Below are 144,179 nucleotides of genomic sequence, written 5' to 3'. Positions count from 1 at the left end.
AGGTAGAGCAGCCATAATGACCCCCAAAACCTTAGGAAAATTTTCAAGGAGATTACTGGACATCTTGTCTACAAATGGAAGACTCATTTATAATTCATATCAAGACATCGAACCTAACATTAGAGGACTGTTCCTTAATGGTATTGAGATACAGGCTGAAGTCAATTCACTGTCATCCATTTTAAGGGTTACTGAGCCTTTCTGAGGCACAATCTGAGTTTAATTCGGAGGTGATCACAGTTGTAATTTGTTGAAACTCAACATAAACAGATATAGATGTATTTGTTTGGAATGTGTATTTTCAAACACCATATGTGAATGGGTAACTTTTCCTTTTCTCAAGAGAATAATACTGCTCTCTCATTGCTTTTGGTTCTTCTCACTTGCTTCCCACCTTTTTATGTATATATGGGATTTTTTTAGAGCAGGCAGCAAATACCATACAAGAATCCCTTTTTGGACTCATTTTGATAAAGCACCTGGCTCCTCTGCCTAAAACAAAACAAAACTAGATACAGCGGACAAAACCACATGCCTGTGTCATCGCCAGATGGTCAACACTGAAATCAGATTGATTAAATTCTTTGCAGCCAAAGATGGAGACATTCTATACAGTCAGCAAAAACAACACCATGAGCTGACTGTGGCTCAGATCATGAAATCCTTATTGCCAAATTCAGACTTAAATTGAAGAAAGTAGGGAAAACCACTAGACCATTCAGGTATGACCTAATCAAATCTCTTACAAGTATACAGTGGAAGTGACAAATAGATTCAAGGTCTTAGATCTGATAGACAGAGTGCCTGAAGAACTATGGATGGAGGTTCGTGACATTGTACAGGAGGCAGTGATCAAGACCATCCCCAAGGGAAAAAAATGCAAAAAGGCAACATGGCTGTTTAAGAAGGCCTTACAAATAGCTGAGAAGAGAAGTGAAAGGCAAAGAAAAAAGGAAAGATATACCCATTTGAATGCAGAGTTCCAAAGAATAGCAAGGAAAGATAAGAAAGCCTTCCTCAGTGATCAATGCAAAGAAATAGAGGAAAACAATAGAATGGGAAAGACTAGAGATCTCTTCAAGAAAATCAGAGATACCAAGGGAACATTTCATGCAAAGATGGGCACAATAAAGAAGAGAAATGGTATGGACTTAACCATACCAGAAGCAGAAGATATTAAGAAGAGGTGGCAAGAATACAGAGAAAAACTGTACAAAAAAGATCTTAATGACCCAGATAATCACAATGGTGTGATCACTTACCTAGAGCCAGGCATCCTGGAATGTGAAGTCAAGTGGGCCTGAGGAAGCATCACTACGAACAAAGCTAGTGGAGGTGATGGAATTCCAGTTGAGCTCTTTCAAATCCTAAAAGATGATGCTATGAAAGTGCTGCACTCAATATGCCAGCAAATTTGGAAAACTCAGCAATGGCCACAGGACTGGAAATGGTCAGTTTTCATTCAAATTCCAAAGAAAGGCAATGCCAAAGAATGCTCAAACTACTGCACAACTGCACTCATCTCACACGCTAGCAAAGGAATGCTCAAAGTTCTTCAAGCTATGCTTCAACATTACATGAACTGTGACCTTCCATATGTTCAAGCTGGATTTAGAAAAGGTGGGAGAAGGAAATGGCAACCCACTCCAGTGTTCTTGCCTGGAGAATCCCAGGGACGGGGGAGCCTGGTGGGCTGCCATCTCTGGGGTTGCACAGAGTCGGACACGACTGAAGCAACTTAGCAGCAGCAGCAACAGCAGCAGAGAAACCAGAGGTCAAGCTGCTAACATCCGTCGGATCATTGAAAAAGCAAGAAAATTGCAGAAAAACATCTACTTCTGCTGTATTGATTATGCCAAAGCCTTTGGCTGTGTGGATCACAACAAACTGGGAAAATTCTTTGAGAAATGGAAATACCAGAGCACTTAACCTCCTCCAGAGGAAACTGTATGCAGGTCAAGAAACAACAATTAGAACTGGCCACAGAACAATAAACTGGTTTCAAATTGGGAAAGGAGTATGTCAAGGCTGTATATTGTCACCCTGCTTATATAACTTCTATGCAGAGTACATCATGCGAAATGCTGGGATGGATGAAGCACAAGCTGGAATCAAGATTGCCAGAAGAAATATAAATAACCTCAGATATGCAGATGACACCACCCTTATGGCAGAAAGTGAAGAGGAACCGAAGAGCCTCTTGATGAAAGTGAAAGAGGAGAGTGAAAACATTGGCTTAAAACTCAACATTCAAAAAACTAGGATCATGGTATCCAGTCCCATCACTTTATGGTAAATAGATGGGTAAACAAAGGAAACAGTGACAGAATTTATTTTCTTGGGCTCCAAAATCACTGTAGATGGTGACTGCAGCCATGAAGTTAAAAGATATATGCTCCTTGGAAGAAAAGTTATGACCAACCTAGGTAGCATATTAAAAAGCAGAGACATTTTGCCAGCAAAGGTCCATCTAGTCAAAGCTATGTTTTTTTCCAGTAGTCACGTATGAATGTGAGAGTTGGACTATAAAGAAAGCTAAGGACCGAAGAATTGATGCTTTCTTTTAAAATATAAATTTATTTATTTTAATTGGAGGCTAATTACTTTACAATATTGTATTGGTTTTGCCATACATCAACATGAATCCCCCATGGGTATAGAATTGATGCTTTTGAACTGTGGTGCTGGAGAAGACTCTCGAGAGTCCCTTGGACAGCAATGAGATCCAACTTGACCATCCTAAAGGAAATCAGTCCAGAATATTCACTGGAAGGACTGATGCTGAAGCTGAAACTCCAATACTTTGGCCACCTGATGCAAAGAACTGACTCACTGGAAAAGATCCTGATGCTGGGAAAGATTGAAGGCTGGAGGAGAAGGGGATGACAGAGGATGAGATGGTTGGATGGTATCACTGACTCGACAGACGTGAGTGTGAGCAAGCTCTAGGAGTTGGTGATGGACAGGAATCCTGGTGTGCTACAGTCCATGGGGTGGCAAAGAGTCAGATATAACTGAACAACTGAAATGAACTGAACTGAAGTGAACTGATACCTGTGTAAATAGATATAAAATGTGCTTTATAATACATGTGAAGATCCAATGGGCTCAAAGTCCACAATATTTCTTTATTACTCTGTCAACCCCTGATTCTTGAAAAGAAATATACACACATACACACATTAAAATAAAACATGAAAATAACCAAATAACACAAACTTTTCCAGTCATTAATATCCAATATCTCATAGTAATAATGGAGAAGGCAGTGGCAACCCACTCCAGTACTCTTGCCTGGAAAATTCCATGGATGGAGGAGCCTTGTAGGCTGTAGTCCATGGGGTTGTTAGGAGTTGGACATGGCTGAAGCAAGTTAGCAGCAGCAGCAGAAGCATAGTAATATAGTAATAAGAAGCATTTCTTCTCCTTTCCCTGTCCTATCACTCTTTACGTTTACAAATACTATATGTGAACATATACAAATACAGATGAAAATCTTATATGTATGCATGTTTATATTTATAAGACAAATTTATATACAATGAGACTAAAAATTTTATGTTATCAGTATACAAAATTATAAACATAAACCGCTTTCTATGGTTAAAGTTTGTGTATGCTTTAAATGAGAATCCATAAGATATATAAATATATACTGCTAATTCTAAAGGAGATCGGTCCTGGGTGTTCTTTGGAAAGAATGATGCTAAAGCTGAAACTCCGGTAGTTTGGCCACCTCATGCGAAGAGTTGACTCATTGGAAAAGGCTCTGATGCTGGGAGGGATTGGGGGCTGGAGGAGAAGGGGATGACAGAGGATGGCTGGATGGCATCACTGACTCGATGGATGTGAGTCTGAGTGAACTCTGGGAGTTGGTGATGGACAGGGAGGCCTGGCGTGCTGCAATTCATGGGGTCGCAAAGAGTCGGACATGACTGAGCGATTGAACTAACTAATATCTAGAAACAAATAGCTTTCAAGGATACCTAGGGCCAACTAACTTAAGCAAGGTAGGATTGTTCACTGTAACAGTTGCATTTATTTTCTATATAATTGACATTATGTATGAATAACTATCTCTGTGTGTTTATGTGTGTGTATCAATATTAAAAATATTTGTATTGAGCCTATAAATCTATGAGACAGACCATTGCAAGAGAATGATCAGAGAGAATCCACCAATCTTGCTCTCAAATAGATCAGATTCAGTGGAAGATAGGGTGATGGGAAAAGGTCAGACAGAGAAAAAAAATACAGTACCGGGTGATGTAATCCATAGAACTTGGGATAATAGAGCTCTCAGCACAATGAAAGGGCACATACCCAATCCTAGAGGGAGGAAAAATAGTCTCTTATAGTGTGTTATGGGGTTCCCAGGTGGCTCAGTGGTAAAGAATCCACCTCTAATGCAGAAGATGTGGGTTCTTTCCCTAGGTTTGGAAGATTCCCTGGAGAGGAAATGGCAACCCATTCCAGCATTCTTGCCTGGTGAATCACATGAACGAAGGAGCCTGGCAGGCTGCAGTCCATGGGTGGCAAAGAGTCAGACGTGTCTTAGTGACTGAGCTTGCACGCACATGTGACACTAAAGTTGAGTCTTGAAGAAATGTGTGGCTAATGTATCCATCCAATCCTGATGGGAAGGTTAGGTCTATTGAGGTCTATAAGTGAATACACACACACGCGCGCGCGCACACACACACACACACACACATGCAAGCACACACACACACAAACACACAAGAACTTCAGCTAGACAGAAAACTTTATCATTTAACCCATCCATTATGCTATCAGGCAGGGCAGCTAAGCGTGCGCTTGTGCAAATGGGCTTGGTAATATAAACAACTTAATTGAAATGGCTGGTCCCAAGAAACTCAGTGAGGAAGGAAGATGCTTCCTCGTGGAGTTCAAGATGGCATAAAATGTATCAATGTTAAATCCGTGACATATGGAACTCTGTTCCCCTTGGTTTACAGCTCTTTTAGGAGAGGCAATACCCATTTGCTTTTATCATTCCTCTGAAACTGCATTAGAGAAATTACAGGGTATTATCAAGATAAGAAAATAATTGCATTTTAATTTGACATGAGAGTGTCTTTAGAGAGTAAAGTGGAAATCGGATCAGGAGAGCAGGATGAGCACACACCTACCTGTGTCCCACACCAAATCAGGGGACAGCAAGGGTACTTCAGAAAAATTTAAATCTGTTAGAAAGCTGGACAGCAGAAAAGGAACACAGGAGTGCCATTCTGGGAAATTTCAAATATATAAAGCCTAATTTTTCAGGATGAAAGTGTGAAAGCGTTAGTCACTCAGTCATGTGACCCCATGGACTGTAGTTCGTCAGGCTCCTCTGTCCATGAGATTCTCCAGGCAAGAATACTACAGTGGGTTGCCATTCCCTTCCCTAGGGGATCTTCCCGGTCCAGGGATCTAAACCCAGGTCTCTAGTATTTCCAGCAGATTCTTTTATTGTCTGAGCTGCCAGGGAAGCTCTATCCTGATAATGAATTATATCTTTGAGTAAATGAAGTTTTAAAAGGTCTGAGCTGAAATGGTGTGCAGGAATGCTAAGCAAAGAAGCATGGTTGATGTCTGGGAATCTCCAAGTACAGAATTCGAAGGAACTCAAAGAAGGGAACCCAGGGGGCCTTAGGGGGCCTTCTGGGTGGTTTCTGCAGGGCAGCATTCGGAGAAAATGGACTTTTTGGACACTGCCAACATCTCATTTGTGTTCATCTGCAGGCTCCAGGAGCCAGTGTGCTTTGACTAATGCAGGGAGTGCTTGTTTTCTCATTAGATTAGCAGGGTAGTCCTATGGAGCCTCCTATACCCACCAACTCTCATACCACAGCTCAAATCACCGAGGACAAATCACTGTCATCAGATCGAACATCTTCAGAATGCATCAGGAATTCTAAGATGCAAATATGAGCAAACAGCTTGTAATTACCAAACTCAGAATGCCAACATGATGATAAGGGGGCATCTAAGAAAATAAAGGAACACCAAGAGAAAGCGTTGATAGAGTAAACAGAACAATTCAAAGTGAGCTTACTGCATATTCAAACAGACAGTTAAAGAATATTGCCTCTCCGAAAGAAGAAATTATAGGATCATATAATACAAAAATGGAACCATTGAAATAAAAAATTAGACAGATGGTTTAACAGGGAAAAAAAGCTGGAGAATGAAGTAATGATCTGGAAATCTGAGCCCAGTGATCAGCTCTAAATGAAGTATAAAAGAAACAAATAACTGAAAAATGCGACAAAAAATGTAGAAACATAGAAGGTACTTTCTAAAATTCCAACTCCTGTAAGTTTAAAAGAAAAGAACAGAAAAGTATAATGAAATACAGTTTTTTTATGGTTTAGAAGATCATGAGACAATCTTAAAAGTACCCGTGGAATAAGAAAAAGAAATGACCACTTTGAAATATTTGAGAAAGGATCAGAATGTGATGAGTCTCAAGAAAAACATATATTGTAATTTTCAAGTTTTGAGTACAAATTTGTTTGAAAGTAAAGTAAAATAATAATAATAAATATAAACTATGACAGAAGCATGAAGGCAATATTAAGATAATTTCACATATTCTACATCTAATAAGCCTTACTGTCTGGTCCACAAGTTTCTCTTTAAAATTATTTAATGTTTTCTTACAGCAAAAAAAAAATGGTTTTTAATTCAATGAATAATTTTTTTAAATGATGTAGTGTGCTTATTTTTTAAAAGACTAATATTCATAAATTAACAGAAATTACAAACTCAAAACTTTAACACTTATGATAAAAAATTATGTATTAACCCTAAACTACTACTCTTGCCTGGAAAATCCCATGGATGGAGGAGCCTGGTAGGCTGCAGTCCATGGGGTTGCTAAGAGTCGAAGAAGACTGAGCGACTTCACTTTCACTTTTCACTTTCATGCATTGGAGAAGGAAATGGCAACCCACTCCAGTGTTCTTGCCTGGAGAATCCCAGGGACGGGGGAGCCTGGTGGGCTGCTGTCTATGGGGTCGCACAGAGTTGGACATGACTGAAGTGACTTAGCAGCAGCAGCAGCAGCATGTGTGCTAAGTCGCTTCAGTCATGTCTGACTCTCTTACCCTATGGACTATAACCCTCCAGGATCCTCTGTCCAAAGATTCTCCATGCACGAGTACTGGAGTGGGTTGCCATGCCCTCCTCCAGGGGGATCTTCCCTACCCAGGGATCGAACCTGTGTCTCCTGCCGCTCCTGCATTGAAGGCAGAGTCTTTGCCACTTCGCCACTGGGTGGCTAAACTCTAAAGCCATACCCCAACTCTAAAGTATGGGAGTGGCCCAATATTCTTTCAAAATGCTTTGATTGATCCACCAACACAACTGTTAGAACATTGCCTTAAAGAGGGTAAGTCATATGTAAAATCAGATTCAATACATCCACTATTCTTTCTTATGCTGATATATTCTGCCACTCCATTTTAGGAGACATAAAAGGGTGGTCTTTCAGTTATTCAGAGAATAGTGTCTTGGAGGATGCGAGTGGGAATGAGTTTAAAATCCACCCTATTTTGATGGGAAGTTGATGATGCGCTTAATCCATGGGTTCCATGTTGTGAACTGAAAAGTGGATAACCAGCTGTTGAGCTAGTTTCAAACAGTTACAGAGTGTTTAACATACATTCCCCTGGAGGTTGATTTTCTTTGTCAGAAGCATAAAAAGTGGATAAGTTGAAAATCTGCTAATGTCTTTTTAATAAATGCCAGGAAGCAATACCATCTTTACTTTTTGGAGGTTAAATGTGCTTTTGATGGCATTTTATGGCGACTATGTATAAGGGACTAGAGTTTTTGGTAAACACAAGGCACGTTTTGTGAGCTTCCACAATCTGTGTCTTCTTAAAGGAATGAAATGCGTGCATTTTTCATTATGAGAGTGTCCAAGATCTTTGCTGTCTTACAGAGCTCATACTAATAGAATAAACCTCCTGAGCATGAACTGATATATTAACACATATAGACAACACTGTTGGGTTTAGTAAATGTGTTTTTAGGAAGAAAAATAGACTCTATATTTTACTTTTACTATAATCTGCATAAACACAGAATTGTCTATTCTTTAGTTCTTGCAAATAACCTCCAGGTTTTAGAATGCTATATCTTCAAACAATGAAGTCTAGATTCTAAATTATAATATGAAGACTCAATATTGTTAAGAAGTTAGTTATTCCCAATGTGATTTCTAGGTTCAATACAATTCCAACAAAAGTCTCAGCAAGTTATGATTTGAATATCAAGAAATTGATTATAAAGTTTACATATAAAGGCAAAAGACCCAAAATAGACAAAATATTACTAAGAGGAACAAAGTTGGAAGATTGACACCACTGACTTCAGTGTTTACTCAAAAGATATGGTCATGGAAGACAATGTGGCATTGGAAAAGAATAAACAAATTGATCTATGGAACAGAACAGAGTACCCAGAAATAGGCCACACAAATCTAGTCAATTGATTTACTTTGTTGAGTAAACTCAACAAAGGAGCAATGGCAATTCAATGAAGAAAGGATAGTCACTTCAACAAATAGTGCTGGAACAACTGGTCAACCATGTGCCAAAAAATGGGGGATAGGATCTAGACATAGAGTTTATATCCTTCACAAAAATTAACTCAAAATGGACCATATACCTAAATGTAAAATGTGAAATTATAAAGCTTATAAAACATAAGAGAAAACCTAGAAAATGGGTTTGATGATGACTTTTTAGATATGACACTAAATACATGACCTTTGAAAGAAATCACCGAAAAGCTAGACTTAATTTTAGAAACATCTCTGCTCTGCAAACACTGTTAAGAGAATGAAAAGACACATGGTCTAGGAGAAAATACTTGCAAAACACATATGTGATAAAGGACTTACACCCAAAATATACAAAGAACCCACCTTAATATATACTCAAATGAGTTGGAAACATGTTCACACAAAACCTTGCACATTAATATTTATAACAGCTTTATTCATAGTTGCTAAAGCTTGAAAGCAACCTAGATGCCCTAGGTAAGTAGATAAACAGAAGTATATCCAGATAATGGAGTACTATTAAGCAGTAAAAAGAGCTATCAAACCATGAAGAGACATGGAGGAGACTTGAGTGAATAAAGAAAGACTTGAGACTTTCTAAGTATAGAAGCCAGTCTGTAAAGGTTACCTATTGTATGATGAAAATAATTAATTTTATCTAGAAATAATTAGAATAACATCATTTTAAAATGGCAAACACTCCTCTCTTGTTAGCTATTCCATTGCTAAATGTTTTTTTTTTTTTAATGGGAATATAATTGCTTTACAATGTTGTATTAGTTTCTGCTGTACAGTAAAGTGAATAGGCTATCTGAATACATATATCTCCTCCCTCTTGAACCTTCCACCCCTCTAGGTCAGCACAGAGCACTGAGCTGAGCTCCCTGTGCTGTACAGCAGCTTCCCACTAGCTGTCTATTTTACACATGGTACTCTATATATGTCAGTGTTATTCCTTCAATTCATCTCATCCTCTCCTTCCCTGGCTAGGTCTACAAGTCCGTTCTCTATGTCTGTGTCTCTATTCCTTCCCTGCCAATAAGATCATCTGTACCAGTTTTGTGGAGTCCATATATATGCATTAATATACGATATTTTTTTTTTCTCCGACTGACTTACTTCACCCTGTGTGACAGACTCTGGGTTCATCCACATCTCTACAAATGATCAAATTTCAGTTCTCTCTATGGCTGAGTAATATTCTACTATATATACGTACCACAACTTTACCCATTCATCAGTCAATGGATATTTAGGTTGCTAAAAGTTGACATCGGTGAGTCTTGTATCATCATAGGCAATGGTGGTCCCTCATAGTTCACCCCCTTCACCTCTTTCCAGTTTTTTGACATTGATGACTCTGCCTATTTCTCAAAGATTTCCATTGTTCTAAAATCTAAAACATCACAATCTCTTTGTTCTCATTTTCTTTTTTTCACCCTTTGCCTGTCTTCTCCTAAAGATTACCCATCCTCCTTCTGACTCCTAAATATATATACACCATGTTCTTTTTAACTCTCCTTGAAAAGTTCAAAACAATGTATCTGCACTCATAAGTTTCTTCTTGTATGTCTTGAATTAGATCTACTGTATAATCATTGTGACCTCCAGAAAAACTGGAGTGAAGGGAGCCTCAATAAGTATTTGTTTTTTTTTAATAAATTAATTGATGTATAAAGCAATTCTGTACTACATAAGTAGAGAGAGAACTGAGTTTTAATAGTGCCGTTACAACACAGATTCCTGGTGCTCTTCAAGAATGGGTCAGTCTTCTCTCTGGCTCAGATGACTTAAGCATGCCAGAGGAACCTCTAGGGGAGCATGATATTGAATTCTTTACTGGCATTCAATATCATGTCCTTTAAACAAATAATCTAAGAGAAGGGCATTAATGGAGAAGGAAGCTGATAGATGCACACCCATCCATTTGATAATATGGGCAGCATCGTATCAGACCATTGAAGAAACTGTGCATGTTGAACGTATTGATACCATACCAGCTACCTGTATTCATGAAACTTAAAAGAACCAGTGCTGTGCAACTTGTGAAAGTGAGAGTGAAATTCGCTCAGTAGTGCCTGATTCTTTGCGACCCCATGGACTATACAGTCTCTAGAATTCTTCAGGCCAGAATACTGGAGTGGGTAGCCTTTCCCTTCTCCAGGAGATCTTCCCAACCCAGGGATCGAACCCAGATCTCCCGCATTGCAGGCAGATTCTTTCCCAGCTGAGCCACCAGGGAAGCATGCAACTTAGAGGTGTGTTTCATATATGGACATTGTTGAGGATTTTGCTCGTGATTGTGTGCAGGGACCAATGGAAGAAAGCTAACCTACAGTCTCAAAACAAGGAAAGAGCTGCTCTTTCCCAAAATAAGTAAGCTTAGATTCAAATGTGTGGGACTTTGAGCAACACATAAACTCTGACGTGGTCACTTATCTATCAACTGGGTCAGTCTTACTTTCTGTATTTTCCCCTTTATTTCAAACGTTTTCACTTCCTTCTGTTTTTCATTCTGCTCTAAGATCTGCATTTTTATAAGACAGTTTGAATTATTTTTCAACAAGTCAGGTTATGAATAAATGAATACAATAAAAATAGACAAGAAAATGAGACCAAACTTGAATGTATTATGTTGGAAAAATTCTACATCCCTAGGAACTTTTTAAAAGCACATTAAGATGGTTTACATTTATAGAACTGTGCATCCTCCTGGCATTTCTTTAAGGTACCAATAGCCAAGGGATGAATGCACCACTCAGCCCAAATTACCTACTTATCCTAAAATAAGTGGTGTTATTCCCTTTTTCACATGTATATTTCAAGCAATGAAATCCATGACTAACATCCTGAAAATAATTCATTTAAAATAGTTCAAAACTGACTTGGAAATATTTTTGAATGTATACTTCAAGGTCCACACTGCAGCTATTTTTCCTTTCAGAAAACAGCTTGTTGGATGTTCCCAGTGGCCAGAGCTTTGCATTTTGTGAATGTGCTTTTTCTCAGACACTCCAGCTGTGGTGCAAATTCCATGTTCTCTAGTGGTATCAACAGCGCCACTTGAACTTGGAAAATAGCTCATTAACAAAAGATATCTGGTGAAGAAATTTTAATTAATGCTTCGAGACTTGATGCAAATTTGCTGATGAATGGGAGGAAAAGTCCATCTTTAGAAGAGTGAGTTGATTTCTTAGTAGGATTGAGTGATTCCTCTCTGAAAAAGAACTTGCCATCACTTTCCTAGTGCTTAATAAGAAAAGTAGCTTCCACTTCATGAGACAACTTAAGTAACTGGAGAATCTATCTTAAGGAAGGTTGTCTATTTTAAAAAAGGGAAAGGACAGTTAATCTGCCCTCTTCTGAAGACAGGAAATTTTATAGGGGAAATTCTGTGACAGCAGGTCGGGACAGTCAGTCATAGCCATGATTTATCTCTTTTTAGTGGCAGAAGCTGTTGAAATCAAGATGATTATTTCCCATCTCAACTGAGTGTTCTCTGGGGGTCAGCACATTAACCCAAGATGTGCACTTATCATCTCATGTAATGATACAAAAGCCTTAAAAGTGAATTTGTATTATCTCATTTAATAATGAGATACCCTTGCCACTATCCTAAGAAATAGTTACAATGGTGTAATCACTCTCCTAGAACCAGACACCCTGGAATGCAAAGTCAAGTGGGCCTTAGGAAGCATCACTATGAACAAAGCTAGTGGAGGTGATGGAATTCCAACTGAGCTGTTTCAAATCCTAAAAGATGATGCTGTGAAAGTGCTGCACTCAATATGTCAGCAAATTTGGAAAACTCAGCAGTGGCCACAGGACTGGAAAAGGTAAGTTTTCATTCCAATCCCAAAGAAAAGCAATGCAAAACAATGTTAAAACTACCACACAATTGCACTCATCTCACATGCTAGCAAAGTAATGCTCAAAATTCTCCAAGCCAGGCTTCAACAGTACCTGAACTGAGAACCTCCACATGTTCAAGCTGGATCTAGAAAGGGCAGAGGAACTAGAGATCAAATTGCCAACATCTGCTGGATCATGGAAAATGCAAGAGAGCTCCAGAAAAACATCTACTTCTGCTTTGCTGACCATGCCTAAGCCTTTTAATGTGTGATTCACAACAAACTATGGAAATTTCTTCCAGAGATGGGAATACCAGACCACCTGACCTGCCTCCTGAGAAATCTGTATGCAGGTCAAGAAGCAACAGTTAGAACTGGACGTGGAACAAAAGACTGATTCCAAATCAGGAAAAGAGTTATGTCAAGGCTGTGTATTGTCACCCTGCTTATTTGACTTATAAGCAGATTACATTATGCAAAATGCCAGACTGGATGAAGCACAAGCTGGAATCAAGATTGCTGGGAGAAACATCAAGAACCTCAGATATGCAGATGACACCACACTTATAGCAGAAAGCAAAGAGGAACTAAAGAGCCTCTTGATGAAAGTGAAAGAGGAGAGTGAAAACTTGGCTTAAAACTCAACATTCAGAAAACTAAGATCATTGCATCCAGTCCCATCACTTCATGGCAAATAGATGGGGAAACAATGGAAACAGTGACAGACTTTGTTTTCTTGGGCTCCAAAATCACTGCAGATGGTGACTGCAGCCATGAAATTAAAAGATGTTTGCTCCTTGGAAGAAAAGTTATGACCAACCTAGACAGCATATTAAAAAGCAGAGACATTACTTTGATAACAAAGGTCCATCTAGTCAAAGCTATGGTTTTTCCAGTAGTTATGTATGGATGTGAGAGTTTGACTATAAAGAAAGCTGAGCACCAAAGAATTGATGCTTTTGAACTGTGGTATTGGAGGAGACTCTAGAAAGTCCCTTAGACTGCAAGGAGATCCAATCAGTCCATCCTAAAGGAAATCAGTCCTGAATATTCATTGGAAGGACTGATGATAAAGCTGAAACTCCAATACTTTGGCCATCTGATGCAAAGAATTGACTTATTTGAAAAGACCCTGACTGGGAAAGATGAAGGTGGGAGGAGAAAGGAATGACAGAGGATGAGATGGCTGGATGGCATCACTGACTCAATGGACATGAGTGTGAGTAAACTCCCGGAGCTGGTGATAGACAGGGATGCCATGGAGTGCTACAGTTCATGGGGTTGCAGATAGTTGGACATGACTGAGTGACTGAACTGAACTGATCCTAAGAAATAGATTTTTTTTTCAAAACAATTATTTTTTTTTAAATTTGAATACACCAGGTGTTAGCTGTAGTATGTGGGATCTAGTTCTCTGATCAGGATTCAAACTCAGGCCTCTTCCATTGGGATTGCAGAGATTTAGCCATTGGATCGCCAGGGAAGTCTCATCACTAGAGTTTTTATTCTCATCATTTGGGCCTTTTAGAAAGATCTCTCATTCTCCACTATTCTCTTTTTAGAGAATCTATTAAAATTGCATTTATTGATGGATAGCTTGCAGTTTTCCATTCCCCAATTCTCATGCTTCCCTTAGATATTTTGGGATTTTAACTTCATAAAGAACAATTAAAAGATACTTGTCACTTGGGAAAAAAGCTATGACAAACCCAGACAGCACGTTAAAAAGCAGAGACATTACTTTGCCAACAAAGGTCCATCTAGTCAAAGCTATGGTTTTTCCCCTAGTCATGTATGGATGTGACAGTTGGACCATAAAGAAGAAATGAATGCTGAAGAATTGATGCTTTTGAGCTGTGATGTTGAAGACTCTTGAGAGTCCCTTGGACTGCAAGGAGACCAAACCAGTGAATCCTAAAGGAAATCAATCCTGAATATTCATTAGAAGGTGAAACTCTGATAGTTCAGCCACCTGTAAGAAGAGCTTACGCATGGCCACATGTGAAGAGCTGACCCTGATCAGAAAAGACCCTGATGCTAGGAAAGCATCAGAAAAGACCCTGACGCTAGGAAAGATTGAAGGAAGGAGGGGAAGGGGACAACAGAGAACAAGATGGGTGGATGGGTCCACTGACTCAATGGACATGAGTTTGAGCAAGCTCCATGAGATTGTGAAAGACAGGGAAGCCTGGCGTGCTGCAGTCCATGGGGTCGCAAAGAGGCAGACACAGCTGAGCGACTGAGCAGCAAAAGAACAATGACCCTAGGAATTTACCATAATGCTCAGGATATAGTAGGTACTAAATGCATATTTGTTGAATGAATAAATTAATACATGCTGACTGGTGGCTCAGTCATTAAGGAATCTGCCTGCCAATGCCGGAGCCCCAGGAGACGTGGGTTCAATTCCTGGGTTCAGAAGATCCCTTGGAGAAGGAAATGGCAGCCCACTCCAGTATTCTTGCCTGTGAAATCCCATGGACAAAGGAACCTGGAAGGCTACAGATCATAGGGTCGCCAAGAGTCAGACACGGCTTAGCAACTAAGCCACAACCACCACCTCCAATACATAAGTGACCTCTGAGTGAAGTGAAGTGAAGTCTTGCAGTTGTGTCCGACTCTTTGCGACCCCATGGACTGTAGCCTACCAGGCTCCTCTGTCCATGGGATATTCCAGGCAATAGTACTGGAGTGGATTGCCATTTCCTTTTCCAGGGGATCTTCCGAAACCAGGGATTGAACCTGGGTCTCCCGCATTGTAGACAGATGCTTTACCATCTGAGCCACCAGGGAAGTCCTTTGAAGTTGACATAAATTGGCATTTTCTACTACAGTAATAATGACTATGACACATTTTTTGATTCCCTAAAAGTGGAAAGTAGGGATAAAACTACCAAAGTAAATACGGCATCACCAACTCAATGGACCTGAGTTTGAGCAAGCAGGGAGATGGTGAAGGAGAAGGAAGCCTGGCATGCTGCAGTCCATGGGGTGGCAAAGAGTCAGACGTTACTGAGCGATTGAACAACAACAACAAAATATGGAATTAGGAAGATGATTTCACCAAAAAGAGGGAGGCTGTTTATTTGGCGAACATATTGAATCACCTTTAATCTCTGGTCAGGTTGCAGCTTTAGACATAAGCTGTATTCCATGACCAGAGTTTCAAAGCTTACTCTCTTTGGAGATGTTGCTGTTGTTCAGCTGCCCAGTCATGTCTGACTCTTTGCAAGTCCATGGACTGCAGCATGCCAGGCCTCCCTGTTCCTCACCATCTCCCAGAATTTGCCCAAGTTCATGTTCATTGCATCAGTGATGCCATCCTGCCATCTCATCATGCTCTGACACACTCTTCTTCTGCCCTCAACCTTTCCCAGCATCAGAGATACCCACAAAGAAAAAACCCTGCAGATCAGTTATCTTACTTGAGTGTGACCCTTCAAATACTATGGCAGGTGCAGATCCACGGGTAGCCTTTTTGTTGCTCAGTCACTAAGTCATGTTCCACTCTCTTTGACCCCATGGACTGCAGCATGCCAGGCTTCCCTGTCCCTTACTATCTCCCAGAATTTGCTCAAAATCATGCCCATTGAGTCAGTGATACCATCCAACCACCTCATCCTCAGTCACCTCCTTCTCCTCCTGACTTCAACATTTCCAAGCATCTGGGTCTTTTCCAATGAGTCAGTTCTTTGCATCAGGTGGCCAAAGTATTGGAGTTTCAGCTTCAGCACCAGTCCTTCCAATGAATATTCAGGGTTGCTTTCCTTTAGAATTGCCTGGTTTTATCTCCTTGCTGTCCAAGGACCTCTCAAGAATCTTCTCCAGCACCACAGTTCGAAAGCATCAATTCTTTGGTGCTCAGCCTTCTTTATGGTCCAACTCTCATATCCATATATGACTCCTGGAAAAAACCATAGCTTTGACTATATGGACCATTCTCAGCAAAAGTCTCTTAGCTTTTTAATATGCTAAGTTCAGGTTAATGCAGGATAATGGCCCTATTTTAAAATTCATAACCTTAGTTACATCTGTAAGGATACCTTTGCAATGTAATATAATGAATTCACAGGTTCCAGGGACTAAGTTATGACAGTTGTGGAGTGCGGGTGGGGGTTGCTCTTCCAGCAATACTTGTGCACTTAGATCTATGTGGCTGGTTCTTCTTCTTCTCTTAAACTACACAACTTTTTTCCAAAATCATCAGACATGTGGAGCCTTTTCTCAGGCAAGTGTTTCTTTCATTCCCAGCAAATGCTTCTTGTATACAGAAAACACTTCACTCGTGTTTTTCTAAGTTTTTACTTTCTTAAGTTCAAAAAATGGATATGTTTGGTTAGGACTACATTTATCACTTCCTATAAACCACTATGGGCAACCACAATGGGTGGCTCAGTAGTAAAGAATCCTCCTGCCAATGCAGAAAACATAGGTTCAATCCCTGATCCAGGAAGATCCCCTGCAGAAAAAAAAATGGCAATCCACTCCAGTATTCATGCCTGGGAAATTCCATGGACAGAGCAATCTGGTGGGCTACAGTCCATGGGGTTGCAAAGAGTCAGAAACAATTTAGCAACTGAACAACAACAAATCAACTATACCATGCAGTGGTCTTCCTCTATGATTTTAATTAATATACTCTCTTTCAAAATTCCTTGGTTTCCTGGTAATTTATTTGCTTTAGAATATACATTATCTATTTGGAAAAAGCAAGAGAGTTCCAGAAGAACATCTATTTCTGCTTTAGTGACTATGCCAAAGCCTTTGACTGTGTGGATCACAATAAACTGTGGAAAATTCTGAAAGAGATGGGAATACCAGAACACCTGATCTGCCTCTTGAGAAATTTGTATGCAGATTAGGAAGCAACAGTTAGAACTGGACATGAACAACAGACTGGTTCCAAATAGGAAAAGGAGTTCATCAAGGCTGTATATTATCACCCTGTTTATTTAACTTATATGCAGAGTACATTATGAGAAACGCTGGACTGGAAGAAACACAAGCTGGAATCAATATTGCCAGGAGAAATATCAATAACCTCAGATATGCAGATGACACCACCCTTATGGCAGAAAGTGAAGAGGAACTAAAAAGCTTCTTGATGAAAGTGAAAGTGGAGAGTGAAAAAGTTGGCTTAAAGCTCAACATTCAGAAAACGAAGATCATGGCATCTGGTCCTACCACTTCATGGGAAATAGATGGGGAAACAGTGGAAACAGTGTCAGACTTTAATTTTCTGGGCTCCAAAATCACTACAGATGGTGACTGCAGCCATGAAATTAAAAGATGCTTACTCCTTGGAAGGCAAGTTATGACTAACCTAGATAGCATATTCAAAAGCAGAGACATTACTTTGCCAACAAAGGTTCGTCTAGTCAAGGCTATGGTTTTTCGTGTGGTCATGTATGGATGTGAGAGTTGGACTGTGAAGAAGGCTGAGCGCTGAAGAATTGATGTTTTTGAACTGTGGTGTTGGAGAAGACTCTTGAGAGTCCCTTGGACTGCAAGGAGATCCAGCCAGTCCATTCTGAAGGAGATCAGCCCTGGGATTTCTTTGGAAGGAATGATGCTAAAGCTGAAACTCCAGTACTTTGGCCACCTCATGCGAAGAGTTGACTCATTGGAAAAGACTCTGATGCTGGGAGGGATTGGGGGCAGGAGGAGAAGGGGATGACAGAGGATGAGATGGCTGGATGGCATCACTGACTCGATGGGCGTGAGTCTGAGTGAACTCCGGGAGTTGGTGATGGACAGGGAGGCCTGGCGTGCTGCGATTCATGGGGTTGCAAAGAGTCGGACATGACTGAGTGACTGATCTGATCTGATCTGATGAGATAAGTATCATTATTCTCAGCATGAGAAATTTAGCAGCTCAGGGAGGTTACATGACTTGCTAAGGTGAACAGCAAGTGAAAAGTGAATTGCAAATAAGAAGATACATCTGAGATTATGGCTTATTCCAAACGCTATCACTACATATTTTTCTTGCACATAGTATAAATCTGATCTTCCATTTCTCAATAAATAGTAATAACTTATTTACCTGAAGCAATGTGGCAATATTGAAAAATCAAAGAAGATATCATCAAATTTTTACTGAATGAATAAGACTCCGAAGCACAAATCAATGTCAATGATAATTTGTAACAATTTCTTTAAGGATTTAAAACTTTAGCTTTAAGATGGAGGAGAGAGTACATACATTCACCTCAAGTTCACAGCCAAATTCAAATGAAATCAAAGTTTGGAGTTTTCCAAAGGAATAAACCCACAATGGGAAAGGGAACGGAACTCAGGAATAGGTGAGAGAATTCAAGAAAATGCTGAACTAATGTCAAAGTAATGCAAGTATGAGAAAGCTGCAAAAGAAGCCTAACACATGTTCATCCTGGACCAAGAGAGTCTCTGGCTCCAGCAAGGGATGTCTGATGGAGGGTGGGAGTGAGAAATAGGCTTAGAAGATGATTTAATCAAAGTCAGTACATAGAACAATATACCTGTCCTCCTTTTGCACGGAGCATGGGCAGCATAGTTTTTACTTTCAAATGAAAATATATATATTAAAAAAAAAAAAGAAGTTCATCCTAAGTCCTCTTTGAGTCACACGAAAGCATCCTGGGTGCTTACTGGTAACCCTGTGTTTATCCCTTTAATTCAGCCAGACTCTTGGTCTTCCTTTTGCACTCCTATTGCTGAAATCTGACATAAACTCAGTTTCCAAAGGAGAAATGTGGATTGCAAATCTTTAAGCTTTGTATCACAAAGAAGAATGCAGAAGTGGGGGTTTGCAGCTGAGAAAAAAATAACAGCCAGCACTTTTCGATGGGGACGCATTGTTCCTTTTCCACTGTGGTGCAGAATGGGACTCTACTACAATTAATGAGAACACTCAGAACCATGCATGATTATCTAATAACTTCAGATACTGATTCTATCTGAAAATGCCCTGGCCCTTTTTCACCCAGGCGGACTCTCCTTTGTTCAGCCCCCGAAGTCCAGTATCACTGTGCTACTTTGGGTACAGTTTTTGTCTAGCCCTTGCACAACTTCAGGGCAATACTTTCTCCTTCCCCTACTTAAGATGCCTCATCAGAGCTCCCTGGTAGGGCCTGGGAGTGAACTTACTCCCAGCATACCACACAGCACACCCACACAGCACTTTGTTGGCCAGAGGGCATAAAAAGCTATATTTAACATTCTGAAAAGCTACATTGTTTAACAAGAAACAAACATCCGTCATTACTTTCAGACAGATCCATCATCACTCCATCAAAATGCTTTCTCTGCCTACTGCAAAGAAGGATCACCTCCGCGATTTTCTGAAAGGCAATACTTGCCTTTACAAAGAGCATCCCCTTTTAGAGGTTTTCTCTTTCCTTTCTACTCATATTCAAGGACTTCTAATTATAAAACTAGGAGACCAAGTTGAATAGAATAATGTAAGGAAGAGAAAATAAAAGAATACTGACAGATAATGAAAATTATTCATTTGTTAGAGGGGGTCATTGAACGCTTTCACTTCTATTGGCTACAAAACACCAAGGCCTTACTCTTTTCTCACAAGCCTATTGTGGACATTGGTTATTTCTTCTTGGAGCCCATCCATCATTCCAACTGGCATACAGCATGTATTATGGCCCATTCATTTCATTTGTAATATGTTTTCTTTTTAAAATTAGAAAATGGGCCAATAAAGCCATGGCAGAATGTTCTTCATATAGTACTGTCTTCTTAATTACATTAAGAAAATTTTTTCCAGCCACGTTAAAAAATGATTCAGTCAGCATCTTTTCCTTGGGAAACTTTTCCCCCCAGCATCACTTTTTAATTCAGTTTTGATCAAATACACACACACACACACACACACATAACGGGCTTCCCTGGTAGCTCAGCTGGTGAAGAATTCACCTGCAACACAGGAGACCTGGGTTGGATCTCTGGGCTAGGAAGATACCCTGGAGGAAGACATGGAAACCCACTCCAGTATTCTTGCCTGGAGCCTTCCATGGACAGAGGAGCCTGGAGGGCTACAGTCTATGTGGTCACAAAGAGTTGGACACAACTGAACAACTAAGCACAGCACAGCGTATATACACACACAAAAGGATTAATTCATACAGCATTCCTTGTAAGCCAAAATCATTCATTGTACTTACAGTGTTATCACTTATTAATAATTTTTAAAATAGTTATCTGTTTGTGGGCTTTACAATTGACTCTATTTGACAAACACTAAAAGAATCAGAGGGGCTTCGCTGGTGACTCAGTGGTAAAGGATCTGCCTGCCAATGCAGGGCACATGGATTTGGTCCCTGATCCAGGAAGATCCCACATGCCCTGGAGCAACTAAGCTGTGTACCACAACTGTTGAGCCTACAGCCTGGGAGCCACACCCACTGAGCCTGAGTGCCCCAGCTACTGACGCCCATGCGCTGCAGAGCCTGCGCTCCACGACAAGAGAAGCCACTTGCATTGAGAAGCCTGTGCAAGGCGACTAGAGAATAGTCCCTGCTTACACAACTAGAGAAACACCCACACAACAACAAAGACCCAACACAGCCCAAAATAAAAGCAAACAAGTAAATAAAATTATCAAAAAAGAATCGGAGAGTTTTTTAAAAGCTTGAGTTATTTAAGACCCCTCCAACCATCAATATTCTATTATTTTATTGTATGCAAAAATAATATAGTCCCTACAAATATGCAGAACTTGTCCAAATTCAGGTAACAGTAGTCCTGGATAAAACCTCCAGTTTCCGTAATTATAACCAATGTTCTTTACAAATATGCTACACTAAGTCATACATTTCTCGCAGGCTATCTGAGACTAGTGTATATTGCTCTAGGATAATGGTCCTTCACTCTCAATTTATCAACCTAATATATATTTGGCGATGCAGACAATATCTGAATACCTAAAGCAGTGTAAGGGATGAAAGAGAATGAATAATTGCAAGCCATGTATTTTGATATTCTGCTCTTGGCAGTTCAAACATCTTCTCAAACAGAATTTGGTTCAGCATTTGAAATATATCTCAGACCAAACTAGACTATGGTCACAAAATAATAAAAGAGGAAAGCAAATGTTTATTGAATGTCTTGAAGTTCTACCTGCTCTACATAGGCTATTATTCTTAATTCTTAAATAACATGATGAGCTAATCATCATTGTAGTATTTTGCTAAGAGGAAAACCAATGCTCAGATATGTTTCATGTCTAAGTGCACAGAGCTTATAGATAGGACCACTGAACAAGTGACCAAGATGACAAAAATACCATGTGTTATATTTTATCATACCCTTTCCCACTGACTTTAAAACATCCTAAGGCAAGTGTGGCAAAGCCAGGACAATGATCTGGACAATTTGAAACTTTGAATAACATGCCTTTGGGCACTGAGAGTTGAGTTGAAGGTTCTTCACAAGTGATTGGAAAACATCTCTGTACACCAGGTTGGTAATGCAATGTGTTAGCAGGAGCCATGAACTTCAAGACATATCATCTCTACTCCTTCTGTAGTTTATATTCCACAAATATTGATGGAGAACCTACCATTAGGTTAAGGGGCTTGGAATAGAAGAAGGAATAGCTCAAAAATTGTCCTCAACAAGGGATGTAGAAGTGGACCCAGTCTGTTCAAAAAACTTGTAGTAGGTCAGGATGTCATGAGGGTGATATACACACGGGATAAGAAAAGGCTCAGAAAATAACAGGGGGAACATATGAAAAATCATGCTAAAAAATTTAGACTTCAATTTTAGGAGTGAAGTCACAGAAAGATCATGTTCATCCCAATGAATGGGATAGCCTAGATGGAACTGTTTGGATGAAGAAAGTTATTACCGATAAATTTGCAAGATAAGTGTTGTGTCAGCAGCTTGAGTCAAGTGCTGTAGGGACAGAGTAGAAACACCTGGGGTTATTAGAGTAAACCTTGACAGAGATGTCAAAGAACCCAGAACATGAATAAAAAATGAAAGACATGGTGACATATACTCCAGGCAGAGGAAAAATCTAAGAATTGTGGAAGACTCCAAGAAAGCAGTTTAAATTTGTGATGGCAAGTTTTCATTAAGGAAAATGTGCCAACTTGGGTTCATCAGTGGATAAGAGCTGGAAAGTAGATTAGGAAGAGATCACCAAGAGCTTTATGCTTCCTTTTGATTGTGGTTTTCACCCCAGTTGGCAAAACTACACTGGGCACCCACATGAAAGAGGAGACTATGCTCAAAGTTCCTCATTGTTCTCTGAGATCAACTAAATAATACATAATCTTCTGTCTTTTTGAATTCCATAGAATACTTGACACAGTGGAACCCTAAATACCTCTGGTGACACATGAAACAAGTTTGGGATCTGTTCTCCTACAAGTTAATGACAACACATCCCTTTAAGGAAGATTAATAATGGTAATGAAAAATACTTTGCAACAGTCATAAAATTCAATAGAATCTAGGGACTCCATGTCAAGATAACTTTTCTTTAAATATTCTACTAGATGCATTTAAACAAATTTCTAACATGTGAAAAAGAATAGTAAGAAAGTCAGTTTAACTTGTTGATATAAATAATAGTTTTATTTGCCAAATTTTCTACTGTAAAACATACAATTTTGTACTTTCCAGGACTCAACACTGACATAATTACTTCTAATTTATTTTCTCCAGATACAAAAGGTGAACCTGTTGTTCCATCCTGGGACAAAACGGATACCTTTGAACACCACCATTGACTGCCTTGGACCTCTGCACTCTCACAGCAGGAAAGACACACATAGAGTCAAGTGGCTAACTGGAAACGAAAGAGCCCTCCACTCAAAGCCACATGTTTTCTTGAACCTTAAGCTCATGACATATATTCAACTAAGGAGATACAGGCATGATACCCTCCTGGGTAGAGGACACAATTCCAAAAATTGTTATAATTAGTTCACTTGCCAATGATTTGCCCTTTATAGGAGTAGCACAAGATAGTATGGAGTGAAATACCTTCATCTTTGATGTTTGCTTGAGTAAAGATTAAACACCTCAAACCACAAAATGAGTTTTGTAGCAGAATGCTTAATTGATATTTGGAGCTTTGGAATCTGGGAATGAATGATGTGGCTATGGAGAGGGAGTAAAGTAAACTTGGACAAGGACCCTTTTCCCAAATTAGCTGTAAGTTACCAAGATGCTTCCCCAGTGGCTCAGTGGTTAAGAATCCACTTGCAGTGCAGGAGACTTGCAGGGTACATGGGTTCAATCCCTGGGTTGGGAAGACTCCCTGGAGGAGGAGGGAATGGCAACCCATTCCAGTGTTCTTGGCTGGAGAATCCCATGGACCGAGGAGCCCGGTGGGCTGCAGTGCATGCAGTCAGACACCACGTAGCGACTAAGCAGGCACACACCACAGTGCCGTGTCGAAGATTGCAATTGCAAACAGCTTTCTGAATGGAGGAGCACTGGATTACCCATTTTTTAGGATGGCCTAGATAGCCTCACGCCTCACCTGCTTCATGGTGATGGAATCAGCACTGCTCTCAGGCCTCGCTGCCTGCCTTGGCCTATCCTTAGCCCAGTGTTAAGAATACTAAGCTCATCAGAAGCTATGAGTATTTGAAATCCTCACGTGGAGACTGACAATCCCTCCAACATGGGCATAGGAGGGACATTCATTCACTTTAAGCCTCTTTCCCTAGATAAGCTGTGTGATCCGCAGTCGGGTGCTGGCCAGATGCACCATCTGGGATGTGTCTCTTCTTGGTCTGTCCTCCCTTGGCTGTTTGGTGAGAATTCTTGCTCTTCAATGCATCTTATGCCCCCAGCCATAAATCTCCATGGCCATCTTCTGCACTAGAATATGGACTCCTTGAAGGCAGAGGCCATATCCTCTTCCTGTTTGTAATATCCATCACGACCTTTATCACATAATGAATGTTCACTGAATTTCACTGGATAGCTTAATGGAAACTATTTAGAAGTTTTCCCAATGACCTCAAGAGTATATGTTGGATAAGTATATTACCCCTCTTAGGAATAATAATACTAGCCTCAGGGCTCTAATCATTTTTAGGAACCCAACAGAGATCTTCCTAGTGATGAAGATAATTCATCTAATTTTTCTTAGGTACAATTTGCCTGGTGCTTTGGGGCTTTTTCAAATCATACTCTTTAAAAAATAATGTTGGCTATAAGCAATCTAGCTTTTGTGGGAGACTGGTCTTTGAGAATCCAGGTTTTCTTATTGATCTTAGTGGTTGGATGAATCCTCTACCATATTCAATTACCAAAAGCACTTGGAATAATATTCATACTTCTTCAAGGCTTGTTAGAGACATACCCAACAACCCAGGAAATCCTTTCTTTTTGGATTATCCTAAAATTATTACAGAAGAAAACAAAGGCAGAATTTGAACCCAGAATAAAATTTCATTTGAATTTTTTAACATGAAAAAATCAAAACAGAAAAGTAAAATTAAAAGCTACCCACGCAAAAGTACAAAAAGTAAGTGAAAGTAGTTACTAGGTGGTGACTCTCATTGGGAACTCAGGAATAGTGTCCATAACAAGACATTAAGCTGATATTTGAATGAAAGGAACAAGATGAATGTGTGGGAGGGTCAGAAGAAACAGTATTTACAGGTAGAGAAGCAGAGCGAGTTATCAAAGACTCTAATCTGGGAACCATCTTCATGAGTTTCCAGGGCAAAAAAGGCTCTTGTATCCAGAAGGTGCTGGCAGGGAGATCAGAGGAACAAGAGTCAGAGGAATAAGAAGAGTTGCAAGAGAGATGGGCCATTTTGCCATGAAATCAACTCACTTCAGATTCTGCAAACCTAGCTGTGCTCTGTTTCCCTTAGAGAGTATCTCATGTTCCTGAGTTATTAGTACCATAGTCTGTGAAACCTGAGTCCTGGAATTCAACCTCATCAGGCTGAAGTGTGACCATTACACATTGTGAGAAAAAGGACCGATTTGGGAACAACTAGAGTGCGGACTCAGCCTCGACAAGAGTAGAGAAAACTGAGCTCATCTTTCTCTAGAGAAGCCTACAGTAGCTTTTGAATTTCTTTTAAGACTTTTTTTTAATGTGGATCATTTTTCAAGTGTGCACTGAATTCCTTACAATATTGCTTCTGTTGTCTGTTTTGGTTTTTCAGCCAGCAGGCACGTGGGATCTTAGCTCGCTAACCATCCTGCAACCCCTGCACTGGAAGTTAAAAGTCTTAACCACTGGACCACCAGGGAAGTTCCAGTTCTTGGATGTCTGAGCCCAGAATTCACAATCAGTTGAAGTACAAATACAGGAGTCATCTGGAGAAGGTGATGCCTTGACAGTCAGAGCTGATCTGTGGGCCACCTGTCTGTCCCACCGATGCCGGCCTGACAGAGCATTGCCAGACGGCACAAGATGAGCTTTCTTTCTTGCAGATAGCACTTCACTGTTGGATGGAAATATATTTTACAAATATGATCCAAAGAGATCATCCCCATGAATTCTAAATTCAATCTAAAGAGTCTCTTAGGATAAACAAAGACCTCTCTGCTCCTTTTGACAAATCCAGAACCAGGAAAATTGAAAGCCTACCTACCCCCTTAGAAAATTAAATTTCGGTTTAATGTTCTCCTCGTGGCTGAAGTGGCTACTTAAGGAAAGATAATAACAGCATTAGGATGTTTAATTGCTGCTTAGCTTAATCAGGATCTCTCTGGCTCCTGCTGGAAAGGATGGGGGGAGGGGGAGGAGTGTTAAACTAGAAGCAGAATGAAATATCCTTATATCAACTCAAGAGAAAAACCTCACTTGTACATATGCAATACTTGCAGACTTGAGGAGGGGTGTTTATCAGCACCTGGGAGTCTCTTTGCTGTATGGACCACACACAGAGAGGACCGGATGGAGCTTCAAGGTGGAGTCAGGTAAGCGGCAGGGCCCATCAACATGGCGGAACCCAGCCCAAAGCTTGAAAGACCAAGCCCAAATCTATAAATCAATCCTACACTTAACTACCATATTTCTAAGCAGAAGTACAGTGCTTTCTTTAAGCTGGAAAACATCCCGGTGATACCTGTGGATGGCAGCTCTAGCATCTAGGCTAATCACAGCAGTCACACAAAGGTGGCCAGAATGAAGACTGTAGCCTGGATTCAGGAAGAATTCCCTCCCCTAAGCTTCTGTCATTGGCCAGTAAGGGCATTAGACCTGGGAACATTCAGAACCTTTTCCACTGCCAAAGCTAGGCTAGCTATCATCATCAGACACCATTCGACCCTGTGTTCTTTTTATTTTGGCTGTGCTGGGTCTCCGTTGCTGCATTCAGCCTTTCTCTAGTTGTGGCGAGTGGAGGCTACTCTTCCTTGTGGATTGTAGGCTTCTCGTTGTGGTGTATGGGCTTAGTTGCTCCTCAGCTGGTGCGATTTTCCCAAACCAGGGATCGAACCTGTGTCCCCCACATTGACAGGCAGATTCTTAACCACCGGGCCACCAGGGAAGTCCTCCACACTGGGTTCTTGCTCACCAATCAAATCTCCAGTGTCTAGAACAGCCCCTGACACATAAGCAGACACCTCATCATCAACATCCACCAACTCATTTCCCCTCAAGAATCTGTTACGTAGCACGGGGGAAAGGGCAGTGGTGCAGCCAGTAAAATTGGTTCTCTTCATCAGCTTGCTTGGTAGCCTAGAGAATCTCAAGCTTTGCATCTTTGTGGCCTATATTGAGGTAGACTCAGAGGATTATCTCTTGGGTTGGGAAGATCTCCTGGAGGAGGGCATGGCACCCCACACCAGTATTCTTGCCTGGAGAATCCCATAGACCAAGGAACCTGGTGGGCTACAGTCCATTGGGTCGCAAAGAGTCAGACACCACTGAGCAAATGACGCTTTTACTGGCAGTTTACTCTGCAATCTCGGACAGACACTGGTTGTGGGGGGACAGTTCCTGATCTGGGGTGAAGAACCTCTCCAGGGGAGTGAAAATGAACAAAGGAATGGATCTGATTCTGACGCAATTTAATCTGGATCTTAGAATGACTGCTACTATCTTTCATTCTGCTTTCTTTCATTCTCATAAGTGAAACTTTGGTTTTCCTTTTCTCTCCCAGGTAGAATTCTTATTCAGTTTTTAATTTCCAAAGCTGAGTATGGAAGCATTCTATAAACTTCTCCACTGTTCCAAGATCAATAAAAATAAACTCATTGAGTTATCTTTTTAAAATTGACCAAACACCCTTAATTCTCTGTTGTCAATGTGAAATGATCATTGAGCGTGTGTGATTCATTGTGAATATGTTGATAAATAGTATTAAACAAAAACTAATTGCTATCATATTCCCCAGAAATCACCATCCAAGACTATAAGAAGACATGTGAACATATATTTCTCACAGCATCATTAGCTATAAGGAGCACAATAAAACTAGGAGACAGGATGAGTTCAGCTGGGCCGATGCATGCTATGGAAAATTCTGCAGCCCTCAGAAATGATGAACAACAAGCATATAAAGCAACATGAATAGATTCTTAAAAAACCATAAGGTTATTTTAAAAAAAGAAAGCATAATCTATAGCATGATATTATTTATATTAAATTTTAGGCATAGATTTACAAATAACCCCATATATTTTTCGAAGGTATACACAAGGACAAATATCAGATATATTTTGTTATGTAACTGAGTGAAAAGGTGAAAAGACAAACAAGAATCATAGATGAAAGAGTGAAAATATTAAAATAAAATTAAATAAGTAAAACAGGGCTTGCCTGTCTTAGTGATAATGATGTTCCAGAGACAAAGGCTCATGAATAATTCAATTCTATGTACCTGAGATCCTAAAATATTAACATAAAACACAAGCAACATGAAAATTAAGTAAAAGTCAAGTGAAAGGGAAGTCAATTAAGCTCAGTATGCATCTTAGGACAAATACTTGATATGGGCTGGGAGTGTCATTTCCAATTAATTACCTATAATTTTTATGGGCATCACTGTGAGTTGACTATCCTTGCTTTCATACCCCACAATACAGTCTTTTCAGGAGATCCTGTCAGCTCTGCCTCCAGGATATTCTCAGAATCTGATCACTTGTCACCCTCTCCTCCCCTCCTCCCATCACTTGTCACTTGGTCTTTTGTTTATAATTGCTTCCACCCTTGCCCCCCTTGTGGTCTCTTCTCCACAAAATTGATAGAACAACCCGTGTCAGATCATGTCCTTCAACCCTCCGACCCCTCACTGCTCCCCCAGAGTTCAATCCCAACCCTTTGGCCTAGAGGGCCCTGCGTCGTCTTGCCCTGTGCTGGCTTTCTGACTTGGTCTTCTACCCAGCTGCCCCTGATTCACCATGCTCCATGCACACGACCTCTTGATCTCCCTGTAACACATAATGCCTGCCGTTGCCTTTGCACTTGCTGATTCCCCCGCCAGGACTCTCTTTCAGTAGTTGGCTGACACCCTTGCTTATTTGTGATCTCTTCCCAAATGCAACCTTATTGCAGGAGACTCTCTTGTCAACCCAGTTCAACAGCCCCGTTCCTCTTTCCTTTCTCTTCTCTTTTTTAGTTCATTTTAGTACTTGGTGGTACATGGCACATTATGTTTTTAACGTATTTCCCTTTTCGGAGCAGCAGGAGAGGTTACTGCTCTGTCTACAGAACCTAGAACAATGTTGGGTTCAAGTTTGTGCTGCACAACTATAGAAGTGAACCTTGATGAGAGTTTGACCTGAATACATTTCAATGGATAATAATTGGACAAGCTAAGAAAATGATAATAATAACACAACATTTTCTCGTATTTTGAAATTTAAGACACAACTTCATTTGATTAAAAAAAAATTATGCCTCCTTTTCTTATCTTTTCAGAAAAGCACATTGAGGCTAAGCAAACTTCAACTCCCTCCTTAGTGCCCATTGAGGAAAAGCCAAGTTCATTCCTGGGCTGAAGTTGGTAGGCTCTTGATCTTTTTTTTTTTAAAAATGTATTTATTTGTCTTTGCTGGGTCGCAGTTGAGGCACGTGGAATCTTTAGTTGCAGCATGCAGGATCTTTTAGCCACCACATGTGAACTCTTAGTTGTTGGCATGAGGGATCTAGTTCCCTGACTAGGGATCAAACTTGCATTGGGAGCACAGAGATCCATTGGATTACCAGGGAAGTCCCAGTAGGTTCTTGACTCATTTCACTGAATGGCTGTTCTCCAATGTATTTTCAAAGATTTCTCATCTCTCCCTGCAGTTCATTATTTAGTTCCAAATTAAGATTCTCTGAAAGGTTCATCTGTGGAAGTAGAAAATGTATGAAATCCTAGGCATGTGGTCTCACTCCTAACAATTCACTTAAATAGATATAACAGCCAGTAATTATTTACACGTTTTTGATTGTTTTCAATTTGACAGATTTTAAAAAGGGGGGAAAGGTTGACCAGAGGGGAAAACAGCGAGTGACATAGTCCAGCAGTATTTGAGTCAAACACCTGCCCATGAGTCATAAAATATACATCTTGCTCAAAAACTATACCCTGGTGCAGAGGATACAATCAGGTTGAGCAATGGGTATAAATCAAGACCTTTCTTCAGGAGCTGGTTCCATAGGGGAATTATCCCTTCATAAAACAGTGTTTTAGTAAACAAAGACATGGTGAAATAATGATGCCCCCTTACTCCATACAATACATTCATCTCAGATTTGTGCTGTAAGGAGCAAGGAATCCATTTATGGCAATATTTCATGGAGTTTATGCAGCAAAAAATAGATTGCATTGTTTCCCCTTTGGAATGTACAGACAATCAGGCTGGTGGGAAGAACATTTCGAAGTAACCTCTTAAATGGAAGCATTGCTACACTGTAGGTGCTAATTTTCTCTACCTTCTGTCAGAATGCCAGGTATGTAGTAATGAGGTTCCATGACATATTGCAAATACAGAATTTGAGCTACTTTTTCCTGCGGCTTTTAAGAAAGGTTTTAAGTGGTGGATAAAAGCATATACCTTCATAGTGAAAAGATATCTGACATCTTCCAAAAACAAAAACAGGACAGACATCCAGTTCTATTTTTTAAGTCTCCAAAAAGCTTTTTTCCCTTGTTAGTCATCTTGCTTAGCAATTTAGATCTATCACCGTATTAGGTAGTTACGAGATTGCATTTTACTTTCAGCTATGTGATGCCAGAGTATATATCTTTCAAAATCATATTCCCAGGCTCTTTAATTAGCCACTTTGTATTTCCACAGGCTTTAGGTGGGCACAGTAAATGATATTTTCAAACGAACATTAAGTTGGAAACAATCTGATGCGTGAGTAACATGACACTGCGGTTTCCAGTTGCACAGCCCTAAAACCTAAATTCTATGCCTGACCTTACTGTTATTTTCAGTCTTTCATAACCTGTCAATGTCTAGCCCACACAACATACCTGAACCAGAGTCCAGGAAAGAGTTACCCAGGATTCAGCTCTGACTCTAGACCCCAGAGAAGTGGGACTTTCCAAAATAGCTTTCCCACTCAAAGCTTGAATTTCTGCACCTGTTAGAGTATAGGACTTTCAGGAACCCTCCAACACTTTACCTTTGAATTGCTACAACTGGCCTTTGCTCAAAATGGTGTTTGGGGGGTTATTTTCATAAACTTTATACTAATTCTGCAACTTCAAGAGAAGCTATTACAATGAGAAGCCCATGCACCCATCTAGAGAAAGCCTAAATACAGCAACAAAGATCTACTGCAGTCAAATGTAGTAAATCAATAAGAAAGATGCTTTTAGTCTATTCCAAATGCCCTCAACTTGGAAGTCATTCCTTCTGATATTTATTAATCCTTTAGGCTTTATTCCCACCCCCAAAGTATAATATCTACTGCAACAGGAAAGAAGTTGCCTCAAATATCACCAGTCCTGCAACTAATTTCGTACACATTATACTTTCATATTTGCTTGTATTTTCTGTTTCTATACCGAAAAAAAAGTTTACACCAATTTCCTTTGCTATCAGAAATGGAGACAGGTGGGCGTTTTAGATACAGCTTAAATTTTGTTTATCTTCACTTGATGGAACTTTGCCTGTAATATCATTTCAAGGATATATTCCTTGTTCTTTCCACTAGGGTAAAAATGCATCTAAAATAAATGCTAAGTTCTTTGACTTTTCTAATATCTGTCTCCAATGAGTTGGGCATCAATTATTCTTATGAGCTTTTCAAATTGGACTGTTGGACAAGTTCAGCGAAGGAGAACTGAGTACTGCCAGCATTATGTTTAATGAGAATATATAGCTGCATACTTGAAACCTGTAACTGACTTTTTTTCTGGGAATTCTGAAAGGCTTGCCTCATCCAAAGCTCCTCCTTCTTGGGTAAGATATTCTGAGGCTCTATAAATCTCCATTCTCTAACAAGTAATTCTGTCAATAGAAATAATACATTGTTCGGGGAATAGACAGCCATGTTAATAGCAGGCAAACCCAAATGAGAGGTTTATATAAATTTGATGGTGGACCTAGAATACCACACAGGTTCAAACGCTGGAGCAACCACTTTCAGTCATGTGAGAGATGTGTAAGCAGAGGAAATATATCAAAAGAGAGTATATTTCCAACAATCAGTATGTTTCAAGCATCTATAATTTGCCAGATGTAATATTAGATACACAGCTAGAATGAAGATCTCTTCCTTTATGGAGGTTTTAGTAGAGTTTGTTGGTGTAGCTCAGTCATTCAGTCATGTTCAACTCTTTGTGATCCCATGGACTGCAGGATACCAGGCTTCCCTGTCCTTCACCATCTCCTGGAGATGGTATGGAGACAAATATAATTGAGCATGACAATCATTTATTGTTTAATGATATTAACTACTATTTATCAAACATCCATTATGTATAAGTCCCTGACTTGATATTTTGGACACAAAGACAATTAAGAAGCAATCCCTTGGATTTCCCTGGTGGTTCAGTGGTTAAGAATATGCCTGTCAATACAGGGGACATGGGTGTGATCCCTGGTCTGGGAAGATCCCATATGCCTCAGAGCAACTAAGCCTGCACACCGCAATTACTGAGCCATGCTCTAGAGCTCATGAACTGCAACATGAGAAGCTACTGCAATGAGAAGCCTGCTCACAGCAACCGGGAGTAGCCCCGGCTCGCTACAACTAGAGGAATGCACTTGTGGGCATCAACGAAGACCCAGCAGAGCCAAAAACAAATAAATAAAATTTAAAAAAACAAGCAATCCCTTTTGTCAAGGAAATAGCCATTTAATGGAAGAGACAGACACAAAAACTGGCAAAGACAATGGCCATCCAGACACCACTGCTCTCTAATATCTCCCATCTGCCCAGGACATGCTATACACTCTGCTCAGACGGTGTTACAGGACGACTGTCATCTGTCGTGTTAGTTTGTCTTCTTTCTACTGAAGATGAAGCTCATCAGATTCAAAGGCCAAGAAAGAAGACACCAGAATCTTCCAGTTTTCAGTCATTTTAATGGTGGCCTATCCTCACATCATATCAGTATCACGATTCTGTAATTCCCCAAAGAATCTCATCCAAAAAGTTGAGTTGAATAAGAACTCTTGAACCAATCTTTCTTCCTTATTCCTACTACTGCTCACCACAAAGAAGGCAATGTTTTTAAAATATAAATTTACTCACTGAGGCTAATGAGCTATCCTGATTTTGCAATATGTACTAACACAATGCCTTGATTCATTTTAACATAAAATTAAACCAAAATGTAGACATAAATAAAACCTTCTACATCTATTTTTAAAACTGTTTCATCCTTTCTAAACTTTTCTTTCTGAATAATTATTAACTGAGCTGCTTGCAGGTTTAAAACAAGATTTCGGTTCTAGTCCCAACTTTATTTTATGTTAAGATTTTATAGATTTGTAAATCAGGGGATCTCTCTATGAAATTATGAAGATAGCATTTGGGTCTCCTTCTACACTGATGCCTTGAACAACTTTTGAAAATGGATGTGAAGCCTCAAGTTTACATCAGCTTTGTAAGTTTTGTTCAAATAGAAGACTGTAAGTCTGTGTGACTGAAGGTGGTTAATTGAATACAACTTTCTTCAGATGTGCATTAACAATTGGTCCTGTCTTCAAAGCAAAACTGAACTGTGAATCAGCACAAAATCAGTCCTTAATATTTATTGGTTGAATCAATCAATCAAGTAACAACTTTTACCATGTCAGCCCACCATTACTCAGAAAATTGACACTGAGTGTCAAATTCAAATGCATTTTGTAAACATGCAAAAAATACTAACACAAACTTCATGGATTTTCTTGAGAGTAAAGATTTTGATCCAAATAAAGTTATGGAGTGTTCACTCACTGATCAATTGATGCTTTTTGATGATCCTCATGAAAGGACAAGAACATAGACTTTCACATACACTAAGAGTTGTGTACAAAACAGAGCAGAGCAGCATGATTTTAGTAGCTAAAACCAGCAAATACACACCAACAGTGTAATGGATTTTGAATTGAACTGATGAATCAGTGTTGATCTATGAACTAAATTGAGTTTTTCAGCCAAGGCTCAGTCTTATAATCAGTCTTATATCAGTCTTTTCTGCTCAGACTTATAATCAGGCCCCTCTTGGTGCCTTCTGATGGGCTAATGCTGAACATTAGTCAAGTATTAGTCAAGTCAATGCTGGCAGTAGTCAAGCAACCACAGGCACCTGCAGGTAGGTATTGAACCTTATTTTCTCAGCCCAAGATGCGGATAATGCAATAACATGTTCCCAAGGCCATAGAAGCTAATGAGTGCCCGATTCAGGATTTGACATGTGAATGGTCTGCCCACCCAAACCCTCTCTCAATTTTTTAAAGGATTATTAAACGTTTTAAAAAGCATGACATTCATAATGAAGGTACAAAAAATTAAATGTACAGCAGAATAGATTATCCACAATATGAAGGCCTCCTTGTAATCACAACCCAGGTCAAAAAAGAGAACATTGCCAACACTCTGGGAGATACCATCTACTCCTGCTCTCTCCAAAATCATTGCCCCTTCTTCTTCCCCAAAGTTATAGGTTACTTTGACTTCCAACATCATTATTTATTTATATGTGCCTATATAATTTGTATACACATGAATGTACTTGTTTGTGTCAGACTTATTTCACCTCTAATATTGCACGTGTGAAATTTATCCTTATTGTTACATGTATCTGTGGTCTATTCAGTTTCATTGTTGGATAATATTCTAATGCATAGATATACCACACTGATTTATCCACTACACTCAACATGTCAGCAAATCTGGAAGACCAAGCAGTGGCCACAGGATTGGAAAAGGCCCGTCTTTGTCCCAATTCCCAAGAAGGGTAGCAGTAAAGAATGTTCAAACCATTGAACAATTGTACTCATCTCCCATGCTAGTAAAGTCATGCTTAAAATCTTGCATGCTAGGCTTTGGCATTACACAAACCAAGAACTTCCAGATGTCCAAGCTGGGTTTAGAAAAGAAGAGGAACCAGAGATCAAATTGCCAACCTCTGATAGATCATAGAGAAATCAAGGGAATACCAGAAAAACATCTACCTCTTTTTCATCAACTACACTAAAGTCTTTGACTGTGTGGAAAGCAAACTGTGGAAAACTCTTAAAGATATGGGAATCCCAGACCATCTTACCTGTCTCCTCAGAAACCTGTAAACAGGTCAAGAAGCAACAGTTAGAACCCTGTATGACAAAATTGATTGGTTCAGGATTGAGAAAGGAGTAGGATAGGACTGTCTGCAGCCACCATATTTGTTTAATCTATATGCTGAGCACATCATGAGAAATGCCAGGCTGGATGAGTTACAAGCTGGAATTAAGATAGGTGGGAGAAACATCAACAACCTCAGATATGTGGATGATACCACTCTAATGGCAGAAAGTGAAGAGAAACCAAAGTACCTCTTGATAAGGGTGAAGGAGGAGAGTGAAAAGGCAGCATAAAATGAAATATTAAAAAACTAAGATCATGGCATCCAGCCCATAGTTGAGTTCAGTTCAGTCACTCAGTCGTGTCTGACTCTTTGTGACCCCATGAACTGCAGCACGCCAGGCCTCCCTGTCCATCACCAACTCCCGGAGTCCACTCAAACTCATGTGCATCGAGTCAGTGATGCCATCCAGCCATCTCATCCTCTGTCATCCCCTTCTCCTCCTGTCCCCAATCCCTCCCAGCATCAGAGTCTTTTCCAATGAGTCAACTCTTCACATGAGGTGGCCAAAGTACTGGAGGTTCAGCTTTAGCATCATTCCTTCCAAAGAACTCCCAGGACTGATCTTTAGAATGGACCAGTTGGATCTCCTTGCATTCCAAGGGACTCTCAAGAGTCTTCTCCAACACCACAGCTCAAAAGCATCAATTCTTCAGTGTTCAGCTTTCTTTACAGTCCAACTCTCACATCCATACATGACCACTGGAAAAACCATAGCCTTGACTAGATGAACCTTTGTTGGCAAAGTAATGTCTCTGCTTTTGAATATGCTATCTAGGTTGGTCATAACTTTCCTTCCAAGGGGTAAGTGTCTTTTAATTTCATGGCTGCAATCACCATCTACAGTGATTTTGGAGCCCCAAAAATAGAGTCTGACACTGTTTCCACTGTTTCCCTATCTATTTCCCATGAAGTGATGGGACCAGATGCCATGATCTTCGTTCTCTGAATGTTGAGCTTTAAGCCAACTTTTTCACTCTCCTCTTTCACTTTCATCAAGAGGCTTTTGAGTTCCTCTTCACTTTCTGCCACAAGGGTGGTGCCATCTGCATATCTGAGGTTATTGATATTTCTCCCAGCAATCTTGATTCCAGCTTGTGCTTCCTCCAGCCCAGCATTTCTCATGATGTGCTCTGCATATAAGTTAAATAAGCTGGTGACAATAGACAACCTTGATGTACTCCTTTTCCTATTTGGAACTAGTCTGTTGTTTCATGTCCAGTTCTAACTGTTGCTTCCTGATCTGCATACAGATTTCTCAAGAGGCAGATCAGGTGGTCTGGTATTCCCATCTCTTTCAGAATTTTCCACAGTTTATTGTGATCCACACAATCAAAGGCTTTGGCATAGTCAATAAAGCAGAAATAGATGCTTTTCTGGAACTCTCTTGCTTTTTCGATGATCCAGCAGATGTTGGCAATTTGATCTCTGGTTCCTCCACCTTTTCTAAAACCAGCTTGAACATCTGGAAGTTCACGGTTCACATATTGCTGAAGCCTGGCTTGGAGAATTTTGAGCATTACTTTACTAGCGTGTGAGATGAGTGCAATTGTGTGGTAGTTTGACCATCCTTTGGCATTGCCTTTAACTTCCAGCCCATAACTTCACGCCAAATAGAAGGGGAAAAGGTGGAAGTAGTGATTGATTTCTTCTTCTTGGGCTCTAAAACCACTGCAGATAGTCACTGCAGTCATGAAATCAGAGGACCATTACTTCTTTGTAGGAAAGCTATGACAAACCTAGACAACATGTTGAAAAGCAGAGACATTACTCTATCGACAAAGGTCCGTATAGTCAAGGTTATGGTCTTCTCAGTGGTCACGTACGGTTATGAGAGCTGAACGGTGAAAAAGGTGGAGTGCCGAAGAATTGATTCCTTCAAACTGCAGTGCTGGAGAAGGCTCCTGAGAGTTCCTTGGACAGCAAGATCAAACCAGTAAATGCTAAGGGAAATCAACCCTGAATACTGACTGGGAGGACTGATGCTGAAGCCGAAGCTCCAGTATTCTTGTCACCTGATTTGAACAGCTGACTCCTTGGAAAGAAGAGCCTGATGCTGGGACAGATTGAGGGCAGAAGGAGGAAAGGACATCAGAGGATGAGATGGTGGGGTGCCATCACTGACTCAATGTCAATGGACATGAACTTGGGCAAATTCTGGGAGATAGTGAAGGGCAGGGAAGCCTATCATGCTACAGTCCATGTGGTCACAAAGAATCGGACACAACTGGGTGACTGAACAACATTGATGCATATTTGCTAGTTTCCAGTCTTCAGCTACTAAAATCATGCTGCTCTGCTCAATTTTGCACATAACTCTTCATGCATATGAAAATCTATATTCTTGTCCTTTCATCACAATTGTTTACATTTCATGAGGATCATCAAAAAATATATAGTGGTGTAAATTGTCACCTTACCTCACCACACATACAGAAGCAGTGCAGTAGACATTCCTCATTTCTAGCTAGTCAGCAAAAACACAGAAAAAACTATCCAGGAAGACTTTTGATGTCTTTTAGATGTTTCTCCTTGCTCATGTTTTACTCCTGTCTAGAATTCTAAAAAAAAAAAAAAGTGTTTTGCATAAACTTATAGACTATTTAACTATAAATTATTATTGCTAAACAAGTCAAATTAAAAGGATTTGTATTCACTTTGACCCTGTTTCTGTTCAAATGTGTCACTGGGGTGGGTTACTTTGATGTAGACATAGAGAACCTGACAATTAAAGCTTGTTCCCCCATCAAGAAAATTACAAGTCTGAACTAAAAGTTCCTTACTACTACCTTATTATCAACAATTCTTGGGATCCAATCACTTAATATTCCTGTAAATAATAGTAATAACATGAGAAAACATTTTCACTTAAAAGGAAAACTCAGCTTTTATCCCTGAACTGCACTTAACACAAAATGACTCTACAGCCAACAGAGTGAATAACATGCTTCTGTTAAGAACTAATTGAGCAAACACCAGTGGATTGCACAAGATCAAATATTATTGATTCCTGCTTATTCACGTGGCAAAATCAATTTCTCCTGCCATATCTGGAAAAACAGGATGATATAATTGTTTCATCATTAAAGAGATACAATATAGAAATGATACTAGAAAGAACAACTCTGCTCTGGGCTTACATGGATTCTGGGTCAGCAAATAATTCATGTGCAGCTCAGCTCCTGAGGTGAAGTCAGCCTACAATGATGTCTAATGAGGCAAAGCAATTCCTAAGTTTAAAATTTCCCCAACAGGAGTTCCCCAAATAGTGTTTTATAATATACTGTAAGAAAAAAAATTCAAGGATAAAGAAATTGGTGAAATTGTCTGCACAGATTCCCCTTGCAATTCTTTAGCAAAATAAATAGTATGGTGGTGGTTGGTGGGGTGGGCTCTCTGGTGGTCCAGAGACTAGGACTCCATGCTCCCCAGGCAGGGGGCCTGGGTTTGCTCCCTGGTCAGGGAACTCGATCCTGCATGCTGCAAATAAGACTGGGAACAGCCATAAATAAATAAATGCATGTTTAAAAATAAGTAAATAGGGGAAATCCTGAAGTAAAGATGCCAGGATCACATCTGTGTTTGGCTAATCCATGAAGACACTGATTTGTGCCAGGTTCTAGTAGTTATAATGGGATAGCTATATAAAATGATAATATTCTCCGGTTCTTTCATTCCACTCTTGCCTAACTCAAGGAAACAAAGAAAAAAAGAAAGTGAAGTCACTCAGTCATGTCCAACTCTTTGTGAGCCCATGGACTGTTATAGCCTATCAGGCTCCTCTGTCCATGGGATTTTCCAGGCAAGAGTAGTGGAGTGGGTTGCCATTTCCTTCTCCAGGGGAATCTTCCCCACCCGGGGATCGAACTGACTTAAGATTTTCTATTCTATGGTTCCAGTTCTTGAAGTTCTAAGGGTCAGTATCATCTTAATCTGTCCTGGGCCAGCCTGGAAGGGAAATTAATAAAGGCTCATTGGGAGGATATGGCTTCCCTAGTGGCACAGACTGTAAAGAATCTGCCTGCAATGCAGGAGACTCAGGTTTGAGCCCTGGGTTGGGAAGATCCCCTGGAGAAGGGAATGGCAACCCACTCCAGTATTCTTGCCTGGGAAATCCCATGGACAGAGGAGCCTGGTGGGCTACAGCTCATGGGTCACAGAGAGTCAAATATGACTGAGTGACTAACACTTTCACTTTTCACTTTGATTGGGAGGATAGAGGATGGACAAAATTCCTAACAATATGGAGCAGCCTAACCTCACAGGGAGGGAGGCGCTGGTGAATGCTATGTTAAGGACCGTTGACAATAATAAGGCAGAATACAGAAAGCAGATATTGTTGCAGCCTACCCATAGGAGCAGCAATACTGAGGGAAAATAAAGTCGAGCTCTTGACAGAGGAGTGGTAAGCCAAAGAGCATAGTGGACCATGACAAGCGAAAGTCACAAGACCTCCAGAAACTTCGTTAGGCCACAAGAGTGTGTGGGGTTCTGGTAAAATCAGCTAGAACAGGGATGACACTTTAACTGAAATTAGGGGACTTTCCTATGGCCTAATGGCTACGACTCCTTGCTCCCAGTGCAGGGGGCCCAGGTTCAATCCTTGGTCAGGGAACTAGAACCCACATGTTGCAACCAAATATTTCATATGCTGCAAGACTGAAGATTCTGCGTGATGCAACTAACACCCAGCACAGCCAAATAAATCAGTATTTTAAAAACTAACTGAAATTAGGTTTCCTGCCAGTTATAGCAGGTAAGATCTAAGCTGGGTTTAATCTGATCTGAGGTGAACAGGAAGCAAAGCACACGTGGTATCAGTGACCTTGCCCATAATATGTCTCAGGCACTTCTCCCCCTTGGTAGATTTTCCTTGTATTTGCCACACTTCCTTTATTGTTTTATTGTATGTTTCTCCTCATTCCGAGGCTCCTCTCATTCTTTTTCGTTGATGGCATAGATGTTTGTTACAAGCATTTGGTTATGCATGCGTCTTTGAAAAATATACAGGGTTGTTTTGAATATGTGTGTGTGTCTTAATTTCACGTATATGTTATTGCCCTATAGATCTTTTTTATTCATAACCTTTTGAAAACTCAAAATTATGCTTTTAAAACCTCATTATTACTATGGCTGCTGCTGCTGCTAAGTCGCTTCAGTCGTGTCCGACCCTGTGCGACCCCACAGACGGCAGCCCACCAGGCTCCCCGTCCCTGGGATTCTTCAGGCAAGAACACTGTAGTGGGTTGCCATTTACTTCTCCAATGCATGCATGCATGCTAAGTCGCTTCAGTCATGTCCGACTCTGTGCGATCCCATGGACAGCAGCCCACCAGGCTCCTCTGTCCACAGGGTTCTCTAGGCAAGAATACTGGAGTGTGTTGCGATATCCTTCTCCACTTACTACGGCATGTTCCTGTAATTTGTTTTTAACAGTTGCAGAGTATTTCATAAAAGTATCTACCTTATTTCGCATGTCCATTATCCTCAGCAGTCTTTGGTCTTCCCAGGTGGCTCAGATGGCAAAGAATCTGCATGCAGTGCAGGAGATCCAGGTTCAATCCCTGGGTGGGGAAGATCCCCTGGAGAAAGAAATGGCAACCCACTCCAGTATTCTTGCCTGGAGAATCCTATGGACAGAGGAGCCTGGTGGGCTACAGTCCATGGGGTCGCAGAGTCAGACATGACTGAGCAACTCACACACACACACATACACACACACACACACACACACACACACAGGCAGTCTTCAACTCCCCCACTATCACAAATAACATAGTGAAGAAAACCCTTAAACATGTCCTCAAAAGGGCACATCTTTGCTCTTGTTTGGTGTGGATTTCAGATATTAGTAAATATGAGAACTTCGAGTTACTAAGTGCTCACAGTGTCACTAAGGGACTATGAAGAGAAATCTATTAAAAGTTTCTATTTCCCACCACACTATCAATATTTGTGTTAACTGATGTTTTATTATTTGTCAATCGGATATAATCCGCCTATAATGCAGGAGACTCCAGTTTGATTCCTGGGCAGGGAAGATCCGCTGGAGAAGGGATAGGCTACCCACTCCTGTATTCTTGGCCTTCCTTTGCAGCTCAGCTGGTAAAGAATGAGCCTGCAATGTGGGAGTCCTGGGTTTGATCCCTGGGTTGGGATGATCCCCTGGAGAAGGAAAAGGCTACCCACTTCAGTATTCTGGCCTGGAGAATTTCATGGGCTGTATCGTCCATGGGCTTGCAAAGAGTTGGACATAACTGAGTGCATTTCATTTCACTTCACTTCAATCTGATGTATCTTTTATTGCTCAGCTATTGTTTCTCTGATTAACAGTGTGAGAGAGTATGTCTTTATAAGTGTTCTTGCCATTCAGATTTTCACCCATCTAAACTGTCTCATATCATTTTGCATGTAGGATAAGTTGCAGGGTAAGTGCTATAAGGATACGGACATGAGAGTGTTTCAGTTTTCACGATGATTTTCAATATTTCTTTGAATAATCTGGTTTCTGTACATTTTTGTGTTTTATTTAAAAACTCATGTTTCATTCCAGGGTCCTAAACATATTCCTTAACATTTTTATTCTATAAGCTTTGTAGTTTTAGTTCCCTATTTATGTTGTATGAGGTAGGAATGAAATTATATTTTTCTTAACATGTTGTTGTTCAGTCACTAAGTTGTGTCTGAGTTTTGTGACCCCATGGACTGCAGTATGCCAGATTGCCCTGTCCTTCACTATTTCCCAGAGTTTGCTCAAAATCATGTCCATTGAATCGGTGACGTTATCTAACCATCTCATCCTCTGTCACCTCCTTTTCCTTTTGCCTTCAATCTTTCCCAGCATCAGGGTCTTTTCCAGTGAGTTGGCTCTTTGCGTCAGGTGGCCAAAGTACTGGAGCTTCAGCTTTAGCATCAATCCTTGCAATCAATATTCAGGATTGATTTCCTTTAGGATTGACTGATTTGATCTCCTTGCTGTCCAAGGGACTCTCAAGAGTCTTCTCCAGCACCACAGTTTGAAAGCATCACTTCTTTGGTGCCCAGCCTTCTTTATGGTCCAACTCCAGTCTTGTACATGACTAGTGGAAAAACCACAGCTCTGACTATACAGACCTTTGTTGGCAAAGTGATATCTCTGCTTTTTAACACACTGTCTGGGTTTGTCATAGCTTTCTTCCAAGGAGCAAGGGTCTTTTAATATCACGGCTACAGTCCACTGTCCACAGTGATTTTGGAGACCAAGAAAATAAAATCGTAACACAGTGCCTCTATTTTCCTATTACCATCCATTTAAATATCTTATTTATTCATTTGTTTACTTGACTTCACTCACTTACTTGTCTGTATTGCCAACTTTATCGTGTATCATATTGCCATATGCACTGTTGAGGAGTTCTCTGCCACACTGGTATGTGGAATTCTGGTTGCCTCAGCTAGCTAGTTCTGGTGCTGGTTGCCGTTTCTTTGCGCTGAGAGAGTTAGCAATGACTCCTCTAGGGAAATGTCATGGGGATAGTTATGGGAAGCACTCACGTAAAATTAGAAACCCTCCTCTGCCACCCTGATTCTCAATGGAGGTGCCCTTTCCCTTCTGAGAAGCAATCTCCTACAAACTTGAACTCCAAACCTTCTGCTGCCCCAGGGTTTATTCATAACTTCCATGTGGGTATTGCCATTCAAATGTTGAGTTCAGTCAAGGGCATGGACAACTACTTTGCAAACCTTCAAAAAGAGGAAAGCTTTTTGTACTTTGTACTTTGCATATGCTCTTTGTACTTCATGAAATGTTTCACTAAAAATTTATGCTCTATAAAGGTTTATTGATTGGCTGACTCTGACTTTTCTCACTGGTCATAATCCACTAAATTTCTATCAAAACATTTTTATTTACATAAAAAATAGTTAGATGATCTATGTCTCTTATGAAAATCATGGAAATTATACCAGAAGCACAGGGGTCTAGGAAGAATTCAGTGAGACAACAAGTAAAACATATGGTTCTAACTGCAGATATACAGTAAGAGGGGCTTCCCAGATGATGCCAGCAGTAAAGAACCTGCCTACCCATGCAGGAGAGGTAAGAGACACGGGTTCAATCCCTGGGTCTGGAAGATCCTCTGGAGGAGGGCATGGGAACCTACTCCAGTATTTTTGCCTGGAGAATCCCATGGACAGAAGAGCCTGGTGGGTTACAGTCCATAGGGTCACAAAGAGTCAGACACGACAGAAGCAACCTAGAATGCATGCACACATACAGTAGGAGGTCAAAGCAGCTATCAGGCAATCTGCATCTATAACCCTCTCAGCACTGCATATGCCATCAGAAACAGTAGGGTGTCTAATAAACATTTACTGAAAACAGTTTTCCCTTGAGTGTTTATGTCAAGCCTATCCTTTATAGAAGATCAAATAAACCAAGTATCTTCCTAACATCGTACGTCAATTTTTCATCTCTTTGCCTGCACCACCAACCCAAATAAAGAAACTCTGTCTTTTGATTAACATTCCCACTCTATCCCTTTCTTACTAAAAAAGAAAACATTATTCCTTTAATCTGACAAATGAAACATACTGACAAGTCAGCTCTTGCATTTCTTCAGACAGCCTAGCTATTAGCCGTAAACTTCATCAGATGACACTTCATCAAACTGGATCTTTAATGTAAGTTATATCATGTTTTTCTTATATTAAAGGCATTTTTTCCTATTTCCAGGGCCACTCCAGACAAAACTCCGTGCTAGTTTCTGCTAAGATACTGGATATTTCACATAAGTTGCCTCAGTCAAAGAAGACATTTGATGGAATAAAGACACTCAGGGTAGAATAAGACAAACAGAATTCTAGGTGTCCATTTATAGGCAATGGATAAAGTATAAATGGTAAACTGATGTGGAAGTGGTTTTACTCTTGTGGAGAGAACCATACTGTATATTGAATGAAAATAGTTGGTTTCAATCAAAGTATTGAGAGTCATTCCATTTTTCATTTTGCATCTTACTCAACTCAGGTTGATAAACAAGATAGGGGACAGGTTTGATCCCAGGTCTTGGGAGATCCCACACGCTGTGGGGCAACTCAGTCTGTGTCTGCATGCCCTAGAGCCCATGCTGTTCTGCAACAAGAGAAGCCACTGAAATGAGAAGACCGAGCTCCACAACCAGAGAAAGCTTGTGTGTGAAAACAAAGACCCAGTGCAGACAAAATAAGTAATTAATTAACTTTAAAAAGAATATCATAGACTGGGTGGCTTAAACAACAAATATATATTTCTACAGTTCTATAAGTTGCTAAATCCATGATCAGGGTGCCAGCAGAGTGAAGTTCTGGTGAGAACTCTCTTCCTGGTTCCCTCACATGGCTGAGTGAACACAAATCCTTTCATTCCCTTATAAGGGCACCGATCCAATCATGGGGGCTCCACCCCAATGACCTCATCCAAACCTAAATTCCAACCTTCAAATACCATTACATTAGGGAGTGAGGCTTTAAAATATGATTTCCTGTAGACACAAACATTCAGTCCAGTATCATGGCATGAGTACCTAATTGTGAAAGGATTTAGTTGTACCATAGTACCATAACAGACCTGATATTTGAACTGGGTGGAAGTGGTTTTAATAATCTTTTTTTTATCTTTTAATCTATATTTCACATTTTCTAAAGGGTTCCCAACCAGTCCATTCTGAAGGAGATCAGCCCTGGGATTTCTTTGGAAGGGATGATGGTAAAGCTGAAACTCCAGTACTTTGGCCACCTCATGCGAAGAGTTGACTCATTGGAAAAGACTCTGATGCTGGGAGGGATTGGGGGCAGGAGGAGAAGGGGACGACAGAGGATGAGATGGCTGGATGGCATCACTGACTCGATGGATGTGAGTCTGGGTGAACTCTGGGAGTTGGTGATGGACAGGGAGGCCTGGTGTGCTGCGATTCATGGGGTTGCAAAGAGTTGGACACAACTGAGCGACTGAACTGAACTGAACTGAAAGGGTTCCCATGTATAACACTACATTAGCACAACAAGCATCCCCAAACTCAGTGACTTAAAATAATAATTATATATTACTGATGTTCAAAAATCCATAGGTCACCTGGGCAGTTCTGGATCTAGGCAGGATGGACTAACCTTGACTGGACTCTAGCTGTCTGCTGTCAGCTGGCAGGCTTTTTACAGCTGCCTGGTCTCAGATAACTTTACACATGTGTGTGATATTTGAATGGGCACCAGATATATCTGGCCAAACATACCTCTCGTCATCCAACAGGCTAGCTCAAGCTTGTTCCCATGGCAGTGGGGAGAGTTTTGAGAGCTAGTGAGACCTAGTGTAAAAACATACAAACTTACTCCTTCTGTTTGTCAAAGCAAATCACAACTAGCCTGGATTTAAGAAGCAGAGAAATCGATTTCACCTCTTTACGAGAGAAGTCAGCACATTTCAAAGGATCATAGAAACACGGAGGTCTATAATGGTGGCCATTTTTGCAAACAACCTGCCACATTTCCCACATAATACAAACTGATAATTATAAAAATAGCATTGCAATACTTTGGTGGCCCAAAAATATTGGGTTGGAAAAAAAGTTTGAGTTTCTATTACAGAAAAACCCAAACAAAATTTTTGGCCAACCCAATGTTTATTAATGATGTGTTGATGAGTGAGGACCATTGATACTATACTTCTTTTGTCAGGAAATCCATTCTACTCTCATATAAAGCAAATCTTTATGCATTTGGGGCAATATTTGTGTGTTTCACATGCAAGTAGAAATGGCATCATATTAATTTTTCTAAACTCAAATCACTTTTCCATTTTTATTCCATCTTGTCTACTACCATCATTATCACCAACTAAGATAGCTAAAGGCTCACAAGCCTGGACTCACTCATTCTCTCGTTTGCTCTACCATTCCATTACTAGTCAATCACATAGATTCTACTTTTGCAATGACTCCATTACCTCTACTCTCATATTACTCTCCATTTTTGAAATTTAATTTTATTTTTAACTGGGGGATGATTACTTTATAATATTGTGATGTTTACTGCCATACATCAACATGAAATCAGCCACAGGTACACATCCCACCTCCCTCCCCATCCCATCTCCCTATTTTGTCAAAAGAGGACTGGCTTTGGGTGCTCTGTGTCATACAGCAAATTTCCACTGGCTATCTGTTTTACATATGGTAATGTATATGTTTAAATACTACTCTTACCCCAATGTTCATTACTCCCCACTGACACCACTTTGGCAGAAACCCACATCACCTCTTCTCTTGAGCTACTGAAAGGACCTCTTGACTTGACTCTCCAGATCTGGTATAGTCCATTCTAATTCACCACATTCTCCTCCTATCTGATTTCCCAGGGAACAGTTCTGACCATGGAAAATTTTAATGGCTCTCTTGACACTACTACTTAGTAGTTTAAATTCCTTAAACTACCATTCCTTTAAAGCCATTTTGGGAAGGTGAGAATATCATATAAATTACATTCATCTCAGTTATCTCCTGCAATTATTTCTCTGCAGTTTAAACCAGGCAGCCCCGCATGAGTGTCACTACTGAGATAATGTGTCATCAGTATCTGACAAATAAAGAATTATTTAAAAATATTAACCTATTTCCATAAAGCCCTCTGATGGCTTTCAAATACTCAGGGTAACTCTGAACTATGTGGCTTGGTCTAATGTGGCTGACTTCACTTCCTACCATCTCCAACTCCTTTCTCTCAGACACACTCTCCCTCCTGAGCCCTGAACACATGCATCTGAGTCTTGGTCCTTTTTTTCCCCTTGCTGGAACTATCTTCACTTAGCTCTTCTCCACCAGACTTTTTAGAAAATTATTTATTTATTAGGCTGCACCAGGTCTTAGCTGCTTCACACAAGATCTTCACTGCAGCATGAAGGATCTAGTTCCCTGCCCGGAGATCGAACCTGGGGCCCCCTGCACTGGGAGTGCAGAGTCTTAGCCACTGGACCACCAGGGAAGTCCCTTCACTAGAGTTCTTCTTCTCACCATTTAGACATTATATAAAGAGCTCTCATTCTCCACTATTCTCTTTTTAGAGAATCTATTACCATTGTATTTATTTGAGGAATTACTTGCAGTTTTACATTCCCCAATTCTCATGCTTCTCTTAGACATTTCGGAATTTTAACTTCATTAAGAAAAATAACCCCAGGAATTTACCAAAATGCTCAGCACATAGTAGGTACTAAATACATATTTGTTGGATTAATAAATTAATATATAAGTGGAATCCTGTGGTTCAGTCAGTAAGGAATCTGCTGCCACAGCAGGAGCTGCAGGAGACATGGGTTCAATTCTTGGGCCAGGAAGATCCTTTGGAGAAGGAAATAACAACCCACTCCAGTATTCCTGCCTGGGAAATCACATGGACAGAGAAGCCTGGCAGGCTACAGACCATAGAGTTGCAAGAGTCGGATACAACTTAGCAGCTAAATCACCACTGCATTGCAGGCAGACACTTTACCATCTGAGCCACCAGGGAAGCTCAAATCACCACCACCAAGACATAAGTGGCCTCTGAAATTTATATAAATTCCCATTTTATACTACAGTAATAATAACTATGATGCATTTTTGATTGCCTAAATGTTGAAAGTAGGGAGAAAACCACCAACTTAAATATGGAATTGGGAAGATGATTTCACCAACTAGAGGGAGACTCTTTATTTTGAGGAGATATTGAACCACCTGAACTCTGTTCAGGTCACAGCTTTTGACATAAGCTGTATTCCATAACCAGAACTTCAAAGACTACTCTCTTCAGACATAACCACCAAGAAAAATTTCTCCAGATCAGTTCTCTTACTAGTGTGGGACCCTTAGCACACTATGGCAGGTGAGAGATCCCAAGGGCAGCCCTTTTTGTTGTTCAGTTGCTAAGTTGTGCCCAACTCTTTGCGAACCCATGGGCTGCAACACATCAGGCTTTCCTGTCCTTCACTGTCTCCCGGAGTTTACTCGAACTCATGTCCACTGACATGAGTTGGTGTCATGACATTTGTGGTGCTATCCAACTTCTCATCCTGTGTTGCCCACTTCTCCTCCTGTCTTCAATCTTTCCCAGCATCAAGGTCTTTTCCAATGAGTCAGTTCTTTGCATTAGGTAGTCAAAGTATTGGAACTTCAGCCTTAGCATCCGTCCTTCCAATGAATATTCAGGGTTGATTTCCTTTAGGATTGACTGGCTTGATCTTGTGGTCCAAGGCACTCTCCAGAGTCTTCTTCAGCTCCACAGTTCAAAAGCCTCAATTCTTCGGCACTCAACCTATTTTATGGTCCAACTCTCACATCCATACATGACTACTGGAAAAACCATAGCTTTGGCTATACATACTTTGGTCAGCAAAGTGACGTCTCTGCTTTTTAATACTCTGTCTAGGCTGGTTAGAGCTTTTCTTCCAAGGGGCAAGCATCTTTTAATATTATGGCTGCAGTCACTGTCCACAGTGATTTCGGAGCCCAAGAAAATCATGAAACTCAAGTCATTCTGTAAGAATGGACTATTCTCTCTAGCTATACAGTAGAGTTGTGCAGAAATGAACTTACATGGCTTGCAGACTCAGTCATAGTAATTAATGTTCACATCACACATATGACCACATATGCACATTCTTACTCACATGCCTTTATATTTTGTCCATCCTGAGATCGAACAACTGGAGGCACAAAAGTAAAGCATGGTTTCACCTGCGATCACACAGTTAAGCACATTCCTTTGCTAGGGGCTGCCATAACAAAATGCCACAGGCTGAGGCTTAAGCCACAAACATTTACTTCTCATAATTCTACTGCCTCAAGTCACCCAGGCATCAGGTTTAGTTTCTTCTGATGTCTCTCCCCTTGCCTTCCTGTGTCTTGGCACGGTCTTCCTCTGCTTACAAGGACATCACATTAAGAACTTGGATTAAGATCCATAGTAATCACCTCATTTTAATACAGTTTCCTCTTTAAAGGGCCTGTCTTCAAATGCAGTCACATTCTGAGGTCCCAGGGGTTGAGGCTTCAACACGTGAGTTTTGCAGGGTGCCCAGTTCATATTAATAAGAGTAGAGAAAGCAGTAGCTTCCTCATCCAAGTGTGGAGAAGAGTATGTGTGGTGTTGTTTCCATTCCTTACTTGCTGGCATCCTGTCTTCACACTGCCCCAGAAAGCTGATCAAACAGAGGAACCTCCATGAATTTCAAAAGGGTCTCCACATTAGAAGATCACTGTAGAAAGTGAGGAAGACAGGGATGGGCTGAATTTACGGAGGACTTCCAACAGGAGCTCCATCATCCCCATAGCTGAACTTCTTTTGAGCCATTTGCTCAACAACCCTTATTAAAAAAATCCCGCCTTCGTTGGCTGAAACATCCCCAGTCAGCGTGAGGTAGGGTCATTATTCACCAGCCATGCTTCAGAGCTTTATTTGTGAGGCACTCCTGTGAGATTTTAATAAGGACCTTGAAGAGATGCTGCTTGTAATGGGCCAGTAGAAAACTCTGGTTCAAAATCCAGAGATACCCGGGGGACTTGGGCTCTTTGCACCCCAAAGGTGGCGAAAGCTTTGACAGGCCCTCAGACACTCTGTTTGCTGGTGATGAGCCCGCCTCTGGAAGCATAGCCCATCAGAGGAGCAGGCAGATTTCCTGCAGTTTCAAACAGGCTTTCCCCTCCTGGCATCACCACCAAGACGGCATGTCATAAGCGTCAGCAAAGATGTTGGTACTCCGCCAGGAAAAGCAGAAGATAGTTTGTATTAAAACCTATTATCGTCACTGTGGCTCACAGGCTGCTGCACAATGCCCACGGAAAGGTCAGGTATACTTTGTCAGAAGAAAGTGTTTTCTAAATAAGTATTCTCTCCATTAAAAATCATTCTAAAAACCAGGAAAATTAAATAGGCTTTGTTAAGTGAAAACGTGAAATGTTATTAAGACTAAGACGATATTAGAGCAGGCACTTTTACCTTTAGCCTTGCCCTGAAATAAATTAATGTGCCAAGTGAGCCATGGAAACAAGGAGCTTTGGAAAATTCACTTTTTTGAAAAACTCCAGATTAATCAAGAGAATTTCAGAACAATGCTCCTCTAACAAATGAGATGGGATTTGTTGTTGATGTTATTATTGTTTTATTTCCATTCCACCATGGGCTGATATTTTAGTAAAATGTTATATAAATGAATTATTTAAAAAAATAAAATAAAAAGCAAAGCTCAAATATGCAAACCCTATTTAGTTATAGTACTAGATTAAACAGATATTAAATTATTTTGCCAACCAAAATTTCCAGCTCTTCACTCTCAATCTCTGTATCTATCTCTTTGTGTACAGGTGACAAATAATACACATGGTTGGAAAAATATGATGGTTATGATTTAAGAATAGATGACCTCAGTCCAATCAGCTGAATATCATTGTTTCAAGGAAACATAGTTTGAGGACCACTATTAAAGTACAACACTAAATGTATCATGCATACATAAACAATTCCAAGAATAATTCCCCTTAAAATACTCTTAGTTTTATAATGGTCTTTTGTATTGTATTGTTTTATGGCTTTGTTTTTAGTTGTTTCTGCTTTCATTGCAAACACATTTAAGATACCATTTCTATTTTATTTTAAAATTTTAGTGATTTCACTGATTTCATTTGCTTTTAAAAAACAAACAAAAAACTCTTCAATCTGAATTCAGACACCTAACAGGTTTTCATGTGTTGTGGTTTTTAAAGGCAAGAGTTGGCCTGCAAATTTATTTAGATTTGTGTGTGCTAAGTTGCTTCAGTCATGTCTGACTCTTTGTGACCCGATAGACCACAGCCTGCCAGGCTCCTCTGTCCATGGAATTCTCCAGGGAAGAATACTGGAGTGGGTTGCCATTTCTCCTCCAGGGCATATTCCTGATCCAGGGATCAAACCCATATCTCCTGCATCTCCTGCATTGGCAGGTAGATTCTTTACCACTAGTTCCACTTGATTATGTGAGAGAAAATGAGTGATTTTATCTTACCTTCATAAACTAGTATGAAAGAATAAGTTAATAGAAGCCTGGCTGGATGGATGCTGTGTCTAGACCTTCTAACTCCTCTGTGAATCAGAAACTGCTTCTTCAAATTTAGACCTTAGCATGACTGAGAATTCTCTACAGACAGTCTAGTTCTGACCTTAAATTCTGACTCATACTTGAATTTGGGAAGTGAGTTAGGGCTATCCACAACCCACACCCATCACAACAGTACAATACCCATTGCCCACAGATGCTCTGAAATGTGGCTATTTTTTGACATACCTAATAAAAAATGTACTGTGCGAAAGCCTCACCGTTTTGAATTCTGCAAAGTGCAAGGAACAGTTTCCATATGCTAGCTGGAACTGGAATAGATGAGGATATGCGGTCCATTTACTGTGAATGTTTATCCGCAAGGAATAGATGTAGCATCACATTTCCAGGATAAAGAGACTACATGAAGGTTACACAATGACAAAGAGTGTGGATTGCATTGCTGAGTGAATCATTCAAGTCCCTCTGATCACATGAAACCCTGTGCACACACACCAGCACATGAGTCCTGAAAAGCCACTGTAAAGTGGAAGATGCAAAGCCAGATGAATGGCCTGAGTCCAGGGGAAGGTGGTTTACTTTCTGGCTCCTGTTCCAATGACAGGATAGAGCTCTCTGCCCAGATCAGTGCTTGGAAACTGATGGAGATGAGTTGCAACCGCTCCAGGGCTTCAGATCATCTTTCTGTGTTTAGTTCTCTTCATTCCACCCGCCTTGAGCGGGGCTTTGTCTCACGGGGCTGTGGTTTAGGTTTGAGCTCTGTCTTTGTGTTTGCTGCTCTGCTAAAAGGAAAGTCAGAATGGAAAATTGTGAACAATTGTGTCTGGCAGGAATCTAGAAAGGGCGTGTGATCTGTTTTCTGTTTTTGTTTTGTAAGATGGCAGCCAAAGGCCCCTCCATGCAGACAAAAGGTCTTCCTCTTGCTCTCTGGGCTTCCTTTACAGGGCTTTCTGGGCCAGGATGAATGTCTCTAGGTGGTGTGCAAGTGGGGCAAGGGCAATGGAGGCCAGGAATACAGGACAAACATAACTTACGGTCCTATCTCTTTGGAGCACCAGGGTAAGGAAATCTAAATGTTATTTCATGGTAAAATAAATACAGATACATCAAGAAGTAGAATGCAAATTGCACATACCATAAGATAAACACAGTAGGATTAAAACTTCAAGCTTCTTTCATAAGCTACTTATGTTTCTACTTTTCCCCTAGAACTCTCAGGATGTGTCTTCATTTTTGCTCTGCAGACAGGGGTATGTGCTGGAAGATCTGAACATTTCTGCCCCAGAAAGGTTCACTTCAGCCCTGGAGAGACGACTGAGGCTATGGCTCAGACAGTACAGAATCTGCCTGACAATGCAGGAGACGTGCACTGGATCCCTGGGTCAGGAAGATCCCCTGGAGAAGGGAATGGCTATCTACTCCAGTATTCTTGCCTAGAGAATTCCATGGACAGAGGAGCCTGGTGGGCTACAGTCCATGGGGTTGCAAAGAGTCAGACATGACTGACCAACCAACACTTTGACTTTTCACACACATTAAAGGCATCAGTTCAGTTCAGTTGCTCAGTCATGTCCGACTCTTTGTGACCCCATGAACTGCAGCACGCCAGGCCTCCCTGTCCATCACCAACTCCCAGAGTTCACTCAGACTCATGTTCATTGAGTCGGTGATGCCATCCAGCCATCTCATCCTCTGTCATCCCCTTCTCCTCCTGCCCCCAGTCCCTCCCAGCATCAGGGTCTTTTCCAATGAGTCCATACTTTGCATGAGGTGGCCAAAGTACTGCAGTTTCAGCTTTAGCATCATTCCTTCCAAAGAAACCCCAGGACTGATCTCCTTCAGAATGGACTGGTTGGATCTCCTTGCAGTCCAAGGGACTCACAAGAGTCTTCTCCAACACCACAGTTCAAAAGCATCAATTCTTCAGTGCTCAGCTTTCTTCACAGTCCAACTCTCGCATCCACACATGACCACTGGAAAAACCATAGCCTTGACTAGACGGACCTTTGTTGGCAAAGTAATGTCTCTGCTTTTGAATATGCTGTCTAGGTTGGTCATAACTTTCCTTCCAAGGAGTAAGTGTCTTTTAATTTCATGGCTGCAGTCACCATCTGCAGTGATTTTGGAGCCCAGAAAAATAAAGTCTGACACTGTTTCCACTGTTTCCCCATCTATTTCCCATGAAGTGATGGGACCAGATGCCATGATCTTCGTTTTCTGAACGTTTAACTTCAAGCCAACTTTTTCACTCTCCTCTTTCACCTTCATCAAGAGGCTTTTTAGTTCCTCTTCACTTTCTGCCGTAAAGGTGGTGTCATCTGCAGAGGCATGGTCCTCTGCAAATGAGAGTTTGTAACTTTAATTCCTGAAGCAGTTTTATTTTGAACTTGGTGCATACCTGGCCTTCCTGTCCCAAGATTCCAATCCCATCGTACATTGTACCAATAAGATCCTGGCCCTCATCTCTCTAGTTCATCTACTTCATGCCTTAGTGATTTCTCTCCAGGCTTTTTTTCATATCCAGTGCCTTAATCTGCTTGGTTTGCTATAACAAAACACCACAGGCTGGGTGGTAACAACAGAAATGTATTTTTCACAATTATGGAGGCTGGAAAGTCCAAGATCAAGCGGCTGGCTGATACAGCTCTTGGAGGAAGTTCTCATCTTGCAAGAAGGCTTGAAGATGGTCACCATCTTGCTGTGTCCTCACATGGTGGAGGAGAAGTAGGGGAGAGGGAAAGGGGAGAGAGAGCTCTTTCTATTTTCACAAGGCCACAATCCTAGAGGGTTAAGGCTCCAGCTTATGACCTCATTGAACCTTAAATACTTCCTAAAGACCTGACTGCCAAATTTAGTCACATTGGTGGTTAGAGCTTCAACAGATGAATTATATGGGGACACAGGTCAGTCCACAGCACATCCAGAAAAGTGCACCTAAGACTCGTACTCATATCGAACCATCAGGACTAAAAACAGGGAGCTTTCCATGGAGGGGCTGAGAGGTAGTCCTCTTGGATGTAAAGTACACAGGGAAGACCCCCCCCCCCCAAACACATGGTCCTGAGGATGCAGCAGAGGCCGTGGTGGGGAACCCTTACTCGTGTCCCCCGGAGCAAGGAACCTTAGAAGGAGCTCAGACATGGCAACGTCAGATGATGCTGTGGACAAGAATGAGGAGGTCTAAGGCCAGAGCAAGTCAGCCTTCAGCAGCAATTGGATACTGATCTCACAAACCTCTGCCCACTATGGAAGGATTATCAAGATATATTAAGTGAAAGGGCCTTCCCTGGTGGCTCAGATGGTAAAGAATCTACCTGAAATGCAGGCGAACCGGGTTTGATCCCTGAGTCAGGAAGATGCCTTGGAGAAGGGAATGGCTACCCATTTCAGGATTCTTGCCCGGAGAATTCCATGGACAGAGGAACCTGGCAGGCTACACAGTCCATGGGGTTGCAAAGAGTCGGACATGACAGTGACTAATACACACACACACATTAAGTGAAAAGATAAAGTGACAAACAGTTCATAGCATATGATCTCTCTTATGTAAATAGCATGTGATAAATATACTCACACTAACTAACGTATATATCCACATGTGTGATGGAAAAATAAGACACAGAGGTAGAAAAAACTTCTAGTAGGATACACCAGAACCTGTTGATCATGATTAAATTAGGGTGAAAGAATGATTGTTACAAAGACCAAGGTGTTTATTTTCCATTCCATACACTTGTGTTCTGTTTAACTGGTTTTAGCATGCTGTTGTTTGGTTACTAAGTCTTGTCTGACTCTTTTGCAACCCCATGGACTCTAGCCCACCAGGCTCCTCCATCCATGGGATTTTCCAGGCAAGAACACTGCAGTGGGTTGCCATTCCCTTCTCCAGAGGATCCTCCTGACCCAGGGATCAAACCTGCATCCCCTGCATTGAAGGTGGATTATTTACCACTGAGCCATCTTAGCATGTATGTGTACTTTAAAAGAATTTTTAATGTTGAATAAGTATGCAATCTCTTGGTAATAGATTTAGAGACTTTTAAAATTTTACACCACAATAAAATTGTGTAGTATCAAAAATAAAAACTGAAAGAAGTTGAAAGCCCTTAAAAATATTATGTAACATTGATGGTTCACTTGGGGAAATCCCCAAGGACATGACAGAACCATCTAAGAAATGCTGACCCTCCACCCTACAAGTCCCCAACCCGCTGCCCACACTCCCCATGCCATGAAGCCACCTGCGTGAAACAGCACCAGTGACAGAGGATCTAGAATGAACCCCAGGGCTTGAGTTCTGCTTCTGCCACTTACAACAATATAAATATACACATTTTAAACCATGGGACATTAATTTTCTCATTTGTAAAAGAGATATGATATCTGCCTGACAAAGCTCTGTGAATGTAAATGATGAGATATATGTGAAAACATTTTTCAAGCCATAAAACAAACCATAAATATTCTTTAAAGTGAGTGAGGCTGCATTGGAACAAGGACTTTACAATACTTTAGTAATCGGATTTATCTTTTTGGTAGTACTTGAGATGGCCCTTCATATTCAGATTTTCTCTTGTATACATGACAGTTTTAGGTCATCATTTGAAAAGACTGCAGAGAAGAAACAAAGAATCCAAGGAAGGAAGGGTGAGAGGAAGCAGGGAGGGAGGAAAAGAAGGAAGGCAGGGATACTGACATTCTTTCCAAAGATGATATGCTTTTGTTCTGGGCAAAAAAGAAAAATAACTGGCCTAGTTTAGTACCCTTTTATCAAATATTAATACAAGAAACATTGGCAGATTATTTAATGGTGTCTAACATGTACATCCAATACAATTTTTTTTTTTTCAAAGAACGGGTGTAATCAACTTCAGATGATAACAATTTGACTAGCAAGAACTCTTTGTGCATGACTTGAATTTTCCCACGCTTCCTTGAATTATATAAGAGAAGATTCAGGACTGAAGTCAACAGAAGTGAACTGGGCCCATGGCTGAGTGGACTCTCTTATTTTAGCTGCTCCAAATGGGGCCAGGAGACTGGGAGAAAATTGACTGTAAGTTCTGATACCTCTGAATAGGATGGACAATTAGCCATCTAAGCAGTTAGAAAAGTAGTTCATGATAAACACAATACAATCTGCCAAAAAAAGAAATCCTTTCTTCCTCCTCAACAGAGACAAAGAGAAACAGAATGACAAAGTTATTAAAAGATTTTTCTTTTTCTCCATTACAAAAAGAAAATTGCTTTAAATATATACTACTCTGTCAGATCTTCTCTTTCCTATCTCTTTCTAACTTCAAACAGAAATATTCTGCTCATTGAGGATAGTATATTTCATGTTCCCATTTTTTTTCTTAGTTCTTTAGTAAATTAAAAATGACAAAAAAAAAAAAAAAGAAAATAACAAGGAAAAGTGTTCAAGCTATCTTCCCTTTCTGGATGCTTGGGGCTGGTGCACTGGGACAACCCAGAGGGATGGTATGGGGAGGGAGGAGGGAGGAGGGTTCAGGATGGGGAACACATGTATACCTGTGGTGGATTCATTTCAATATTTGACAAAACCAATACAATTTTGTAAAGTTTAAAAATAAAATTTAAAAAATTTTCATGAAACATTTCAAATATTAAAGTATGAAAAAATAATAACACAGACACCCCCATATTCAACATAGGGTAACATTTTACTTGATTTCCTTTTCATTATGTTTTTAAGAAAAAAGTTGTAGATTCTTTACCAACTGAGCTATGAGGGAAGCCCAGATATAAGCTACTGTATATAAAATAGATAAACAACAAGGTCCTACTGTTAGGCATGGACAACTACGTTCAATATCCTGTAATAAAAACATAATGCAAGAGAATATGAAAATTATATACATATATGAATCACTTTGCTATGTACCAGAAATACAACATTGTAAATCAACTATACTTCAGTAAAAAATAATATTTTATTTTATTTTTTTATGTATTTATTTTTTTTACTATTGTTAATACAGCTTTGTTTGAAATTCTTAAACTTGCCGCAAGGGGATATTTTGACAAAGCAGAGTTTCTGATTTTCTTTATCCTCTTAATTTTTCAGTTTCCTATTTTATTATTTTGTGTCTTTGTCTGTATCATCCTTCCATCTACTTTGTCTGGCTTTAGTCTATTATTCACTTTCAAATTTGTTGATTAGTAACTTGGCTTATTAATTTATTACCTTTCAAATTCTTCCCTAGTATGTGCATGCATTTAGGGTTCAGTTCAGTTCAATCCAGTCGCTCAGTCGTGTCCGACTCTTTGCGACCCCATGAATTGCAGCACCCCAGGCCTCCCTGTCCATCACCAACTCCCGGAGTTCACTCAGACTCACGTCCATCGAGTCAGTGATGCCATCCAGCCATCTCATCCTCTGTCGTCCCCTTCTCCTCCTGCCCCCGATCCCTCCCAGCATCAGAGTCTTTTCCAATGAGTCAACCCTTTGCATGAGGTGGCCAAAGTACTGGAGTTTCAGCTTTAGCATCATTCCTTCCAAAGAAATCCCAGGGCTGATCTCCTTCAGAATGGACTGGTTGGATCTCCCTACAGTCCAAGGGACTCTCAGGAGTCTTCTCCAACACCACAGTGCAAAAGCATCGATTCTTCGGCACTCAGCCTTCTTCACAGTCCAACTCTCACATCCATAACATGACCACAGGAAAAACCATAGCCTTGACTAGACGGACCTTTGTTGGCAAAGTAATGTCTCTGCTTTTGAATATGCTATCTAGGTTGGTCATAACTTTTCTTCCAAGGAGTAAGCGTCTTTCAAATTTCATGGCTGCAGTCACCATCTGCAGTGATTTTGGAGCCCCCAAAAATAGTTTGACACTGTTTCCACTGTTTCCCCATCTATTCCCCATGAAGTGATGGGACCAGATGCCATGATCTTCGTTTTCTGTTTTCTGAATATAATCATTAGTACAGAGCTTAAGGAAAAACATATCCTCAAGCAAGATGTTTTGTTTTGTTGTGTAATCATTAGCTCTGGACTTAAAGAAAGTTAGTCTTAATGGTTGTTGTCATAACAACTCAGAGTTTAAGAAAAAATGCCTTATGTGACTAAGACAAAGCAATGTAGCAAAAAAAAATACTTTTGTCCCTTTCTCCTTCTTGAGGGCCCTAGACTCTTTATCAACCTACATAAGAATTAACTCTCTCAGTACCATATTCTTGGAGGGACTGTATGGATCAGTGCCATCTTCAAGAACTGGAAGATGCTGGAGTGTTGAGTTATAGTACATCCTCATTAATTCACCCATTTGAACTGTGCAGAAAACATGGATCTTGGCCAAGCTGTGCTAAAAACTGATCTCTACGACTTGGAATTTGTGTGACTCTGGGTGGTTTACATAATCTTTGAGGACTTTATTTTCTTTATCTACTAAATAAACCTAGATATGCCATATCACATGGTTATTATAAAAATTGAATGAAGTGTTACTCTATAGAGTTATTCAATGAATGTTAATCAACTTTGCCTTTGAACATGCTTTGAATATGGTTGTTGAGGCATTTAGTATTTTAGTTTTCTTTCCCCTCTAATGTTCTTTATTTTCTTAAATTCATTTATTCATCAAACATTTCTAACATATATCAAGCACCATGAAAAGCATTCAGAAAACAATAATGAACAAGCCACCCTTAGTATTTACAATTTTGTAGTGTGCAATTCAGAGAAGGCAATGGCACCCCACTCCAGTACTCTTGCCTGGAAAATCCCATGGATGGAGGGCCCTGGTGGGCTACAGTCCATGGGGTCGCTAAGAGTTGGACACAACTAAGCGACTTCACTTTCACTTTTCACTTTCATGCATTGGAGAAGGAAATGGCAACCCACTCCAGTGTTCCTGCCTGGAGAATCCCAGGGACGGGGGAGCCTGATGGGCTGCTGTCTATGGGGTAACACAGAGTTGGACACGACCGAAGCAACTTAGCAGCAGCAGCAGTGTGCAATTAGCTAAGACAGTGGCCACAGAAAATATAATAAAAGTGCTATGAATATTAGAGGAGCTTCAGAATGATTCGGGAGCTTATAAATGGGTACCTATATGCAGATGACACCACCCTTATGGCAGAAAGTGAAGAGGAACTAAAAAGCCTCTTGATGAAGGTGAAAGTGGAGAGTGAAAAAGTTGGCTTAAAGCTGAACATTCAGAAAATGAAGATCATGGCATCCGGTCCCATTACTTCATGGGAAATAGATGGGGAAACAGTGGAAACAGTGTCAGACTTTATCTTTTTGGGCTCCAAAATCACTACAGATGGTGACTGCAGCCATGAAATTAAAAGACACTTACTCCTTGGAAGGAAAGTTATGACCAACCTAGACAGCATATTCAAAAGCAGAGACATTACTTTGCCAACAAAGGTCCGTCTAGTCAAAGCTTTGGTTTTTCCTGTAGTCGTGTATGGATTGTGAGAGTTGGAACATAAAGAAAGCTGAGTGCTGAAGAACTGATGCTTTTGAACTGTGGTGCTGGAGAAGACTCTTGAGAGTCCCTTGGACTGCAAGGAGATCCAACCAGTCTATTCTGAAGGAGATCAGCCCTGGGATTTCTTTGGAAGGAATGATGCTAAAGCTGAAACTCCAGTACTTTGGCCACGTCATGCAAAGAGTTGACTCATTGAAAAAGACTCTGATTATGGGAGGGATTGGGGGCAGGAGGAGAAGGGGATGACAGAGGATGAGATGGCTGGATGGCATCACTGACTCGATGGACGTGACTCTCAGTGAACTCTGGGAGTTGGTCATGGACAGGGAGGCCTGGTGTGCTGTGATTCATGGGGTCGCAAAGAGTTGGACACAACTGAGCAACTGAACTGAACTGAACTGAACATGTTGGCTTTAAGACCCAACTCCCCTCCTCAGTAGCTGCGTGGGTAGAGAGGACTGGCTTAACTACTCTGTATCTTTATTGTGGCCTCATTATAATCAAAACAGTGATAGACTCCCAATGTACCTCACAGGATTAACTGAGTTATCATTGTTCAAGTGCTTGGAGCAACCCCTGCCACACAGTAAGTGCTTAGTAAATGTTAGACGGATTACTAGTTCATTTTTAAAAGAAGTGCTTCTCCTTTTACACAGAGCTAACTTCTTGTGTGTTCAGATCAGCTTTAGCTATGTCATCAGGGAGATCACAGGAGGGAATGTTGAAATGTACACAGAATATGGCAACAACTGTATACAAGATGCTATATATATTATATACACATATATACACACATACAGATTGGGATGGGACTGGAATAAATATATATAATTTCTGTTATGATGTTAGATTTTTTAAGTAAGCATCTTTCTTCCTTTATACTGATGTGTTTTTTTTATTTTAGGGTTTATTAAAAAAATAAATATGCCATTATTTCTTGCTAAGATCTTATATTCTCCTACTATCTGACAGTAAAAGTGTTCTATGATGAGAAATATCAAGCATGAATCTAGATTTTATTGGGCCTCAAATTTATACATTTCAACATACACACACATTTTAACTATGAAATGAGTTGCAAGCCCTATGCAAGTGAGAGGCCCTGCCGCTTAAGCTTCATCAGCATCTCCTTTAATATGCCTCACAATCCTAAAATGAGGATGTTATTATCGCCCACATACTGATGAAAAACACAGAGTAACTTGCTAAATGTTGAGCTGTACAAACAATGAGTGTCCTGGCTCTGAGATGAGCATTCTTTGCCTCCACAGTCCAGCTTCCTTTATTCTTACAGGCCGACAGGAAACGGGGGTCCCAAAGAGGACTTCCTTTGTTCAGTTGCCCCTTTTTCAACATCACGGGTTTTTTTTTTTTTTTTCCAGTTTTTAAGGTTCTGCCACTGCTATGAGAGGTCATGGAGGGCAGCCTGCCATTCTCACTGGGTCCTGAATCACTGGGAACCATGTTGAGTGTTGAAATATACAACTGCAGTGAGGGGTGATGATTGCTGAGCAAACATGTGATCCTTAAAGTCATAATGGGAGGGAATTCCCTACTGGTCCAGTGGTTAAGAGCCCACTTACCAATGTAAGGGACACAGGTTCAATCCCTGGTCAGAGAACTAAGATCCCAAATACTAGGGGGGAACTAAGCCCACGTGCCACAAATAGAGAGAGTCCTGTGCACTGCAGCAAAGACTCAGGGCAGACAAAAGGGAAAAAACTCATGATGAGAGGTGCTCTCAGAGCTCCTGGATCTCCCTCTGTCTCATCGGCCCACTCATGTGGGAAAGAACAACCAGGAGTTCTTAGAATACAGTCTTAGAAGTATGTGTTGGGCATGTTAATACACACTAACACATGTTAACACTTTCTGTCAAAACAGGGAAGATGCCTGCTGTAGGATAGGAAATAAGGATCAGTGACATTTAGATACCTGAGTAGCAGTGGTGATAACATGCTGGGGAGGCTGGAGGTAAGAGAATATTATCAAGAGTTCAGAGTTGCAAAGGAACAAGAACAGGATCTCTAGTGAATGGAAGCCAAGAAGGGAATCACAATAACACAGCCATTGTTTTGGAAGAAGAAGTCATTCATTCCTTAAGGAACTATAAAAGTACCGTTGGGATATTCTTACTGGGGCTCTATGGCTGAGTACATCCAAAGGATGGATACACTAGGTTAATCTGGGAAACGGACAGACCCCCTGCTTCTTCCAACCCACTGTGTGCCTGCCATGGACTCATTGGTAACCCATGACATCATGGGAAATACATGGTTCAACAGAGCACGACTAATTCTCAAGCTGCCAATTATCTGATAGGAGAAATCTGAAAGAGCAGAATGGCTGATTTCAGAGAACATTTTGTTCCAGAACCCCAAAGCCATTAATGATTTGCCCTGCTTTTTGCTGTTCCTTTATGTAAATGTAAATCCCTTAAGAGAAGAAGAATGTCTATTCCTTAATGTGTACCTAAATATAATTTTATGGAAGTAGGTCTTATGGGATTCAGAGCAATTCAAATACTCTCTAATTCACTCACTGGCTTTGGGCTATAAGGTACTTAACTTCTCTGTTCGTTTGTTTTCTCACCTATAAATTTAAACCAAAGGTGGGAGGTTTAAGGAGGTGTCCCATACAATAAGCCACATGTACCACTTGCTGCACAGAAAGATAAAGCTCTTCCTCCCATCCCACCTTCCATTTCCTTTAAGTTTCTCAAAACGTCCTCATCATAAAGACCAGAATAAAGGTCCTTGTAGCCTCTTGTTTATACATTTCTGATTAAAGAAAAATGCTCCAAAAACTGAAATGCCTCATGAATGCCATGGTGCCTCATCAGAGAATGTAGTGGCTGCATTTGAGCCAACAGATAGTTACTGGGCATCTTCTCTGGGTCAGCTGGTACACTAGAGACTACGAAGATGAATGCAGCCATGAAAAATAGAATATCTGTTTTAAAAAATTCACAGTCAATAAAGGAAAAGGAAGCCACATATTATAAATGAAAAAAGGACCAAAAAGAAGGACAGGCTGAAGGAGCAAAGCCAAATAAGCCATGCTGAGCCATACTGAAGCCTGAGGTAAAATGAAAAATCAGTAATACAGAACCTGCTTGATGTAAAGCTTTGATTTTTTAAAAAATCATTGACTTTTTGCATTGATTTTACTTTTTAAAATATTGTTTTAAAATAGTATTTATCTTGACTGTTGAGTTTCTTCCCCCTTAGGTTTTATACATCTGACCTAGAGTGTTATGGACAGAATTGTGTCTGTTCAAAATTTACCTGTTCAAGTTTTAACCCCCAATGTGACAGTATTTGGAGAGAGGGCTCTTAAGGAGGTAATTAAAGTTAAATGAGGTCAAAAGGTGGGGCTCTAAATCAACAGAATTAGTGTCCTTATAAGAAGAGGATGAGACACCAAGAAAATGTAATGTTGCTGTAAGGAGGGACCATGTATAAGCCAAGGAAAATGGCCTCAGGAGAAACCAGCTCATCTGAAACCTTAATCTTGGATTTGTAGCTTCCAGAACTTTGATAAATAGGTTTCTGTTCTTTAAGCATTTCAGTCAGTGGGTATTTTATTATGAAAACCCTAGCACACTAATACAGAGGGTAAGGAGAGATGTTGTGAATGAAGTCATTTGAGTAGTCTTAAAGGATTGAAAGAGTCTGGCTAGTCAGCAAATAAAGATAATTCTGAGAATTTTAAGCATGGAATAGAATTGGGGAAGAGATCTTTGAGGCAGAGGTAATGTCTTTGATGGAAACTTTGTATGTCAGATTTATCAGTATATGGAGTCAGGCAGACACCAGAGCTGAATTGACCTTTGACAGAAACTTACCCTAATGCCTATGTTTGTAAGTCTTGTGAGCTAAGAAATCTTTATATTTTTAAGTTGTTCCAAAAAAATAAAAAGTAGAATATTTCTTGAATGTGTGAAAGTTACATGAAATTCAAATTTCTGAATCCAAAAATGAAATTTTACTGGAACATAGTCCTGCTCATTCATTCAAGTATTGTCTATGACTGCTTTTATGCTATAATAGAGTTGAATGTTTGTGAAAGAGACCATATGGCCCACATGCCTAAAATATCTGCTGTCCGACCTTTTACAGAAAAAGAGTATCATCACCTGAACTAGATCTCTTCCTTTCAGCACCCACCCCTACCATAAATGCATATTTATTTTTAAAAAAGAGAGAGAGAATGATACTGGGAGAGAGACAGAGCATGAAGGAAGGGAGGAAGAAGAAGAGAATAAGAAAATATGGCATATATAGATACACACACACACACATATGCATACAACAGAATATTACTCAGTCATGTAAAAGAATGGAACAATGCCATCTGTGCCAATGTGGATGGACCTTGAGATGATCATACTAAGAGAAGTATGTCAGAAAGAAAGAGAATTACTATTGATCACACATAGGTGGAATCTAAAAAATGATATGAAAGAACTTATTGACAAAACAGAAGCATACTCACAGACATAGAAAACAAACTTACGGTTACCAAAGGGCAAAGGGAGTAGGGGAGGGATAAACTAAGAGTTTAGGGTTAGCAGATACAAATTAAGCTGCTAAGTCACTTCAGTCGTGTCCAACTCTGTGCGACCCCATAGACGGCAGCCCACCAGGCTCCCCCGTCCCTAGATCCTCCAGGCAAGAACACTGTAGTGGGTTGCCATTTCCTTCTCCAGTGCATGAAAGTGAAAAGTGAAAGTGAAGTCGCTCAGTCGTGTCCAACTCCTAGCGACCCCATGGGCTGCAGCCTACTAGGCTCCTCTGTCCACGGGATTTTCCAGGCAAGAGTACTGGAGTGGGGTGCCATTGCCTTCTCCAAGATACAAATTACTGTGTTAGCAGATACAAATTACTGTATATAAAAGAGATAAACAACAAGGTCCTGCTGTATAACATAGGAAACTATATTCCATATCCTGTAATAAACCATAATGGAAAAGAATATGAAAAACTACATACATAATTGAATCACTTTGCTGTATAGCAAAACCTAACACAACACTGTAAATCAATTATACTTCCATAATTTTTTAAAAGATGCATATCTCTTTAAATTTCCCCAACACCCCATAAGTATAAGGACCCCACCCCACAGTGTGTGCTCAGTCATGTCTGACTTTTTGCGACCCTATTGTTGCAACCCTATAGACTGTAGCTCTCTAGGCTCCTCTGTCCATGGGATTTCCCAGGCAAGAATACTATAGTGGGTTGCCATTTCCTTCTCCAGGGGATCTTCCTGACCCAGGGACTAAACCCATGTCTCCTGCGTCTCCTGCATTGGCACCAAGCCACCTGAGAAGACCAAGTATAATGGCAAGAGCCCTTAATTTAGCAATGACAAACGGGAGTCTGGAGCCAGGCTGTTCTGAGAGCTTGTCATATTATAGCCCCGACAGCACTGCTGTATAGGCTGCTCTGATCAGCCACCAACTCTGCTACAGTTCTTTCCTAAATCAAATGGGAGACACATGCTCACTTTGTTACAATGCAGATCTCATTATACCAGAGCACACTTAGTAAACTGTCTTGGACAAAATGCCTCCTTTGCCTGCTGTAAGGGAGGATTTGGCATACCCATGTTCATTAAATCTCCATGTCCCAGTTGACACTCCACAGCTGAAATCACCCATAAACAAATTTATAGGAGAATCATTAAGAGTGAATGAGTTCTCACTTTGTAGGGATCTTTTAGAGAAATGAAAGCACAGCGAGGTCCAAATTTGGAGTAATGACAAACCTTGTATCTAAGTAGATCCATTTTTCCAAGAGAATAAGCATGATGCACATCGATGAGGTGGTTCTCTTAGAGCATTCTTTGCATAAATCATAGTCCCCCCCATCGGGTAGTGAAAGCATTACTTTGTAGACCATTGAGGCAATTGCTTTTCTCCACATCCCCACACTGGATCCATCAAGGTGGCTTCTGCTTAGCTTTGACTGCTGCCAACTTAACCACCCCAGCCTTTGTCAGCTTTATTTCCGTGGAGCACACCAGCATATGCATTTTCTGACATGTGATCTTAAAAGAATCACTAGTATCTCTAAGAAAAAGGTAAAGTTTGGAAAGACTAAGGGCAATAGAATCAGAAAAACCTGCATGTAACCCTATTTGGCCATTTATTAGCCTTGAAGTTTCCAGCAAGTTACCTAATATTTCTGGGACTGCTTTCTCATAAATAAAATAAGGTTGAAAATCACAGCCTCTTCATTTTGCTGTAAGGATTCAATGAAATAATGTAAGTAATTCTCTTAGTTCATGCCATGCACACCACTGGCATGCCCATGTTAGTTTTCTTTGACACTGTTTTGGAAATTCTAGGCATCAAAATAAAAATTGATGTCCCCTGGATCTGACTGTATATTCTAGAAATATAGCACAAACTCTATGTAGAAAAGATCCTTCTGTACCCAGCAATTTAAACATTTTTAACATAATGAAAAGAAAACGCATGATATAATTCAAATTACTTTAGCCACATGTACAGATATTATTATGTTAAAAAGGAGAAGAAAAGAAATGTAGAATGTTTACAATGTATTGGTTTGGGCTCAATGCTCTGAATGATAATGTTTTTTAAGGTTCTTTTTTGGGGGGCAAGTTTAAAGAAGAGAATGCAGTGTTGAGATAACTAGTACATTCCCTCAATTTTCAGAAGCTGTGAGCCCCTCTAAAGAGAAAGAGAAATATATATATATTTCTCTTTTATATATAAATAAATATATTTTATTTATATATATATAAATATATATATTTCTTTTTTTTAATCTGTGGATGGGGAAATTAAACAACACCATGTGGTCTGAAGAGTCTGCCATTGGGGGAGAAGCTGGTTTGGGATTTGTTTTCTAGCAGCCCACTGCAAACCTCTCTAGTTCATTTCTCCATGATACCAGGGAGATTTCCATATTCACATTCTCTTCCTACAGCCTATTCAATTTTTCTCATGCAGGATTTATAGGAGAGTGGAAAAGCAGGACTAGTCTTAGCATGTACACACACTTTCCCATACACAAGACTGAACCAGGAGACCATCAGAGACCATATCCCTTTACAGCAGGAAGGAATGAAATAGCATCAAATTCAGCACTAGATCCTCTGAAGCAAGCCCATTCCCTTTCCCAAGGCCAATTCACATGGGTATAAAAGTCCTAGATTTGGCCCACAATTTTAGGCAATGTTAATCCATAACTTGCCTGCAAGGCCCATGAATCTTAGAGGGAAGAATTTCTTCCATGGATAGGAAGGAATGGGAGGAGACAACAATGGGAGGAGAAAAAAATTTTTTTTTGATCCACAGACTTCTCAAAATCTTTTATCAAGAACAAACATTTGTTGGAAAATGTACTGTATTCTTAGCAACTATTTTTGCTTGGTTAATGTTTTCAGATAACCATGAAGGTAAGTAATTTGCTTCCAAGTAAAATCCATCATTTCCTCATACAATGCATTGGTTAGCGTATCCAGGGTTTGTGCTATCTTCTTGGTATGCTGCATTTATTTTAGCTGAAAGATATTTCAAACATAAACTCTAGGTCAATCATTGCTTCTGCTGCAAAGATTAAAAAAAGAAAAGTTCTGTAGCAAGGACATGATATAATAATCCATGCATAGGATAAATCAATATACTCATTTTAGTAGATACACGAAGGTAATTGTTACAAGTTGCTGTTGTTCAGTTGCTAATTCATGCCCAGGTCTTTGGGACCCCATGGACTGCAGCATAACAGTACATTTGTCTTAAATAAATTTTTGGAATTTCAAAAACAAGATAAATTTTAAATATTAAATATAATTTTTCTGATATGAAGTGTTCTGAGGGTATTGAAATTTCATGGTTATGAAGCAATATGGAAAACAGTATGAAAAAGGAATGAGCCAATTGTATGTACAGGATGATTACTGATAAAATGAGACATGTGATAATGAAGGAAGATTGGAAAAAACTTTTATGTGTTATGGAATACATAACAGGGAACTATTTTTGTATTCTTACCTATCTACCAATTTTCCTGTGACATGATTTTGCCTCTTATAAAATGAAAGAAAGATGTTTTAAAACTAACCAGGTTGAGCAGGGACACTAAATTTTTATCTAGTCATTAAGTCAAACAACAGCTACTAACCAGTTACTCTGTCCCAAATCCTAGAGAAGTACATTTAAATGCTTCAAGTCTTTAGCATGTGCTCAGTAACTCAGTTGTATCCGACTATCTGTGTGACCCTTTGGACTGTTGCCACCCAAGATCCTCTGTCTATGGGATTTTTCAGGCAATAATATTGGCTACGGCTAAGTCACTTCAGTCGTGTCCGACTTTGTGCGACCCCATAGACAGCAGCCCAGCAGGCTCCCCCATCCCTGGGATTCTCCAGGCAAGAACACTGGAGTGGATTGCCATTTCCTTCTCCAATGCATAAAAGTGAAAAGTGAAAGTGAAGTCGTGTCCAACTCTTAGCAACCCCATGGATTGCAGCCTACCAGGCTCTTCTGCCCATGGGATTTTCCAGGCAAGAGTACTGGAGTGGGGTGCCATTGGAGTGGGGTGCCATTGGAGTGGGGTGCCATTTCCTCCTCCAGGGATCTTTCTGACCCAGCGAATGAACTCACTGTCTCCCGTGTCTCCTGCAGTGCAGGTGGATTCTGTACCACTGAGCAATCGGGTAAGCCCTTGACTCCTTCGTTTTCAGAAAACTCTTTGGAGAAGAAAAGGTTATCTCTCGTTTGTAGATGAGAAAACCTAGACTCTGAGTAAATCACAAACCCAGTAAGAGACAGAATTGGCAAGGATACACGCTCCTTTTTAATCTATCATATTTTTCAGGTTTTTGAAACCTAGTGCTATATTACTTTGCAATTAAGACCAATGGGTTGGACTCTCCTTGTGGTCCAATAGTTAGGAATATACCTGCCAATGCAAGGGACATGGGTTTGATCCCTGCTCTGGGATGATTTCATATGCTGCAGAGCAACTAAGCCCTCAATAAAACCTAGAGTTCATGCTGTGCAACAAGAGAAACCACTGCAATGAGAAGTCCTCATACCACAACTGGAGACTAGCCCCCTGCTTGCCACAAGTAGAGAAAGTTCACATGCTGTGATAAAGACCTAATGCTGCCAAATAAATAAATAATTATTCAGTGTGACTCTATTACCTATAGAGCAACACTGGCCAGTGGAAGAAGGTGTTGAGGGTGGTAGAGGGCAGTGGTGGGGACACTAAATACCTTATCCTAATTTGTTTCCTCTAATATCATTCACTAATACCAGATTTCCTCTAATATCAGTCCCTTGGACTGCAAGGAGATCAAACCAGTCAATCCTAAAAGGAAATCAGTCCTGAGTATTCATTGGAAAGACTGATGCTGAAGCTGAAGCTCCAATACTCCGATCACCTGATGTGAGAAGTGACTCATTGGAAAAGATCCTGATGCTGGGAAAGATTGAAGACAGGAGGAGAAAAGGATGACAGAGGATGAGATGGTTGGATGGCATCACCGAAGCGATGGACAGGAGTTTGAGCAAGCGCCGGGAGTTGGTGATGGACAGGGAAGTCTGGTGTGCTGCAGTCCATGGGGTCACAAAGAGTCGGACACGACTGAGCGACTGAACTGAATATCATTCACTAACTCAAGATACATTAACACCTGATAGCAAAACTGTAACAGAGAAGAACAAATCTGACTTTGTACTGGACCTTGTCTGCTAGCTCTAACCCTTGTGCTCTATTGCCATGCCGGCTGTGTACCTCTGCAAAAGAACCTTGCCTGTAGCCTGAAATATGCATGGTGGCACACTTTCAAGGCTCTGCCCTACAGGCTTGACCTTTAAGGGTAAAACACTGCCATTCATAGAGAGATAAAAAGCCGCAGACCAGAAAATGACAATTGTCTTATCAATAGGAACATGGTGACCACACCTACATGGACAGCTGCAAGAACAAAGAATTCCAGCACCCAGAAGTTTGCAACAAGCAGCAACTCCCTCCTCCCCTTTTAGGATAAAAGAAGCCTGAATTCCGACAGAGGTAAGATGATTCTTTGGGACACAAGTCCATCATCTGGGTCTCGGAGCTTTCTGAACAAGGCAGCAATTCTTTGCCCCAACATCTCCTTTCTTGATTTATGGACCTGTCGTGCTGAGGAGCAGTACAAGCTTGAACTTGGTAACAAACCACAATTTTAAAAGATCATGCAAAATTTGACATTATAGTAGGAATGTAGTTCTTGTCTCAGTGGAATCTTTTTGTATGTTTTTCCCTTCTGTTTCCTGAGATGGAAAGAAGGAGAACAGTAAAGAAACTCAATGGATTGAGCTCTGTGTGTGTGTGTGTGTACCAGAAAGGTTAGGAGTTTCGATATTTAATAGATTTGTGGAGTGACAAAATAGTGTGATAATCATTTGCTAACTTTTGAAGAGGAATTTTTTAAAGTCCTTTTCAAAGAAAGGTCTGCATAATACTATGACCACATTTATATAATGCAATATACAATGTGTAACTTTATTCATAAATCAACATATTTACAGCATAATTGTGAGAAAGGGGCATACCCAGATGGCATTCTAATCATTTGATAACTTTTGAAGAGGAGCTTTTTTAAAGTCCTTTTTAAAGAAAGGTCTGCACAATACTATGACTATAACCACATTTATATAATGCAATATAAAATGTGTAACTTTATTCATAAATCAACACATTTACAGCTTAATTGTGAGGAAGGAGCATACCCAGATGGCAATCTGACTCACTTATTTAAAGGCCAAAACGTATTTGTAATGGACAGTGACCATAGAGTATGTAACCTCTAAAGGGGGAAAAACAGCAAAATTTAAAAATCGTCATCATTCATCTTATCCTTTATTTGTCCCTGTGCTTTTCATTTTTTTGCTACTGGTATTTTCCACAGCAGAGTATTTAGAGACCAGGATTTGGAGAATTTAAAAGGCTTTGTGCAAAATGAAGCAGGCACCATCCTGTGTCTATCTTTCATACTGTACTCTTTGTGGGGCTAAAAAATATGGAGAAAGCTTAAAATAGCTGACATTCAACAGTGATGATACCTAAACCTAACCTGTGCTTCCCTAGGGAGGAAAAAAGGGGGGAAAAGGCACAGGAACAAAAGCATCAGCGAGTATTTTACCATAGGATAGCTATTTAATTGAAAACTATAGCCTATTTTTGTGACTCCCGTGGATAACTGACATACAAACTTGTCTAGCCTCATTCTTCTCTCATAATAGTGACCTGCTGAAGCATCACTGTCTGGCTAGAACATATGTACCCACCACTTGCATTTATATTTGAGAAATTATTTATTTCTCACTACAGTTTCCCCATTTAAATAAATTGCACATGTGACTTGTGCTTCCTTATTGTTCTATACTTCACTCTGGAGGTCATAACTCTTCATCCTCGAGCACCCATTGGCAAAGCTCTCTGTCTCACCTTGTTGAATTCTCCATATGTCATCAGCATGAATCAGTTTACTATTGACTTGGGGGTGGTTCTGGTTGCAAGATATTAATGTCTGCTCCCCCTCCTGGCCCCTCAGTTTCTTTGCAGCTGCAATGTTGGGCTGTATGCATTATGTGGGCCAAAAGCATCTCCAGGAATTGGCATCGTGGGTGGAAACACAAAGAGGCCAAAGCCAGGAGAGCTTTACCTCAGAATCTAAAGGCTTTTCAAACAGCTTCTGTCTTCTAAATTCAGGTTTTTTCCATGACTTTATTCAGAGCATTTTCAGGACTGATGTGAAACCAGATACAGTCAATAGAATCTGAGATTATTTCTAGACTGCTTTGCCCACAGACAAGATAATGTGATTTGAACTTGCTTTCCCACAAAATTATTAATGACACACTCTATATATGTAGGTAAACTGTGTGTAGGGGGTCCTATAAGTCTGAGTCTATGTTCTTTTTCAACACTTAGTTCAGAGCCTTGGGGAGCTATAGTACCAGTCAGTCACTGAGAGAATAAATCACTCAAAAGTCATTTCTACCTACCTTAAATGGTTGTTTCTAGATCTTGTTTGTTTGTCTGTTTAAATAAGGCTCTTCACCATTTGACCTGATGGCATGGAGGGTGCTCAGTCCATCTCCATTTATACTTGTGGTCCAACTAAGCACAGCCCAAAGATATCCTCCTTTAACGTGTCCAAGAAGGCACGTTCTGCCAAACGAACGAACACAAACATAGTATATTTGGCAGAGATGTTGATGCTATATATCTTTCTCTTGGAGATTAACAGGAACATTATCATATTTAAAATGTGTACATACATGTGCATATACATACTCAGTTTTTATATAACATCTATGAACAAAAAAGATCTTCATAACCTGGATAATCATGATGGTGTGATCACTCACCTAGAGCCAGACATCCTGGAATGTGAAGTCAAGTGGGCCTTAGGAAGCATCACTACAAACAAAGCTAGTGGAGGTGATGGAATTCCAGTTGAGCTATTTCAAATCCTGAAAGATGATGCTGTGAAATTGCTGCACTCAATATGCCATCAAATTTGGAAAACTCAGCAGTGGCCACAGGACTGGAAAAGGTCAGTTTTCATTCCAATCCCAAAGAAAGGCAATGCCAAAGAATACTCAAACTACCACACAATTGCACTCATCTCACACGTTAGTAAAGTAATGCTCAAAATTCTCCAAGCCAGGCTTCAGCAATACATGAACTGTGAAATTCCAGATGTTCAAGCTGGTTTTAGAAAAGGCAGAGGAACCAGAGATCAAATTGCCAACATCTGCTGGATCATTGAAAAAGCAAGAGAGTTCCAGAAAAACATCTATTTCTGCTTTATTGACTATGCCAAAGCCTTTGACTGTGTGCATCACAATAAACTGTGGAAAATTCTGAAAGAGATGGGAATACTAGACCACCTGATTTGCCTCTTGAGAAACCTATATGCAGGTCAGGAAGCAACAATTAGAACTGGACATGGAACAACAGACTGGTTCCAAACAGGAAAAGGAGTACATCAAGGCTGTGTATTGTCACCCTGCTAATTTAACTTATAGGCAGAGTACATCATGAGAAATGCTGGGCAGGAGGAAGCACAAGCTGGAATCAAGATTGCCGGGAGAAATATCAATAACCTCAGATATGCAGATGACACCACCCTTATGGCAGAAAGTGAAGAGGAACTAAAAAGCCTCTTGATGAAAGTGAAAGAGGAGAGTGAAAAAGTTGGCTTAAAGCTCAACATTCAGAAAACGAAGATCATGGCATCTGGTCCCATCAGTTCATAGCAAATAGATGGGGAAACAGTGGCTGACTTTATTTTTCTGGGCTCCAAAATCCCTGCAGATGGTGATTACAGCCATGAAATTAAAAGATGCTTACTCCTTGGAAGCAAAGTTGTGACCAAACTAGACAGCATATTAAAAAGCAGAGACATTACTTTGCCAACAAAGGTCCATCTAGTCAAGGCTATGGTTTTTCAGTGGTCATGTATGGATGTGAGAGTTGGACTGTGAAGAAAGCTGAATGCCGAAAAATTGATGCTTTTGAACTGTGTCATTGGAGAAGATTCTTTAGAGTCCCTTGGACTGCAAGGAGATCCAACAAATCCATCCTAAAGGAGATCAGACCTGGGTGTTCATTGGAAGGAATGATGCTAAAGCTGAAACTCCAGTACTTTGGCCACCTCATGCGAAGAGTTGACTCATTGGAAAAGACCTTGATGCTGGGAGGGATTTGGGGCAGGATGAGAAGGGGACGACAGAGGATGAGATGGCTGGATTGCATCACCGACTTGATAGACATGAGTTTGAGTAAACTCCAGGAGTTGGTGATGGACAGGGAGGCCTGGCGTGCTGCGATTCATGGGGTGGCAAAGAGTCGGACACAACTAAGTAACTGAACTGGTAATACTCCATAGCTGCTGCTTCTGCTGCTAAGTCGCTTCAGTCATGTCCGACTCTGTGTGACCCCACGGACTGTAGCCCACCAGGCTCCTCTGTCCACAGGATTCTCCAGGCAAGAATACTGGAGTGGGTTGCCATTTCCTTCTCCAATATACCCCAGAGAACTAGTATTTAATTAAGCCCCTATTTCTTACCACCATATATCATTTAAGGGCCAAAATCAAAGCCCTTTTCTTTGCTCTGAGAGTCGTCAAACCACAGTGACAATTAGGGATCTCCAGGGGTTTATTGCTCATTCATTTTTGTATCACCATACAGTGCTCAGCACACAGTTTTACTTAAGAGTCAGTGATCTCTTAGTATTTAATGATTACGTGGATAAATGCATTCGACACTGACTGGAGCTTAGAAATGCACATTTTATGTGAGAGAAATGCCTTTAGTTACTAGACTCATCAAACTGGACTTCTGTATGTATTAAAAAAAAAACAATGGCACAGGGTAAAAAACAGTTCGATAGCATGCCGTCATGCCATAGAACATGCCATTATTCAAATAATCTACCATCTCCTTTGTTCATAAGCCACACTAAAGTCTAAACTATATTTCCGAGAGTTTGTGCATCTGCTCCTAAATCCTTGTGCCCTAGTTGAGTACTTGGATCTGTCTTATTTTTAGCACTGCAGAGTCATAAAACCTCCCAGTGGAAAGGAACACTTTACAGTCAAGACAGACCAATGGCTTCATTTTCTAGATGAGGTAACAGAGTCTCAGATGGTTCACAGGATCTGCCCAAGGTCACATGGGAGAAATTTTCAAAGAGGTTCTTTGTACTTTTCCCTGTGTATCCAACAGTCTCTGGCACATTTAATAAGAAATATGACACATTAATTAATTATATTCATAATATAATCTTACAAGCTACTTTTATATAGACAAACCTTGGAAGTCTGTTACCTTAAGACTTAATAGAAAGGAAAAATTTCCTCACTAATTAATTATGCTACTGTGTAACTTACTAAGAAATGATACACAGCAGGTCTAGTCTGCAAAAGAAAATCAGATAAAGTGATGATTGTGTGTCTATGAGAGCTTGTGAGATTAAAGGCGAAAGTGACCCAGAGTTTGTAACAAGAATGTTCTGTTCTACGCGACCACACTTCATCAGAAAGTTCCACTATACTTGCTTAAAAAGGGCACATCTGATACTCAAAGTTTGAATTGAAAGAATTAGAAAATGTGAAGATGAGAAAGTAGTTTCAATATTAGTATTGGATGGAGTAAATGTTGAATAAATTTATTATGTGAAACAAGACTAGTTAAAAAGATCAACTACATGGTGATTATATAGCAGCTTGAAAACAATTTATAAGAAAATAATGAAAAATGTGAGAAATGGAAAATCATAGTAATTATTATACTTGTAACATAAATCTCAATCTTTAAAAAATTTAAAAATGAAGTAAATATACAGTTTTTAAAATTAAGGTGAGCAAGAGTAACCATTCAATGGTTAAACAGACTTTTTACATGCAGAGTTAAAAAATTATTTTGTAATTTCCCTAGAACATGGACATAAACCAATGGTATAAGGGACCACTGGAACAGCTCAAAATATTCCAAGAACTAGAAATGTGAAAGCCATGTTCTCTGTAACAAAGCAATAAGACTAGGAATGATTAGTAAAATTTTAACCAAAAAGTTACAGGGAAAAAAGGGAGACACTTTGAAGACTTTTAATTTTATTCTCGGCATGTGAGTTAAAAGGATTCACATATTTACAAAGCCAAAACAGTTGAAAATAAGCTGTTGTCAGAAATGTGTACAAGAAAAGGAAAAATTTGAGAGCTGAATTTAAAGTGAGGCTATAGACTCGATACTGCAGAAAACTGCATTACTGGGACAAAAGACAAACAGGACAGAATTCTAGAATTTGATGGAGAAAGCTAAAGAATACAAATTAGAGAAGAGATAAGAGTTATGGAGGACAGATGATACATCCAAATGATCCCATCCAGGTAGGTCAAATTCCTTAGCATCCATTTCCAATCAAAACTCTTTGGTAATGAGAGTAGAGTTCTCCTTACAAAAATGAAGAATAGTTTACTGAAATTGACATCCAGTTCAAGTTAAAGGGCAGCATGCTAAAAGTATTGGGCTTCCCTGGTGGCTTGGACAGTAAAGAATCTGCCTGCAATGCAGAGGACCCAGACTCGATCCCTGGGTCAGGAAGATCCCCTGGAGAAGGGAATGGAAACCCACTCCAGTATTCTTAACCTGGAGAATCCCTTGGACAGAGGAGCCTGGAGGGCTGCAGTCCATGGGGTCACAAACAGTAACACAGGAATAATAGTGAAATGTTTGACTACAAAGGTATATTTAGGAATATTCAAGATGTTTGGAGAATTAAGGAGAAAGTCAATATATATTTTAAAATATCATACTAATTTTATGCACAAGAATATTTTCTGTGTCTTTCAATTCCTATAGATTCACGAGCTAGAGACTGAATATGTGAGACCAAATTGTCTCCAGCTCGGTCACGCCTAGGCTCCAGTTTGTGTAGAGGTCACTGAGCGACTTCACTTTCACTTGAATGCATTGGAGAAGGAAATGGCAACCCACTCCAGTGTTCTTGCCTGGAGAATCCCAGGGACGGGGGAGCCTGATGGGCGGCCGTCTATGGGGTGGCACAGAGTCAGACACGACTGAAGCGACTTAGCAGCAGCAAGATCACAGGGAGGAGCTTGATGAGCTTAAATTCCTTTCTAGCTGTCACTGTCAATAAGTCTGAGACAATTGCTATAGACGTCAATATCTACCTGAGATTAAACACTGACTGTGACCACGCCATTTCCTGTTTTACTCTAATAATCATGTTTACTGAAAGTTTATTATGTGCCAGACATCATTCTCATAATTTAATTCTCACAACAATACTTTGAATTGAGTATTAGGGATATCTCATTTTTTTTTTTTTTTAGATAAGGAAAATGAGGCTCAAGGAGTTAAGTAATTGGCAGAGGTCACACAGCCAGAAGGTGTCGGAGATGTCCCTCTAACTGCCCTGAGCCACTGGACCACACTGCTGCCCATGGTGGTGTTTCTTAGGATGATTTTGCCTCTCAATGTCACCATGCTCCCTACTAGCTCCTTTTGCATGAAACCTTGTGTCCCTGTCATCCTGGTTTTCTGGCATTTTCTTCTAGAAGGACTTAAGATTGTGGATCTCAGAGCTACACCTGCTTGAGTAGATGGGCCAGACACGTGACCCATTCCCAGTTACCGCTTTACAACTTGGCCGTCTCTCAAAGGGGCTGGTGTTTTGCTCAGGAAATGGAAAAAAAAAAAAAAGAACTCAGCATTTCCAAAATTGTATTCTGTGAAACATCAAGTAATATGAACTTTAAATTGACATTTTATGGAAATAACAGAGCTCCATGCTCGGTAAAATACATATAAAAATATGGATTATATAATATTTAACCAATTTACTTTATTTTTTAATATTTATTAAATTATTTGGCTGAGTCTTAGTTGTGGCGTGAGGGATCTTTTGTTGAGGTGCAAGGATTCCCTAGTTGTAGTGCAAGGGCTCAGTAGTTGCGGCATGTGGGCTCAGTTGCTCTGCGGCATTGTGGGATGTTAGTTCCCTGACCAGGGATTGAACCCATGTCCCTTGCACTGCAAGGCAGATTCTCAACAATTGGACCACCAGGGAAGTCTATAACCAATTTCTATAATAAGACATTTTTCAAAACATTTACCACGCTCATGTATGTGTGCATGTATGCTAAGATGCTTCAGTTGTGCCCGACTCTTTGTGACTCTATGGACTGTAGCCCACCAGGCTCCTCTGTCCTTGGGGATTCTCCAGGCAAGATTACTAGAATGGGTTGCTGTTTCTCCTTCAGGGTATCTTCCTGACAAAGGGATTGAATCCATATCTCTAAAGTCTCCTATATTGGCTGGTGGGTTCTTTACGGCTAGTGCCACGTAGAAACCCAATGCTAATGAATACCACACTGGATTTCTTAGGTGCTTTATGCAATATAAACTTTATTTTACTCAGGAAATTTTTGGGAAGTTCTACATTATCCAATTATTTGTTTATTCAAACAATCATGTCATCGGAAACTTCATGATCATGGATAACTATGCTTAAATGGGAAGCTTGGATGCTGGGCATAATATTACAGAAATAAATTGTTAGAGATATGAAATACCTCTTCTGATTCAGTTGTATCATATATAAACAGCTAATCTCCATCTTTATTTTTTAGAAGGAAGGAGAAGTTGTTTAGCGCCCCTGAGTCCAGTCCTAAATACATGTTTCATCCTTTCTGACATAAACTATTTATAACAAATGAACTCCAGCTTGCATGCAGTATAAGCTCCATCACAGTTAAATCCCTGAGGCATTAGGTGGGCCTGACTCAGGTGTGCGAGTCAGCTTCTTAATTCCATTTCAAAATGTGCCTTCTTGTCAGAGCGAGAAAGCAGCCTCTGCTTATATGGAATTAAGGTTAGGGTCCTTCCATTTATGCTGGATTGAAGTGTTTCTTTCTTCTTCTGAGTGTAGAGCTATTTCCCATCACAGCGGATGTCCAGTACCACAGGACGCATCATTCTTGGTTCATCAGCAATCCTGACTAATCCTTGACTAATCCTGATGATCAAACTTCTGAGAGCAGTCTGCAATAGGTAACATCATCACTGACCGATCACAATGTAAAGTGGGAAAACAAGGAACCAGGAAAGACTTCAAGACATAAAGTAGTTATTTTATATATATATATATATATGTATGTATGTATACATAATATGGGTTTCCCAGGTGGTGCAGTAGTAAAGAATCTGCCTGCCAATGGAGGAGGTGCAAGAGACACAGTTTTGATCCCTGGGTCAGAAAGATCCCCTGGAGTAAAAAACAGCAACCTGCTCCAGTATTCTTGCCTGGAAAATTCCATAGACAGAGGAGCCTGGTGGGCTACAGCCCATGGGGTCTCAGAGTCAGACACAACTGAGCAACTGAGCAAAATATTTATGTAGACCCTGATGCTGGGAAAGATTGAGGACAGGAGGGGAAGGGGGCAAAAGAGGATCAGATGGGTGGATGGCATCATCAACTCAATGGAGTTGAGTTTGAGCAAACTCAGGGAGAGAGTAAAGGACAGGAAAGCCTGTTGTGCTACAGTCCATGGGCTTGCAAACAGTTGGACATGATTGAGCAAATGAACGACAACAATGTACATATATAAACATATATATATATATATATTAAATGAAACATTGAAACTTTTGGATGCAATCTAATATATTTCATTCTTAAGTTCTAGAGTTAGAGCCATAGATAATTAAATTAGTTTTGTTTTTTTTTTCCCTTTCTGCCCCTTTTCCCCTCTTGGACACACTTTTTTAAAATTTATTTCTTTAATTGAAGGATAATTGCTTTACAGAATTTTGTTGTTTTCTGTCAAACCTCAACATCAATCAGCCATAAGTTCAGTTCAGTTCAGTCGCTCAGTCATGTCCGACTCTTTGCAACCCCATGAATCGCAGCACACCAGGCCTCCCCGTCTATCACCAACTCCTGGAGTTCACTCAACCTCATGTCCATCGAGTCGGTGATGCCATCCAGCCATCTCATCCTCTGTCGTCCCCTTCTCCTCCTGCCCCCAATCCCTCCCAGCATCAGAGTCTTTTCCAATGAGTCAACTCTTCGCATGAGGTGGCCAAAGGACTGGAGTTTCAGCTTTAGCATCATTCCTTCCAAAGAAATCCCAGGACTGATCTCCTTTAGGATGGATTGGTTGGATCTCCTTGCAGTCCAAGGGACTCTCAGGAGTCTTCTCCAACACCACAGTTCAAAAGCATCAATTCTTCGGCATTCAGCTTTTTTTCACAGTCCAACTCTCACATTCATACATGACCACTGGAAAAACCATAGCCTTGACTAGACGGACCTTTGTTGGCAAAGTAATGTCTCTGCTTTTAAATATGCTATCTAGGTTGGTCATAACTTTCCTTCCAAAGAGTAAGCATCTTTTAATTTCATGGCTGCAATCACCATCTGCAGTGATTTTTGGAGCCCAAAAAAATTAAGTCTGACACTGTTTCCACTGTTTCCCCAACTATTTGCCAAGAAGTGATGGGACCAGATGCCATGATCTTCATTTTCTGAATGTTGAGCTTTAAGCCAACTTTTTCACTTTCCTCTTTCACTTTCCTCAAGAGGCTTTTTAGTTCCTCTTCACTTTCTGCCATAAGGGTGGTGTCATCTGCATATCTGAGGTTATTGATATTTCTCCTGGCAATCTTGATTTCAGCTTGTGCTTCTTCAATCAATCATAGGCATACATATATCCCCTCCCTTTTGAACTTCCCTCCCATCTCCCTCCCCATCCCACCCCTCTAGGTTGATACAGAGCCCGTGTTTGAGTTTCCTGAGCCATACAGCAAATTCCCATCGGCTTTCTATTTTACATATGGTAATGTAAGTTTCCATGTTACTCTTTCCATGCATTTCACCCTCTCCTCCCCACTCCCCATGTCCACAAGTCTATTCTCTATGTCTGTTTCTCCATTGCTGCCCTGTAAATTCTTCAGTACCTTTTTTCTAGATTCTGTATATATGCGTTAGAATACGATATTTATCTTTTTCTTTCTGACTTACTTCACTCTGTATAATAGGTTCTAGGTTCATCCACCTATTAGAACTGACTTAACAGTGTTACTTTTTATGGCTGAGTAATATTCCATTGGAAGGACTGCATTGAAGCTGAAGCTCCAATACTTTGGTCACCTGATGCAAAAAGCTGACTCATTTGAAAAGACCCTGATGCTGGGAAGGATTGAAGGCAGGAGGAGAAGAGGACGACAGAGGCTGAGATGGTTGGATGGCATCACTGACTCGATGGACATGAAGTTGAGTGAACTCTGGGAGTTGGTGATGGACAGGGAGGCCTGGTGTGCAGCAGTTCATGGGGTCACAAAGAGTTGGACACGACTGAGGGACTGAACTGAACTGAACTGAAAATTCCACTGTGTATATGTACCACAATTTTCTTTATCCAACAGATGTCTGTTGATGGACATCTAGGTTGCTTCCATGTTCCAGCTATTGTAAATAGTGTTGCAATGAACAATGGGAAACATATGTCTTTTTCCATTTTTATTTCCTCAGGGTATATGCCTAGGAGTGGGATTGCTGGGTCACATGGTGGTTTTATTCCTAGTTTTTTAAGGCATCTCCATACTGTCTTCCATAGCAGCTGTATCAATTTACATTCCCACCAACAGTGCAAGAGCATTACCTTTTCTCCACACTCTCTCCAGCATTTATTGTTTGTACACTTTTTTAAATGGTCATTCTGACCAGTGTGAGGTGACGTCTCATTGTGATTTGATTTGCATTTTTCTAATAATGAGTGATGTTGAGCATTTTTTCATGTGTTTGTTAGCCACCTGTCTTCTTTGGAGAAATGTCTGTTTAGGTCTTTTCCCCACTTTTTGATTGGGTTGTTTCTTTTTCTGTCATTGAGCTGCATGAGCTGCATGTATATTTTGGAAATTAATCCTCTGTCAGTTGTTTCATTTGCTATTATTTTCTCCCATTCTGAGGGTTGTATTTTCACCTTGCTTATAGTTCCCTTTGCTGTGCAAAAGCATTTATGTTTAATCAGGTCCCACTTGTTTACTTTTGTTCTTATTTCCATTACTCTAGGAGGTGGTCATAGATGATCTTGCTTTGATTTATGTCATCAAGTGTTCTGCCTATGTTTTCCACTAAGAGTTTATAGTTTCTGGTCTTACATTTAGGTCTTTGATCCATTTTGAGTTTATCTTTGTGTATGGTGTTAGGAAGTGTTCTAATTTCATTATTTTACAAGGAGCTGTCCAGTTTTCCCAGCACCATTTACTGAAGAGGCTGTCTTTGCCCCATTGTATATTTTTGCCTCCTTTGTCAAATAGAAGGTACCCATAGGTGCATGGGTTTATTCCTGGGCTTTCTATCTTGTTCCATTGGTATATGTTTCTGTTTTTGTGCCAGTACCATTCTTGTCTTAATGACTGTAGCTTTGTAGTATAAACTGAAGTCAGAAAGGTTGATTCCCCCCAACTCCATTCTCTTTCTCAAGACTGCTTTGGCTATACAGGGTCTTTTGTGTTTCCATATGAATTGTGAAAGTTTTTGTTCTAGTTCTGTGGGAAAATGTCATTGGTAATTTGATAGGGATAGCATCAAATCTGTAGATTGCATTTGGTAGTATAGTCATTTTCATAATATTGATTCTTCCTACCTGGAACATGGAATATCTCTCTACCTGTTTATGTCAGCTTTGAATTATCATTCAGTTCAGTTTATTTGCTCAGTCATGTCTAACTCTTTGTGACCCAGAGGACTGCAGCATGCCAGGCCTTCCTATCCATTACCAACTCCCGGAGTTTACTCAAACTCATATCCATTGAGTTGGTGATGCCATCCAACTATCTCATCCTCTGTCCTCCCCTTCTCCTCCCACCTTCAATCTTTCCCAGCATCAGGGTCTTTTCAAATGAGTCAGTTCTTCATATCAGGTGGCCAAAGTATTGGAATTTCAGCTTCAGCATCAGTCCTTCCAATGAATATTCAGGACTGATTTCCTTTAGAATAGACTGGTTGGATCTCCTTGCTGTCCAAAGGACTCCGAAGAGGCTTCTCTAACACCACAGTTCAAAAGCATCAGTGCTTCAGTGCTCAGCTTTCTTTATAGTCCAACTCTCACATATATATGTGACTACTGGAGAAACCATAGCTTTGACTAAAAGGAACTTTGTTGGCAAAGTAATGTCTCTTCTTTTTAATATGCTGTCTAGGTTTGTCATAACTTTTCTTCCAAGGAGTAAGCATCTTTAAATTTCATGAATACAGTCCCCATCTACAGTAACTTTGGAGCCCCCCAAAATAAAGTCTCTCACTGTTTCCACTGTTTCCCCATCTATTTTGCCATGAAGTGATGGGACCAGATGCCATGATCTTAGTTTTTTGAATGTTGAGTTTTAAGCCAACATTTTCATTCTCCTCTTTCACTTTCATCAAGAGGCTCTTTAGTTCTTCTTTGATTTCTGCCATAAGTGTGGTGTCATCTGCATATCTGAGATTCCTGATATTTCTCCTGGCAATCTTGATTCCAGCTTGTGCTTCATTAGTCCAACATTTCTCATGATGTATTCTGCATATAAATTAAATAAGCAGGGTGACAATAGACAGTCTTGACATACCCTTTCATGATTTGGAACCAGTCTGTTGTTCCATGTCCAGTTATGTTGCTTCTTGACCTGCATACAGATATCTCAGGAAGCAGGTCAGGTGATCTGGTATACCCATCACTTTAAGAGTTTTCCACATTTGCTGTGATCCACACAGTCAAAGACTTTGGCATAGTCAATAAAACAGAAGTAGATGTTTTCTGGAACTGTCATGCTTTTTCGAATATCCAATGGATGTTGGCAATTTGATCTCTGGTTCCTCTGCCTATTCTAAATCCAGCTTGACCATCTGAAAGTTAACGGTTCACATTCTGTTGAAGCCCGGCTTGGAGAATTTTGAGCATCACTTTATTAGCATGTGAGATGAGTGCAATTGGGCGGTAGTTTGAGCATTCTTTGGCATTTCCTTTCTTTGGGATTGGAATAAAAACTGACCTTTTCCAGTCCTGGGGCCACTGCTGTGTTCTCCAAATTTGCTGGCATATTGAGTGCAGCCTTTTCACAGCATCATCTTTGAGGATTTGAAATAGCTCAACTGGAACTCCATCACCTCCACAAGCTTTGTTCGTAGTGATGCTTTCTAAGGCCCACTTGATTTGGCATACCAGGATGTCTGTCTCTAGGTGACTGATCACACCATTGTCGTTATGTGGGTCATGAAGATCTTCTTTGTATAGTTCTTCTGTGTATTCTTGCCACCTCTTCTTAATATCTTCTGCTTCTGTTAGATCCATACCATTTCTGTCCTTTATTGTGCCCACCTTTGCATGAAATGTTCCCCTGGTACCTCTAATTTTCTTGAAGAGATCCCTGGTCTTTCCCATTCTATTGTTTTCCTCTATTTTTTTTTTTTTTTTTTTTTTTTTTGCATTGATCACTGAGATAGGCTTTCTTATCTCTCCTTGCTATTCTTTGGAACTCTGCCTTCAAATGGATATATCTTTCCTTTTCTCCTTTGCCTTTCACTTCTCTTTTCACAGATATTTGTAAGGCCTCCTCAGATAACCATTTTGCCTTTTCACATTTCTTTTTTTGGGGGATGGTCTTGATCACTGCCTCCTGTACAATGTCATGAACCTCTGTCCATAGTTCATCAGCACTCTGTCTATCAGATCTAATCCCTTAAATCTATTTTTCACTTCCACTGTATAATCCTAGAGATTTGATATAGATCATACCAGAATAGTCTAGGGGTTTTCCCTACTTTGTTCAATTTAAATTTGAATTTGACAATAAGGAGTTCATCATCTGAGCCACAGTCATCTCCCAGTCTTGTTTTTGCTGACTATATAGAGATTCTCCATTTTTGGCTGCAATGAATATAATCAATCTGATTTCGGTATTGACCATCTGGTGATGTCCATGTGTAGAGTCTTCTTTTGTGTTGTTGGAAGAGGGTGTTTGCTATGACCAATGCATTCTCTTTGCAGAACTCTATTAGCCTTTGCCCTGCTTCATTCTGTACTCCAAGGCCAAATTTGCCTGTTACTCCAGGTATTTCTTGACTTCCTACTTTTGCATTCCAGTCCCCTATAATGAAAAGGACATCTTTTTTGGGTGTTAGTTCTAGAAGGTCTTGTAGGTCTTCATAAAACTGTTCAACTTCAGCTTCTTCAGCATTACTGGTTGGGACATGGACTTGGATTACCGTGATATAGAATGGTTTGCCTTGGAAACGAATAGAGATCATTCTCATTTTTGAGATTGCATCCAAGTACTGCATTTCAGACTTTTTTTTGACTATGATTTCTACTCCATTTCTTCTAAGGGATTCTTGCTGACAGTAGTAAATATAATGGTCATCTGAGTTAAATTCACCTATTCCAGTACATTTTAGTTCACTGATTCCTAAAATGTTCACTCTTACCACCTCCTGTTTGACCACTTCCAATTTAGCTTGATTCATGGACCTAACATTCCAGGTTCCTATGCAATATTGCTCTTTACAGCATCAGATTTTACTTCCATCACCAGTCACATCCACAACTGGGTGTTGTTTTTGCTTTGGCTCTGTCCCCATTTTTTCTGGAGTTATTCTTCCACTGATCTCCAGTAGCATATTGGACACCTACTGCCCTGGGGAGTTCATCTTTTAGTGTCCTATCTTTTTGCCATTTCATACTGTTCATGGGGTTCTCAAGGCAAGAATACTGAAGTGGATTGCCATTCCCTTCTCAGTGGACCATGTTGTGTCAGATCTCTCCACCACGACCTGTCTGTCTTGGGTGGCCCGCTGTGGTCCATGTGATCAGATTGGTTAGCTTTCTGTGATTGTGGTTTTCATTCATTGTGGTCTGCCCTCTGATGGAGGATAAGAGGCTTATAGAAACTTCCTGATGGGAGAGACTGACTGAGGGGGGAAACTGGGTCTTGTTCTGATGGGTGGGGCCATGCTCAGTTCAGTTCAGTTCAGTCACTCAGTCGTGTCCAGCTCTTTGTGACCCCATGAACTGCAGCACACCAGGCCTCCCTGTCCATCACCAACTCCCGGAGTCCACCCAAACCAATGCCCATTGAGTCGGTGATGCCTTCCAACCATCTCATCCTCTGCCTTCCCCTTCTCCTCCTGACCTCAGTCTTTCCCAGCATCAGGGTCTTTTCAAATGAGTCAGCTCTTCACATCAGGTGGCCAAAGTATTGGACCTTCAGCTTTAGCTTCAGAATCAGTCCTTCCAGTAAGTATTCAGGACTGATTTTCCTTTAGGATTGACTGGTTGGATTTCCTTGCATTCCAAGGGACTCTCAAGAGTCTTCTCCAACACCACAGTTTAAAAGCATCAATTCTTTGGTGCTCAGCTTTCTTTATAGTCCAACTCTCACATCCATACATGACCACTGGAAAATCATAGCCTTGACTAGACGGACCTTTGTTGGCAAAGTAATGTCTCTGCTTTTTAATATGCTGTCTAGGTTGGTCATAACTTTCCTTCCAAGGAATAAGCATCTCTTAATTTCATGGCTGCAATCACCATCTGCAGGGATTTCGGAGACCAGAAAAATAAAGTCAGCCATTGTTTCCACTGTTTCCCCATCTATTTGCCATGAAGTGATGAGACCGGATGCCATGATCTTAGTATTCTGAATGTTGAGCTTTAAGCCAAATTTCTCACTCTTCTCTTTCACTTTCATCAAGAGGCTCTTTAGTTCTTCTTCACTTTCTGGAATAAGGGTGGTGTCATCTGCATACCTGAGGTTATTGATATTTCTCCTGGCAGTCTTGATTGTAGCTTGTGCTTCATCCAGCCCAGCGTTTCTCATGATGTACTCTGCATATAAGCTAAATAAGCAGGGTGACAATAGGCAGCCTTGACATACTCCTTTTCCTATTTGGAACCAGTCTGTTGTTCCATGTCCAGTTCTAACTGTTTCTTCTTGACCTGCATACAGATTTCTCAGGAGGCAGGTCAGGTGGTCTGGTATTTCCATCTCTTTCAGAATTTTCACAGTTTATTGTGATCCACACAGTCAAAGGCTTTGGCATAGTCAGTAAAGCAAAAATAGATGTTTTTCTGGAACTCTCTTGCTTTTTCCACTGATGATCCAGCAGATGTTGGCAAATCGATCTCTGGTTCCTATGCCTTTTCTAAAGCCAGCTTGAACATCTGGAAGTTCACGGTTCACGTATTGCTGAAGCCTGGCTTGGAGAATTTTAAGCATTACTTTAGGCTGTTCCAGCAACGCTCCACCCACGTTAGCTGTTGGTAAAGCTGGAAGGCATCCTTGGAGGTCCTCTCAATCAGGCTCCCCATTTTACTGCTGAGGAAACTGCAGAACTGACTCAAAACCTTTGTTATTTCAAGTACTCAAAACTGACTGTTGCTATTATTTTTGTGAGATTAGAGAGCCTGATTGTCTAAATTTTTTTCTAAACCTTTGGCTTTTCATGAAAATCTTAGTCCCTACAATAGTGAGCTTTTAATATTTGTCAGTTTGAAATTTCTTTCATTAGTGTCTTATAACTTTCTGTGTACAGTTCTTTTGTCTCCTTAGGTAAGAGTATTCCTAGATATTTAATTCTTTTTGTTGCAATGGTGAATGGGATTGATTCCTTAATTTCTCTTTCTGATTTTTCATTGTTAGTATATAGAAATGCAAGTGATTTCTCTGTCTTTATTTTGTATCCTGCAACTTGGCTAAATTCACTGATTAGCTCTAGTAATTTTCTGATACTATCTTTAGGGTTTTCTATGTACAGTATATCATCTGCAAACAGTGAGAGCTTTACTTCTTTTCTGATCTGGATTGCTTTTATTTCTTTTTCTTCTCTGATTGCTGTAGCTAGGACTTCCAGAACTATGCTGAATAATAGGGGGGAAGGTGGGCACCCTTGTCTTGTTTCTGATGTTAGGGGGAATGCTTTCAGTTTTTCACTATTGAGAATAATGTTTGCTGTAGGCTTATCATATATGGTGTTTACTATGTTGAGGTAGGTTCCTTCTATGCCCATTTTTTGAAGAGTTTTAATCATAAATGTGTGCTGAATTTTGTCAAAGGCTTTTTCTGCATCTATTGAGATTATCATATGGTTTTTATCTTTCAACTTTTTAATATGATGTATCACATTGATTGATTTGCACATACTGAAAAATCCTTGCATCCCTGGAGTAAACCCAACTTGTGTTGCTGAATTCTGTTTGCTAAAATTTTGTTGAGGAATTTTGCATCTATGTTCAACTGTGATATTGACCTGTAGTTTTCTTTTTTGTGTGTTGTCCTTGGTTTTGGTATCAAGGTGATGGTGACCTCACAGTATGAGTTTGGAAGTGTTTCTTCCTATGCAATTTTTTGAAAGAGTTTTAGAAGGATAGGCATTAGTTCTTCTTTAAATGTTTGATAGAATTCTCCTGTGAAGCCATCTGGTTCTGGCCTTTTGTTTTTTTGGGAGATTTTTGATCACAATGTCAATTTCAGTGCTTGTAATTGGGTTATTAATAATTTCTATTTCTTCCTGGTTCACTCTTGGAAAATTGAACTTTTCTAAGAATCTGTCCATTTCTTCAGGTTATCCATTTTATTGCCATATAGTTGTTCATAATAGGCTCTTATAATCCTCTGTATTTCTGCATTGTCTGTTGTAACCTCTCCTTTTTCATTTCTAATTTTGTTGATTTGGTTCTTCCCTTTTTCTTGATGAGTCTGGCCAAAGGTTTGTCAATTTTGCTTATCTTCTCAAAGAACCAGCTTTTAGTTTTATTAATCTTTACTATTGTTTCTTTCATTTCTTTTTCATTTTATTTCTCCTCGAATGTTTATGATTTCTTTCCTTTTACTAATTTTGGGGGTTTTTTGTTCTTCTTTTTCCAATTCTTTTAGGTGTAAAGTTAGGTTGTCTCTTCAAAGTTTTTCTTGTTTCTTGAGGTAGGATCGTATTGCTATAAACTTCCCTCTTAAAACTGCTGTTGCTGCATCCCATAGATTTTGAGTTGTCCTGTTTTCATTGCCATTTGTTTCTAAAAATTTTTTGATTTCCCTTTTGATTTCTTCTGTAACCTGTTGGTCATTTAGAAGCATATTGTTTAATCTCCATGTGTTTGTGTTTGTTACAGTTTTTTTCTTGTAATTAATACCTAGTCTCATAGCGTTGTGGTCAGAAAAGATGCTTGATACTATTTCAATTTTCTTAAATTTCCTGAGGTTTGATCTGTGACCCAAAATGTATCTATCCTGGAGAATCTTCCATGTGCACTTGAGAAGAAAGTGTATTCTTCTGCATTTGGATGGAATGTCCTGAAGATATCAATGAGATCCATTTCATCTAATAAGACTTGTATTTCCTTATTCATTTTCTGTTTTGAAGATCTATCCATTGGCATGAGTGGGTTGTTAAAGTCTCCTACTATTATTATGTTACTATCAATTTCTCCTTTTATGTCTGTTAGTGTTTGTCTTATGTATTGAGATGCTCCTATGTTGGGTGCATAGATATTTACAATTGTTATGTCTTCCTCTTGGATTGATCTCTTGATGATTATGTAGTGTCCTTCAGTAATTGTGTTTTTTGTCTCTGTATGTTTATTCTTTAATTCTTCCAGGTCTTTGTTAATTGAGTCTTCCATTTTCTCCATTTTGTTTTCAAGGTTTTTGATCATCTTTACTATCATTATTCTGAATTCTTTTTCAGGTGATTTGCCTATTTCTTCTTCATTTATTTGGCCTTCTGTGTTTCTGATTTGTTCCTTCATTTGCATAGTACTTCTCTGCCTTTTCATTATATGTATGTTTTTAACTTATTTTGTTTGAGGTCTCCTTTTCTGAGGCTTTAAGGTTGAATTATTTCTTCCTTTTGGTTTCTGCCCTCCTAAGATTGGTCCAGTGGTTTGTGTAAGGTTCATATAGGGTGAGATATGTGCTGAACTTTTTGTTTGTTTGTTTTTCCTCTAATGGGCAAGGCTGAGTCGGGAGGTAATCCTGTCTGCTGATGATCCTGATTGCTGACGGTTTGTATTTTTGTTTTGTTTATTGTTTAGATGAGGCTTCCTGCACAGGGTGCTACTGGTGGTTGGGTGATGCCGGGTCTTGTATTCAAGTGGTTTCCTTAGTGTGAGTTTTCACTATTTGATACTCCCTAGGGTTAGTTCTCTGATAGTCTAGGGTCTTGGAGTCAGTGCTCCCACTCCAAAGGCTCAGGGCTTGATCTCTCTATCTTTTCTGCCCCCTGTGTGGCCTCAATAACTTGATGGTTTCCAGCTTCCCCAAGATTTCCCTTGATTGAGTGCCTTTTCAGCATATCATGACCCAGACACGCACAGAGGTATCTGCTGAGTTTGGGCCAGGTTGCCATGCTCAGGCTCACCCGGCCTCTTTATAGTCATGAGCTGCAATGCTGACTCTAGCTCGCTGCTGCCTTTACTGTACTTGAGGATGCAACCACATCTCCCCTCTTGAATACTCTCCCATTCCTTGCTTCACTATAGGAATTCCTTTTCAATGAGTAGCATAAAATACAAGAACATATCTAAATCACAGATTACATACAGATGACTGGGTGAAAAATGAAAAGACCAGGAGGACCAATGAGTTTTCACTTTTTGGTATTTCAGCAAACTCTAGGATAGTTTCCCACCATTTTATAATGTACATAACTTTATGCTTTATATCCCCTCAAGAGTATCATTTATTTGGGGCTCCTTATCTATGCTCCCTCTATCTGTCTCAGTAGTTTTGAGTCTTTTGTCTCCTGCTCTCCTCTGGTGACTCCCAGAATATCACACTAAACTGGTTTCCTTGCTGACTCCTTACTTAACTGGGTTCCAAACACTGTGATGCTTTGGCAATGGGTCCTGTATGTTCTGCTCTGCTGTGTTAGATTGCAAAAGTGGCATTGATTCTCAGTAGATCCTATCATCAAGAGCTGGAATATATTGGGTTTCAAGGCCAGGGCTCAAAAGGCATTGTGTATTTCAATTCTCTTATTTGAGATCCCTGCACCATTGCCAAATGAACAAACCCAGGGTGGCCTGGAGGGTGAGAAGGATGGAGCAGAGATGAGCCACCAGTCCTGAACTGATCTAGCAGCTGTCTGTGGAAGCATGGGTGACACCCGGCTGAGATTGGATGAGCCTGACTCAGATAAGAACATCTTAGCTGATCCTGGCAAAAACCACTAGCTCCTGAATTGTGAGTTCAATAACTGTTAGCTGTTTTAGCTGACTTGGGGTGACTCAGTAAACAGCAATAGCTAACACATATAGATTTAGTTCCCTCTACTATCACCTGTCACATTGGGCTTCCCTGGTAGCTTACTGGGTAAAGAATTCACCTGCAATGCAGTAGACACAAGAGACGTGCATTCGATCCCTGGTTTGGAAGATCCCCTGGAGGAGATCATGGTGACCCACGCCAGTATTCTTTCCCAGAGAACCCCATGGGCAGAGGTCCCTGGCAGGCCCACGGGGTTGCATAGAGTCTGACATGACTGGGAAACTGAGTACATGTGCATCATCTGTCACAGGCTGCTATTATTTTTTGTTTGTTTGTGGTTTACTTATGATTTGGTTGTTTCCCTGCAAATGGAGGACGGTTACCTGATTTGCCTTGTTTTCTGAAGCATCTGAAACACTTACTGACTCAACTGGCACATGCATGGGGCTCAGTGAATGGCTGGTGAATAAATGAACATAAGACTGGATGAGTAAATATTAATATATAGATGTTCCAAAAGCACCTAGTTAAAAATGAATATTTCTACCAGTTACAGTAGGGATAACTTTTAAGCTCTCTAGAATTCCTCAGTAACTTTTATGCATATTGTTAAAGTATATTTCCTATTTTTGTTTTCAATTATTTTTCCATCATTGCTACTTACTTTACCTATTCTTCCATGTTGCTAACATTCTTAAATGATAGATATTTATCATATTTAAATATCTTTGATAAAGTCTTCTTCACTTAAAAGAAATTCAGTCACAATGATGTATCCACTTTTAAATGTTTCTTTTAATTGCTTTATTCCATTAAAAATACAATATAGTAAGTCCCCTACATACGAACTGTGAAGTTTTGAATTTTCAAAGGTGTGAATATGTGTTCCATTAATGTCAGACATGAATGAAGTTGCAGCTTGCCCTCCATCTCCTATTGCTGATGATTCTTCAGCTACCATCTCCCACCTCCTCTCCTTCCTCCAATCAGTAAATCTTCTTGCCTGTTCACTTCATGCCAACCCCAGTATACTAACTATTGTACTGTACTTTCTGAGGTAATGTACTGTACTATAACATTTAACATGGTTTACTTTATTATTTTTTTAGGTATAATTTGTGTGAAAGTTATTACAAACCTATTACAGTACAGAACTACACAGTATAGTTTGTTATGTTAGTTAGGTACCTAGGCTTACTTTGTTGGACTTATGAACAAATTGGGCTTAGGAATGTGCTCTTAGAATGGAACTCATTCATATGTAGGAGACTTACTGTAATCATAAGATGGTATTAAGACATGAATAAAAATAAAAATCTCAACTAACTATTCTCATTTAGAGAAAATATATTCAACACCAATATCTGAATGGCCTCTGAGCCTTATAAGTTGCTAGAGTTGGTCTGTAATTGGTTCTGACCTTCCTGGTGGCCTTACACACCCCTTTCTTCCTATAAAGAAGGTGAACTAGGGGAGATATTCCCATGGTGACAAAATCCCTGCAAGCTTAGTCCCACATTTCATGTATCTCATGCCCACAATTTGAGAGAGAAGTGATGCCATCTTGCCTATCACCTGGCAGTAAATTCGCTTCCCACTCCTATGTGACAGGTGGCTCCCAAACAGGTAGGCTGGTGGAGCCGGGCTTCCTTTCGTGCTGTCAAGGAGCAGCGGCCTCCTGCTGGTTGATGGCCACAGCCTCCCCATCATATTGAGAGTCCCTCCTACTTTTAATCCCCCTAGCCACAGATCTTTCAGGGATTTGCGCCTGTTGTGAGTGAGGCTGTTGCAGTTGGTCTGTTCATCCCAGGGAAATGGAGCTCCATCTGTGTAAGGCATCTGCCTGCATTCTGCCATCTGACTAGCCTTAGACCAAATGCCCAGACTTCCCTTAGGGAAAGCAGAAAAGAAGCCCACAGCTCATCTCAGTCTTCAATGGCACCTGAGTCTACATTTGTCTTTCAATTCAGTGCTTCTGAAACTTCAATGTGCCTACAAATAACATAAGATTCTTGTTAAAATGCAGATTCTAATCCATAAATTCAGAGGCTGGCCTGAGATCCTTCATTTGAAATAAGCTTCTGGGTGATGCTGATGCTGCTGGTCTAAGGATAAGGGTCCTTTTGAGCAGCAAGGCTTTAATCAGCACATTAGGTTAGCTTGTCTCCTATCTCTGGGCTCCCATGACACCTGAACTGAAATTTCATCAGAGTGATTGGTAGTGTTTTCCTGGAATTCCAACTAGCTATACACCTATCACTTGAAACTGGGCTAACTCATTGCCCTAAGCATCAGTACCTCAAGTACTAAAAAAATATAAACTAGGCTAAACTGATGAAGAGGAACAGAAACAAAATGCAACATACTGTACTTAAAAACTAGCAAATAGACTGATCAACACATAATGACTATCATTAAAAATCCTACAAATTACAAGGGCTGGAAAAGATGTAGAGAAAAGAGAACTCTTCCTACCCTATTGGTGGGAATATAAGTTGATGCAGCCATTATGGAAAATGGTATGAAAGTTCTTCAGAAAATTAAAAATACAGTTACTATTACAAGCCAGCAATCCCACTTTTGGGCATATATCCAGGCAAAACTCTAATTCAAAAAGATACGTGCACCCTTATGTTCATAGCAGCACTATTCACAATAGCCAAGACATGGAATACTACTCCTCAGTCATTGAAAAAACAATGAAATGATGCCATTTGCAGCAAAAGAGATGATCATAGTAAGTGAAGTAATTCAGAAAGATAAAGACAAATATTAATACCATATGATATCACTGTATGTGGAATCTAATACATGACACAAATGAACCTATCTGTGAAACAGAAACAGAATCACAGACATAAGAGACTGGTGCTTGCCAAGGGGGAGAGGGTTGAGGGAGAGATGGAGTGGGAGGTTGGAGTTAGTAGATGGAAACTATTATATACATAATGGATAAACAACAAGGTCTTACCGTATAGTGTAGAGAACAATGTTCAGTATCCTGTGATAAACCTGTAATGGAAAAGAATATTTAAAAAGAATTCATATGTATAACTGAATCACTTTGCTGCACAGAAAAAAATTGACACATTACAAATAAACCATACATCAATTAAAAAAAATAGACTGGCTAACAGATCAACCCTTATCTCTTTTATTTTATTACTGATTTAGTATTTTGTGCTTGTCAGAGCTTCCAGTAAGGGAATTAGGTGTAAGAGAGAGAATTAATTCCATTACATCCAATTCATTTCAACTTAAAAACCAATTATTTAACTAGGAGCATTGGAGATACCAAGAAAAACAGGCACAACCTATTTCAAGAGCTTTACAACATCACTAGGTGAACAGTACAGTGCATAAGTGCTATGGGCACTATGGGAAAGAACTCCAGGCTCTTGCTACTCCAGACGTAGCTCCTGTACCAGCAGTACCAATATCACTGGGGAACTTGTAAGGAGCAGCAATTCTTGGACCCCACCCCAGAACTACACAATCACAGTCTGACGGTAGGCCAGGAATCTGTTTTAACGAGTCATCTAGGTAACTGTGATGTACAGTAAAGTTTGAGGATCACTGGGATAAAATATGCTAATATTATTTATAATCAAGGAAATGTAAGTCAGAGTTTTAATCATACACAGAACTTCATCTTTTGTAACGTGTTGTTGCTGTTCAGTTGCTCAGTCATATCTGACCCTTTGTAACCCCATGGGCTGCAGCCCACCAGGTTTCCCTGTCCTTCACCATCTCCCAAAGCTTGCTCAAACTCATCTCCATTGAGTGGGTGATGCCCTCCAACCATCTTGTCCTCTGCCATCCGCTTCTCCTCCAGCCTTCAATCTTTCACAGCATCAGGGTCTTTTCTAATGAGTCAGTGCTTCACATCAGATGGCCAAAGTATTGGAACTTCTGCTTCAGCTCATTTATTATTTTTATTTTAAATTGAATTATAGTTGATTTACAATGTTGCCTTATTTTAGGTGTATAGCACTGTGATTCAATTTCATATATATATATATAATTTATATGTAACATACATATATATATACACACATAAATATATGTGTATATATATTACATATATATGTATATATTCTTTTTCAGACTCATTTCCCTTATAGGTTATTACAAGATATTGAATATAGTTCCCTGTGCTATACACTAGGTCCTTATTGTTTATCTATTTTATGTATACCAGTATATATCTGTTAATGTCAAAGTCCTGATTTATCCCTCCTCCTGTTACTGAGTCCAAGCTCCCTCTGCTTACTGCACGAGAGGCCAGTGAAACTGAGAGATGAAGTGTTGAGGCCAGGAGTATGACTTTATTTGGAAAGCCAGTCGACAGAGAAGATGGAAGACTAATGTCTCAAAGTAACCATCTTGTCCAGGTCTGGATGCCAGGTTCTTTTATAGAGTCAGAGAGAGAAACAGTGAAGAACTAAAGTCAAAAGGCAGATAGAGAGGAAGAGGGAGTGAGGAAGTAAAGTAAAAAGGGTCTTGAATCTTGCAAAATATCTCCTCCGGAAAGGTCAACCTTTGGAAGGGGTGTGTTAATCTCTTCTTTTTGTTGTAACTATTCATAGGTGAGCAGGGTCAGATTACCTCTCTATGAGCTGAACAAAGGCTCTTTAGTTTACAGTTAGGCAGAGGGGCAGGATCCACTGAGGCAGGTTATTATGTATGACTTCAATAACAATCGTATATTGAATATTATATTTTCTCACCCTGCTTATTTAATTGTATGTTGTCACCCTGCTTATTTAACTTATATGCAGAGTACATTCATGTGAAATGCTGGGCTGGAGGAAGCACAGCTGGAGTCAAGACTGCCAGGAGAAATATCAATAACCTCAAATATGCAGATAACATCACCGTTATAGCAGAAAGTGAAGAAGAACTAAAAAGCCTCTTGATGAAAATGAAAGAGGAGAGTGAAAAAGTTGGCTTAAAACTCAACATGCAAAAAACTAAGATCATGGCATCCAGTACCATCACTTCATGGCAAATAGATGGGGAAACAATGGAAACAGTGAGAGAGTCTTTCTGGTGGGGTTCCAAAATCACTGCAGGTGGTGACTGCAGCCATGAAATTAAAAGATGCTTGCTCCTTGGAAGAAAAGTTATGACCAATCTAGACAGCATATTAAAAAGCAGAGACATTACTTTGCCATCAAAGGTCCTTCTAGTCAAAGCTATGGTTTTTCCAGTAGTCATGTGTGGATGTGAGAGTTGGACCATAAAGAAAGCTAAGTGCTAAAGAATTGATGGTTTTGAACTGTGGTGTTGGAGAAGACTCTTGCGAGTCCCTTGAACTGCAAGGAGATCCAAACAGTCCATCCTAAAGGAGATTAGTCCTGAATATTCTTTGGAAGGACTGATGCTGAAGCCGAAACTCCAATACTTTGGCCTCCTGATGGCCACCTAACTCACTGGAAAAGATCCTGATGTTAGGAAAGATAGAAGGTGGGAGGAGAAGGGGACGATAGAGGATGAGATGGTTGGATGGCATCACAAATTTGATGGACATGAACTTGAGCAAGCTCTGGGATTTCGTGATGGACAGGGAAGGCTGGCGTGCTGTAGTTCATGGGGTTGCAGAGAGTCGGACATGACTGAGCAACTAAACTGAGCTGAGCTGATCTGATTTCCAGTGTAGTCCCTGGACCAGCAGCATTGGAATCACACAGCAATTGAATCAGAATCTGCATCTTAACAAAATCTCCAGGTAATCTGTATGTACTGTGCAGGTTCATAAATACTGTCTTTGAACATGCTGAAGTCCTTGTTAGGAAAACATTACTCATCTTCCTGCATGGCAGATCTTCTGCTGAACCCTTCTAGTCTAAGCTCTGGGACTATGTTGACATTGAGGAGGTGGTGATATTGAAGAGGGAAAGGCTGCATTCCAGCTGGTATTGTATGATCACAGACAGCCTGAGGAATCCCTAGAAATCCCCGAACACCCAAATTCACACATGCAAAACTCTGTAACATGCCTCAGCTGCTTCTCACCATTTGCTCAAGATTAAAGGCAAATGGAACCACTGTATTGAGTATGAACTGTTTTTGAACAGAAAAATTCATCGCATAGTTCATGGGAAGAGATAATATGGTTGGTCTTGGAGAGGAAAGAATAAGGCTAGGTTTTGGAAAGCTCAATGAAAAAAAGAAATCAGTTATGCAGCTGCCTACAGGAAAAGCAAATCTCATGATGAACATGAATTTATTAATCAAAATAAGTGAAAGAAGCTATCTCAGTCCCTGCATTTTTGGAGGAAGGAAAAAAGAAAGTGGTATTGCCAGACCCCAGAGCATGTTGACTTAAGAAGTGATGACCTAAAAGGGACAATGAGAATCTTCAGGCAATTTTCTCCTTTAGTGTAGTAAGAGTTATCGCTCAGTCCTGTCCAACTCTTTGTACCCCATGGACTGTAGCCCACCAGGCTCCTGTGTCCATGGAATTCTCCAGGCAAGAATACTGGAGTGGGTTGCCATTCCCTTCTCCAACTTTCTTCTTTATCCTGACCCAACCTTGTGGGTTACAGCACTGCTGTCTGTATTTAGGAGGCCTTTGCTAAAAGACTCAGTCAAAGTCTCAATGTCTGGAGTATAATTCTAAGACGAGTTAGCATCTCAGAATGGTCCTGTTATTGGTAGCAAAAGAGGCAGTGAAGGCAGAAAGGGTTATTCTTGAGGGATGGGTACAAAAACAAGGTGTTTTAGGATTTATTCATAAAAGCACATCTCAGCTCTTTTTATGCCCAAACAATGTTCACTGGGAAATGCTAGCAGAATGTTTGGGAATCGTGCTTCTCAGAATCCAGACGAACATAAACCTCGCACCTCAGGGCTGAGCGTACAGACATGAGTTCAGCTTCAGCTGCGTCTCTGTGAGCACCCCAGTTCAGAACAGACACATTTCAGGGAATTAGTAAATGCAAGGTTTTGCTTTTTACTGTGTGTTCAAACTACAGGTAGCAAAACCCTTTGGAAACCCCTGGAGCGTGGTTTTAAAGTCGCCCCAGGCATATATTAAAAAAGTTTTGCTGTTGTTCTAGGCAATGCCTTTTTAGGAAACAAGCGATTCTTGCTACTACTGCCTCACATTCCCAAAGCTCCAGCTCTCTTTATGTGGCAGAAGTCAAATTGAGTTATTTCTCATTTTTTCTCCCTTAAAGGATCCAAATTTCTATACAACTAAACTGTACAGAACAACATCCCCTAGACATGCTGGTCACGCTGGAAAAAACAAACAAAGTGATGAGAAATCAAAAACACAATTTCAATTATACCCACTGAGACCAATTGTAGCCTCAGACAGGCAGGCATATTTATCAGTCACGTAGAAGTCACCACGTTTAGAATGCAGCTCTGTGGTTCCTCACACACAAAACAATCTCACCAAGGGTTTCGGTGAGCGAGATGAATAAAAGCCTCTCTGAAAGATCTACTGGCCAAATGTCTACGGGGCTTGGAGGCCGGGGTTGATTTAGACTGTATTTAGCCCTGGGAGAACCCAGATCATCGGCTGGAATGATCACCCCAGAGTCTTTCTTCATAAGGCAGACGTAACTGGGACTCTGGACCAGGCTGAAGGACATTCTTGGCCAACTCGCCCATGCTTCACACCCTTGCTGTGTCTATGGATGCAGGTTTCAAACACCACCTGTCACTTTAGACCCTCACTCAGATGTCCCCTCCAGACACCAACACACACAGACACATAGCAATTCACATGGGTCCTGGAGACTGGAGGGGCTTCAAGCTTCACCTCCATCGCGAGTCTGAGTTTGTCATTTTTTTTAATTCCCCACTCCCAGGGACACTTGAGATTTTCGTCTGCCTGATATAAGACTGAGCTCTATTTTCTAGACCCTGCACTTCCTTTTGTCATTAAGAGACTATATTTATGTTTTAAAAAGCAGCATATAGTCCTAGTTGACAAGAAATTCCCTTCTTAAAGAGATGAAGTAAAAATGACTGAATAATAGAACTCAATGGTTAAAAGGCACAGTTGGGGCTAATGTAAGAATCCCCATAAACTGCCAACCATCCAACAGATAAATGAATCTGCTACACAACTTGCTGGAAGGATCAATATAAATCAGTATGCACAGCAGTACACTTTTCTCAGAGGACCTGGCCTTCAGTAAATGGGGAAACATCCTCCTAAAAGGCCAACAGCATCGAGTGGAGAGAGATCTCCCCCTAGAGTGACATGTCACAATCACAGAGGATGCTGTTTCGCGCTGGAATCCTCCTTCACAGTTCTACAATAGGCCCCTGGGGTGAGGTCCCACAAGAGTTCCTCCAAGAAGATGGGCTGAAACAAAACATCTTTCTGGTCCCCCTGTTCTCGGCAGAATGAGTCACAGCCTGCAAGTATGTTGTGCATTTCTGGGGGTCTGACTTTGTGGGATCAGGATGAGAAGATAGGAGTAGGTACCAGTAGCATAAATGTCTATAGAGGAGATGACTATGTGGCCTCCTTCTCTATGGAGGAAACAGAAATGAGGCACCAACTTGGAACCGGAAGACGTGAGATGCAGGCCTGCATCTGCTGGCTGACCTGAGTGTCATCTCATACACCTCTGAGCCTCAATTTCCCCACCCATAGAGGAGGTGTGTGACCCACCTCCAAGTCAATAGTACGGACTGCAGTAGGGAGTGTCTGTCGAGACACTGTAACAGCTGTGCATGTGTGCACGCCTGCTTAGTCATGTCTGACTCTTTGTGACCCTTTGGACTAGAGCCTGCCAGGCTCCTTTGTCCATGGAATTTTCCAGGCAAGAATACTGGAATCGCTTGCCATTTCTTACTCCAGGGGATATTTCTGACATAGGGATCGAACCTGCATCTCTTGTGTCTCCTGCAGTGGCAGGCAGATTCTTTACCACTGAGTCACTGAGGAAGCCCAATTATAGCTGTAGAGCAGAAGAGAAGGACTTGTGATGGCTATACACAGAACTATTCTTTGCTATTAGTGGTCATTAAGGCAACCTAGTCCTCTTCTCCCAGATCAAAGCCCTGAGACCCAGCCATCAGGGGATGAAGCTATAACTCTTGAGCAGATTCCACTGCCTTTTGAGGATGTAGATCATGAACACAGGGAGTCAGTCTTGATTTTGTTATCACCATTCAGAACATCCAAGAGCCCAAACTGGTCATCACACCCATATGCACAAGTAAAAGAAAAGAAGATCAGAGGGAAATGGAGAGGATTCGGTCGAAACCTGGGCCTGTGACAGAAAGCAAGCAATCTGATGGCAAAAGAGCAGCATTTTCTTACTGAAGGGTAAATTCATGTAGAGGGACACAGGTAGACTTAGGTAAAATCCATAGGTGCGAGATAAGTTTTTCAAAAGGCAGATTCTCCATTGTAAAATATAATGCTACATTTCATGAAAAAAAGTATAATCTAAATTAATAAATAATTTGTAAATAACACAAAAGCAAAAAGAAAGGAAGAAGACTTTAGTGTTGGACAATGTATGAACATTTTTATCCTAAATCTTTAGGCACTGAGGCACGTGGAGACTGGACCACATGGGAAGCAGAAAGAGGATCCAAAGGGAAGACTGCCTCTGGAGCATATGTTGTCCTAACAGCCGCATCACTGGCATCAACCCTTTGTTATCCTCAGCATGCAGTGGTGGTTTAGTAACTAAGTCATGTTCGACTCCTGTGACCTCATGGAATATAGCCCACCAGGGATTTCCCAGGAAAGCATACTGGAGTGGGTGGCCATTTCCTTCTCCAGGGGATCTTCCGGACCCAGGGATTGAACCCAGATCTCCTGCATTGCAGGCAGATTCTTTCCTGACTGAGCCACCAGGGAAGCCTCTCAGCATGCAGGGCACAGTGCAATAAGTACCAGACAGAGTAAACGGCGCACAGAGAGTAAGAATTGGAGAGATTCGGTCTTTTCTTAATTGGAGAAGTTTTTATAGACATGATGGTATTCAAACAGGGCCTGAAAGAAGGCAGCTAGACTGAATGGCCAACTTGAGACTCAGCAAGATGAGGACTGCTCTTTGAGTCAGGGCTTGAGGAATTATCCACCTGTCTCAGAGCCAGTGAGATGGGTGACCTTGTGCAGGGATTGTTCATAAAGGGCATGCTGTAGGGCTCCCCTTCCACAGGCAATGCTCCAGCCCAGCAAGCTCTGTCCCACATTAAAAGAGGATGCTGACATCCTCAACAAGACTCAGCCCACAGAACCTGGGCATCTGACAAAGGAGAGCCTGGGAGGAGGTATCAGCCTAGCCAATCCTCTGTCCCTGCCTCCAGGAACACGACACAGACGTGCCTCAATTCCATCAGAAGGATTCCATGCAGACTGGGCTAGGAAAGCCTGGCTCGCATCCCTCCAGCCCCTAGAACATGGCATAATCACATCAGAGTCTCTGTGGTTGGGTGAGAAGGTCATTTGCAGAAAGTAAATCATGATTCTTGTGGGAAATTTATGTCTAATGGCCAGGCTGTTGTTTAAAGAGAACCATGCTATAATAAATATGCATTAGTTCCATTAAATGATGTCTGGAGGTGGAAAAAGCCCTACAGATGTGGCTGTCGATTCTCTTCATGCTACACAATTAACTTACCTAATGTTGATGCCAAACGGACTTTAACGGGTGAACTGTGCCCCTCATTTTTAACTTTCCCCCAGCCCAACCTGTTGTTTACTTCTCTAAATGTTTCTACAGACATCAGAACACTATAGATCATTCTGTTATTTCAGTTGAATCTCAATTGTCCACTGCAATGATACCTGTGTGTCACAAAACACACCAAAATTCTCAAATTACTCCCAACCTGATTTTGAAAAGTCACAGTTTAGAAATAAAAGCTTCCAAACTTAGTGTTCGAAGTTCATTCCCTTCTTCCCTTTCTTCTTCTCTTTATATATTTTATAAACTTGCCACAAATGAGGCCTGAGTGGTAGAGGGGAGGAGAGGCAAAATCTGTAATTGGGGAAGCTTGAAAAACCTTGACTGAGTAATCTTGGGCATGTTAATTAAACTCCCTGGGTGGAAGTCCCTCCATATGTCAAGTGTGAAAAATAGAATAATATACCTGTGCCTTAGACCAAGGATTTTTCTAGGAATAAAATAAGACAGTGCTTCTAAACATGTACTCCTTAAACTTCTCAGCTTAAAGAATCAATGGGATGTAAAACATGATGCGTAGGAGAAAAGTACACAAATTATATGAAGATAATATGCTGCAAACACAGAGCATATATCAAACACAATGAGGAACAATAAGGATTGCTATTAAACACAGTAAACGAGCTACGTGTATTTAGTTTTTTTCAATAATATTTAAAGAAATAATAGCAGAGGAATTTAACAGGACATGCCAACAAAGCCAAAAAGGAAAAGGAGAAATGACAATAGTAAAGACGAAATTTGCCAAAATTTGAGGAAGTTGGAAAGGAAATGGACGATTGGTACTCGATTAACAGAATAAAGGAAGGTATATGTGAAGTGCCTGGAGAAAGGAAAGAGCAGAACAAGCTTTAGTTCCGAGACAGGTGTAGAAGCGGAGGATCCAGGTCACAGGGAGGGTCGAATGAGACATGCACCTGAACACAGCTGGAATCTGCCAAGTAAATACTGAGGCTTCCACCCAACCCATCACTTTGACAAGAAGCTTCCTCACTACAAGGACAAAATAGCGCCATAGAAAACATCTCCAGACAATGACGTCTCCAGTGAAAAGCTTTCTCTGCTGCTGCTGCTGCTGCTAAGTCGCTTCAGTGTCTGACTCTGTGCAACCCCATAGATGGCAGCCGACCAGGCCCCTCTGTCCCTGGGATTCTCCAGACAAGAACACTGGAGTGGTTGCCATTTCCTTCTCCAATGCATGCATGCATGCATGCTAAGTCGCTTCAGTCGTGTCCGACTCTGTGCGACCCCATGGACGGCAGCACACTGGGCCCCTCTGTCCACGGGATTCTCCAGGCAAGAGTCCTGGAGTGGGTGGCCATGTCCTTCTCCTTTTCTCTGCTGCAGATCACCTTAAACTAAAACCACAAAGTATATGTCATGTGCCTGGAAACAGAGTTCTGAGTGAGCTTTTTTGTGCCTCCTTCTTAGGAATAAAATGGGGAGCCAAAGAGCACCAACAATTGAATACAATGTTCAACATTAAAAAAAGAGCAGAAACCAAACCAAATATAAAAATAGAAACCTGAAAGACGCAGGGAAACGTAGAGAGCGAGGATTACGTAAGTAAAACACATTTAAAAGAAAGACTATTATAGCCCATGAAAAATAAGAGAGGCTATCATGAGAGCAGAACGCTCTAAAGTAAGTAATTTCTAAAATAAAAAAAAATCTCATAGATGTTGAAAATCTTAAACAAGGAGCCTTTTTTAAACATACAATGCTTTCTTTGAATCCCAAAAGTGCAAGGGCACTTCCAAATAACAAAATTTTAAAAAGGAGAGAGACTGAAAAGAAAAGATATGATAAGAAAATGCAAGGATAAAGAGAATAGAAACAGAATAATTTTAAAAAATTATAAAAGAATCATTATTTCATTATTGAAGAAATAATACAATAAAAATTTCCAGTATTGAAGGATAGGAATTACCAGGAAAGAAATAGAATTGAGATTCCAAGATGACAACAACAAAAAACACATCATACACACACAAACACACACACACTACTGCATATCACAATGACGCTGCAGAGCAGTGAGCCTGAAAAGAAGCTCTTAAAAGATTTTAAAGCTGAAAGTTAGTTGCATGTAATATTGCAGGATCTAAAACAGCACAGGGTTTTCCAACAGCTGCACAGGAATCTAAGAAAGAATGAAGCACCATGGTCGGATTTCTGATTTTCAACTTAGAAGTCATATTCAGCCAAATTGCTCAACAATGTAAGGAATAGAAACTCGAACAAACAACAGCCCCTTCTAAAAGAAATTACTGGAAGCTAGGGACTACCAGAAATGAGTGTGCCACCTTGGACAGACATGGATGCAGGGTATCCAACTAGACTGTGGTGAAAGGAAATCAGTATCTCCTGGAAGGAGAACAAGAGGATGTTCTCTGATAAGACTCAGAGCTCATCCCAAGAGTCAGTGTCTGACAGATCTACTGAACAATTTATAAGAAAAGCAATTTATAAGAGATATGTAGTTAAATCAGTGAATGAAGTAAATTAGATAAATGTTAATTCTAAAAATGTTAAACTATAAAAAGAATAAAAAAGAATCACTCAATTGGCAGAAGACATCATTTATGTAGAAATAATAAAACACTGTGATTGGGAGAATGAGAGGGGAGAAATTAGAGTGGGGGTACAGGTAGGCAAAATAAGTTCATAGGAGCCATCACAGGAAGGTGATGAACTTGATAAAAAAGCCCAATGCAGGGAATGCCCTAATGGTCCAGAGGCTAAGACTCTATGCTCCCCATTCAGGGAGCCTGCCGTCAACCTGGTCAGGGAACTAGATCCCAACTAGATCCCCACTAAAAGATCCTGAATGCTGCAACTAAGACCTGGCACAGCCAAATAAATAACTAAAAATAAAATATTTTTTAAAAGCCCAACACAGTCACAGTTTTTAGAAATATGGAGCTACAAATCAGGAAAGAAATCAGAAAGCACTAACAATGTAATCCTCTGCGGAGAAGGATTGAAAAATAGGGAAAGATTTTTCACATTAAGCCTTTTGGTGCCATTTGGTTTTAATTAATATTAAAATTACCTGTATAATTTGATAAAGAAAAATAATTGAAATGTTTCATTAGAATTAGGTTCAATTTGTGACTGACTCAGTAATTGGGATGTTGGACAATTAACTTCACTGTGGTTCAATGCCCTTATCTATGAAATAACCCCTGCATCAAGGACAATAACCCCTGCATCAAGGAGTTGTGACTGAGGTTGTCTATGAAAATATGCAAAAAGTGTAACAAGAGACCTGGCATTCTGTAAATGTTCAGACAAACAAAAAAAAAAAACATCATTTCATCTTCCCTTCCTCCTCCTGCTTTTTTATTTTACCTGAGTGAAGAGGCTTCATTGAACAACACAAGCTTAATCAGGCTCATAGGTGCATAGCCCTGAACCCTATCTCAGTCTACCCCGCAGAAGCTATTTGTAAAATAGATAGCTATTTTCACCCTGAGAGCTTTTCTGTGTACTGGGTCTACTTAATGCAATAAAAAGAAACAGTGACAGAGTAAGAGACCGAAAGAAAACATTAAGACATCAAATATCTTCTACAGGTTGTAAATTATCTCATAAGGAAAGTAATTTTCCAAAGGTCAGTTCTGTAACATATATACTGTCAACAAATTCCACAATGCAGAAGTTATATTAGGTGCTACAGTAGCTATTTCTGAAAAGAAATACGCAGAAATGACTAAAAAGAGTAAAGAGACCACTTAGCATTTAATAATGTTGTCTTTTGAGTATTTTCGAGACCACGATAGAATATGGGCTCATTGTCCTTGTTCCAAAGTACATGCATGGGTGCTTTGTGGTCCAGGAAGGAATGAAAGGGAAGATTCCAAAGAAATATTTTAGACTGTTATAATGAGAGAAGTGAAGAGCATGTTTATGCTGCCCAGACTCTCTTCTTTCTATATATTTAGGTTCGGTTTAAGCAGTGTCAGCCTCCGAATGCTGCCTGGCAAAGACCCACTGGAACCCCTGGAGGAGGCCCAGGGGAAGGCATCTCACTGTCATAGGAGCCCTGATCAGGGTCCTATTTCACGCTGAGTGACAGTATGAGAATAGCACAGGTCCCCGGAGAACGGCGCTGTTTGTCTCTGCCACAAACACAGTGCGTCTCCTCTGCAGCTCATGCAACACATCATTTGTGATTTCTCTTCTCTTCCAGCCCACTGATGTTGACCCTGGTTTGGGAGGCAAAAGTTAATGCTCTCTATCACTTCCAGTCCCCAAACGCTGTCACATGAAAGCTAATGCTTGGTGACAAAGCTTATGCTTTGTCCACTGCTGCTTCCATGTGCCATGTTCTGGGCCTTTCTTTAACATGCTCTCGTGCTAATAAGAATTCCTGCTTGATGTCAGAAGGAGCTGCTGCTGCCACTGTACCAGCATAGGGATAGCTTCTTCTGAAATGTGCAAAGCATTCAAAGCTAACTTCTTTTTAAAGCTTTGGAAAGTTCCAGACATTTTCTTTAGAATACACATACACAGTTCCCCGTATCTCCTGACTGCCTCTGTGAGGACTGTAGTACCATCATCCCCCAGGGAAGGAAGGTGCTTGGGGTTATTTTTAGCTTCATTCAAAGCAAAAAGTTTCAGGACCCTGGAGAGAGACTCAAGTTTCCAGGAGCTGCTTAGTCTATTTAGCAAAACTTTGCAGAGTATTATTCGAAGAAGTGGCCAAAAGTGGAGGTCATTTTCAAAACAACAGCAGAGCCCTCTCTCCCCACAAATTGTGGTATATATGGACAAATGCATATGCCATGCTATATCCTACCGTGCATACTGACTAATGTTTGCCACAGCACCTACTGTGTGCCAGGCTCTTTGCTCTAATCTGCATGACAACACAGTAAGCTTGTTGTCTTATTAACACTCCTGTTTTCTGAGACAGGTTGGTATGCTTTAGGCCATGGGGCTTATACATGGCAGTATGTGTTCAAACTCAGGTAAGCCTGGATTCCATGTCTTTTCATTCTGATGCTTTGACAACTGGCAGCCTCGCTGACCTGGAGGGACTGCCTCCTCAGGAGGAGCCAATTAACAGAGCTGGTAAAGGACTGTGTCCCCACGTGACCCCTGGATAGTGTGGCATGCCCCCTCCTTTTGGGAACTGTGAGTAACAAACCATCGTTTCAATGGCAATCATCTTCTGACCTGTTGGCCTCACAATACTGAAATAAAAATAAAACCTACATTTAAAAATGAGGCCCAGGGACTTCTCTGGTGGTCCAGTGGTTAAGAATCCACCTGGCAATGCAAGGAACATGGGTTCGATCCCTGGTCCAGGAACTAAGATCCCACATGCCACGGAGCAGCTAAGCCCATGAGCCACAACTACTGAGCCTACGCTCTGCAGCCTTTGTGCCAGAACTAGAGAGTCCCTGCACTGCATTGAACGATCCCGAATGATGCAACAAAGATCTGCAACTAAGACCCAATGCAGCCAAATAAACAAATATTAAAAAACCCGCAATCCTCAAATCCAAAGTTCAGCATTTGATCACATCACTGGCTTTGCTACAGGATTATTATCTGCTCAGCACTCTACCCACTGGGGTCTGGACTAGAGGGAGGCATGCAAAATACCCAGGAGACCCAATGCCAGGAAGCATCACACTCAGGTCCACTCAAACACTGGCCCCACAGGACATAGCACCATCCCAGGAGGGAATGGCTTATCTCCCTTTGGCCTCAGCCCTGATGCCCACATCCTGGGGCAGCAGAGATGAAAGACCCAGATTCTACCCTCCGTCTTCTGGAGGAGGGAGCCAAGAAAATCGACAAGTATAAATAAAGCAGTGAAGTGGCTTCTATGCTACGGGTTTGCACCGATGCTGTGGGAGACCCAAGGAGGGGCTCCTGACTCATGGGTGTGTAGGAGAGAGGAGTGCACTCCTCTTAGCAAAAGAACCCCCTGAAAAGAAATTCCAGGCAAGGCTTCCAACACCATTAGGGCTGGGGGTGCAGAAGCACTAACATACATGCAAATGAAGTGTTCTCTATTAGCAATGGGATTTTCATTTCCAAAATCCATAAGAAAATTTAATTAAATTATCTCCCACCCCCTTTTCTGATCTTTCAAACTTTTTAAAATGCCTTTTACAAAGCAATATTTCATTTTGACTTTGAGGGATATCAAAACTGTCCTGATTCAGATGATAAATTATATGATTTTCTCATCTATGAATGATTTCAAGAAGAATGGAACAAAATAGCACAGCATAACATAGACTACTTCTAATAGAACTTCTGAAAGTCTTCAGTGTCATTTCATCAACTCCCTCAGCTGGCAAATGTGGATATGAAGGTCCCAGGAACTTAAATAATTCATAAATCATCATTAATTGAAGAGTTTAGAATTAGATGAAGATTTCTCAGCTGCAAGTTGTCCCATACTTGAAAACCTTCCTATGAAACCTCTGAACTATCTGTGCTCTTTCAAGTCCATGGACACCTTATTACAGCTTCACTGGTGCTAAAGACAAAAATGAAATACCCATACTCAGTAGCCAATAGCTTGTTTCAAATTATGATTAACATCAGAAGCAGATTCAATAGTAAAAAGAAAAAACTCTCCATATCTCATAATAAGATGAGAAAATTTTCATGTGTAAAAACCATTTGCTATCCTTTTCTTTCTTTTCCCATCTCTTTCTTCTTCCCTCTTTGATCTTTATCCTTCCTATCTAAAATTTTAATAATATCTTTCTGATAGTTCCCTTTCTCCAGAAGAGAGCTATAGGATCTATTTGTCATGGGTCCACAACTTAAGTTTTGAATTACTGTGTTGAAGTCCTAGCAGCTGGAAACCTCTCACACCTGATTTTGAAGATGGACACCTCAAGCTTTCAACACATCCACAATTACAGAAACAATTTAGCATGGAATTTCCCCCAGCAGCAACTCAGAGGACACCTCAGGTGGCATGAAAGAAATTAGACTGTCAGATTGTGGTGTCCCTGGGTCAAGTTGACCTCCAAATGGTCAAAGCACTGAACACAGAATGCCAGAAGCCAACAACACAGAGTCCTGGAAACTGTAATAAAAAGATCGAGAGCTATTACAAAGCCTGAGACTGAGAGTGAATGTGAAGTTTGTGGCTGACTGTCTTCACATCACTCTGTTATGAGGGTAATCAGCAGTACCACATGCTTGTCAAGTAGGTCTGAGTTCTGGTCTTGTACTATTTCTTAGGGCTTCCCTAGTGGCGCTAGCAGTAAAGAACCCGCCTGCCAATGCAAGAGACATAAGTGATGTGGGTTCGATCCTTGGGTTGGAAAGATCCCCTGAAGAAGAAAATGGCAACCCACTCCAATATTCTTGCCTGGAGAATCCCATGGACAGAGGAGCCTGGCGAGCTACAGTCCATAGGGTTGGAAAGAGGTTGAACATGACTAAAGCAACTTAGCACGCACACACTATTTCATAGTGAATGAAGGAAACCTTGATCCTGGCCAGAAGATGTAGTTGAAGTGGAGGAAACATACAAGTGCTGGGTTTTGAGGTGGGAGATACTCTGGAGAATGGACAAGAGCGATTACAGAAATTCATAAATTATATTATGTGGGCCAAAATGCATGCACACATCTCCTGTGGATTGTGTGATCAAGTTCAAACATTAAGATGGGCTGGAAGAAACCACATCAAGAGGGATAAACTGGCCAAAGCAGAGGGCTGGATCAGAAAGCAAGGCAATATGATCTCTATCCACCCTTAGCCAGGTTTGTGAGCAACGAACATGCATTGATGCTAAGTAGTTGTTTGGACTGAATGTTTGTGTCCCCCTAGAATTCACATACTGAGGCTCTAAATCCCAATGTGAGGCTATTTGGAGATAGAACCTCGGGGCAGTAACTGGATTGAGGATGTAACAAGAAGGCAGCCACCTGCAAGCCAGGAAGAGAGCCCTTACCAGAAACAGAATCATCCAGCACCTTGACCCGGGACCTCCAAGCCTCCAGAACCATTAGAAAATTAATTTGCAATATGTCAGCCACCACGTATGTGATATCTTGCTATGGCAGCCTAAGCAAACTAATACAGAGCTTGATACCAAGAAGATACTGCTGTAACAAATATCTGAAATTGTGAAGGTCACTTAGGAACTGGTAATGGGTAGAGACTGATAATGTTTTGAGACCTGGGCTAGAAATATGAAAGCTAAGGGCAATTCTGGTCAGTTCTCAGATCGGAAACTGGAAGAAAAGAGATCCTTGTAGTAAAGGACATCACTAAAATATGTTCTGGTATTTTGTGAAAGAGAGAATTTGTGAGTGATGAAATTAGATATTTAGCAGAGGAGCTTTCTAAGCAAAGTATTGAAGGGGTAGCCTGGCTCGTCCTTACTGCTTATAGTAAAATGCAAAAGGAGAGGAATGCAGATAGTATACTTTAGCAAAATGAACCAGAACTTGCAGATATTGCAAAATTATTAGTTTATCCATACGACAAAAAAGAAAGAAGAAAGAAAGAAAGCTTGTTCTGAAGAGAACACTAAGGGGATGACTGAACAACCATTTGCAAAAGAGATCGTGGGTACCGTTTGCAAACTTAAGCCGCCATCTCAGCAGAAGCCAAGAATAGAGATGGGATTATACAAGTGAAACACTACCATCTGGTAATCAAGTGGACAGAAAAAACAATTTTCAAAATTCTTTGGTTCTACAGGACTGAACCATACAGTTCTTCAGCTGTGAAAGTGTGTTGTCTGTGCATGTGCTAAGTCACTTCAATTGTGTCTGACTCTTTCTGACCTTAAGGACTACAGCCCGCTAGGCTCCTCTGTCCATGGGATCCTCCAGGCAAGAATACTGGAGTGAGTTGTCATGCCCTCCTCCAGGGGATCTTCCTGACCAGGGATCGAACCTGCATCTCTTATGTCTCCTGCACTGGCAGGCAAGTTCTTTACCACCACTGCCACCTGGGAAGCTCGAATGTGGGCTATGCTTTGAGAAAAGAAGAGAATAATCCTGAAGCTGATTCAGAAATGACCAGGACTGCCTCCACTGTACTGGCTGCTGTCCAGAGCCTGGGGACAGGGCTGCTCCATCCTTGGGGGCTTACTGCCACCTGGCAGACCTTCGAGGGATGGACCACCAATCAGGGGGTCTGAAGATGGGACCACAGCTCCCATGAGTCTAGAAGATGGGACCAACCCAGTGGGTCTGGAGGTCAGAGCATTGAAATAAGTGAGAGTTATTCCTGAGCCTTAAGATGAGGTGGAATTTGCCTTGCTAGGTTTGGGACTTTCTTGGGCCCTCTCACTCTTTCTTTCCTATTTCTCCCAGTGGGATGAGAATGTCTAGACTATGCCTGTACCATTACTGTATTTCAGAAGCACATAACTTGTCTTGTTTGACAGATTCACAGCTGGAGCAGAATTTTGCCTCAGGCTGAATATACCTCCAGTCTCACTTATGTCTAATCTAGATATATTTAGATTAGATTTTGGACCTCAGAGTTTAGACTTGATGCTGCAAAATGAAAACTCTGGGGACTGTTGGAATGGAATGAATGTATTTTGCATGAGAGAAAGACATGAATTTGGGGAAGGGGGCCAGGTGTGGAATGTTCTGGACTGAATGTTTTCTACCACAGATTCATATATTGAAGCCTAACCCCCACTGTGATGGTATTTGAATGTAGGGCCTTTGGGTGGAAATTAGGTTTTGACCAGTAGTAAGGGTGGGGCCCTCATGATGTCATTAGAGGCCTTATAAGAAGAGGAATAGAGAGAGCTCTTTCTTTCTCCCTCCATGTGCCTGCAGAGGAAAGACCATGTGGGGACATAGTGAGAAGGCAACCATATGCAAGCCAGGAGGAAAGCTAAACCAAAATCAATCTGTTGACACCTTGACCTTGGACTTTCTAGCCCCCAGAAATGTAAAAGAACTAAATGTGTTGTTTAAGATGCCCAGTCTATGGTATTTTGTCATTATAGCCCAAGAAGACCAAGACACTAGACATGTTGTTCAGTCACTAAGTCATGTCCAACTCTTTGCGACCACATGGACTACAGCACCCCAGGTTTCCCTGTCCTTTACTATCTCCTGGAGCTTGCTCAAACTCATGCTCATTGTGTTGGTGATGCTATCCAACCATCTCATCCTCTTCTCCTTTTGCCTTCAATCTTTCCCAGCATTAGGATCTTTTCCAATGAGTCGACTCTTCACATGGACACTCTTCAGGTGGCCAAAGTATTGGAGCTTCAGCTTCAGCATCAGTCCTTCTGATGAATATTCAGGGTTGGTTACCTTTAGGATTGATTGGTTTGATCTCCGTGCAGTCCAAGGGACTCTCAAGAATCTTCTCCAACACCACAGTTCAAGAGCATCAATTCTTTGGCAGGAGAGATGACTTTTTTTGAAATCAGTTTTGAAATAAGTAGGACAACCATGGTAATTCTTGGTATCTTGCAAAAGCAGTGGGCCCAAGACTGAAGCAAGTGGGTTTCTGAAGAAAGATCCACACTTTATAGAAAGGATCTACAGAAACCAGAGGAGAGAAAGGAAGTCTAGATCCTACTCAGGGCTAGTTTACAGATTCCTTGGGAATTTCTGGCAAGAACTTGGTGTTGGAGACCCATTAAAGTGTCCATTGGGTCAGTACCCATTGGGCTAGTGAGACTGGCAGTCTGCAGTCAACTTAGATAGGAGGATGAACTTTTCAAGATGAATGTTTCCATGTCTGTCAGGCAAAGAAAAAGCATGGACTAGACCATCTCCAGAATTCATTGATTGTTGAGCACCGAAGAATTGATGCTTTTGAACTGTGGTGTTGAAGAAGACTCTTGAGAGTCCCTTGGACTGCAAGGAGATCCAACCAGTCCATTCTGAAGGAGATCAGCCCTGGGATTTCCTTGGAAGGAATGATGCTAAAGCTGAAACTCCAGTACTTTGGCCACCTCATGTGAAGAGTTGACTCATTGGAAAAGACTCTGATGCTGGGAGGGATTGGGGGCAGGAGGAGAAGGGGACGACAGAGGATGAGATGGCTGGATGGCATCACTGACTTGATGGACATGAGTTTGAGTGAACTCTGGGAGATGGTGATGGACAGGGAGGCCTGGCGTGCTGCGATTCATGGGGTCACAAAGAGTCGGACACGACTGAGTGACTGAACTGAACTGGAGGGAATGAAAGCAATTAAAAATGTTTATTTTCTTTTGTTTCCTTTGTCCTAGGAGGTCCTAGATGGAGAGCATCCTGCAGCATTTTAGACTGCAAAGGTACAGAGACTTTTTAGGAGGTTTACTGTATGGATCATATTCAAGAATGTGAAATAACTCAGAATGAAATTTTAGGAAAGGAGACGAAGATAGAGATGTGAAACTCAAGTACAAGGATCATATAAGAATAAAGTGCTGAATAAAGTGTTTGCTTATCTGTCTAAAGAATAGATTCATCACACCTCCTAGAGTCTTATCAGACCATGGGCAGAAGGTCAGGTACTCATTGTTCAGAAGGTTCCATTATGGTGCAACCCCGTTTGTGCCTCCACTTACCTCTACTCAGGTGTAAACCTGGAGAGTGAGCTCCTGCAGACGAGGGATGGCTGGACCAGTCTGATGGTGCTGGGCAAGGTCTTTCTTCATGACCACTAGCTGGTTTGGGTCCAGTCTTCAAGTTCATCTTACCAGTCTGCTCCCCAGCCTATGGGCCCTGTTGCACAGATATCCACCCCATGTTAGGATCCATGGACTCTCCACACCATGAGGCTGGCCCCTCAGTCTCTGTACAACAGCTCTGGAGAAGATCAGTTGCTCATCTTTAGCTCTTATCTGCAACCAGGTGTCCATGATTCTCAACACCACGCTCAAAAGTGGACTTTGAGAGGCAAGATGGTGGTGGCCATGCAGGGCCACAGCCTGCTCTGGGTGGTGACCACTCTGGAAGCGGGCTCCAGGACTCTGGTGGCCGGATCCAGATGACCCCCTGACCTCTCGCTGGCAGTTGGGGCCATGCTATGCATCTCTGGGGTGGCTTCCCTGTGGCCACTGTGGGAACAGCTTCAGGAGCCCAAGGCTGAAGAGCACGAATGTTACCGGAGCCTGGCGGCCACGTGGGAACTGCTGTGAGTACAGCTGGTAGCAGGGGAGCAGAAGTGTCAGCTCTGCAGCTCGTGCAGGAGCCCAGGGCCAGGATGCGCCAGAGGAGTGACAGCTGGTGGTGGCGGCAGGAGCAGAGGGAGGAGCCAGTGGAAGAGGAGTGCAGGGCCAGGCTGCAGGGTGCCAGGAGCGCCCGTGGTACCATGTGGCCCCGAGGAGCCTGCAGGACTGGGAAAAGCAGCATTGCAAACATCTCAAGGAGGAGAAACAAAGAAGGAGAACCCAGCTCCTGCACTGAGTTCTTGCCAATAAAACCTGCTGTCTGATTGCCCCTCCCCTCCAATAAAGGGCTTTAATTGCCACAACCTGGGCAGCTCTGTCTCGCTTCCCGTAATTCTCCTAAGTGAGCGCCTTCTTGGCTCTACCCCCATTCAAGGTCAGCATGTGTGTCAAATAGCCAGGCTGGACCATGTACGGGGAACACTCTTTCCTGGGATGTTTCCATAGGCAAGATCACGTCTGCTCTTGTATTTCCTATCTTTCACTGGAGTCTATTTAGAGCTGTTTGTATGTGTGTGATATTCGACCTGATTTATCTTATTTTGACTGCACTGAAAAATTATTTAGAAGATCTAACTTACTGAAGCCAGAGTCTGAGATCGCCAGACGAAAATCAATGGTATTATATATTAGACAAATACAAGTGATTCTGTGGGCAAATATTTTTGTATATCTGGCTAAATATATGAGGAAAAGTAGTGATCTACTTAATTCTGCCTTCAGTGTTGTTTCTGAGCATCCCTTCATTAAAAAAAAATTCAGATAAATTTATTTTCTGTCCTAATTTTAAACCTATGATGCTCATAGCAATTGCTTTTATTTAAAAAAAAAAAAAGCAAAAACACACAGAAACATAACCCCAAATAATGAAATGCTGGAAAGGATTAACACCCTGTGTCTATCCATTTCTTCCTCTTCATTGCCCCACTCCCCAGAGACAGCTTTCACCTATTCTGCTCAAAGATGCTGTGACTGTTCATGCTTATTTATTTGTTCTTCAGTTTGTCCATTTTAGGACGCTGTCTATTAACTTCCTGCTCAAGAATCAATTTCACATTCTTATACCCATTCAATCTTGTCTTTCTTGTTCTCCCACCTCCTAATTTGTATGGTTCTATAAATATTTTAGCTTCCATTTCAGCTGTCTTTATAAAAATTTTAAAATATGGGGAGGGAGGAGGCAGGAGGGTTCAGGATGGGGAACACATGTATACCTGTGGCGGATTCATTTCGATATTTGGCAAAACTAATACAATATCATAAAGTTTAAAAATAAAATAAAATTAAAATATATATATATATATATACACACACATATCCAAACTTCTCTTTCTTTTCATCAATGTGAACATCATATCTGGTGTAATCATATTATAAGATGATGCTGTTGGGGCACCCCTCTTCCTCTTGCCCTGCCAGATACTGACAGCTCCCATTATGCTTTGTCATTGGCAAGGCAGCTGACACGTCACACCTGTACCATAATTGTACATTCTGGGCTTAGTAGGTTGATTCACTCGAGTACTTGAAAACTATTAAAGATCCCTGAACTGAGTCACTGGCTGCTGGTACAATCAGGTGAGTTCTTCCACTTTAAAGCTGTGGGACATTGGGTACAATTCAAGAACTTTCCAGACCTCCACTATTCCATTCGGAAGCCTCTATCCCTATATGACGATCTGAATTTAAATTAAAGGCAACTAAAATTTAGAATTCAGTCACAGTAACCATATTTCAATGGACATAAACTTGAGCAAACTCCAGGAGACAGAGAAGGACAGGGAAGCCTGGCATGCTGCAAGGGGTCACAAAGAGCTGGACTTAGCAACTGAATGAAAACGACCCCCACATTTCAGGTGTACAACAGCCTCACATAGCTAGTGGCTACCATATCAGAGAGTGCATATTTAGAAAACTTCCATCCTCATGGAAATGTCTATTTCTACATTGCTAGATGACGGGTTCTTAGTAGGTGAGATGAGGAAGATGAATCAGATGATTTCCAAACTGCCTCCTGACTTGAAAACAGTTTTGTCACTGAATGCAGTTTTTCCCAAAGTCGCTGAGGAAGCCCTCCCACAAAGCGAAGGCTGGTTCTCTAAAAGGTGGCAGAAAAAAACAAGAGGTGTTTTCAGGGAAAGAGGGCTCAAGACAGAAGGAAAGAAATTTAATCCTATCAGAGATCTTCTTCAGAATAAGGGAGTGGGCGGACTCACCAAGTGTTCAGGCTCAGTTTATAAGCTGCCTTTCCATCCCTGTTATGTGTGTTCATGAAACTTGTTCATGGTTAGTCAAGCACATGCAATGGGATGTCTCATTTTTCCTGTTCAAAGCTCTCCCTTCACGTAGCCATTTTTTACTTTATTGTGTATTCAAACTTGTGTGCCTTAAAACAAATGAGAACCACATAACCCAAGAAGACTGAGACTTAGTGCCAGCAAAGTCAGAAATCAGAAATGATTTGCTTTTTGTTAGTTTGATGACACTAATCATTCTGGTGGCAGCAGCAGTGAAAGCAGAGAACTGATGTGTGCAAATAAATTCCACGCATAGGAACAAATGAAAGGAGATTATGTGTGTAATTTGCCTGTTTCCGTGCCAAGTACCTGGAGATGCTTGCTACTTAGCTACCTAGTGTTATATCCAGAGGACCAGTGTGCTCAGAGCAACAAGGATATCTCAGATCCCCTGTGTCAAGAGGCAGCCTCATCCTGGCGCAGTGTTTCCCGGGAACTATGGGCTCCCAGTCCTGGGGGAAGGCAAATGGGGGTGAGGGGGTGTGGGCAGGATGGAAGAGATAGAGAAAGAGAAGGACTTAAAGTGATATCATAAAAGGATCTAAAATAGAGAAGGGAGAAGATTATTGTAGAAAGTGAGTAAACACTCTCTCCCACTATGATTTTGTTGTTGTTCAGTCACTAAGTTGTGTCTGTTTTGTGACCCCATGGACTGTAGCCCACCAGGCTCCTCTGTCCATGGGATTTCCCAGGCAAGAGAGAGAGAAGTTGCTGTTTCCAGTTGCCAGACTGGAGAGAGTTGCCACTTCCTTCTCCAGGGGATCTTCCCAACCCAGGGATCAAACCCACATCTCCTGCTTGGCAAGTGGTTCTTTATCACTGAGCCACCTGGGACGCCCTCCCACTATTATAAAAATAGGAAAAACATCACTAGCACACCAGCAGTATGCAGATGGCAGGCACTCTTAAGTGAGGTCTCTCAAAGGATTCAAGTTTCTGATTCCATGTCCTACTGCTATTCTGTCATTCTGTGCACCAAACAGAGTGCCTAGGACATATTAGGTGGTCAGTAAATACAGAATGGAATTGGTCCTACTGCATTGGTCTCATGGCATTCACAGAGTTTCATGGCAGCACAGAGGTGTGTTGGCAATCAGGGAGTTCTGTAACCTTAGCATCAGACCTCATGGTCATGTCATTCTAGGGATACGGACCGACCTCAGCTCCTGCAGGGTCTCTGAGCTTCCTTTTCAGTGAAATGGAGATCATATTACATGTCCGCACACACAGAAATGTAACAGATATATTTTTTGGTTTTTGCATTTTCTTTTTTTAGCAATGCATACAAATCTCTGCAATCCTACACTCAGAAATTATTAAAATAATATGAATGTATTTATGAAATATGTCATCTTGAAGGCCTTGCCTTTGATAAGCATAAGATTGTTAAAAGCAATGAGGGTAATTTATTTGAAGAAGAAAGTCAGATTTATAGACTAAATGATTTTCAATGACTTCCCTGGTGGTTCAATGGTAAAGAACCCACCTGCCATTGCAGGAGATGTGGGTTCAATCCCTAGATCAGGAAGACCTCCTGAAGAAGGAAATGACAACCCATTCCAGTATCCTTGCCTGAGAAATCCCATGGACAGAGGAGCCTGGTGGGCTACAGTCCATGGGGTCAAAAAGAGTCAATACGGCTTACTAAACAACAACAATAGCCATGTTATAGATTTTTATATAATTTTCCACTAGTCTTTCATCATATCCAAATCCTACCTTCTCTGGCAGGCCCTGGTCCCCAACATTTGACCCCTTACCCTCTGGGTTCTGATTGGATTTCCTAGTGGGCCATCCCAGCAAGAGTCTGGGACAGAGCGAGATCAAGGCATGTATCCCTAGCTGTCTCCCCACCTCAGTGTCTCAGTTGTAATAGGAACCCTGCACTTCTAGAATGATCTATGTCACATGGTCTCAAGTTCTCAGCTTCAGCTCTCACCAGCCTTTCTTTCCTCACCTTGTCCTGTCAGGCCTCTGAATGGTAAGCAGTTTTCCACTTTCATTAATCCTTGAGAGCTTCAGCATCACTTGAACAACCCAACTTCATCTCTATAGTCACTTGATTATGTTCTCTTTGAAATTCCAACTTTCTGTTGCATTCTGAGGCCCTATAGGATCTTTGGGGGGATTCCCTGGTGGCTCAGATGGTAAAGCGTCTGCCTGCAATGCAGGAGACCTGGGTTCAATCCCTAGGTCAGGAAGATCCCCTGGAGAAGGAAATGGGAACCCACTCCAGTACTCCTGCCTGGAAAATTCCATGGACTGAGGAGCCTGGTAGGCTCCAGTCCATGGGGTCGCAAAGAGTCGGACATGACTGAGCAACTTCATTAAGTACTTATTGGCTCTTTGAATTGCTCAGCTCAGAAACAGATCCACAGTCCACTTCTGTCTGTTCTCATTGCTAGGTCTTAATGGTGCCAAATAATCTCTACCAGAGGTAGAAATGGATGGAAGCAAACTTCCATGTATGCAGAGCTATTTTTATCCAATGAGTGTCACAGGGTTGGGGGGTGAGAGCAGTTCAATTCAGCATCAAAACAGAAGCATCAGTGTGATGACCTGGTGAATCTAGTTTTAACCTTGTATCCAGGTCTAGTAAATTTTTTTGACCTGATATTTGAACCCGGTCCCAATGTTGCTCCACAGTATAAGTCCACCCCTTTCTCTGCACATCTCTGTGAACCCCCAGATGCCCTGCTCATATTTCCCATCACAATCCTCAAGCCACTCAATAACTGAAGCCAAGGGTACCTCTTATCACCACTTCTCTAGGGTCCCAGTTGGTTGCTTAGCTGTCCACTACTGGCCTTCTTCCATTGCATCCAGAGTCGTCCTCATGCTGCCAATTATGAATACATTTGCACCTACTCACACAGGGAAGGAACAGGACGCCTGACGTGTGGCAGTCCATGGGGTCGCAGAGAGTCAGACGGGACTTGATGATTGAACAACAACACTTATTCACACACTGAAAGTTCAGAAAAGCAACTCCTCCAGCTTCAACCAGGTCACAAGATATCTTGCTGGTCTCCCAAAAGATGCATGAAGCTTCTTATTCTTCCTGATTTAATCTTCTTTACCTCTTCCAGGACAGAAGTTGTCACTGATGGATTCCAGAAGGGTTTGTGATATTTTTACTAGAACTTAAGACACGGAGGTCTCTCCAATGACTGTCCCCAAAAAGCAATGAGGGAAGCTGTTTTGAGTCTGAAGCTAAAGGCAAGTTTACACCCTAGAAAAGACTTCTTACAGTTACAAATGCAAACATCTAAGAGAAATGGAACAGACAAGAACCCTCTGAAAGCAGCTGTTATGTAACATTTGCTGACCAAAATCTGATTCCTTCTCTGATTCTAATACTGCAATTTAAAGGAAGGTTAAAGGAACATTTATATTCAGAACTCTTTTGAGAGTTTGGGACATTTTAATACAAGTAGAATTTGATGAGTCTTTAGATATTAATAATGTTATTTGCTGCTCTTTACTGTTCTGTGGATGAAATGTTTCCCAGGAAATGGACCTTGAAACTGGGGCCAATAAGGACTTGGGTTCTCAGATGAAACAAACAACATCTGTGCCTCCTGGAAAATAATTGCTTGTATAGTCTTAGTTGTCATATGGCAGTATATAATGGCCTAAGATGAGATGAAACAAAGAATACAGAATCTTAGAATTCAGTCTCCTGACTTCAGGAGGAGGTGTCCTTGAACATCATAAGGGAACATTCCTGAAATGCGAACATTGGAAGAAAATGAGTGAGTGAGTGCACTGGTCAGAGTAGAAAGCGGGATGGAGCTTTGGTGAGTCCTAGGTCAGCTACTTTATCATTTTCATGGTGGGGAATTGCGTGTGCTTTTCATCATTCAGTTCTCACAAGGACTCCATGTACTGGGAATAATGTAGTTTAACAAGAATGAAAATAAAGAAAGAAATTAAGACTCAGATTATAAATAAATCACCCAATTTCACACCATTAGTGTCAGACGTAGAATTTAAAATGTGGTCCATTGTCTCTGGTAGGTTTCATGATCATCCTCAATTCTGCATCATCTCTGTACCCACATCTTTTGCCAATGAGCGCTGCAGTGCTCCATGGAGAGCAGGACACTCCTCTTCTGGGTTCTACCACCCAGCCTCATGTGGGCAGGAGATCTCTGAAAGCGATGGTCTGTGAGTTCGGACTCTGACCTCAGCCAGACCTTGTGTTCCAGAGTCTCTGTCACCATGAAGAAAAGAACATGCCTGGGTTGCCCACAGGAACCAGGAGAAGGATTGGAGACAGGTGAATAGACAGAAGCTCCCTAACCGAGTCCAGCCTAGATGTCAAGACAGCTGCAGACATGTGAGTCTATCCATGGTCATTCCAGACTAGAACAGCTTTTACTGTACATTTAGATGTATTATTGCATGTCATCGAAATTCATAGTGGTTCATAATGGATGGAGAGCTAATGAATGCATTGTTTTGGAGTTAGACTACTGGTTTTCAAGAGTTTACCAGTGAAGCCCATTCATCAGATCAATGTTTACTATGAAGCCTGAAGTGGGAAGCAGATATAAGAAAGCAGGTTATTATGGTTTAAACCAAAGCAATGGCACCCCACTCCAGTACTCTTGCCTGGAAAATTCCATAGGCGTAGGAGCCTGGTAGGCTGCAGTCCATGGGATCTCTAAGAGTTGGACACGACTGAGCGACTTCACTTTCACTTTTCACTTTCATGCATTGGAGAAGGAAATGGCAGCCCACTCCAGTGTTCTTGCCTGGAGAATCCTAGGGATGGGGGAGCCTGGTGGGCTGCCATCTATGGGGTTGCACAGAGTCAAACACGACTAAAGTGACTTAGCAGCAGCAGCTTTATTCCTAGCCACCCAGGAAATGTGTTCTAACCTAGTTCTTTCCATCCATGTGGATACAAAGAATGGCCTGAGGAACCCTCAGCTCAGGAGGTTGAGAATGATCACTTTTTGCTCACATCCTAGGAGTGAAAGTTCATCCTCAGGACTATTGGATGCTATGATAGTAAATCTCTGATAGACATTCTGTCCTAGGTGATTTTACTACAAAAATTCAGTTACCAGTCATATTGATTCTGCTTTTTTTGAGCCACATTGATGAGATCCAACTAGACTTGGGATATAATTACAATTGCTTTTGGGAATTTATCTGATGGCTCAGATACGGGCATTTTCAGAGCCTCTATAAACTCTCATCTTAAACCAAAGATACGTGCCCATGAGAGAAAGAATGTAGAAATATGATAAAAGATCATGGACATCAGAGCTGAGAATGACCCCTAAAACTGTCCCAACCCGTGTGGCTTTGGGCAAAACATTTACCAGTTCTAGACCTTGGTTATTCTCGTCTATAAAAGGGACATAAAAATATCATACTTCCTCTCATATGAGATAAAATAAGGAAAGTAATGAACATGGTTCCTGGCACATAGTAAAGGCTCAGTGAGTGTAGCAAAAAGGAAAGAAGACAATACAGCTCACTCAATGTGGGCAAGTGAGGGCAAACTCAGACAGCACAGCCTCACCTCTTCCATGAACTGCCAGTGGGGCCAACGGCATGATTTTGCTCTGAGAATTCTTTATTCATGCTGAATCTCTACAGACCTCCCTTCTGTCACTCACGCCTATGCCACCTCCTCGATTACCAAAGAGACAACTCTGCTTACAATATGTGATCCCAGGAATTCCCTGGTGGTCCAGTGGTTAAGAGTCCATGCTTCCACTGCAGAGGCAAAGATTTGATCCCTGATCGGGGGAACTAAGACTCCCTCATACCATGTGATGTAGCCAGAAAAAGAAAAGAAAATAGGGAGTGATTAAAAAAATAATATGTGAGCTGCATTAACTGTGCCTTTCAGAGGGGTGACCATGCTACTTTAATTTACATATATATAAATTAAATATATTATATATAATTATACATTTATTTATGTATTTTATATATTAAATGTTTATCTATTGCATACTTTTATTTAATCTATATTAAATGATCCCCCTGGAGGAGGGCATGGCAACCGACTCCAGTGTTCTTGTCTGCAAAATCCCATGAGCAGAGGAGCCTGGGGCTACAATCCATGGAGTCACAAAGAGTTGGACATGACTGAAGCAACTTAGCATGAACACATGCATATCAAATTATATTATATTAAATAATGATGACAGTGGTGGTTTAATTGGTAAGTCACATCTGACTCTTTGGGACCCTATACACTGTAGCCTACCAGGCTCCTCTGTCCATGGGATTCCCTAAGCAAGACACTGGGGTGGGTAACCATTCCCTTCTCCAGGGGATCTTCCCAACCCACAGATCTAACCCATGTCTCCTGTGTTGGCAGGAGGATTCTTTACTACAAAGCCACCATGGAAGCCCATATTAAATCATATTATATATCATATATCTTCACTTCACAAATTAAAATTGTATTCTGATTACCCTGAAGTTCTAGATTTTTTGTGACAATGCATCCGTTAATTGGTTCGAATAAGAATAAAACCATCTGCATAAGTTCTCTTCATTGCATGTGCCTCCCCTTCTGTCTGTCTCTCTCTCATAATCATACAGCAAAGTGTAACTGGGAATTTAAAATTATACTGACATCAAATTCCACCACAGGTTACAAGTCAAAAACACCTCTGTGCATGTAATGCTTTCCATTTAAAGGTAGATGCTGAGATACAGTTTAATAAGCAAGAAATTGATGGAAGTTGCTGTCCAGCACTGACTCACATCATTATGTGCCCACTCACTTCTTCATTACCCCGGCCCTTCACACCAGGGAAGCAGTTAGACTTATGAGAAAGAAGCCCGAGAATTAAGTGAAGAACACGGTGCGCAGAGCTAATAGTAGATTTCCAGCTGGTCAGTCCCCTTTAATGGTGAGAGGGAAGTGAGAGGAAAGCCAGGCAGAGTGACTCATCAGATCCCAGGACGTGGGAGAATTAGATTTAAGTGAAAAAGGATGTTTCCTAGGAAACTACATGATCGGCTTGTGAAACATCAAACAAGTGCAATTTCCTCACAACAACCATGACTAAATTGATCCACCTCAGCCGGCTTTATCGGTAGGGGGGAGATTAGCTGCCTTTTGTGTTTTCTTAGTTACTATCTTCAAATTGTCTATTACGTGACAGCTTCAGTTGCTGTGTTTCTGACCTTCTATAAGGACAGCCACGGCATTTGCTGTTATGTAATTGGAAAACAGGTTTTTTTTTTCTCCCTATTTCCCATTTCTCCCCCAAGGCCCCTAAACCCTTGGAACACACACCTCTGCATCACCCCCTTTCTAACTTCAACATAAGCTTCTGACACTGTCGTTGCAGCAAACCGCAGGATTCAGTCATTAGAATCACTAAAAATATCCTCCCAGCTTTAGTCATCCAGGGATCTAAATTAACTTACTCTCTTTTAACCATGACAGTGAATAATCTGTAATTCACACTAATAGGGCAAAGGAGGTCGGTCTGGATGAGAAAATGGTCTGAAAATAAGTGGAAATACTTTGAAAAAATAGAGCTCATTACCAAAAGCATATGGAGTGTTTAACTCAAATACATTAACCGTATAGAGTCTAATCAAAATCTTTAGTTTAAAAAAAGGTTGATAATTAGCATGCTAATTGATCAGAAAGCAGAACCTTGTTGTTCAAAGGAGTTAATTATTCATAAAATTCTGGAGATTTTCTGGAGTCACAGATTTGAATCCTGTGGTTTGGAGAAGGGAGCCACTGGCCTCTCTTACCACCTAGGGACAGCTGGAATTCATGCCTGGATAAGGCTTTGAGGATCTCTGCTTCTTGAATGACAACAATTGTTTTTGTATTAATGGAGATTTACAATTGAATCCACTTGCTCAGTCAACAAAAATTTGTTTAGTGTCTAGCATACATTGGACAATGTTTTGATTGTTAGAACTAAGAAAGAGATGACCTCCCCTTCCCCAAATCACCCTCTAATAGAAGGAGGGAGACAAGATAAAAATTTGACAAACATGTCAATTTCAGATACTGGTAACTTCCGCAAAGAAAATAAATAAAGGTGATCTGGTCAAGTGACCCAAGTAGGTACATAATTTGCACTCATGCTTCTCAAACTGTCTCTGGTCTGTCTGTGTTGAGGACATATTATTCTCACACCCATCACCTCATCCATTATGGGCCAAAACTTTTGTAAAATACAATACAAATAAATCACAAAAAATTAAGTCCAATTTTTGAAGTTCTTAGATTCAATAGGCATAAAATCACTTCATCAAATTTCTGTAGAATTTTCTGAATGTCTATTCTCAATGACTATTTTCTAATCACAGACCACTAACAGCAAATGAATGGCAGAGACCGCTGTATCCACACCACGCTTTGAGAGTGACTTCCACAGGGGCTAGTCAGAGACACTTACTCTCCAGGTCCAAACACTTTGTCTCATATTGGAGATTAGTCACCTACTATATAGTACACTGTAGACTCTTAATAAATGGTAGTCGATTCACAGTGGTTTAGTTCACACTGTAATATTTCAAATTAAAGATTTTTAATTTTTTGGATCTACCCTGGATTTATAGCTATCTCCACTTTTAATATTGTTTCTTAGGAAAAGATATGTTTAAAATTCCAACTAACCATCTTCAAAACAATTTTTCTTAATGTAGCTACTATGTATTCACTGCTTTACCCTGCACCAGGTATTATGGTAAGGATTTTACATATATAATCTCATTTGAATTTCAAATAAACCTAAAAGCAGAAACTATGATTGTCCTTTCTTACGTTAGGAAACAAAAGTTTTTACATATGTGCCTAGAGGTGTCATTTTTCCATTTACATTTTTTAAGCTCTCAGATTATGTAATTGTATTACCAAGATGAAAATTGGACTCTCTCAATTCTGCCAGTGATGAAGTTCATTGAAATTCCACCAGTTACCTGTGAAGTAGTATTGTGGAGAGTCCAGAGAGGAAGCCGTCTCTGCTTTCTTCCCTTCTCAGCCATGGTGGAAGATCCAGGAGGAAGTTCAGCCACAGACAGTAGGCAAGTGCTGCAGAGTTACCAGGAGTTCAGGGAAGTGGCAGTTAGACCAGGGGCATTAATCGAGGGAGAGCCCTTCTCTGGCTTTATTTGTTCGTTGCAATGGCACCCCACTCCAGTACTCTTGCCTGGAAAATCCCATGGATGGAGGAGCCTGGAAGGCTGCAGTCCACGGGGTCGCTGAGGGTCGGACACGACTGAGCGACTTCACTTTCACTTTTCACTTTCATGCATTGGAGAAGGAAATGGCAACCCACTCCAGTGTTCTTGCCTGGAGAATCCCGGGGACGGGGGAGCCTGGTGGGCTGCCATCCATTGGGTCGCGCAGAGTCGGACACGACTGAAGCGACTTAGCAGCATATTCCCTTTATTGCCACAGTTCTTTCCTCCACTCCTCCCTGGTGTGTTCTAATGGGTTCAACATGTATCCTTTTACGGGCGTGTCTTCTCAGTTCAACCAGTGGCATAGCTTCTAAATATTTCTCATATTCTTTCGTTCTCTCAGCATCCTCTTTTAAAATCTACATAGTTTTAAAAAACTATGTTACTACGTTACTGCCAACTCTTGTGGATTTCTGCCATTTTCTTTAACCAATATCACAGAAATGGACACCTACATCTGCTTTTATAGGAGCAAAAAGAGCTGGGTCAGGTGGTACATCCACACTTCCGTGAAAATTGGTCAGTACAGGTAAATCGTTCCCCAGAATGACCACTCAACAGCCCCACTCCCTTCAGGAGAGAATGAATCCATAGGGACTTCCCTAGAGGTCCAGTGGTTAAGATTTCACCTTTCAAAGCAGGGGTTGCTAGTTCAATCCCTGGTCAGAGAGCTAAGATCCCACATGCCTCACAGCCAAAAAATCAGAACATAAACAACAGAAGCAATGCTGTAACAAATTCAATAAATAATTTAAAAATGGTCTACATCCAAAAAAATTTTTTGTAAATTTTTTTTAAAAATTAAAAAGGAGAATTCTCTGTAACTTCACATTTCTTGATCTCTCTGAACCTCCTCCATAGCTATCAACTTTGAACCTCCCTTTTCCACTATCCCAACAATATCTTTCTCTTTTGTCCTGTGTTATGACCCTTTTTCTCAGACCCCATATCTTCCTCTAACTTAACTTATTCCCTTGATGGAACACAAAGTCCAGTGGCTTCTGGAAAATAACATGGTGATACATATTTTGAGAACTTGCTTGTGTGAAAATATCCACTATTTTCTAAATGCTGTGACTCAGACTGTTAAGAATCTGCTTGCAATGCAGGAGATCTGGGTTCAATCCCTGGGTGGGGAGATCCCCTGGAGTAGGAAATGGCAACCCACTCCAGTATTCCTGCCTGGAGAATCCCATGGACAGAGGAGCCTAGTGGGCTACAGTCCATGGGATCACAAAAAGCCAGACACGACTGAGTGACTAACACTTGCATTCATAGTTTGGATGGTCACAGAAGGCTGGTGGATATTTTATTTATCACTCGAAGTCAGAGGCCACTATTTCCAGTGCTGTTGCTGTGAAGTTTCAGGGAACTGGAGGCCCACTTCTATGTGTGTCATTATTTCATTCTCTCTGTGGGATTTTGAGATCTTATATTCGTTTCTGGTGTTCTGGAGAACAAATATATATTGGGATGATGTTACCTAAAATAAGTGACTTCCATTTGTTAGGCAGTTTTTTTGTTCTTTAAATGTTCCTTTTTCTCTGGTTTTTACTTTAGGATATAGTGACCTCTATATTTTACAAAATACTTAAGAATTTTTTCTAGTTTTATTGAGAATAGACAGGTATCCCTGTATAAGTTTAAGGTATATTGCCCGAGGCTTTGATTTACAAATATTTTGAAAATACTTCCAAAATAAGTTTGGTTAGTATCCATAATCTCATATAGATACAACAAAAATTAAATAAAAAAAAAAAGTTCTCCTTGTGATGAGAACTCTTAGGATTTACTCTCAACTTTCCTAATATATATTTAACTTTCCTAATATCATACATCAGTGTTAACTATAGCCATCATTTACATAACAGACATACTTAATTTGTTGTGCTTTCCTTTATTGAACTTCACCTATTTTGTGTTTTTTACAAACTGTATGTTTAAGGCAACCCTGCATTGAGCAAGTCCATCAATGCTATTTTTCCAACAGTATTTGCTCACTTTATGTCCTTGTAGCACATTTTGGTCATTCTTACAATATTTCAATTTTTTCATTTATTATTATGACATATTTGTTATGGTGATCTGTGATTAGTGACCTTTATTTTACTACTGTGATGTCCTGAAGTCTCAGATGATGATTAGCATTTTTTAGTAATAAAGTGTTTTTGATTAAAGTATACACATTGTTTTTTTTTAAGACATAATGCTACTGTACATTGATGATAGACTACAGCATAGTATAAACATAATTTTTATATGCACTTGGAAATAAAAAATTTGTGTGATCTGATTTATTGAGATATTTGCTATATTGTGGTACTCCAGAACTGAACATACACTATCTCTAATGTGTGCCTGCATGTCTAGCACTATTTATCTTATACCTGGAAGATAGCATCTTTTCACCACCTTCCTCCAATTCTTCATCCCCCTACCCTCCACCTCTGGTAACCAAAAGTTTGATTTCTTTTTCAGTGAGTTTGCTTTTATTTTAGGTTTCACATATGAGATCATTCAATATTCGTTTTTCTGTGTCTAGCTTATTTCAATTAGAATGAGTGCTAAAGAACTGATGCTTTTGTATTGTTGTGTTGGAGAGTCCCTTGGACTGCAGGGAGATCAAACCAGTCAATCCTAAAGGAAATAAAACCTGAATATTCACTGGAAGGACTGATGTTGAAGCTGAAGCTCCAATACTTAGGCCACCTGATGTGAAGAACTGACTCGTTGGAAAAAAAAAACCCTTATGCTGGGAAAGATTGAAGGCAGGAGAAGGGGACAGAGGATGAGATGGTTGGATGGCATCACCGACTTGATGGAGATGAGTTAGAGTAAGCTCCGGGAGTTGGTGATGGACAGGGAAGCCTGGCATGCTGCAGTCTATGGGGTTGCAAAGAGTTGGACATGACTGAGCAACTGAACTGAACTGAATGCCTTAAAGTTCCATCAGTTGCATCTGACTCTTTGTGACACTATGAACTGTAGGCCGCCAGGCTCCTCTGTCCATGGGATTCTCCAGGCAAGAATTCTGGAGTGGGTTGCCATTCCCTTCTCCAGGGGATCTTCCCAACCCAGGGACTGAACCCAGGTTTCCCACATTGCAGTCAGATTCTTTACTGTCTGAACCACCAGGGAAGCCCCAAAGTTCTATCAGTGTTGTCTCAAATATCACGATAGTCTCATTTTCATGGCTAAATAATATTCCACTATTGAACATATATATGTACAACTTCTTATCCACCAATGAACATATATGTTGTTTCCATGTCTTGGCTATCATAAATAATGCTGCTATGAACATTGGGGGAGTGCAGATACCTTAGTGAGTTAGTGTTTTCATTTCCTTTTGAACATATGCCCAGAAATGGGATTGCTGGATCATATAGTAGTTCTACTTTTAATTTTTTGAGGGTCCTTCACACTGTTTTGAATAATGACTATACTGATTTACATTCCTACCAACAGAGCACAAAAGTGTTTTTAAACTTGCCTTCTGCGTTATCTCCAGTTCCTTTTTCTTATTTTCATTGTTTGTTTTGGCCTCTGACTGAGATGCTGGGCTTTCCTCAACTGTGTGGTGGTCCTTGCTTTAGTATTTACAACATAAGAACTCTCTTGGCCACTTGTGTATGGGGATATGACTTTCCATGGGGAGCTTCACTGGATGGTAGTTCGACTCCTCCATTTGGGGAGGACTCCACAACTTTCTGTACCTCTGTTTTCTTGGACATTTTAGTTTCTCCAGAGGGAAATTCTCTCTTGGTAAGGGATATAAGTTGGCTTTCCAGTATTTTTTCTATCATTTCAACCCCATGATTTTATTCTATCCCTTGACACTCAAGTACATGTTGCATTCCCCAAGACCACAGTCCCTCTTCTTTCAGCTTTCCAGCCAATAAGCCCCCAGCCCTCAGCTGAGATTGGGAAGTGGGTGTCCAGGTGAGCACAATCAGGGAAGGGACCCGGGTGCCTGTTTTTATGTAGACTTTCAGTCAGTCCTCCCGTGGTCAATCTGCCTGCTCCTGGACTCTTAGGCCTTCTTGAAACTTCCAGTAAGTAGGGTCTGTGTGTATATGCAGTAGGGCAGGCTTTGAACTATAAACAGACTCGCCTCTGGATGTCTACACTGTGAAGTTAGGCCTCAGCTTTCCCAGGCCTGTTAAGTCCATGATTCCTCCTCTATCTCCTCTCCATGCTTCTGAATTTTATGGCTCTTGCTTCCTCTCCTGTATCTTTATCACACATTATTTCTATTTTATTTTATCCCTTTCCTATCATTTCTGTAAGATTTCAGAAAGCTATTGAAATAAATGCCCATGTGAATCCACTTCTATCGTTTAGCAAGAAAAGAACTGCAGTTGTTGTTTTGTTCTGTTTTGTTAACAGATTTTACAATACATTCTTGAAATAGTACAAGGTCACTTTGCCTGTCACTCTTTCTCTATGGACAGTTTTTATTAGTGAAAAAAGAAAAGATGGTGATAAAAAATATATGTTCTTATCTAAAACTGTTGAGTTTGTACCCCAAAATGTATGCTACTAGAGACTTCCTGGTGGTCCAGTGGTTAAGAATCCACTTTCCAATGCAGAGAACATGAGTTTGATCCCTGATTGGAAAACTAAGATCCCACATACTGCAGGGCAACTAACCCTGTGCACCACAACTAGAGAGAGAAATCCACGAGCCACAACTAGAGAGAAGCCCACATGGGGCAGCCAAGACCCGACACACCCAAATAAATACATCAATGTCTTTAAAAAAAAATGAAGTTGAAGTCCTGTTGCTGCTGCCGCTGCCAAGTCACTTCAGTCGTGTCCGACTCAGTGCGACCCCATAGACAGCAGCCCACCAGGCTGCCCCGTCCCTGGGATTCTCCAGGCAAGAACACTGGAGTGGGTTGCCATTTCCTTCTCCAATGCATGAAAGTGAAAAGTGAAAGTGAAGTCCCTCAGTTGTGTCCAACTCCTAGCAACTCCATGGACTGCAGCCTACCAGGCTCCTCTGTCCATGGGATTTTCCAGGCAAGAGTACTGGAGTGGGTGGCCATTGCCTTCTCCGAGTTGAAGTCCTAACCCCCAGTAATTAAGGACGTGATATTATTTGGAAATAGGGTTGTTGCATATGTAACTAGATGAATAGTTGTGTGGTAATAAGGTGGGGCCCTAATCTAATAGGACTGACCTCATAAGAAGATGGCCATGTGAAGACCGAGATACAGAAGAATGCTGTGAAGATGCAGTTAGAGACTAGAATGGCCTAGCTATAAGTCAAGGGTACCAAGGACTGCCAGGCATCATCAGAAACTGGGAGACAGTCCTGGAACCAATTCCCCTCAGAGTCCTCCAAAGGAACCAACCTTCACTGACACCTTAATCTCAGACTTCTAGCATCCAAAACTGTGAGATGATATATTTCTGTTATTTTAATACATCCAATTTGCAGATTTTGGGAAAAGGTCAGTTTTCATTCCAATCCCAAAGAAAGGCAATGCCAAAAAATGCTCAAACTACCACACAATTGCACTCATCTCACATGCTAGCAAACTAATGCTCAAAATTCTCCAAGCCAGGCTTCAACAGTACATGAACCAAGAACTTCCAGATGTTCAAGCTGGATTTAGAAAAGGCAGAGGAACCAGAGATCAAATTTCCAACATCCATTGGATCATCAAAAAAGCGAGAGAGTTTCAGAAGACATCTGCTTCTGCTTTATTGACTCTACCAAAGCCTTTGAGTGTATGGATCACAACAAACTGTGGAAAATTCTAAAATAGATGGGAATACCAGATCACCTGACCTACCTCCTGAGAAATCTGTATGCAGGTCAAGAAGCAACAGTTAGAACTGGACATGGAACAACAGACTGGTTCCAAATTGGAAAACAAGTACTTCAAGGCTATATATTGTCACCCTGCTTATTTGACTTATATGCAGAGTACATCATGCAAAATGCTGGGCTGGATGAAGCACAAGCTGGAATCAAGATGGCTGGGAGAAATATCAAGAACCTCAGACAAGCAGATGACACCACCCTTATGGCAGAAAGTGAAGAGGAACTAAAGAGCCTCCTGATGAAAGTGAAAGAAGAGAGTGAAAACGTTGGCTTAAAACTCAACATTTAGAAAACGAAGATCATGGCATCTGGTCCCGTCACTTCATGGCAAATAGATGGGGAAACAATGGAAACAGTGACAGGCTTTATTTTCTTGGGCTCCAAAATCACTGCAGATGGTGACTGCAGCCAAGAAATTAAAAGACGCTTACTCCTTGGAAGAAAAGCTATGACCAAACTAGACAGCATATTAAAAAGCAGAGACATTACTTTGCCAACAAAGGTCCGTCTAGTCAAAGCTATGGTTTTTCCAGTGGTCATGTATGGATGTGAGAGTTGGACTATAAAGAAAGCTGAGCGCCGAAGAATTGATGCTTTTGAACTGTGGTGTTGGAGAAGACTCTTGAGAGTCCCTTGGACTGCAAGGAGATCCAACCAGTCCATCCTAAAGGAAATCAGTCCTGAATATTCATTGGAAGGACTGATGCTGAAGTTGAACCTCCAATAATTTGGCCACCTGATGCGAAGAACCGACTCATTGGAGAAGAACTTGATGCTGGGAAAGATCGAAGGCAGGAGAAGAAGGGGACAACAGAGGATGAGACGGTTGGATGGTATCACCGACTCTACGGATGTGACTTAGAGTAAGTTCCAGGAGTTGGTGATGGACAGGGAAGCCTGGCATGCTACAGTCCATGGGGTCACAGAGAGTTGGACATGACTAAGCGACTGAACTGAGACTGAACTGCATTCAATTCAGACTGAACTGAACTGAATTTACAGATTTTGGTGTCAAGAAGTAGGGTGGCATTATAACAAATACCTGAAGATGTGGAAGTGGCTTTGAAATACAGTAATAGTTAGAGACTGGAGGAATTTTGAGGGGCTTGATACAAAAAGCCTACATGGCTTGAAAATATTGCTGATAGAAATATGGACATAAAGATGGCCCTGGTGAGCTCTGAGATGGAAATGAAGGACATGCTATTGGGTGCTGGGGGAGAGAGAATCCTTCTTGTCTTTCTGGTGACAGAGAACATGAATGAGTTTTGCTCTACTGCTTTTTGAAAAATGAAACTTGCAAGTGATGAACTTATAAATGTAGCTGAAGATATTTTTGTAAGGCGAGTGCAGAGAAAAAGAGATCGAGCCGGGTAGTCAGGCAAGAAAAAGGAAATTTATCAGAGGGAAAAAAGAGGGTGAGTGGCTCTTAAGGAGAACCAGTGTTCTCCCTTTCTGATGGAGTCCTTCTTATAGCTCACCAATGAAAAATTCTCTGAAGGGATGGTCACATAGCTGAGGTCTGAAATCTGGTGGTCTTGCAGCTTTGAGAAGATAAGAGCCAGTGAGATAACAGGATGCCATTTGGGCAATTTGGTCAGTCTCACAGATCACTGTGATTTTATTCTTCATTTGTGAGGGCAACATAACAAGCCATCTTATCAATGAGATCCCATCTGGGGCCTATCAATTTCCAAGCAAAGAGTGGGAGAAATGTTTCTCCTTGCTGATGATAATAATATGTGAAAGAAAGGAGATAAATCAAAGGAGAATTGCAACGTAGAAAGGAACCAGCACTTAATGATTTGGAATACCCAGATACTTACTCTGGAGACAGGGTCAAGGTTGCAGCTGGACAACCATTTGCTAGAGAGATTAGGTACATTGATCCAATCAACCTCCAATCAGCCATCTCAGCAGTAACTAGGAATAAAGGTGTGGTTCTCTGAGAAGTCTAGGTAGGGACCACTTGTTTTACGCTGTGATCCCCTCAATATACAAAGAAGACCAAGAAGGTTCTGAGAATTTTCTACCAGCAGAAATACTGCATGTCTAGACTGAGAAGGATGAAGATGAGATGAAATGAAGAAGGAATGACTCCTGGGACAGAGTCACCCATGCAAAGACCTGGCCCAAGGGGAACTCCTAGTCTCTAGAGGGCAGGGCAACCCAGAGCCAGGGGGAGTGGGGCCATTCCAGCCAAGGCAGAGCACAGAGCATCAAGTCACACAGAACTATTCTTAGGTCTTGGAATCTAGTGGAATTTTGCCCTGCTGAATTGCAGGCTTGCTTTAGACCTGGGATGCCTTTTTCCCTTGGAATTTCTCCCTTTTAGAGTGGGATTATCTATCCTATGCATGCCTACCACTGTATCCTGGAAGCAGACATCTTGTTTTCTGAATACCACATGAAGCAGGTGGAAATGCATCTATCAGTCAAGGAACACCAAGAATTAGGAGACACCGTCAGATGACAGGAGACAGGCATGGAGCAGAATCTCTCTGAAATCCCTCAGAAAAAAAGCAAACTCTACTGACCCTTCGAGTTTTGTAAATCTAGCTTCCAGAATGTTAAGACAACCTACTTCTGTTGTTTCAAAGCACATAGTTTGCAAAACTTTTTAATGGCAGCCCTAGGAAATGCCCACATTCAGTCTACTTATACCAGTTAGCAAGAATATAAACTACAGTTCTATTTCAATAGATTTTAGAACTTATCCTTAGATACAGTTGAAAGTCAGAATGCTCATACTTTTTTCTCCATAGACAATTTCTCATAAAGAAAAAAGAAAATGTGACAAAAGATACACTCTTGTCTTCTTCAAAAGAGTAATCATCAAGGATATATTTTTTGCTCCTAAATCACAATAAAATTAGAATGACTATAAGCATTAATTCAAATGTCACAGAACTAATATACATATTATATATATATATATATATTTCAAAAGAAAAAGGTCAAGTAAGATTAATGGATATACAATAGAAATAAAACAATTTACAGTCCAAAATTTTATAAAATAGAAAAAATTTATAAAATAGCATAAAGATTGTCCTTGTTTCATACTGAATGTGTTTTAATTTTTATAATATTTCTCTGATTCAAATTCACAGGACAGTAACACTTAGGAGGGGTTCAGCTACATAGGTAATGATCAAAATGCTGTGAAGAAAGATTTTTAGAACATACTTTCATACTGTTTCACTAGTAAATATAAAAGTCATTTTCCAATTGTTATGATAATATCGTGTGTGTTCTTCCCCTTAGCTTCTTTCCCCTGCTGTCTCTCTTAACACTTAGGAATAATTTTCACAAGGTTACCCATTCTAAGTGTGCCAATAAACGTAATTATATTTATTTCAGAAGGCAGAGTTAAATTTATAGAAGTAAAAACAACACCATTTTTTATTTATAACCACGGTAAATTTTTATAGTGAGTTTACTGTAGCATTGCATAATGTGATGTCTGATGTGTTTAACAAGATTATGATTTAATATAAACTCTGGGGAATTCCTCAAGAACCCTCTCCCCTCCAGTGTTTCTGTTTGTAGTTTAGTAAAAGAGCACTGAATTAGAAATCAAAGGATTTGAGCAAGTTCTCTGCCAGGAAGTGACAGCTCCCTCCCCTGAGCCGTCTAGTGTTCTTGAGATTGACCTTCAACATTGCACTTCCCACACCTTTCTGCATTCACTGACTTCTTCCTCAGGGTTCCCCTGTGCGCATGCTTAGTAGCTTTGGGTCATGGACTGTAGCTCGCCTGGCTCCTCCGTCCATGGGATTTCCCAGGCAATAATACTGGAGTGGGTTGCCAGGCCCTCTTCCAGCAGATCATCCCAGCCCAGGAATTGAACCCATGTCTCCTGCACTGCAGGTGCATTCTTTACTGCTGAGCCACTGGGGAAGCCAACTGTAATTAGTGCCTTAAGCTCAGAGCTTGGCTTATCTGCCTTAGCAAAGTGCTCACTGAGTACTGTGTGCTAGGTCACTTTATGTCCAACTCTCTGTGATCCTATGGACCGCAGCCTGCCAGGCTCCTCTGTCCATGGGAATTCTGCACGCAAGAATACTGGACTGGGTTGCCTCATTATTAAACAAATGAGTGAGAAAACAAAATGTGAAATTTTGAATAATGCCATGGACTTGTTTCCTCAAAGGGAAAGGAGCACCTCAGAGCTGCCAGTTCGGCTATATTGCTTCATAAATGTTTATATAGCATAGATGAAAAAGTATTGTCTTCCATATCTGCAAACAAAGGATAGCTGTGGCCATCAAGCCATTAGCACCACCGCCCCACTGGTGCACCCTTAGGGGACTTAGGCTGGGAAAAGCAGGATACAAGCCCCAGATAGCTAAGGTGCTTATCAAAGGATTTCAAAGAGCCCAGACTCTTGCATCTTCCCATACACAGAAAAGCGCTAAATTCATTAACTTGAGATGTCTGATTTTCTTTAATTATCATAATCTTTTGATCTTCCAACTACCTGGTTTTTGTTGCAAATGCCCCCATATATCCTGGCTTCTCCCTTGTCTCTGGAGCAGTCCCTCAGGGCATCTGAGAGGCTGCCTTCTGGGCTTATGTCCTCAGCTTTGTCTGCCAAATAAAACGCAATTCTCAACTTTTAGATTGTGCATTTTTATTTCAGTCGATAATATTTTATACCAGGTAGGGTAGTGGTAAAGAACCCGCCTGCCAATGCAGGAGATAGAAGAGATGCATGTTCCATCTCTGGGTCGGGAAAATTCCCTGGAGGCGGGCATGGCAAACCACTCCAGTATTCTGGCCAGCTGCTTGGGGTTTAACAAAATGTTATGACTCACAAGATAAAACAGACAGCATTGTAAAAAGGTTAAAGTGAAACCACAGTTGAATTCTTAACACAAACTGATGATGATATCAGTTTGCAGCCTGGGCTTATAAATGGGGACCCACGAAACTGCAATTTGAAGTCTCATCCATGGAGTGGAAGCATTGCCCATGGTCTTTTCAAAACTGGGGCACCAGATTGCTGTTAACAAGTGACTTAGCGCTGTTTAATCTGGATGTTGGTCAGCGCAGTTTGGTGATGTATGTGCTATGACTCTTTTCTATTGTTTCTCTTTCTCCTTTCTTTCAATGATTGTATATTGAAATTACGTTAAATAGTCATCTATTAAACACCGAAACTGTTTGTTCTGTGGGTGACAAGTAGTTTCTTTTGTTAATGAATCCTTCAAACCTAAAACAAAAGTAAATTTTCAGCAAAACAATCCTGCTGCTGCTGCTGAATCACTTCAGTCGTGTCCGACTCTGTGCGACCCCATAGACGGCAGCCCACCAGGCTCCCCCATCCCTGGGATTCTCCAGGCAAGAACACTGGAGTGGGTTGCCATTTCCTTCTCCAGTGCATGAAAGTGAAAAGTGAAAGTGAAGTTGCTCAGTCATGTCCGACTCGAAGCAACCCCAGGGACTGCAGCCTACGAGCCTCCTCTCCATGGGATTTTCCAGGCAAGAGTACTGGAGTGGGTTGCCATTGCCTTCTCCCAAAACAATCCTACTGGACTGCAAATCCTGTACTTGCCCAGCCTCAAGACTAAAGAAAGAGCCTTGAGTGAGCAACAGAGACATCAATTGTTTAATGGATGGGGGGATCTTAAATATATCTGAAACAAGGTCCAAGGGGAGACAGTGGGTAGGACATGGTAATAGTCTTGACTCCCAGGAAAAGAGGGAGATTACCAGTTATAGGGGAAATTGACATCCAGTTGGCTCATCTGTTGCCAGGGAAACCAAGCAAAGGGGCAAGTCCCTCATTGTCCCTTTGATAAACTATCATAGTGGAAATAGTTCTTAGAACAATCACTAGCTGGGGCCAGGGGCAAGTACCTAGGCATTTACTCATTTACTTACTAGGCTTTAAGACTTAAAAGGAAGATCAGTCAGGTGACTAGGGACTGGTCCAGCAAGCAAGACAAAACAGCCATCGCAGTTTGCCTGGTACAACCAGATTGGTGCAGCCAAAAGTGGGGAGAGCCCTTCCTCCAGCTACCAGTCAGAAGGCCACCTCCTTGGGAAGGGCAGAATGTCAGCAGTTCTCAGCCTGCCCCAGATACCTGTTGTTGAGATGAAGGTCCTGGTGAGTGCAGCCCAGAGCTGGGGCCTCCCTTCATCTGCCCAAACCTCCCTTATAAGACAGGGCTCCTTGGGTCTGGCATAGCTAAGAAAACACAAGTCCCTTTCTCCATCTCCTAGGCTGGTGGTGCCACCCCCAAATAGGAAAGCTGAGGAGACCCAGACTGCAGACCACCCATCCATGGAGTCTCAGCTCCTAAAGCAGGATGGTTACCTAGAGAATAATATTCCATTTTCCCCACTGTTAACATGTGAGCTCTGGGTCAGACAGATTTCCTGAGGGAAGAAGCAGGCCATAGACCAGAGTTCTTAATATGATCCCCCACCACCCAGCCCAAAAATATTGACTTCATTTGAAAGGTCAAGCCTAAAAATGTTTTTGTTTGTTTTTAAAACAGTGGAATTTGTGCTAAAAGACAACGGGGAGGAGATGTATGGATTCACTGGTGATGTGTCGGTCAGTGAGCAGCAGGGCAAGAGACCAGGAGTCCTCCTCCCAGTATCAGAAAAATCTCTAACGTGGTCCTGGGCTGGTGTGAGAGTTCCTGTCTCACACATGATTTCTGCTCACACCAGGGACATTTGGTCTCACTGCCAGAACTGCTTGCTGTTTGCCCACTGACTCATTTAGAAATTAATGACGGGTTTTTGAGTCATCCTACAAGGTCAGGGTGCAGCCAGAGTCATAGGACAGAGTACAGCAGCCTCCTTAAGCCATCAAAGGTCTGTAAAAAAAAAAAAAAAAGAATTTGGAATCTAAGTTAAAATACTGTAAGGGGCAAGAAAGCATTAAGCCTTTGCATAATCCTTTAGCACTGCTTACTTACAGGGAGCTGCCGATTCAAAAAGTGTGGAGAAGCTATCTTTGGAAGCATTTTCACAGCCTTCCAATTGATTCATTGCTTCTGCCACTTTGAGCTACAAGGCTATGGGCTTAGAAATCAGCCATCTACATTGTATGTCTATCTCCATCATGTTCTTTTCTTAAGATACTCTTGCAGGTTTAATAAGTGTTTATATTTAAACTGTTATATCTGTCAATCAAATGTCTCCAGTCAGTCATATATCTAGCTTAAGATGGAAGAGGGGCAAAAAGCTGTTAAGATGACTTGGCTGACACAGTGTGTGTGAGATCTATTCAGGGAACAGGTTAAAAATGTATTTGTTATACACAGTTAAGTTTGGGACAGAAAGTTTGTCCTCTTAAACCAGCCACTGGATAACTTTCACGACGCCATCATTTTTCCTTCTTCCCTTTAGGACTTATGTATTAATAAATACATATATAAGACATTTCTCCCACTCAGGTCAGTGTAGTTTTGACTGCAAATATCAATGCACCTGTATTGTGAAGCAATCATTTTATATTATAACCTTTAACATTGCTATGCTATGCTATGCTAAGTCACTTCAGTTGCGTCCGACTCGGTGCGACCCCATAGACGGCAGCCCACCAGGCTCCCCTGTCCCTGGGATTCTCCAGGCAAGAACACTGGAGTGGGTTGCCATTTCCTTCTCCAATGCATGAAAGTGAAAAGTGAAAGTGAAGTCGCTCAGTCGTGTCTGACTCTTAGCGACCCCATGGACTGCAGCCTACCAGGCTCCTCCGTGCATGGGATTTTCCAAGCAAGAGTACTGGAGTGGGGTGCCATTGCCTTCTCCAACCTTTAACATTACCAAAAGCATTTATTATGTGAGCATGTAATAATATGTAATTTGTAAAATTACCAGGTAACTGTATTAAAATGTATTGGGGCAGGATTATCTATGTCATGCTCACCTTTTAATAATGTGGGACTTGAGTAAATTACATTAGTTCTTTGAGTCTCATTTTCTCTATGTGCAAAATTGAGTGTGGCTTTTCTGCCTCCATGCTTCTTTCCTTCCAGTCAACATCCATTAAACAACCACCAGTATGCTGTGTGTGTGCTGTGCTTAATCACTCAGTCCTATCTGACTCTTTGCGACCTCATGGACTGTAGCCCGCCAGACTCCTCGGCCCATGGGGGTTCTCTAGGCAAGAATACTGGAGTGGGTTCCCATGTCCTCCTCCAGGGGATCTTCCCAACCCAGGGTAACTTTTGTAAATGTGTATCAGGTCATAGCACCCAAATGATTTAAAATCCTCCAGTAACTCCTCATCACCACTAAAATAATGTTCTAAGATCAGTTTAGACTGATCTTAGAATACTCTGTGATCTGTAATCTGCCATTTTTATGCCCCATCTTCTCTACACATGCACATTATATCACATTTAAGTCTAGTTACAGTAATCAGAGTTTGCTAATATGACCTTTTCCTTTCTGGACATGAACAGTTGCAAATAAGCCATTCTTCTTTCCAATATGTCACCTGGAAAATTTCTTTCTTATCTTTCCTCTCCAAATCCTACCTACCCTGTGTTTCAATGCTTTCTTGAATATACTTGTAGATATACTTCCATTCTGACACACGTCATTGTAGGTAGTCTATATATTATGCTTCCCCATTAAAATATTAGTCCCTTTTAGTGCAAAAATAATGTTCCATTCATTTTCAACAATGAATCAAAAATCAGTGTTCCATTCATCAACAATAAACAATGTCAGCAATAGTAGATTATTCATTATGTTGTGTGAAATGTTTATGATTAAGAAATAGCTATTAATATCATAAGGTACATCCTAACCACTGGGTTAAGCAACTCAAAAAAGAAAAAATAATAAAACAAACCTCAAAACCCTATTCAGTCTTTAAAAAAGTAAAGGTGATAGAATAAACTCTAAATAAATAAATAGTTAACCCAACGGAAGACAGAAAAGTATAAAAAAGAAGAAGAAAGGGGGGGAAAAGCATGGCTAACAGAACGCAAAAAATGATCGATGATGGTAGAGTATCTAGATGATGGTAGGTGATGGCAGATTTAACTCCAACCATACAGTAGTTACATTAAATATAAACAGTCTGAATGCTCGAGTCAATGCATAATTTTAAAAACGAATAAAAAGCAAGACTCAACTATATGCTATTTAGAAGACACACTTCAACTAAGGCATAGACAGATTGAAAGTAGAATGATGGAGATTGATAGATACACAAACCTGAAGCCTGAAAGGAAGCAGATGTGGCTGTATTGATATCAAAGTAGAATTCAAAGAATTACAAAGAATACAACCAGGGAAAAGAAGATAATTTCATAATGATGAGAGTCTCATCCTTTAAGAAAATCCATTTTGCATTGAGGAAACCCAAGTTCAGAGAGAATAAGCAATATAAACAAGAAGTCAAAGAATCAGATGTGAAAACTGTCTGCATGAATCCAGCATCCATTCTGTCCACTGTGTCATGATGCCTACTATGACTGAACATGCCAATACATGAAGCAATCAATGAATAAACATAATCTCTAGTGCCCCTTTCATTTCCCAGTCCTGAGAGTTCATTTTCTTTTCTATGTCTTTCTAGGGCACCTCTATCATAGGATCCCCACTGCCAATGGGTCTTTGAAAGAAGAGGCAGTTCTCACATCCCACATATATACAGATGATTCCAGGTGGTAGCTGGAGAAGGCAATGGCAGCCCACTCCAGTACTCTTACCTGGAAAATCCCATGGATGGAGGAGCCCGGTAGGCTGTAGTCCATGGGGTTGCTAAGAGTCGGACATGACTGAGTGACTTCACTTTCACTTTTCACTTTCATGCATTGGAGAAGAAAATGGCAACCCACTCCAGTGTTTTTGCCTGGAGAATCCCAGGCAAGATGGGGGAGCCTGGTGGGCTGCCGTTTATGGGGTCGCACCGAGTCGGACATGACTGAAGCAAAATAGCAGCAGCAGCAGCAGCCAGGTGATAGCAATCAGTCTGCACACATTTATGATGAGTGAATTTAATGATTGTATTTCTCACAATTTTGATATCCCCATAACTGTAGGAGAATTGTAAGAGTTGTAAATAATATCTATCTTCAGAAAGAGAGGGCTAAGCTTCAGCCATTCTATAGTTATTAATTTCAAACATGTTAGCATTTATTGGTTGGATGAAAGATCTGCCATTACTTGAGATTCTAGAAAAAGATGTTTTTGCTCTAATACTGGCCTGAACAGGGCAAGTAAGTGGTCAAGAGGAATAAGATGAAGGATTTTTATTTGTAAGTTTACTCTGATTCTTATGTCTCAGAGAAGTATGTCAGCATTTATTAATTTAAGCTCAGGATAAGAATTATTGCAGCACTTACAGGTATCTAAGACTATCTTCAGAAAACTCTGATAAAGTTTCCCTCTCAAACTTCTATCACTAAAATGCTGTTTGAGCATCCTTGGACGTATGCAACCTTTCTAATCTCTGCATATTTTGTTTTTTTGTTTGTTTTTTGGCTGTGCTGAGGTCACAAAGAGTTGAACACAACTGAGTGACTTTCACTTTCACTTGTTCTTGGGATCTTAGTTCTCCAATCAGGGACTGAACCCAGCCCCCTGAACTTGGAAGCATGAAGTCCTGACCACTGGCCCACCAGGGAATTCCCAACCTCTCCATATTTTTGATGTTCAATTTCACTATCGCAAATTTTACTTTAATGCTTAAAGTTCTCAAAACTGTGGGATCAAGTTCTTCAGCCCTAGATCCTGGCCTTTCTGCTGTCACCAGTTGAGATTCTTGGCAGGAGACAACGTGACATTGTGCTTACGTCATATTGTTGAAAGGCTTGACCTTTGAACCAGAGAAAACCAAGGTCTATTCCTAACTATGTCACTACTAATGTGCCTTTGGATAGCCATCAGCTTCTTTAAATCCATTTCCTTCTCTGTGAGATGATTATAATACATACATCAAAGTAGGCAAGACATTTTATCTAGAGTACATGGCATAGTATTTAACACAAAGAGATAGCACTTAACACGTGGTATTTTGAAACCCAGAAGCAGAATGAAGGTGACTCAGCACTTTACAATCATTTGCTGGAGGTAATTGTAACAGAGGTCGTGTGTCCAACAGAGGTTAGTCACAGAACTGGGGTCACTACGGTAAGAAGCGTTCCAGCTCACTTCTACTCCTGGCTTCTGAATGTCTTTGAATATGTCGTGTTAATATTGTCACTGACTCACCTACTGGGGTGTTCCAAAAATTGAATTTAAAAATGTGCATGAATGCAATTAGAAAAAAAAGAGATGCCCCTGGACATGATAATCTGGGCTACATCATGGTGGTGAGGTCGGTCAATTCTCACTTGAAGGAAACCTCCCCAGCTTCATTGGAAATGTTTGTGCTGTCCACTGAACCAAGAACACAGTGTTTTGGAAAATAGATGAGTCAACAGGAAACAGAACAGTTTGAGGTTTGCTTTTAGGAGGAAAGTTACAAGGAATCTCAAACTTCATCTCTAATTACTCCCAGTCACTGACAGACATAATGTGGGAGAACTTGGACGTTCTGTAAGTGAAAAAAACTTAAGATCTCAGAAACTTAAAAAAAAAACATCATAATCTATTCTAAAAGTACATGAAATTAGCTACTGTTCCATTCATTCTTTAACACTAGAAGCAGTGAAACATTTTCATCATGTCAGAGGATAAGAAACTGGGCAAGACCATAAGGGGTACTTTGGCCATACCGTATCTCTACGCCCAGGTTCTTCTTACCCCTCCCATGAAATTCTTTACTTCACATATTTAATGGCTTGGTACACACTTTCTTATTACCCACTTGTGCAACATGCAATTTAACTGATTGGAATACTTTTTCTTGACAACTGTGTTACCAATGATAGCTTCTCTTTTGTTCGTCCTAGTAAATGTGTTGATATCTCTTTTTCTCTCTCCCTCCTCCCCTCTCGCTACCTTCTCTTCTGCTCCACAACTCTCTTCTCATCTCCTCATCTCTTATCTAGCAGAGAGGTTTGCCTAAGTTACAAAGGTGACAGCTAATTCTGTCCCTTCTTGTATCTACATATGTATGGCATCACATGGTAGAGTTAATTTCGCCACCATTGGGATTGGTCCTGTGACTAACTGTGACCCCTGAGGCAGTAGAAACTGAAATAAACAGAGATCTTAAAAGTCTTGTCAGGGGCTTCCCTGGTGGTCCAGTGGCTAAGCCTCCGTGCTCCCAATGCAGGGGCCCTGGTTTCTAGCCCTGGTCAGGGAACTACATCCCATACGCTACAACTAAGAGTTCAAAAGCCACAGCTGAAGATCCTGCATGCTGCAACTAAGACCTAACACAGCCTAATAAATAAATAAATAATTGTTCTTTAAACTTAAAAAAAAAAAAAGGTGCTTGTGGGACTATTGTTTACAGAAAAATCAGTATTACTTTGTCACCAAAATCAAACAAAAGCTTATAAGAAAGAATCTATAGACCAATTCCCCTCATAAATATAGACAGAAATCTTTAACCAAATATTTATAAGCAGAATTCAGAAATATATTAAAAGGATTTCACATCATTTGTATGTGAGATGAATTTTGGTGATAAACTGTTTCAAAATTTAAAAATCAAGGCTTCCCTGGTGGCTCAGTGGTGGAAAATCTACCTGCCAGTGCAGGAGACATGGGCTTGATCACCACTCTGGGAAGATCCCACATGCCATGAGCAACTAAGTGCGTTTCACCACAGCTGTTCAGCCCATGCACCACAACTCCTGAAGCCCAAGTGCCGAGAGCCTGTGCTCTGCAACAAGGGAGGCCACTGGAATGAGAAGCCCAAGGACCACAACAAAGAGCATCCCCTGCTCGCTGCAACTGGAGAAAAGCCCTCGCAGAAACAAAGACCCAGCACAGCCAAAAATAAATAAAAATTTGTTTAAAAAATTAAAAAGCACTCAATGTAATCAGCATATTAACAGACTAAACAAGAAAAATCACATGACCCTGTAAATTGGTAAAGAAAAAGCACCTATCTGATGAAAGATTAACACTAACTCAGAATAAAAACTCTCAGAAAATGAAGAAGGGAATGTGTTCAACCAGGTTTTAAACATTTTAGCCAGTGTAATAACATAAGAAAAGGAAATGAAAGACAAATGAGCAAAAAAGGAATATAATTGTCCTTATTTGTATATGACATGCTTATCTACATAGAAAACCCCCAAAAATCTCCCCACAAAAATATCTTCTAGAACTAATAAGTGAGTTGAGTTCAGCAAGATCACAGGGCAGAAGATAAATAATCAGAAATAAGTTATACTTTTATATACTAGCAATGAACACTTGGACACTGAAATTAGAAACACAATGCAATTTATAATTGCTCATAAAATGAATTTCTTCAGTGTAAATCTAACAAAACATGTATACTGAAAAGTACAAAATGTTGATCAAAGAAGTTCTAAACAAATGAAGAATCACATTGTGTGTATAGAGTGACAGATTCAACAAAATAAAGATGTTAATTTTCTCCAAGTTATTATAGTCTTAAAAATTATAATAAAAATCCCAGCAAGATTTTTAATAGAATAATAAATGTT

The sequence above is a fragment of the Bubalus kerabau genome, chromosome 20 (genome assembly GCF_029407905.1).
Source record: "Bubalus kerabau isolate K-KA32 ecotype Philippines breed swamp buffalo chromosome 20, PCC_UOA_SB_1v2, whole genome shotgun sequence".
NCBI lineage: Eukaryota > Metazoa > Chordata > Mammalia > Artiodactyla > Bovidae > Bubalus > Bubalus kerabau.
Note: the sequence above shows the minus strand (reverse complement) of the source record.